Below are 144,179 nucleotides of genomic sequence, written 5' to 3'. Positions count from 1 at the left end.
GCGCTTTTATTCACTCTCTGTACAGCAGTAAATGAGTCCTCATCTATCTTAATAAAGTTAAGAGAAAGAGATTTAATAATGTATGTGCTTCTTACGTCTAATTGTGTTTATATCTGTAATTACATGGACTAGAACAGCCCGAAAACAATGTGGATTAAACAAATCAAGTTATAAGAATTACACTGTGTGACCATCAAAAGGCACATTGAAGAGGTTTTGCTCATAAATGCATGCAAAATAAAGTATTTTGAACTTGAGATTTTTATACGGTTACTAAACTGCACAGTATGAGCTGCAAACGCTTTATTGAATGCTACCTCTGTCTAAGAATCCATTATTTTGCACTTATATAGTATAGTCTTTTTTATTTTGAAATTTCAAGAGCAATCAACATATATTGAAATGTTTACATTCAGATATGTAAATCAACATGTATAAATTGCTATAAGTTAATTAATGGGGAGATAATCGAGAATCGAATCGAATCAAAGTCGAATCGGACTGATAAAATGAATCGTTAGATTAATCGATGCATCGAAAAAAGAATCGCTAGATTAATCGTTTAAAAAATAATCGTTTATCCCAGCCCTAATCCACACCCAATCAGGCTCTTTTGCTAGGTTTAAATGTTGATAAAAACAAAATTTGTTGTTTTCTAAATCCAAACCAATCTCAAAGAATTATCTTCTGCCTACTACGTCTCAAGGTTTAGAAATTGACGAACAACTGGCGAAAAGATTGAAAGTGAAATTGGGTTTTTATTTTAGAATCAAATCCTGTCTTTCCTTTAAGGCAAAAAAGAGGCGACTTTTATGTCTGTACTGGATTACGGTGATGTTTGTATATGCATGCATCTTTACAGTGTTTACATGCTATTGATATTGTTTATCATGGTGCATTGAGGTTTATAACAAATCTTAAAACCCTCACTCATCACTGCGTGTTGTATGCTCGGGTTGGTTGGTCTGCTTTGTCCATACATACATTTGTAAAAAGTATGCTTGTAGCTATAGCCTCCAATCACAATAATTATTTTTACTGTCTGTTCCAGTGGTACGTACTGAATGTGGGGAAAAAGGCATTTAAATTTGCTGCTCCCTCTGCCTGGAATTGTTTGCAAAGTGCTCTAAATCTGAGGACACTGGTTCTGTTGGACACTTTTTAAAAAACTTTTACATGATTTGGAGAATGAAACATCGGGCTGTAGATGTTTTAATTAGTTTAATATTGATATTGAAATTTGATGTATTTGCTTGTGTGTGTGTGTATATGTGTATGTATTGTTGATGTTATTTGTTTGAACTCAAACGTGCTAAATGTCAATCTTGGCCAGGACGATCTTGTAAAAGAGATTTTTAATCTCAATGTGCTTTCTTTCCTGGTAAAATAAAGGTTTAATAATAATAATAATAATGTATTTCTGTCAAGAGATCCTCCTGAAAGTTACACAATGCAGCTTTAAGGAGCGCAATTTTGGGCTTCAAGTAGCCCTTAGTAACATTTTATGCCTCTGTAGCTTAACTTGCATTAGCAACACAAGGGTCAAGGGTTTGATCCCTAGGGAACACACATACTGATAAGATGTTTAGCTTGTAATACGATGTAAATCGGCTTGGATTAAAGCATCTGCCAAACGAATGTAAATATTACATAGCAGTTGGAAGTTAGGCAGACTGTTTATTTGCAGACTGGTCTGGTTCTCAAGCATCTTTCAAATGCTGTTTTTAAGCCTGTCAGTAATATGAAATATATAGATCTCAATTGATTTCAGGCCATTACTAGATGAGTCTAGTAGGTTTTAAACATTCCTGCATTTTTTTATGGCAAAAAATAAATGCAGGTGTTCTGCTAAAGGACATGTGACCTTTCACGGAAATGCAACTTTCTGAAGTTCAGCATTGTTTTACAAAAATGACGTGATCTGTGGATTTCATTATCCTTGTAAAAATACTAGGGTGGCGGTTTTTTGCCCTTTGGACTTTGTGAGCACACCTGTAGACATCAACTGTAGACATCTCTAAGCAACTGCAGGTGCTTTGGCCTGGGGTCAGAGACAGTGGGAAGATCCTGCAATTGCTCAGACCAGATGTCTGAGCTCACGCATACACAGACTTGTTTGCGGATGAAAAGATTTCTGTTACAGAATAAACTCGAGTGAAAACTGCATTTTTCTGACACTGTCTCTCTTTTTTTGTGTAGGAGATCTCTCCTGTGGATTACCGAAATAACTCCGTGTCAAGTCGGACTCCAACTCCCCCCGGGCGATACTCGCCACTCAGCCCCATCGAACGAGAGATACCCATTTCACCACGCCGCAGGTACACAAATCTTCACCTTTAAAGGGGACATTTCACTTTTTTAAGATGTCAATTAAATATTTGGTGTCCCCAGAGTATTTATGTGAAGTTTTAGCTCAAAATACCATATAGATAATTTATTATAGCATATTAAAATTGCCACTTAGTAGGAATGAGCAAAAATTTGGTTTTTGGGTGTGTCCTTTAAAATGCAAATGAGCTGATGCAATGCAAACACTGATCGCAATAACGGTGGTTTGTTGAAATTGAAACACAATTGTGTTGTCAATTATTTTCTCTCTCTCTACACTCAATGGCAGTGCCGTGATGGCATAGTTGCAGATATAGGGGTGGTATTATTATATTAATAAGATCCCCTTCTGACATCACAAGGGGAGCCACATTTCAATTACCTATTGTTTCACATGCTTGCAGAGACTAAGTTACTGGGTTGATCTTTTTCACATTTTCTAGGTTGATAAAAGCACTGGGGACCCAATTATAACACTTAAACATGGGCTTAATATACATCTTCTGAAGAAAAACAAAATGTTTTTGAGTAAAACTATTACAATAGTATTTTGAGCTGATTTAGCGATTTGATACATCCATGAAGAAAGACTAAAATGGAAATTAAAATGCACCGGCATGTCGATTACATCAAATCTGATGTGGATAATGCTGAATGTCTTGAGTACTTGTCATACGCGTGGTTCATGTTGAGGCACTCAAGAATGAGATTCGACATTATCAGTGGGCCGCCCTTTTCATATTTGACTGAACTGTTCCTTTAACAAACTCAACTACAGTACTATGTTTTTTGTTATTTGTCTAAAGTTGATATGGGAAATGTTTACTGTACACAGTGATGATTATTTGTTTTCGATTAAATACTGTACTGTAAACCGTTTCCATGCAGTGAAATCACAAAAAACTTTACTTTGCCTCTTTCTTTTAGCCAACTGCAATGATTCATAGCCTGGCAGATGGCCCAACATATATCTTTAGTTACATTTTTTGCTATTGTAAAGGATTATATCATTTCTGCCCCTAATTGGTCCCCCAAACCCTCTCACACACCATCTACCCCGCCCCCTTTTTGCTTATCCAATAAGATCATGTCAGTTTCAGTGACCACACCCCCTTTCAGCTGTCAACCAATACGTGGTTGCCTATACCCATACCTTTTAGACTCTCAGCTTTCATGAGACTCGACATATAGGTGTGTGTGTGTGCGCGCATGTGTACTTTGCCTTCTGGTGTGTATGTGTGTGTGCGCGTGCTGTATGTGTGTGCAGTTAGACTTCAACAAGAGTTGAACTAAAGGAGTTTGTCTTTGCTGGTTCAAGGTAAGACATCTTCCTAAAACTAAGAAAGCATATGACTTAGGAAGCTACTTTGAGGGGGAAGAGGAAATTTTGTAATCCGAGACTAATGTTGTGCTTTCTTTTGAGCGTTTAGAGATTATGATGCTGATGTCGACTGTTTCGACTGCTTGTTTGAAACCTGTTTAGTGAGATGTTTAATGGTGATAATTAACCGTTTGGGCAAACTTAACAGTATGCATGTATAGTAGCACAATTGTATATAATCATAATGAATGACAATGTAAAAGTAGTTATGAATATTGATGTGCCATGCTTCGTGTTGGCTGTGGGTTTCATTATATCAAGGGTGAAATATCATTATCAGTTTAGACCCTAAACAAGAAGACCCAACCATAAACCGTCATCCCGGGCCCTGTGAATTTAAGCAGAAGTCCTGTGGGGAACTTAGGGGTTCAGGGAGAGCTTAAAGCGGAAATTCAAACTCGCTGTCTGGTTTCAATTTGAAGCATGTTTCATTGAACAGCCTGCATACAAGCATGATCTAAACAACATTGGATTCATGTTGTGCATTGGTGATTTGTTACAAATGTGTTTTGACATTTATGCATTTGGCATAGGCTTATATCCAAAGCAACTTGCTTTTCATCATTACTTGTCTTCCTTGGGATCGAACCCATGCCCATATGCGCTGCTAACACAATGCTCCATCAATTGGGCTTTATAGGGAAAATATTCTTAATAAATGATATAAAAGCACACTTTTCTTTGCTCAAATACTAGCACACACAATAACGTGTTGACAAGTCATGCAGGTTTCTTGTGACAGCCACACCCAGATACTCAGTGAGCCCTCATGACACTTCATGGACATCCTCATAGCAAATCGGTTTGGCTGTATGTACTGTTCCACCTCTTTCTCATATTACAGTAACAAACTGTACAGCAGGCGCTTCTTTTGAGGTCAGAGTCACGTTTGATAGTTGTGGCTTTTGGTTAATCATCATTGTATGCAACAGCAACCTTGAAAACCTTGTTTTCATAGCCAACAGCAACCGGACTGTCATTGCAAGGCCACAGTTGCTGAGAGAATCTGTTACCGCATCCGTTATGCATCGCATGCAATGTTCACAATCGTGAGCTGCGTTCTTGTGTCTGTCTGCACGGTCTTAAATTGTTTGGCTATACATGCCTAGACGATAAATGAAGCACCTCATCACTTGTATCTTGTGCAGTGATGCCTTGTTTGAGATGCTCATCAAAGTGAAAAGGGATAGTTTAAGGGATACTTATACATTTTTATGGTTTTGCTTAATGGTTATAACAAAACGGATCTGGGGCACCATTCACTTTCATAGTATTATTGTTTCCTGCTATGGAAGTGAATGGTGCCCCAGATCTGCTTTCTTACAAACCTTCTTCAAAATATCTTCATTGGTGTTCAGCAGAACAAAGACATTTATGCAGGTTTGAAACGACATAGGGTGAGTAAATAAGTACACACATTTTCTTTAAACGTGCTTTTCATTCAGAGTTTAAGCACATGATGCACAACTGGTTGTTTTGAGCTTTCCGACTGATCTGATCTGGCTTCAGGATGTATGTAATAGTGCCAAATGAACATTGTACAGTATGTACATTTAAAGCTTTTTTTAAACTGGAGTCAATCTGGATTAACTGTTTATGCAGCATTTTTCCGTACTGTATGTTCATTGTTGCACCCCACTGCACATTATAAGTAGTTCACATTTGAGGATGTATGCATACAAAAGCCCTTGTTTGCAGATGGTTTTTATATGGGTGTGTGTTTGAATGAATACAATGTTAAGTATTTGCATATGTCTCAGTCGGCGCCGACATAAAGCACCAGCGTGCTCACTGTGACCCGAGTTCGCTTCCGGTCTCTGTGGTCCTTTTGCCGATCCTGCTCCAACCAACACTTTCCTGTTATCTCTCTACTATACTATCCAAATAAAGACAAACATAAAACCCTGAAATATTTGCATATGTCTGATTAGTCTGATTCCTTGCATATAGATGTAATGCAGAAGATGACCATGCAAGATATTATTGAGTGAGATCAAATAGCCCTATGTAACAATGTAGCCATAAGCCTCCTATTGTATTGTCTGGCTGCTGTATCTATCTTTAACATTACATTAACTTTGTCATTATAATACACATTCTACACACACACACATATGAATCCATTTTCTTTTCTGTACAAAGCAATCTGCTTATTGTTTAGGTATGGGATAAAAATAGCAATATGTGGTTGAATCATGTAGCTTAATTTTTTAGTGCTTTGTGTTAGCAGTGCATAATGTCATGGATTGATCCCAGGGGACGCATACTGGAAAAATGTATGCCATGTAATGCTGTATAAGTCACTTTGGATAAAAGTGTCTGCTAAATGTAAATGAATTATGACACAGCGTCAATGTTTTTCTCAGTTAGGATGGAATGACTCGACAGGTTAGAATGTGGAAAGACTTGAAAGACATGGGAAGCTTGAAACCTTACATATATCTACTTTATATTTTCATGCTAAAAACACAGAATCGATAAATAATATTTCACTGCTTTTTAATGACGTACAACATGCTCTGCATCACATTAGTGTCAGTATAAAGATTATTCAGTGCTTTGTGATCTTTGAAAACGTTTCATCTTTGAAAGTTAATGCTCAGGACTTAAGACTTTGTCTCTGGTTTGTTTTTGTACACCTCATCCTACCCAGCTGTGACGCAATATGTTTCCATTCATTTTTTTCTGTCCCCACTGAGAGTGAAATGCTCCACAAAGCCAATTAAAACATATCTGATGTTTAATAGAGAGAGAAATACGGCAGGATATTGGACCAATGGGATTTCATTGTAGGCAGAGTGATGCTACAAAAACAATTGAAGTGAGAGAGAAAATGTTTTGTCATGGTTGCAGCGGGTTTCGTAATATACTCAACATGGAAGAGAGAAAAAGAAAACTTTCAATTCTCATATTGATTGAACTGTTGGTGTATTGTTGAAGGAATAGAGAAAGAACAGATCTTGCTTTTGACATGTCAACCTTAGATTTTACAATAATAACACTGAACTGCACCAGCACCCACTTTGTTTAAATTAACAAATCTCATCTCTCTCTCTCTCTCTCTCTCTCTCTCTCTCTCTCTCTCTCTCTCTCTCTCTCTCTCTCTCTCTCTCTCTCTCTCTCTCTCTCTCTCTCTCTCTCTCTCTCTCTCTCTCTCTCTCTCTCTCTCTCTCTCTCTCTCTCTCTCTCTCTCTCTCTCTCTCATATACTACAGTAGCTCAGACTTTGCCATGCAGAAGTTTGACAGAGACTCTGAGGTATACAAGATGATTCAGGAGAACAAGGAGTCCCGTGCAGCTCCTCGCCAGTCCAACACCTTCAAGATGCTGCAAGAGGTGCTTGAGACTGATGAGAAAGGTGATACACTTTTACTGTACAGTACATCCATTAAACCCATTCATTGCCTCTGCGAAAGATGATAGAGAGTACTTTCTGTGAAATGAGAAAAGATAACAGTGTTGTTTGTGGTTTTTATTAGATTTGCTAATTTAAAGGGACTGTAAGTAGGATTTTAAGTATTTTATTAGTCAAAATCAATGTCTTCATAAATATGTCCTCATTGGTGTCAAATGATCAGACTTTTCTTTGTAAGCTTAGAATTTCTTCTCTTTACTTACATTAAACGGGTAAGTCCAAGGAGACTTCATGTCGTTCCGCCGTATTGATAAACTATGATAGCAGAGAGGGACAAAAAGCACTAGCCTACCAACGTGTTTCCACAATGCGTTTTTGTTCAGAACACATGAACCAGCTGAAAAGGACAAGGAGATCAGTAAGTACATAACGGCTACTGTAGTTGCAACACGCATTTGGAAAAGCGAGGCGCTAGAGAGCACTGTTCGTTTGAATGCAAAATACAATTTCACCACTAGATGGGGTAAATCCTGCTTACTGTTTCTTTAAAAAAAACATTTTGTGACATGACAGCGTTTCTATAAACCAATGTTAAAGGACAAGTTCGGTATTTTACACTTAAAGCCATGTTTTCAGATTGTTTATGGTGAAATAGAATGGTTTTGACTGAAATTTCGACATATGCGGCTGCAGAGAGATTTTCTTTTCACCTCCCATCTCTATAATGGGTTTATAGGTGCACTGGAACAATCCTTCCTAAAATGCATTAAACTTTCGTTTACAAAGACGTGAAACGCACCGAGTGGTCAGGGGTGTTCACTGATATGCTCACACAGAAATCGCTGCAAAAGATGCTTTCCAACAGCTGTTTTAGCATTCGTTGTTAACTTGTGGACCTATTTTTCCAAACGCCTCACACCCGTACATTCTTCCGCTGAGAGCTTGAATAATAAACACTCCAGCCCAGGGGGTGGCGCTAATCCGCAATTGCCAATAGCAAGAATAGAAACAAAGTTCCCGGCGCGGAGTAATACCGTACCTCACAGCACATCTAATACAAGTCAATGGAGTTGGCAAAAACTAAGATAAAACCTGTTGGAATGCGTATTTTTTGCAGCGATTTTTGTGTGAGCATATCAGTGAACACCCCTGACCACTCGATGAGTTTCACGTCTTTGTAAACGAAAGTTTAATGCATTTTAGGAAGGATTGTTCCAGTGCACCATTAAACCCATTGTAAAGGTGGGAGGTGAAACACAAACACCCGAAAATTCTCGGGGCAGCCAAGATTTCAGTCAAAACCGTTCTATTTCATCATAAAAAATCTGAAAACAGGGCTTTAAGTGTAAAATACCGAACTTGTCCTTTAAAACACTTTTTTTCCTCTGCCGATAAGTCATTCCAAAAATCATGGTGATGGATTTTTGTAGGTTTACGTATATTGCAACATCGCACTACACTCTTAAATAATATTGGGTTGTTTTTAACCCAGGGCTGGGTAACTATAGGACAGAACACATTTCTGGATAATAATGGATTGTTTTAATCCAACTGCTGGGTTGTTTCAATATGGTTGATTAACAATAACCCATTTTTGGGGTCATTTTAACCCAGAAATGTGTTCTGTCCTATAGTTAACCAGCCCTGGGTTAAATATGTTTTAGAGTGTAGCCATTGTTTTTAATCGAAGGAGACTCGTGTGTTATCCAAGCGTTAAAGGTATAGTTCACCCAAAACTGAAAATTCTGTCATTTACTTACCCTCATGTTGTTGTAAACCTCTCTAGAAGTTTCTTTCTTCTGTTGAACACAAAAGAAGATGCGTTGATAAATGATTAAGCACCTGGTTGAAGGTACTCATTGAAAACAAATACTATGGACGTCAATGGGTATCGTCAACTGAGTGATTACCATCACTTATCAAAGTATCTTTTTTCTGTTCAACAAAAGATAGAAACTCATCTTTTTTAATCAGTATGTGGATGAGTAAATGATGACAGAATTTGCATTTTTGGGTGAACTATCCCATTAATGTCAAGGAAAGCTACTTGTACATAGAAACATAAGATACGTAACCGTTCCCGAGTTGTTGTAATATTTGATTTGCATCTTTAAAGAATGATAATGTGACCTTTATGCACATCAGGTGACCTGTAAAAAATGTTTTCTATTGCGTTATATTTCTATATTTCTGTATTTATTTATATATATATATATATATATATATATATATATATATATATATATATATATTGTTTTATTGACATGTTTCCCTTGGGCGTATTTTCAATTAGCAGTTTCAGTTTGCACAATTTGAAGGGCAATGGAAACACAACTTGTGCAAACTAAGCTGAGTAAATATTTACAGGGTGTAGCAGAAAGGGAGTGAATCAAACCGAAAGACAACATCAGGTTTAATGCGCAAATATTCACAGTATGTTTTAATATTGTAGGTGCTTTCATAGTTTAAATAGGAATCTAATGTAATCGCATTTTTATCCATACTACATATAATCTTTAAAGAAGCTAATTCATTTAAAACCTCAATTTTCACATTCATCTTATCAAAGTGTTGCGCACGTGGGTTAAAGGTCTGGTCAAGATGACCTTCGGTTTGTCACACAGCAAGAATCTTCCTATGTGAGCGTGTGTAAATACATGTTTTGATATCGGCTGTTTGTTCAACAAAATGCTGTGGCGACAATTTTAGAGGACAGCAAACCACTGAAAAGTCCTTCAGATGAATATTTGGACAAATATGCTTGGGGGTGGAAGGTACATGATGTTGCCACTGAATGTTCAATATCTGTTGTTTTGTGTTTGTTCACAGAGGCCGCCATTCGGTTTCCAAGCGGGCTGTCACCGTGTCCCCCGAGCACCACTGTTTCTGGAGTTCAAAAACACCACACCTGTGAAAAATGTGGCAACAGTATTGTGTAAGATACAACAAAACATATTTGTGACCCTGTCTGTAAAATCCAGGCTAAAGTCTCATCATCTAAGATTAGAGCACAATGAATACCAGACGTTGGCTATGTAAACATTGACTTCAATCTTTGACATGACCTTACTCAGTCAATATCAAAGATATCAAGGTTATATTTTCACTAAATGGTCTTGACATTATGTAGGATGATTTAGATTTTTAGGCTTCAGCTGGGTTTTCACAGACTGGGTCACATTTAATATCATTTGTTTTTCAATTTCAGCCCCCTAAGCACTGTATGTCCTCTGTACAGGCATGCAGGGATTGCATATGATGTTAATGAGGTAACATCATCACTATACTGGTTTAGCCTTTAGGGAAGAGCTGCTCTTCTATTTCGAATTTTTGCGTAATTGGGCATGCCTGAACTTTAAAGAATCATCTACCCCACATCATGTGGAGTAAATTGATAAAAATTGCCTTATTTTACAGAAAACTTTGCTCCACAATATATATATATATATATATATATATATATATATATATATATATATATATTATTAATTTATTTTTCTTTATTTATTTTTTTATATTTATATAAATAAATAAATAAAAATAAATAAATAAATAAATATGAATAAAATAAAAATAAATAAATAGATAAATATAAATAAATAAAAATAAATAAATAAATAAAAATAAATTAATATATATTTTTTTTCTTTAGTTTTCTTTCTTTATTTTTATTTTATTTTTTTATTTATTTTTATTTACTTATTTATTAATTTATTTATTTATTTATATTTATTTATTTATATTTATGTATTTCTTTATTTTTATTTATTTATTTATATTTATTTATTTATTTATATTTATTTATTTATTTATATTTATATTTTTATATATATTTATTATTATTATTATTATTACTAATATTATTATTATTATTATTATTATTATTATTATTATTGTTATTATTATTATTATTATTATATTTTTTATGCAGTTTTGGACCCGCTGGCAGGTCCGTAGATTGTAAGGGGTTAAAGTGTCTACGTATAGACAACAGACTGCAAGACTGTAATTTTGAGTGTCTTAAAGAGCCCCTCTTTCTCTTTTCCTTTCAGCACCCAGGCCGTGAGGATCACGGACGGTCGCTACCGTCACCCAGAGTGCTACACCTGTACAGAGTGCGGCCTCAACCTCAAGATGCGCGGTCACTTTTGGGTGAGAGACGAAATGTTTTGCGAGAAACACGCCAAAGAAAGATACCAGGGCCCTGGCAACAGTCCCTACTCCGTCGTCTCCCCCCGCCACTGAGACCCTCTGACACACCTCCAACTCATCTGGTTGGCTGGGAATGAGAGAGAAAGCGAGGACTTTGATGTCAGTTACATTTAGTGGGAGCCAAATCAAGCATTTGGCATAATGTCACTTTGGGACGCAATGCAGCCATGTCCTCTCTGATACTCCTCAGCCTAAAGACAATACGTTTTCGATCTTAAGTATTCGAGGATAAAGGAGCCTGCGTTCAGCATATCACAGTTAATTTTCATACATTGCCTGCTTCTTTCACATGTTGTATTATCCTTTGAAAACAGCTATCAGTATGTTTTACATAGACATTTATTTTGGGTTTATATAGTTTTGATTTTCTGGACGAAATCTGTAGACCTTTTCCATATAAAAGGTGCACTGTGAAAATCTGTACCGCTAGTGCACACATGACCGTTTTTTTGTGTGTGTGTGTGGCTTTTCGCAGTGGCTGTAAGCATATTTATGCACTTATGCTTGAAGGGTTACTTGGAAGATATTCTTAGTCTGATGTTCGATACCTTTCGTCATAAAAAAATCTATTCATAACAACGCCCTCATTGAAAAGCACAGATATTTACAACGCAGTTTTTTCCATTAACTTTGTATTAAATAAGTGAAATTTAAAGAATATGGTATTTGTGTAAATATGTTTATTTTCACCTTAAACTATATGAGCAAGAGGGATTTGTGTGCACGGTTGTGTGTTCAGGGTTGCATGTTTCTCTTGTCTGTATTGTATAATACAATAATATACTGTAAGTGGAGTGTGAGAGTAAAATATGAGCAGAAAATCCTCATGTATTCGTTGCAGGATTGGCCTCTCTTTATCTTTTTCTCTTGCAAATAAACAACTTTATGATTATCAGTGAATATGTTATGGCTACATTTATTGTTTTCGTATCTCTATATTACACTAACAGTAGATGTCAAAAGACAAGGAAATGTTCACAGTAAATAAGATCTAAGCTATGTATCGAAAATCCATATCTTAGTCCTTAAACTAAAGTTGTGGTGCAGCTTTATAAGGTTAAAGGTTTGTTATTGTTCTTATTCAGGTTTGACCCTAAAACAGAATTTCACCTGTTAAGCTGTTCATGGTAATGTCCTTGTAATTATTTTAGGTTCCAAGTTAAAAAGGAAGCACAAAAAATACCTTAGTAGTATATGTGACCCAGTCTGTAAAACCCCAGCTAAATTCAGAACTGTTTTCTACATAAAATCATCCTAAATAATGTAAATAACATACTGTATGAAAATATAAATCTGATATGTTTAATATTGACTAAGTACACTTTAAAAAATAATTGACGTTAAGTTGAATTTTTTTAAGTATAACCAACTTGACTTTACAAGTCATTTGAACTTACTACTTAATTTTTATCTTGGCTACTTATAAGTTGTAAAATGTATGACTTGTTAGGATTTTTATAATTACTTATAGTCATGTAGTTAATGTGAATTCAATAAGTGAAATCAAACTTTTACTTCCTAATATTTTGTTGTAACAAACATTTCGAAAAGCATTATGATGCAATGTTGTCACATGATCTAACCAAGAAGGTTTACTTCAGGAAGTGATGTCCAAATGTTTTGCATTGTAATACTTTTTTGTCAAAGTGTATAAAATTTGTAATGGTCAAGAATAACAAAAATAAGATGTTTAAAATGAATAATTTTAGGTCGAGTTAAGTATGTTGAAAACAGAGACATGCTACAGTATGTGCTCTTGTTATATAGGCTACTTCAGATATATAAAGTCATTAAGTGTTTTATGCATATACAGAACACAATACTATTAAACCAAAATAAACATCGTATATGACTGTAAACACATAATTTTACTCCTAAACATTAGAAGTCGTGATATTGTGCAAGTAATGTTGTTCAATGGCAAAAATAAACCAATTATAAACTTGTAAAAGGTTACGTGAAGAAGCTACTAAAGGATAAGACAGCAGACTTACAACCATCAAGTAGTTTAAATTTAATGCTAGTCATTTCATAATACTAAAAGATTATCAATTTGTACCAGAGCAGATGTCAATTACATAAAACTTCAAACCCAGCTGCAGGGTAAGAGAAATGTTCCCATGTATATGTGTATATGTATATACAACTAGTGATAATAATGAATTAACAACTTCTCTCTAATACTTTGGCATCTACTGTTTTTAACTTCGTTTAGACTTGAACTTTTTTAAACTGGCACTTGAAGCCTGTCTTGTACAGTATTTCAAGGCTTTACAAACACTAAAGTCACACAGGAAAGCCCTGTAATGTCTGTGTGACCACCAGGCGGAAGTAGAGAGCCTGTTTTCTTTGCGTGCATTGCTTCTATCAATTATTATTAACAAAAGATCAAATCATTTAAGGCAGTAATTCTCAAAGTGTGGTCTGCCTAAAGATGACCTAAACTAGGCAAGTGTTTATACAATCGTCACTTATTTAAGTAGATTTTTAATGCACTTGCAAAACTGTGATATCAGTTCTTGCCATTCTGTTTTAATAACGTAAAAATGGAGATCGGTGGCTAAACCAAAGAGGAGTCAAAAGAAAAGATCAAGCATCAACTGAAAGCAGCTAAAATTCACAGATCTATTAGTTTTGTAATGTACTAGTTTTTGTTTCATGTGTAAAATCCCTGTCATTTCAGTGATTTTGGACATTAAGGGGAACATTTTTTTTTTCAGCATTTTATTGTTACCATAGTTACAACCATAGACTTCAAATACCCACCATCTCAGTTTTAAACTAATGGCTCTTTGGAATGACATTAAGTGGGACCTAGGCTGTTACAGTATGTTTAATTGCAGTTTTTTTTCACATGTGCAGTTTGTTGTTCATATTAAGCTGTAACTCATTTCACATTTACTTGTTCAAATGAAATAAAATTCATATAATAATTTCTGAACATAGCATTGCATTTGTGTTTAAAAAATTAGCTTTTGACTTGAAACAGTTGCATATTAAACTTAAATTTAGCTTATCCTTCCTATTTTGTTGTTTTTTGGGGGCGTGTTAGAGTGGGACTCTGTTAGGTGGTTCTCAGAAAAAAAATGGAAGATAAAGTGGTCCTTGGGCTGAAAAAGTTTGAGAAACACTGATTTAAGGGTTTACCGAAAAATCAGAAGTTGCTAATCTGCTCTTTCTTTTTTTAATAATTTATTTTTAATGTTGCACATTACGGTTTACATATAACGAAAAATAAATAAGAACAGCAATTAAAGGAGGGTCTAGCATGAACATAAGATTCCAGTTTACAAGTATTGTCTTTTTGCAAAACATTCCCGTCAGTATAGATTTTTCAGCGGATTTGAGAGCGTGCTTAATGTTTTAGAAGATCCAAGAATCGCCAGACTATGGTCTGGCTTAACCCCCTGTTGAAAGAAAGACTTAAAAAAATATAAATATAGCAGTCTAGAAATTAAACGGTTCAGAAAAAAACAAAAACATTATGTGACAAAGAGCCCTCTTTTATTTTAGATCTGTCACAGAGTGGAGAAACAATGCTGAACATTTTATTTAGTTTTGGAATAACACAATCTATAGACCAATTTCGTGTTTGCAAACAGAGATGACGTTTTTTGTGGGCGGAGCCAAACTGGTTGCAGAAAGTGACTGCTCCGCAGTAGGGTTGTGAAGTGTTTTAGCATTAAACCGTGATTTTTATGGATCCGGTATTCTGTCGAAGTCTGATTCCTTTATGTTTCCCTTTAGTGCAATGTTTCGTATAGCGTTTTAATCACATTACGTTTATTTTTTTAGATAGATAAAAAGGCTTGGCTACTGATATGCATGTATGTAATGTATATGTATTGTTCTTTTTTTGCTAAATCAAATATTTTTACAGTCTGAATCGCTAAAGTACATGTAAAAGCAATACTATCATGTATTATATATAATAGCGTTTATTAAATATTTCATAATTTTCCTGTTTTCTATTATTTCTTCCTTAATAAATTTTAATTGTAACGTGATGAAAACGCTATAAGAAACACATGGAGGGAACAGACTTCGACAGAACACCAGACATCTTCTCTCCTTATTTTCTATTCTAATTATTAAAAGATTTCCAGATGATTTCCTTGCTCCATTCTGTCCGTTTAAGGGCTTATTGTAATCATAAACACCTACGTTTATCTTCAAATGATGTCTTTGACTATGGTATTCTATTAAAATGAAAGCCATCTTTTTTGGCATTCTTATTCTGACACTTTACAGCACAACCGGACATTTTCTAGTGAGTTATCTTGCTCTTTTCACTCGTGTCTAATTCATTTCCACTGCTTTTCTGCAACCGCATTGCGCGCGCAGCTTGCAGTGACGTAACTGTGACGTCTACTCTAAATTGGTCTATAACTACTTTGAACTGATCTGCTCATTCTTTATAGGCTATAAGACATAAGTGGAATTTTTCTTCAGTTGAACATTAGTCTTCAGATACAGCCAGGTACCATTTCTTTGATAGTTCAAAAAGCAAATACAGGCAAAAAAAACCTGCAGTGCTGTTAGGAATCAAACAATCTGTCAAGTGTTATTTACAACATTATAACCTGTAATGCATCACCACAGGCAAACGGTCCTGAGCATGTGTGAAACACGATCTTTCTTTCACAATATAGACATGGTATAAATGAACAATATAAAAATGGGCTGTGTATTACTGTGTAGGTATATAACTGCTAAAAGACATTTCTTGAAACTGCCTCCCACTTTCTTAAAACCTTAAAGGTGCCATAGAATTAAAACTGTATTTAGCTAAGCATAGGTACGAGCTCTATACAGTAGATGGTAATGAAATATAAACACGATTGTTTCCTAATTTTTTTCTAAACGATGTGCATGGAAAAGACCGTTGGAAAACATGCCAATCTCAACATAACACCAACTGTGACATCACAGTCGAGATGTACGCTCCAACTATAAATTACTTTGATTTACACATTAAAATAATTACAAAGTTTTTAAAAAGAGTCATACTCTTTATCTACCTCTCTTCCTCATATTCTTTCTCTTCATCTACCACCTTATACTCTTCCTCTTCATGCAACACATATTCTTCATACTCTTCCTCTTCATTCATCACCTCTTCCTCATACTCATCATCCACATCTCTTCCTCATTTAACACATCTTCTTCATACTTCTCCTCCTCATCCACCATCTCTTCCTCATACTCTTCCTCCTCATCCATCACCTCTTCCTCATGCAACACATCTTCTTTATACTTTTCCTCTTCAGTCATCACCTCTTCCTCATACTATTTATCCACATCTCTTCCTGATGCAACACATCGTCTTCATTCTCTTTCTCCTCATCCACCATCTTTTGCTCATACTTTTCCTCTTCATCCACCACCTCTTCCTCATACTCCTCATCCACATCTCTTCCTGATGCAACACATCTTCTTTATACTTTTCCTCCTCATCCACCACCTCTTCCTCATACTCATCATCCACATCTCTTCCTGATGCAACACATCTTCTTCATACTCTTTCTCCTCATCCCCTATCTCTTCCTCATACTTCTCCTCTTCATTCACCACCTCTTCATAATACATTTCCTCCCATCCACCACCTCTTCCTCCTCATCCACCTCTCTTCCTCATACTTCTCCTACTCATCACCCACCTCTTCCTCATGCAACAAATCTTCCTCATACTCTTCTTCTTCATCCACCACCTCTTCCTCCTCATCCACCTCTCTTCCTCATGCAACACATCTTTCTAATGCTCTTCCTCTTCATACACCCCTCTTCCTCATACTCTTCCTCATGCAACACATCTTTCTAATACTCTTCCTCCTCATCCACCACCTCTTCCTGATGCAACACATCTTCTTCATACTCTTCCTCTTCATCCCCCATCTCTTCCTCATACTTCTCCTCTTCATTCATCACCTCTTCCTCATACTCCTCATCCACATCTCTTCCTCATGCAACACATCTTCTTTATACTTCTCCTCCTCATCCACCATCTCTTTCTAATACTTTTCCTCTCATCCCCCACCTCTTCCTCATGCAACACATCTTCCTCATACTCTTCCTTCCCTTCCACCACCTCTTTCTCATATACTTTTCCTTTTTTGTTTCTCAAATTGTTTTCATTCATTGTTGGTATATACATACAATACATCTGTACCACCTGTATACTCTGAGCAGGTTTATATTGCGGGCAATTGGTAAAAACATCATTATAAAAAAGTGTGAATAATTTTGAACCGTTGTGTTTTCTCTGTGATAACTGTGTAGTTGTGCAGCCTTTGTTAAGCACTTTGCAACACAAGTGTATTGGAGTGTGGAATTTGTGAGAAACTTGTGTTTAGAGCTTTACTAATACTGTCTAACTACCTAAACTTGTTTAAGGTTTGCCAAAAGACTGAATTATTTGACAAATGGTTCTAGGCTACTGGGAATTTAGTTTAGAGAACTAGGTTTGGTGTTTTGGTTAGCAGGGTTGTATTGGTCTTATGTACAGATAATAATAAAGGATGAAATAATCTTTCTTCACACAGCCTTATGAATTAGTTTAGTATGAGAGTTAGTGGTTGGAGGTTTTTATTTCCGACTTTTGCATTCAGTTGAGTCTTGGTCTCTCATGTAAGTGCTCAGAAAAACTCAGCAGCGCCAGAGCAATTTACATTGTTTGTCAGAGATGAATGGCCTGCCTGTGCTGTTTGGTATTTTTGGACATTGGTTTCTCGGCAATCAGTGAGGGTTAGGGGTGGCTATCTTTGCTGTTTTCTTCATGTGTTTCAGGTCATGCTTGTTTTCAGACATCGCTGTAATCAATCTTTCCCAGAAAGCCCATTAGACAGAATCAGCGTATAACACTACAGACAGGAACTCTGCTCCGCTGAATGGGGAAATGGGAGCAATCAGACATTTGTTAAACTGTTTTCCTAATGGGACACGATGACTAAATGGCTTATATAGCCTACCTTCAAGTGGTCTGCACTTAACTCTGAACAATCTGTCACCATTTCCCACCTCATGCTCTCTTACCTCACCGTGATTAAATGTTTGTCTTTCTAATTTGTAGGAGGAGGGCTAACTTTTATGGGGTGTGTAAAATATTGGCCCACTTGCACTTTTTCAGTCTTCAGTGTATGTTGGAAAACATTTGCTTTAACCGCAAAACTCAATGCACAGTATCCTTGGCCACAATGGATTTTATTTCATATACAGGACCAAGTAATACCATTTAATGACTTAAAGGTGTAGAACTGTTTTTATCTAGGCATAAATGAATAATAAGAGTACAATGACATGTTGTGAGCCTCAAACACCATTGTTTCCTCCTCCTTATGTAAACCTTGTATTTGCAAAAGACTGCTGAAAACAGGACAATCTCAACATAACAGACTGATACAATGCTAAAAACAAAGTTGTGCTGGATTAGTGCTATATGCTAGTTAAAACATAACTTACCACTCAGGAATGTCCATTAAAGGAAAACACCACAGTTTTTCAATATTTTACTGTGTTCTTACCTCAGCTAAGACAAATTAATACATACATATTTTTTTTAATGCATGCACTTTTAATCTTTGTACAGCACCTCGTGAAAGTGTTAGCATTTAGCCTAGCCCCATTCATTCCTATGGTTCCAAACAGGAATTAATTTAGAAGCTACCAAACACTTCCATGTTTTCCCTATTTAAAGACTGTTACATGAGTAGTTACACGAGTAAGTATCAGTGCACAAAACAAAACTTTTGTTTGGAACCATAGGAATGAATGGGGCTAGGCTAAATGCTAACACATTCAAGAAGCGCTGTACAAGGATTAAAAGTGCACGCATTGAAAAAAGATAAGTATGTATTAATTCACCTAAGTTGGAGTAAAACATAGTAAAATATTGAAAAATGGTGGTGTTTTCCTTTAACGTTTGATACGAGCTCAAACATAAGGGGCCCTATTTTAACGATCTAAGCGCATTGTCTAAAGCGCACAGCGCAACGTCTAAATGGGGGTGCCCGAATCCAATTTTGCTAATTTAACGACGGGAAAGAATGGTTTGTGCGCCGAGCGCAGGGTCGAAAAGCGTTGGTCCTTTTTTTTAATGAGTAATGGGAGTATTGTGGGCGTATCCCTATTTAGATGACGGACTTTGTAAACTGAAAAACTAAGCGGAGGAAGAAGATCCCCAGTTTAAGATTAATGTTAAATAATTGTGTTATTTTTCACTTGTATTGAAATTGTTATTTTTTATTAAAACCTTTAAAACCCGTTTTCTTTTAGTCACAGAAGTAAAAAAGCAGGCTTTTAATCGCTTTAAATGTATGGCTATCCAATATCATCAAAAAATAATTTACAAGTATGTAAGAAAAGGTTTGTACTCTAAAAATACTTTATTTGTAAAAAACAGGAGATAAAGAATTTAAGCAAACCTGCGTTGTCGTTCCATTTATAGGCACATATTACTAACGCGCTCTTTAAATAACAAAAAAACATATGGCACCATTGACTTTAGACTTTAGAGCAGGTTTTTTTTGGTCAATGGTGTAGTCTATTTTAGTTGCCTCAAAATAGCAACGGGCCAACAATGCGCCTGAACACACCTCGTTTTCAGACCAGAACGCCCATGGGCGCAAAAAGGGGCGCAAATTCATTTGTTATTTAAACAATGTGGCGCTAAACGTGAAAATGATCATTAAGCAGGGTGGAAACTAGCAAAAGACACTTGCGTCGCGCATTGCGCTGCTTTGCGCCGGGTGTAAGATAGAGCCCAAGGTCTGTTTGCACACACACAGAGCTACTGAACTGAACTGCTCTGTAAAACAGCCAATCAGAGCAGAGCTCAACATTATTATTTAATAGACCATTTCATTCTAAAGGCAAATCCTAATTGGCCATTTAAAACCATCTCTGGATGATTTTTGCACTTAGAGTGGAATTAAAATCATGAGTAATTTATTTCCATTTAGCATTTTACATGAGAAAAAAAAGAAATTTGCACAATTTCGATTATTAGATTGATAGTGTGTTGAAGCAGAATTTTCGTAACGGTCTTTGATGGACTCAATTAACCAGAATTCACTGCGCGAAACTGAGTCATTAGCTCCACCCACTAATGACCGATGCAGCCTTCAGGTTTGTATGACTTCATGCGGCGCCGCAAGAGCCGACAGCCGGATGACGTCAAGGTTCCACGAGAGCGATTTAAAAGCAAAAACTCCTCCATATGATCAATTCGCTCTCGCTGTACTTTGACGTCATCAGGCTGTCGATTCTTGAGGCGCCGCATGAAGTTAAACAAGCCTAATAACTTCTTTAACCACTCAACCTGCTCTCAAATCAACTGAAGTCAACTTAAAGTTAGCCTGCAGACAATCCCAACCAAAGAGTTTTTCCCGTCTCTAAAGGGGAAATCACCAAAACCCTCGATAAACGATGACTAGAACCTGTGCAGTATGTGGATGTAAGGACAACAAATTCAGGCCACCGGGAGTTTTTATTATTTATATCAATGCGTGGAAAAGTTTTCCTTAACTGAATTTAGTTTATTGAACAAGATATTTTTATGACCAATATAAATATATTTATTAAGTTGGTGCAACAAATGATTATTTGTTTAAATTAACTTATTGTATTCTTGTTGTACAAGCCTAATCTAATTTCGTGGAAAAGTTTTCCTTAATTCAATTATGTTCATTGAACAAAGAATTTTTTTGAGTGTGTGTAACTACGGTAAACATACGTAGAAAGTTATTTTCATGTTGTTGTTATTATGAACACGAGCAAAGCAAACTAACGTTAGCTCATCCTGTGCAGCTGTCAATCAAAGAACATTATCATCTACAGTCATCTCGCCTCAGGACCCGCCCCCATTCAGAAATATGTAGTCGTGCATTTTTCTTCCGGTGATTTTTCGACCCATCAAATCACCATTACTGTAGCAGTTAAAAGCTTACATTTTTTATTTGGAGTTAGTACATTTGATAGCAGCATAATCAACTAAATATATGTGATGAAATATAGTGTTGGAGCATAATTTTGTTTTAGGGTGGACTTCCGCTTTAATAAAGCCACATACCTTCTATGTAGATATATTATTTCTATGCATTCTTTGGCACCTTTAAATTTATTAAAATGCATAATTCATATTCACTACATTTAAATTTATCCAAAGCGACTTAAAGTGCGTTACATCTATACATTTTCCCTAGGATTGAACCCACAATAACCTTTTGCAAAGCTCTACCACTGAGCTACACATACAATGTAGATTATATTGAAAGAAATATTTGAAAGAAAATGTATCACAATTTCACATGGGAACGGCAACACTAGACAGCCACCACCAGGTGGTGGTATATAAACACAGCCCTACTGAAATATCAGTAAAGCGCCATATCGGAGTCCCTTGACTTTGGATCAAGTCGATATTCTTTTATGAGAAGCCAGCACTGCTTTGAAATTAACTCACAAAGTCTTCTTTATATATTTGTTGGCTGCGGTTTTGTTTTTGCGCCTTTTGTACATTTGGTAGTGTTTTTCAACCAGTATTAATCTCTCTGAGGAATGGAGACAGAGAGTGACCTCATCAGAGTAAGAGTGCAATGGGAAACAACATCAATCATCAGAGGTCATCACCTTTGACCTCAAGAGTGACTGTCTCATATCATATACTGTACACACAGAAGACACAAGTAATAGTATAATATAGCTTTGATATCAAGTTTGATTTGACCTCACATCCCTTAATGGATTCATAAGACATCTTATATTGTACATGCATCCTGTCACGTCTTGGTTTATACATACAGTGGTGTGCAAAAGTCTTAGGCCACCATTAGATGTGTTGTTTTTACAATTGTATACTGATCATATTTATCAGTTTCTTTATTAGAATACAACCAGAAAATACAGAAAATGTGTGGGTATCTCGTTAAAATATACTTGAATAACGTTTGACACTTAAAATTGTGTTAATCTCATAATCTCATAATCTCAAAAATTTACGTTATTAAGGCCTATGTTATAAATCAGACCTGTAATTGCAGAAATAATGCAAATATTTTTGGCACCACATGTATTTTTTATGCTGTCTCTCTCTATAAAGCGTAAAGATTACTTCATGTCTTTCCCTTTTTGTATTTGTCCATTGTGTTATTTTCACTCTCGTTGCGCAGACTGAGGCTCCATTTACATTCCCTCTTTCTTTATTCCACCTGGAATGGACTCCAGATGTTTAACGGAGAGAGGGAGATACCGCTTGCTCGGCGATATGAGCTAGCAAAGAAAAGCAATGGGGGAAAAGGAGGGAGTGAGCGAAAGTGAGTGCGAGAATGTTGGAAAGACATAAAAGTTTGTCTGGATGCCATTAAGTACAATTTGATGTAATGCGCAGTTTGGGACGTGACATTTTAAATGGAAACTGCGTACCATATGAGGAGGATTTGGGGGTCTTGGAGGTGGGGAGGGAAAGCGTTATTTAAAGTGCTGGATAAACAGACCTCGGTTGGAGGCGCCCATTATTTGCACGTTTCCGGAAGTGCTCGGAATCGCCTTTCCCGCAGCCCTCGTTCCGCGGCACAGTATCGGGTACAGCAATAACAAACGCGGGTCTGCACGATTTTGAGCACAGTTGCCCCTTTGTGCGAGCGGGCGGTGCTCGCTCCTCTGGACCTGTTGCACGGACGCAAATGTCGACCTCAATCGAAACCCTCAATCCGTTTTCTCGGCTGTATTTTCAAAACGTGGTCTCAGTCTGTTTTAAGCACAAGCTAAGGTTTCTCTCCTCTTCTCTTCTTGTATATCAAAAGAGGTCGGTTTTAAAATAAAAAAGTTGCCGTTTTGAAATAAATCAACATTGTGGGTTTCGGCTCTACTGGAAGCATGATGCCGACAAAGACCCGAGGAAATAAAGCTTTGCGTGTGTTGGGAATTTTGCGACATGGGCCTATAAACATCTCAGCAGTCCATATCTGGTTCCCCTTTTCAGAGTTACAACAGCACTTGAAATGTTTAAAAAATTTGTGCTGATAGAAGCATATTTGGCGTCCTTAGCAAATGCCTGATTTTAGTAGCAATTCAATAGACAGACATTGTTTTTATAATGACAATCAGAATCTGGGCCCCTTTAAAATAAGCGTTGTCTGTGTTTTTCATTGTGTAGATTAATCTCAACCAGATCATCTACAAAACTAGCCTTAAATTTGAATCACCAATGTAATTATATTGTAATGTATTCATATAGTCCGGTAATTACACATTAATAGACTATGTATAATGCCATGGTGCATTGTTGATTCTCTCAGCTGTGCATTTATAGTAATCACACTGCATTGGATTGGAGGGATGGTTATGCATACACCCTGGAGCTGCCTTTCTAAATCAACAGGTTTGTTTAATTTTTTCTGTCACGACCATGGGAAACAAACTAGGATGAAACTGTGTATCTATCGGGTCTGGTTATCTGTTTCCTGAATGTATTAGATTTCTCCTGTTTGGTTCTCAGACCCCATGTGCTCTGTACACATCCGAGCCAAAGCCTTATTCAGACTCCTATGGTCCAGTCGCACGCAAGGATCTAAGAAAGCATCAGCTGCTGCAAGATCTGACCAACTGGGTCATAGTGCCTGATATGTAGTCAGTTAATTTGGTTAATAATGCTGAGTGTGTGTGTGTACCTGGTAATCATCACGTTGTGGGGACCAAATGTCCCCACAAAAATAGGAATACCAGTACATTTTTGACCTTGTGGGGACATTTTACGGAAACAAACTTATAAATCAAACAGAATGATGTTTCTTGAAAATCTGAAGTAGCAGAAAGTTTTCTGTGATGGTTGGGGTTAGGGGCAGGGAATAGTATATACAGTTTGTACAGTAGGCTATAAAAACAATTACGTCTATAGAATGTCCCCACAAAACATGGAAAACTTTTTGGGGAATGTGTATCTTATTTACTAATATTCAAACCCATATGACTTTCCAACGATATCTCATGAGAATTTGTACATATTTTATGAGTTGGCTTATTCGTAGGATATTAATTCATACGAGCACATTCGTTTTTGTATGATTTGTCTTGACCGGTGGCGAAGTTTGTCACAATATGTATGTGGCCCGTCATGTGTCTGGTTCCTTATTTCAAAATATGTGTTCTGTGTGTCGAGTGAACCTGTGTGCATCACGTGTCTTGTCAAGATAAGTGCCTGCTGCAGATGCGTCTAAAGGGTTTATGATAAAAGAGACGCTCGCGTTTGTCAAATACTCGCATAATCTCATGCGTAATCAGAGTTTACTGTTAAGGGAGTGTCTTGCGTGTATTTTGTGAACGTGAGCGTCTCTTTTATCATAAACGGTTTTGGCGCATGTGCAGCAGGCACTTATTTTGACAAAACACGTGATGCACATGGTTCATATGTCCCAACAAACACATATTTTGAAAACACAACCAACACACATGACACTCCGAACACTTATTTTGAATTTGCGCCCCTCGGATGAGCAGTCACGAGCTGCCACTGACCTTGACCCCTGTGATGTTGGAGTTGGGGGTTTGGTTTCGTTGTTGTTATTTTCATGAGAATCGTAAGTTTTTGCAAAATTGACTTCATTTAAATTCACATGAATTAGCCAACGCGTAAAATATGTACGAATTGTGAGATCAGGCTGCACTTTCTTATGTAAAATTAAAAAGATGCATATTTTGAAGTCATTTAGAAACGTTATGTGAGAAGCACCCAAAAATATAAGTTGTTATTCACTTGTGATTTTTTAATCCATTGGTAAGTACTGCAAACTGAATCACTGAGTTGAACTCATGAACTGGATTTGTGAACTACTGTTTAAGTGGAAAATCTGACTTAAACAAATCATTTATCCACAAGTTGGACATTTTGACTAGTCTCATAAGCTCTCATTTAAATGTGCTAAGGAGAGAAAATTGTGCATTTTAAGATTTTAAGTGAATACTAATATGGCTTTAGAAAATGTACGCTTCTGTGACTTTTTTCTATTTCCATTTTGTAGCTTTATTTTTCCAATTTTATTTTTATTTTGTTCTACAAAACAGATGAAAAGTTTAGAGTTGGACTCACTCGAGTCACACTTAGGTCGAAAAAACATGAATTGCGAGTTAACTTGGACTCGTGAACAGCTCATGCAAGCATTAATTTGGACCTCAGAAACTTGTGAACGTGTCTGACTCAAAATTATGGTGAGTAAAAATGTATTTTTGTGAACTACAGTATCCACTTAAAATGATCTTCTTCACCTGCAGGACAAAACAATGTTATTTAAAAGTTGTTTCACCACAAGTTTTAGTCATTGAACCCTTTAATTGATAATTTAATATCTACATTAGTATTTCATTTAAGCATACTTTATGCTGACTTAGCATTAAAAGTAAACAAAAAAGTCCAAGCCTCACATCAAGCGGTGTTTATACAAACAATATACAATATACAGTTCCATATACAAACAGTGTCATGTATAAGACAAATAATCTTGAAATTTGAGATCATTCAAAAAACAAATAAGGAACGAAATAAGTATATTTTCAACAGACAATGATAATATTCATAAAAGTGAGGTGAATGTTTTTGACATTAATTCATGTGCGCTAGGACCCCGCGGCTCGGCGCGCAGTCGGGAGAGGAATGCGCGCACCGCGGCTGGAGCTCAATGTGGTCGTGACAGGATGGCAGAGTGTTGGAATTAGGATCGGGACCGTTATTCACCGTTAAGCCACTAGTAACACCAAAAGGACAGAACGGAACGGAACTTTATGACAAATCCAATGGCATTATTTTGTGCAATACTCCAGGAAAAAATGGACAATAGCTACTTTTGGGAATCGTAATTTGGCTGCACACAAAACCAGGGGAGTTACAACTTAACACGTCACAAAATTTTGATTCAGAAAGGCGACGGAGTTTCTGCGCATCAGTTATTTGCGTGCGAAGTTTTAAAAACGCCTCATATTTCAAGAGGCATTGCATGTGTTCGTTTCATTTGCGCACATGGAGCACAAAAAATAAGTTTGGGAAAGGTAACATACTGGATTTCTTTCTGTTGCATCGATGACATGACTCCTTAATTGTTTTAATTGACAGTTTTACTACACTATCCAGCTTGGTGATCCATCCATTCACAGGTCGCGCGCATTTATCAAATCGTTCAAAACGAAAGGAGTATCAACCAACGTTTGGTTTATTTATACCGCCATTCATCACTGATAAATTTTAAGTTACTACCACAGAGATAAACTACTTTGTAATGTCATGGGCTGATCTGGGACAGCGCACTCGATAGTGTGGGGGACAATGTCGGGACCCTGCATCCGCATCCCGTTTTGGGTTCGTTTGTTTCTCCTGCTGTTCCTTCACAGCGGCGCACCGGAGGGCAGAGTCATCGAGGGCTGTCCGGAGCTCCTCTCCAGCGGCTGCAGCTGCACGGAGGACCGCGCCAAAGCTCACCCCGCGCCCGGAGCCCGGAGGAAAGTGAGCTGCGTTGGCAAAGAGCTGACAGAGACTCCAGAAGTCAGTCTGCTGCCCAATCGGACCGTTTCCCTGTGAGTATTACAGCCATGTGTACATTACTAGCATAATATGAAAAGGAAACACTTTTTTGTGCAGTGTCTTATAAATGATGCTTGTCTAGCCTACAGTACATGCAACTAACCCTACCAAACTCTAAATCCTAACCCTATAGTAAATACATTACAGTACTCATAATATAAATGTGCAGTTATGCTAAAGTTTATCTGAAGTTGTTCCTGTATATTAAGCAGTAATTACAATGTAATGGAACTGTTTAACTTTCAAAGAATGATTTGTTCAGGACATTAATTTGTATGAGGTGTGTCATTGTGAAAAGGTGCCATTATTACGCTTGTATGCAAATTTATTCAAAGCATGCATTTCACATCTGATCATTTCATTTCTAGTTGCAAGTGAAACAAAATGCAGGGATATTTAAACCAATGGTTAGGTCAAATATGGACCAACACAATTAACCTATGCTGGATGGTTTCAACTAATCATTGGGTCAAATATGTACATTCAGGTTAATTTAACCCAGCCGTTGGGTTTGTCCAACCATGGGTTGAAACCACACTCCATTGCAGTGCATGGATGGCTGATGGCACAGATGATGTCATTACATGTTCATTTTTGTAGATATATTTTATAGACAGTGCATGTCTACCAGTTAAAGTTTAATTTTAAAATACTGAGTTCTGACAGTTCTAACATTTTCGATCTCTTTATTCACAAAGCCTGCAGACTCGATTCAAACTCACTGCCTCATATTGGGGATAATAATGAGACGCAATCATACACATCCTCTACTGTAGTCTGATAATAATAGGGCCATATTCATATTGTCTGTGCATGAAGGAAACGAGACCCTTTATAAACAACCCAGTAGTAAAGCCGTTGCATTGTATGACCCACTATTCTACTTTTCAGTCTTGATCAACGTGAACTATTCTTGGGTTTGAGGGGCGCCTTTGCAAAATACTTGCTGGACAAAATATGCACTTAATCCCGGTATGACATGACGAAGAGACGTCTAGAGCTACATGCTTTTGTTTTGGTGAGGAGTATGCTATTTATCGTCTGTTTGTTGATGATTTAAATTCGATTTCTGTGGAATCGGAAAAACAAAAATCGACTTGAAACCCGCGCCGTTTCTGCCTCTGCCTTTCTGTGGTGCCCTTCTGCACCTTTTCCCAGCGGGAGCAGAACTCTCCTGCACATGGCCGTCGTAAAAACATAAACATTGAATTCGCTCAAAAGACTACGTACAAGCCCAGGAGAGCATAGTAAAGCTTGGGGATTGGTGCACTTGGAGGAGGAGGCCAGGGTAGCCAGATCTCCATTTAAAGAGGCCAGTGGTTCCGCTCACATCTGTTCAACACATTGCCTCTGCGAAACCAGAGGAAATGGATAGAAAAAAAGATATTGGAAGGGGGCAAAGCTAGGCTGGGTGGTAGACGACGGAGGCGCTTGTCATATACCTCTGCACCCCTTAACAAGGTTTATTTGTTTTCCGTACATATGGAAAACGCACCGTGTGGCGCATTTATGAGGCTTTTGTGTGTTAGAAGTAAAGTATTCATGGTCTCCTGCCCCCTGAAGGGAAAATGAGGAGCTGTTAATGAAAATGCTTCACTCAGCACTAGTTTTTGAAAGGTTTTTACACTTGTGATGTTTCATACTAGATACAGATTGTCTAGACAGTTTTTCAGCTGTATCTGATATAAATTAACTCAGTTGTCAAGATTGTATTTTATTAATATTCTGTCGAAAGTGCTCATGAATTAAGCTTTAGTTTAAATTAGGCCAAAAACAGCTTTTTTTCAGGCTGGTCCAGATAATATGCACATGGGCTTTTGAGAAACAAATGTCTTTTCCAAAAATGTGAATGGTTTTATCAACTGAAATATAAATCTTATATCAAGAAAGTGGTCCAAATATGAACCCCTGCTGTCACTGATGCTACCCTTTGTACCTGAAGGGTTCACATTAGTATCTTAAAAGTACATTTTGGTACTAAATGTATACATATCTGTACCTAATGGTTCACATTAGGACCTCAGATTTTACAGATATTGTTTTCCCGGACAGGGATTAGATTAGTTTTAGACTAAAATAAATGTAAGAGCTGTCCAAACTGAAAACAACTTGAAATACATCAGTACTCTTTGTTTTGCATCAGAATGCACACAAGTAATGTTTTTAGTAAGGCATGTTTGTTAAAACTAGTTATATTTCCTAATTAAACTAAGGCCTAATCCTGGTTTAAGCTAATCCTTGTCCGGGAAACCACCCCATTAAGTTTAAAAGTTTCTCACATTTTATTTACTGTATGTTATACATCTACATTCCCCTTACTGTCTTGGTGTCAAATGAAAAGGAGGATTTAATACATTTTAACAGTTTTAAGGCTAATGATACCATTTCTCTTCTAAAGATTTCTTGAAGTGACTTGAGATAATCATGGTAGCAATCAAAATACTAAATAAGTGACAGCATTACTATCCAGTCCTAAAAGACAAAGAGGTCAGTATGTGATTTCTGGGGTCATTTTGGTAAAGGTTATCTTTTGGACCAGCTGCAGGTCTGTAACCAAACATCTGGCATTCCTCAGCTGATTAGGTTAGATAAGCAGATGGCATCCTTTAATTTGATTGGTGGAGGGGGAGATGTGGGGAAAAGACCCCAATAATTACAGTCCCATTCCACTTATTGTTCATCTACTGTATGGCCTAAATGAATTAGTGATAGTGAATAAATGTCGTTAGTGAGCAAATTAATGTGTAGCTACAAAGAGTGTCAGACCTGCACTCAAACAAATCAATATCTTTAAAGGGATAGTTCACCCCAAAATGTGGTGAAACTAGAATTTTATACGCGGGGTGGCCAGGGGGTGGCCAAGGCTTCTTTAGGGGGTCCATAGTCTATAAAAGAAAATGACGTGAAGCATGTATTAAAAAAGCATGAATGAATAGCATGACCGCTGTACAGCACCTCGGGCAGCACTGTGCTGTATTTGTGTGCTTGATAAATAATTATACCATGGGTCTGTTGAGTGCTTGATTTCTTTCAATTATTCGAAAATATTTCTTATAATTCAACGGCCCGTCGTCAGTTATTCCTAGCATAAATGAAATGATTGCTGATTACTTTACATTACCCCACATTATATAAATATTAATGCACTGCATGCATTAATAGCACATAAACCAATCCAGTATCAGGAAATTACGTATCTATAGTCACGTAAATTTGTTAGTCTTTTCCGTAACACTGACACGTTTTTCCACCTTTTTGCGCGAACATATCACGTATTTCTATTTACGTGTCATTGTGACGTTTTTGTTACTCAATGGTTTTGTCCTATTTTCTTACCATTGTCGCTTCGGTTTAGGGTTAGATTTGTTAGTTCTAATAAACACAATGTTTATTTCAAATGGTTCACTTTATTAAGCATACCACTCGGTACACACGAGAGCACCGTGCTAAACCAAAACTGCGCGCCCAACTACACACTGCGCATGCGCCAACCTAGTACCCAAGTAACATGAAGAGGGGCACCTTTTACCGTAAAGAACAGTATACAGGGGAAATGACATGTTAACAAGATTTACATAAAATTACATCCTTACCCAAACCCAACTCTTATCCTAACGCCAGGCGATAATGGTTTAAAAATCATAAAATATAAAAAAATTAATCATGAAAAAAGGTATAAACCAATACTTAAAATGACATCCTAACGCAAACACCAAATCTAACCCTAAACCGAAACGACAATGGTTTAAAAAATGGGACAAAACACTCACAAATCATGGAGAAGACTCACAAATTTTAAGCGACTATAGGTACATAATTTCGTGATTCAGGGTGACTTTGAAACTTTTCTATTTCTCACATTTTATTTACTGTTTGTTAATGAAGCAAAAGATCTAATATAAACTGCAGTAACTTTCGTAAAAGAAATCTAAATTCAAATAGGATTCAAACAAAGGATTTTTATTTTGTAAATTAAATAAAATGAATCTATATACGTAAATATTGATTAATATTTTTTAAGAATTTAAAGAATTTAGTTGATTGATTTTCCCTTTTTTCTTTTGTTTTTTAATTAACTTTAAAGACAGAGACTTACAGGTACAGTCTGTTTATTAGGCTTAGCCTATTAAGACTGAATGCAATAAAATGTAATAGAAATGTCCAGCCGTTAGTCTTAAGCCATAAAGACACAAGCATCAAACTCTAGTTGTGCACGCGCGCTATTGGTGGGTACTGTACAGGTATACAGTTAGATGCACGGAGAGTTTTAATGTTCAAGGCGGCATTCCTGTCCAACACAGTAAATAATCAATAATCATATCACTTCAAGAATTAAACGTTGGGTTTGGCGTTGGGTTTTGTTGTAAATAAACAATGAAAACAGAAAAAGAAAGGCCAATCTATATACGCATAGACTTTATTACGGGTGTCAAACTCAGTTCCTGGAGGGCCAGTGTCCTACAGAGTTTAGCCCCAACACACCTGCCTCGAAGTTTCTAGTAATCTTGAAGACCTTGATTAGCTGCTTCAGGTTTGATTAGGGCTGGATCTGAACTCAGCAGAGACACCGGCCCTCCAGGAATAGAATTAGACACCTCTGATGTAGTATTTGCGACGTACGTCGTCAATATTCTCAAAATACCTGTTGTAATGTGTTGCACTGCCTCACATCGAAATAAACACGTTGTCTAACCGGGAAGTAAATTATTGGAGGGAGTGAAAGTATAGCGCATTAAATTTGTATGAGTTTAATTCTTCTGTTGAGCATAAAAGAAGATAAGCACACAGTTAACAGTACCTATTTACTTCCATAGTAAGAAAAACAAATATGATGTAAGTCGGGTAATGTGTGCTTACCATCATTTATTAAAATATCTTCTTTTGTATTCCAGAGAAGAAATAAACTCATACAGGTATAAAACAACATGAGGGTGAATAAATGATAACAGAATTTAAGTTTGGTTGAACTTTCCCTTTACAGCCATACTCCTGACAAATATCAAAATTACCCCATGATTTACTTACCCTCAAGCAATCCGACATACGCTAGTCCATCATCTTTCAGACGAACACATTTGGAGTTATTTTAGTAAATGTCCTTGCTCTTTTAAACCTTATAATGGGAGAAAATAAGGGTCCAATCAGGGTACAATGTCTGACTTTAAACCTCAAAAAGTGCATTTATGCTCCACAGTGGCTCCAAGGGGTTAATAAAGTGTCTTCTGTGGGTAATTGATGTGTTTTAGTAAAAAAAATCCTGATTTCGACTTTATAAACTGTAATATCTAGTTTCTGGTAATGATGCCATCTTTGACTCTCACAAGAGAGTTTTAACGTAGTGAGCGCTCGTTGCCATGGGTACATTGCGGAGGGAAGGCAGCTAAGTGAAAACCTTTCGGACACACTTCAAAGGCAGTGTGTTTGAAATATAAACAGAGAGCGCCTTCGTGATAACTAATCACATATTTGAAAACTACAATCCTAATTTCTCGCTAGAATTGCAATTAAAAGGTGTAAAAATTGAAAATATACATTTATTTACACTAAATTTGTGCTCCAGCCGCTTTCTTGGCCGCCATTTAATTTTTTCGAACTCGACCAGGCTCGACCAATCACATTCCCCATGCCCGCACACGCATAGAATTGTGGGACAAGATCTCATGAGTCAGGAAGTAAACCTAACATTGGATTCGGACATGCCTTGATTCCTTCCTGCCTTGGAAAGCTGCAATTTAGAGATTTCGGGCGCAGCCCATGAATCGAGTCCAAGATGGCGTCGTTACCGGAAGCTAGTTATTACAGTTTATTAGGATAAATGTGGATATTTTTCTTACTAAATCGCTTTGATTACTTGCAAATTAACTTTATTAACCCATTGAAGCCATGTGGATTACTTCTGTGAAGCATGAATGCACTTAAAATCAGGAGTTGTTCCAGTTTTCTACAATTATAAGCTTGAAAAAGCAAGAACATTTCCAAAAAAAACCTCTAAATGTGTTCATCTAAAAGATGATGGACATATGTATCTCGGATTGCTTAAGGGTGAGTAAATCATGGGGTAATTTTGATATTTAACTGGAGTATCACTTTAATTTTTGTCCTTCTTTCCATTTAAATTATTTTGCAGAGAAGCGAAAAAAAAAACCATGAGCTGGACTGAAACTTGCTTTGCCCACATCTGCGCCGCAGCTCAATGCGTGTGCTAACCGCTAGGCCACGGCCCAAAGTGATTTTTCTGCCTATTTATTCCCACACTTGGCCTCTGTCCTTCTTTCAAATATATTTAAAACTCGACATCACCCAGAGCTCCCTGTAGGAGCCGTTTAAATGCGGTTTGTTCAGCGAGAGCATTTCATTGGCTTCTGCTTGTTGTTTATCGAGCAGCTCTGCAGAGGATTTGCGGCTACACCTCTGTATTAGAGTTTAACTGCTTTGACCTCTGCGGGTAACTGATCGCTCGGTGTGCGTGCGTGTGTGCATATGTGTGTGTGTGTGTGTGTGTGTATTGTTTGATTCTGCTCCACGCATCAGCTTGCTCCAAGGTTTCCATTACTTTCCAAATTACCCATAAATCCTTTCAGTATAAGTGTATACCCTTGGCATATACAAGTCATTTGGTGCTACTATGCGGTATATGGCCCGATATATTTACCATAAACGGCCACTTTTCAACTTTTCCCCCTCCCCGTGCGATCGCACCCTTTCTTTTCCCTCTCTCCTATTTTCCCCACCCCTCTGTCATGAGTTCATCCATACACAGTGAGTCTGAACCTAAATATTTAGCTGTCCTGGTAGGAAACTGCCATGCCTAAACTCTTTCCAGATGTGAGGGAGAGCAGCGCGCTGTGTTTAGAGCTAATTATGTGCGGCTGCACAGTGACTGAGCTGATGGAGGGGGAAGTGAACGAGAGAAAGAGAGAGAAAGACGAGAAGAAGAAGTGAAAAGTGTGAAACGGAGAGATCGAGGAAAGGACAGAAGAAGGGATAGATTAAGAGATGGGGGTGAAGGACAGAGTCTTCACATCTGTTTGAGTGAATGTTAGACAGAGAGTGAGAGTGTAATGAGAGACGTGACAGCGTGAGTATGTATGTGAAAGCATGCTTGTACGTATATTTTTGGGTAAAAAAGTCACTCTTTTAAAGATACTTCAATGGTAGGTTCAGCAAAGAATCTTTATAGGTTTTAATCTAGAACTTTTTTTAATTTATTTGTTTTTTAAGGACCCACTAAATGCCTGGAAATGTGCAGCTGCCAGCTTTGACATAATAGACATATTGAGTGACTCCTCCCCCTTTAAAAATACGCAAACATTTTTGATTTTACCTCAGAGCCTGGAATCTGATAAGATGCAGAATGATGTCATAAAATCTCTAATCTGTATTGTCAAAAGTGTATTTTCTAAATTAGAATTTTGTCAATGTTTAGTTTATAGATACCTAATCTCGATTAGCCAGATCATTCCCAAACATCTCTTAAGTTTATAACAACAATAGCAAACACGTTAAAATACCTTGCATACTTACCTTGCAACATGCAGCATTTGTTCGTTTTTTGAAGAAGCATATTTTCATGTAAACAGCTTTCTTCTTCAATCAAATAACTTGTTTCCGGGTCGGACTGTTAAAATCCTGTATAATTTAACCTATCAGAGGATGACATTGAAATCTGCTGAAGTGTTTGCAGAAAAGTGTGCCATATGCATCAGATGTGCAGCCAACGGTCCACTAACATGACGTCTGAGGCTGAGACTAATAGTTACCCTTAAAACAAACACTTTTCATATAAATATGTAATTGCCTACAAAAACTTACATTTTAATTTCATGGGGTCTTTAAGAAGGTTAAATAATTCTTTTAAGATTTAAAGAGCTTTTAATGTGACATTATAAAGTTTACACTTACAAAAAAGTACCATAGTATTTTTAATGTTATGGAACCTTGGAGTGCAGTGCAGTGCTACATAAATATGTTAAACATTTATCACGCTGGAATGCTTGATTCTTATTGGCCAGTGGCTACATAATCAGGTTTGTTATTTCCAGATAACAACCACCTAAAACTAATAACAGCCTCATCTGGGTACTGTGAGACATATCGACAGGTGCTGTTTAATACTTAAATATATATATATGCATAATTAATAACATGTATCAGAATTTATTTACACATTTTTGAGTGTTATGGATGATTTATTTTTAATGCAAATAATTTAATAAAATATATCCAATCAATATTTTGTGCATATATGTGACCCGTGCTGAGTCGGAATGAGCTAATTTTTAAAAAGAAGTTATATTTTTATATGTTCTATTAAAAAAATTCAAAACGATGTATGATTTGTTGGAACTTGACAAATAAATGACAGAGCTACACGTGTTTTAAGTTGACAGAGTCAGCAAAGTTAATTTTGAGAAAAATCGCTTTGAAGATTTTTGAAGGTTCAAAAACAAAATCACTGCATTTATACCTAAAAATCACTGGTAAAACTAATAGATGTGGCACATAGTCAAAAGTCAAAAACAATACAATAGGAAAATATATATGTTTGCACACTTTTTTCTTTCTTTTATTGTTTGATTGACATTGAGACAGACAGCTTTAAGATCAGTCAGCGTGAGGAAGATTGTGTTTGAAACTTGTCACTCTTAATAACTCTTTTAACATCAATCAGGTCCCGAAATGTATCTCTCTTAAAGGTAGGGTAACACATTTTGAAAAATGCTAACGGTAGCCGCCTAACAATGAAATCCCGATCCCACCCTCAAGTCAAATCGCCATCCAAAGTCACACCTTTTTCCAAACACACGAACATGCACAGATCAGACGGTCACGTCTCATGTCTCATTCAGCAGTGAGAAAACTTTGCAGTACAAAGTCGAATAACATTTCCAAAATAACCAACATAAACAACTGGTTTACATCAGAATTAGTTTAAGCACACGTTCGGTTGTGTAGACGTTGTAACTATATCGTTACGCTTATCCGTAAACGAACACAAATTTCATAAGCAACACAATGTTTCATCAAAGTAGAATATCTGAATCCATCTCAATACAAACATATCGCGTACCTACCTTACCAAAATAAACAGTGCAACGACCCTTTCAGACCCTTTGCCTCCTGTAGCTGTTTGCATCTCGTGGTAAAGCAGTAAAGTTACCGATGTTAATTTGGGTTTTTGCTCTTTGCTGATCCAGGCAGTTTTTGCTGTTGTTGTTATAAAAGATGTCTTTCATTGTGTGCCTCCTGTGCAGGTTGTCATTTCAGCAGAAAAGTTTGCTGTTCTCGCTGTTTACAGTCAGGAGATGAGCGCACGTGAACGCGTCGATGACGTATGGTGTCTGCGTGCGTGGACTCGCTGCACGGTGGGAATTCAAATTACGCTAAAGTATGAGGGCAAAAATGGAAACGTCTGTTCGGACCGAAATCTATGATTTGTTGACCATTTTTTGGTCCTACGCCTTTCACAGATGACATAAATTTCTACAAATACATTTAAACAACTTAACACAGTGATTGCTATCAGTATGTGAGGAGACTTTTAACCAGCATAACTAAAAATGTTTCAGGATCAAATCTGTTACCCTACCTTTAATAACTCTTTTAACATCAAGCACGTCCTGCACTTTAGGATGGTACACCTCTCATAAAACATACTATGATAGTTTAAGATGTTTAATGACTATATATAGAGCAGTGGTCTCCAATATCGTGCTTGCGGGCAACAGAGTCTATGAGTTGCCTACAATCTAAATATGTATCTATATACAGGGGCGTCATGCACCACTTGTTTTAAGGGGGCACAGTGTGCACAGCTCACAGAAATGTGTGCATACACAGACATCAAACGAAATATTATACAGCTTTCAGTCTTTTCCATGGCACTTACATTTCTAACAATCTGAGCGCCCCTGCCTTTATGCAAAAACCTCCAAAATAAAAGTGTTGACTAACTTTTATATCAAATACTATTCAATCGGAATAATGACATATTGGCTTCCTATTTACATCTGGAACGGCATGTTTTGTTTATTTATGTTTTGTTTAATGACTTGTTTAATTGTGTCATTAATGCATTTTGCAAAACAAATGCATTATCCTATGAAATTAATGTAATTTTAAATCCATAAAGTTTATAAACAATGAAAATGACATAAGCATAGCCACGTGATTGATTTTAATGTTCAATAATGATATTAAAAAATATGTTTGGATGATATTAAAAATATGTTTGGATAATATTATTAGAGGAACTGATTTTTGCATTAAATGTTACCTCATATGTGAGCATGTGTGATTACGCGTCCCCGTGAACTCTGCCGAACTTTGGCGTTGTATCAAGAAGATGAATCTAGAAATGTCTCCGAATATAACATCGAGACGGTCACATTTTAAACCATACATTTTCTTCACAGAAGCAGTTAACTGCACATTTCCCTATTGGGGTTTGGAAATATTGTGAGCCTTTCTTTCACATTTTAATTCCTCAGATAGCCAAATGCAGCAGCAACAACAAATCTCGTGAGCACGCTCAGACGCTGACGTCTGCGCTGACTGCAGCGCCTGCCGCCAGAATAAAGTAATGTAACATGATCAAAACACTATCAAAACTATCATATATAATTATTTCTCATATTGTTTTATCCATTGTGGTAGCTCTTGCTCAGAAAAGTTTGGAGACCCCTGATTTAGAGCATTGGGATCGTTAAACAAGGGTTTAATGTACTTATTTTTATGAAAACCTCAATTCTGACCAAAATCGATGTTTATACTTTCTTTTGCCTGTATCATACACTCATCACGCATTTTAGCAAGGATCACTGGTCACTGGGTTCTTTAAATGTGAAGTGTGCAGTTTATACGCCATTAGCAACACCGAACTGAATTGTAATAGGTTTGGTTCAGCGGTTACACTGGCTCAACCAATAGCGTAAGTTTGGGGCAAAACCCACAATCATTCTTTATTTTATTTGGTTCCACAGAAATCATACACTTCACCTTTAAATAATTATTTTTGAATTGCTGGTTCAAAGAATCAGCATGTCCCTTAGCATCAGACTGTAAAACCCTTTGTGGTTCTAAATGTAACCTTTATTTATAATTCCTACTAAAGCATATCCAACGAAACCAAAACTGAACACCTAAACATAGAGTCCACATGCAACCAGCTGCCAAATACTCAAGAACGCCACACATGAGTATTTATTTTACGCTCAAGGGCGTAAGAGTGTAAGTGATGTTTACACATATTTTACTGGTAGTCCGGTGTGTTCATTTCTTTAAAGTTAGCTGACGCTATTGTCCCACACGCGGCCAAAAAGTACATGATGTGTTGATCTCCACCTTTAACCATAAAATTTGAAAATGTTATGAGAGTTACGCACCATATAGAGATTTCTTGACTCCGTGTTGATGCACTGACTCAACAGTCATAAAATCAATGTTTTTTTAACGTTATATCAGCGTTTTGTTGCCGCAGATTTGTGTTATCAATGGCTGTAAGAATGTGGGTGTGTGCCGAAGTTGTTGTAAAGCTGTTTTCAGATGCCAGTAATTCCAACTTCACCAGTGACCTTGATCTGATGGCCCCTAGGCAGCTGCACCAAGTATTTGTTCATACTCATATTCAGACTGAACCATGTCTGTCTGTAATGTTCCTCTAGGTCAATTGGTAAAACATTGCAAAGGTTGTGGGTTCGATTCACATACTGAAAAAAGCACTGTAAGTCACTTCGAGTGTTGTGCATTCATAAGTCAGCATCCGTACGGATGCATCTACGCGGTCCTCCTTCAGGTCAAGAGTTTGACAAGGGGGAGTGTGTTTTCAGAAACCTTCCTGACAGACATCCGGGGAATTGTGTGGAGGGGCGTCCTCGGAACGCCGGCATTCCAGTAGGGTTTATTTTTGTGGGAAAAGGCGACGAGAGGAGAAGAGGGGAAGGGAGGGGATGGCCGCACGTGTTCAAAGAAAGGGCGGCGGTCCCCAATAAATCAAAAAAGCAAACAAAGACCCAGACACTGGATACCATGAGCCTAACCCATCACACCTGCCACTGCCACACACACGTTGACCTCTGACCACCGATTTCATACGTTTAGGTCAAACTTGTGGTGCTTTGTGAGGATAAACTTTTTCTCTGGAGCTATTAAGCAGTTATGTATGCTGTTTATTTGTTCGACTGGTTTGGATGGAAGTTTGCGGACAAAAAAATCCCCCAGCAGTGTTGTGTTCAAGATAGAGAGAGAGAGAGAAAGAAAGAGAGAGAGAAAGAGATGCTCCTCCTGATGCTCAGTGGGAATCTCTGTTTGGATAGTTTTTCCTTTCACTCTACTTGTCTTAACTGACTCCAAAAATTGCTGAACTCTCTCTCTTTGTTTGTCTTGCACTCTCTCTATCTTTCTTACTCTTCAGTCCGTTCCCCTCTCTTTCTTTTGGTCCTTTGCGTAACTCTGTCTTCAGCTGTCCTCTCTCATTCACTGCAAAGCTTCTCTGTTCTTGGTATCATGTGTCACACAAATGTGCTTTATTGTACTATGTAAGTGTGACTGTGTGCAGATGGGATGAAATCTCTCTGTGTTACAGTGATTTACTGTAAATGATGTGTAATTTTGGTAGCTGCGGTACAATTTCATCCAGATTCCTGGAGTCCAGAACTATTTCAAACTTCCTGCATATAATGTTGCACTCCTTATTGTATATGAACTATTGTTGTTATTTAAGGACTATTCTGGGTTATTTACAACTTTGAGTGATATCATGAGGAATCATATTGCTCTAAAGCATATTTATTCAGCTTTCAAATGATGTATAAATTTTAATTTAAAAAGTAATGACTAGTATGACTGGTATTGTGGTCCAGGGTCACATTTATGGTTCATTTCATAACTATTGGGGGGGGGTCCTAAAGCTATTTCATGCATACTGACTTATTAACACTGTTTAAGATTTGGATTCCTCATGCTAAACATTGGCAAAGTGTCAAAAAAGCAGTATTTCTGTACCAAATGCACTTCGCTAGGGTTCGTAGAAGTTTCGTATGTAACAATCTTCCTTTTTTCCTTTTATGGGCTATTTCTGTACAGAAAGTACAGTGGAAGTCCTTTTATGGGCACTTTAACTGGAATAACGCACACACGCACCAACCAAGAACTGACACAAAATCACTGTCACCAGAGAAGTGTGTTGTTGATTGTGATGGGACATTTAAAAACCCCAGCATTATTGAAACAATGGATGTAGTTTGGTAGCAGCAGAGTTGTGCTTGTTTAACTTTAGATTTTGTTAAATTGTGGCGCTCCCAACAGGGTCATGAGTTGCAGGCGGTAAGTAAATCTGCATTAAATGTCTGTGCTTTGTTGTCAATCATAAACCTGTAAAGAATTATAAGTTATCCAGAGATAGTGGTATAATGTTTTGTGTGTGTTGCTTTCTTGTGACTCAATCCGCCCGTATAGGCCTTTAGGGGCTCGGTTTTATTCACAAAGAATCGGTAGAGCTGCTCTGTCTTTTATAAATCTGATAAAACTAAAGACTCTTTAAGTAAGTAATACTATTCTAAAGGTACTCAAGATTAACATAAGAAAAGCAGAAACAGTGTGTTTTATGTGAGCTTTAACACAATCAAGCATAGAAATTATGCCAGGGACACATAACCAGAAGTTCATCCGCCAAAAAAATAGTCCCAGCTTTACAGCTCATATAACTCACGTTTGATGAAGAATTCATCTGTGCTTTAACAATAATATTAGCATTCCCGTTTTAAACCCATTTTTTTAAAGAAATTGTTTGCGAACCATACTGTAAAACAAACATTCATCGCTCTAATAAGACAAAGAGAACATGCAAACAAAAAGTGTTTGTGTTATTGACCTGATCAGTGACCTGTGTATAATCATGCGCAAAAGTGAAGCTCTGTTTCATTGTTTACACTGAGCTCGCCAGCATCCAGACCAACCTCATCTTGTTATCTAGGCCAAACTACATAGACACACACATAGACTTACACACAAACAGATTCCCAAGGGTAAAATGCTTACTGTATTGCAACATAACTTTGATGGTGGCCTTGCATGGTCAACATTGTTTAGAAATGATGTGCACATTCCATAAAGGCCAATTAACATTTACAGCACTACTAAAGTAGCATTTTACAAATGTGTGCATGGTTCTCTATTTACGAACTCAAATGTCTTTTTTTGGTATGACATTTTCTTATCCGCACTGGCTTGCATGCACTGTATTTATGCGCTTATGTATTTTCTGTTAGTGTGCCTGAGTTTTTGTGTGTACGAGAAGGGCGTTCATGGCCACAGTTCCCAAAAATAGTGCACCATCCTCTCCTCCATAATTAGAGAGCGTTTATAAAACCCAGATTTTAATTTTAGGCTGTGGAAAAGCCTAACATATGCATGTGATCGCACACGTACACACACATACATGCACTCGCTTGCTCTTTCGAACACGCGCATCCCAAACACAGCCTGTAATTTTCAAAATAAGCAACAGCTTGGCGTTCTGTCCACCAAGGGTCATTCTTATATTTCTAAACACACATACACAAAAACACACACTGACATTTAATGTCTTCATGCTGTCTGCAATTCCCAGAAGCATTCAATGTAGATACTGTTCACCCTCATGTGTGCTGAATTAAAGGGATTGCTCAGTGATGGCGGTTAACAGGTGCTTTCAACAACATTTGATATGATGTTTGCGAAGACACTCAGTACAGTTGTATGCTTGAGAAAAATCTGATAAAAACATACAAGGATCACATCTCCCCCTACAATAAAAATAGCATGATTAAAACCAGTGGTTCCCAAAGTTTTTCTTTCTGTGACCCACAGACAGGTATAATCTATCTCAGGAGTCAGGACCCACCAAAATATATATATTTTTTTAATAAATTTAGAAATACAAAATTACATTTGTTCTCTTTTAGAAGAGAGTATTTTATATTTGCATTGTCATTGTATGAATTAAATGTAAGTATAACTTCCCCACCAGCGGTTTAAAAAAAAGTTGCCAGCCAGCACCAACATTTTTATGATTTTTACAAAAGTTTAATGCCTTCCAGGAAATCAAATCTTCATTTATTCTCTTTTTATCACCTCTCAAACATGGGTAGGTTTCTTAAAAAATACCAATATTTGAGCAAAAAGCTGAGATTATTGCATTTTTGTAAAGGATTTTTGTTAGAGATCAGATTCATAACTATGATCGAAACATACACTCAGTTTTTACTGTTTTTGGATCAGTGAATGCTTCAATGTTCTATAAAACGGGTAAGAGCGTCATCCAATGGATAATAGTGGAAATATGGATTGCCGTAAAACATTTGCAGGGAAGCATTTTCTCTTAACTGACGAGATAACTCGTCAATGGCGGAGAAAGAGTTAATGGTAATACTAAAAGACCTTATATCAAAACCATTGACATTAATTGCTGTTAATAGGACAACTGGTTTTGTGTCATTCACTACAACAACCAAGTGACTTTGTCCGACCCACCTGATCCCACTTTGCGACCCACAGTTTGAAAACCCCTGGTTTAAACAAGGCATTTAGGAATTTTGTGAATTGTGAAAAGGTTTTATATAAAATACAAAGTTTCATATATACTGTACACTTTGCTTTTGGAATTGTTTTATTAGTATCAAAAGTGATTCTCATTACTCCACATTTACATTCTTGCTTTTGGCAAATACTTTGATCCCAAGTGACTTGCAGTGCATTCAATCTATACATTTATCAGTATGTGTGTTCATGCAATCAAACCCATGACCTAATATAGTACAGTTATGGCACATTTCCATTGCAAAGTAATGCTCAGCTTACCTTTGAGGGCTTTTCCAATGGGTACAGTACATAGGACTGGATACCTTGTTTTAGTAATGGTGGGGGTTCCAATCTCCCATTTCATCACATCCCAAAGATGCTCTATTGGATTGAGATCTGGTGACTGTGGAGGCCATTGGAGTATGGTGAACTTACTGTCATGTTCAACACACAGTGCATTGTTACATGGTGTATTATCCTGCTAGAAGTAGCCATCTGAAGATTGGTACAGTGTGGTCATAAAGGGATGGACATGGTCAGCAACAATACTCAGGTAGGCCGTGGCATTTAAACGAGGCTTAATTGGTCTTGAAGGGCTCAAAGTGTGCCAAGAAAATATCCCACTCCATTACATCATCAGAGTGAACTGGACAAGGCAGGATCCTTCTTTCATGTTGTTTAAGCCAACTTCAATACCATCTGAAGGTACACAGCTGAAATCGAGACTCATCAGACCTGGCAACGTTTTTCCCAATCTTCTAGTGTCCAATTTTGTTGAGCCTGTTTGAATCGTAGCCCCAGCTTTTTCGTCCACACAATTGCCGCTTACTGGATTTTTTCTCTTTTTCGGACCACTCTCTGTAAACCAGGGGTTCCCAACCCTGTTCCTGGAGGGCTACCGTCCTGCAGATTTTAGCTCCAACCCCAATCAAACACAGCTGAAGCAGCTAATCAAGGTGTTCAGGGTTGCTTGATAATTACAGACAGGTGTGTTGGAGCTGGGTTGGAACTGAAGTCTGCAGGACGGTAGCCCTCCAGGCGCAGGGTTGGGCACCCCTGCTGTAAACCTTTCAGAAGATGAGCGTTTGTTGAATTACTGAGACCAACCCGTCTGGCACCAACAACCAGACCACATTCAAAGTCAGTTAAATCCCCGGCTTGGTTTAAACGTCGTCTTCACCTCATCTAGATGCCTAAATGCATTTTATGTTGCTGACATGTGATTGGCTGATTAGCAATTAGCATTAACAAGTAACTCAACAGGTGTACCTACAGTAATAAAGTGGCCAGTGAGTGTATTGTTATGAAAATGACATTTTTGCATTACGGTAATAAGCACAGGTATGGTCCGGGGTTGCTTATTAATTCTGAGGCTCACAATGTTAACCTTTAGGGTCACCAAAATAATTTGAGATCCCAATGATTTAATTGATACTGTTTGGTTTTGTAATGATGGAGTATTTTTAAGAATTCCTTGTCATATGATTTCTGAATAACTCAATCAGCAAACAGTTGCTGTACAATTTCATGCGTCCACTTTACAACTGACAGTCTGAGAGATGGATGAGGCGAAGTTGCCAAAATCACTGTCTGTCTCTCTCTTCCTGCAGGCTGGCTGCACAAAGACACGCATTCACATCTCAAGATGCATTTAAGCCCTAAGTGCCCGTTGTGCTCAAGGCTTTCGGACAAACCTTGAGTGTGTGCATGATTGGAAAAGTGCAGCTCGACCTGATCTGGGTCCAGAGTGTGCTCGTCTATGTCATGGGCCGCAGAAGGTATTCTGAATAGACACCATCCCCCATTTACATTGTTACCCAACACAATTTCTCAGTCATGCTCTATGGGTGCAGCTATAGTAAAGTTGTGTGTCAACATGTGTGATGTCAGGCTCTAAATAAAGAAGTGAATAATACAGTAAATGTCGCTAAATGGATTTAACCACTGAAACGTTAGGGGTTATCGTGTGGGGTTTCATTATTGTTTTATATAATAATTCACTTTGTACGAGTTCTTTCGAATGAGCCAACTTGTAAAATACATATAAATTCTAAGGCTGCACAGTCCCCATCAGAAAAATATATATAAATATTAATTTACCTGTCAGTAACTGTGATTAAGCTAAACCATGTCGCAGACTGTATATATGCGGTGTTCAAAATATCGATACGCGATTCATCGTCATGAGCTCCTCATGATGGACGGATCGAAAAAGCACTTTCCGTTAGGATTCTGACGTACTTAGTACGGTAGCGTGACAGATCATAGTTGATCCGTGATCATACGGAAAGGATGCATGTGACCCACGGAGAACATTGAGTGAAATTTAATGGGTATACTTTCCCGCTTCTGTTTCTGTCTCGTATGCAAATGCGTCTGTACACATTTCTTAAGCGTGTGCTCGCTCTCTCTTTTATGCATACTGTATATCTTAACCCTAACTGCTTCAAATGGCGAATCATGAAGTAACGTCGCACGAAAAAGACTGCATGTCGCATCTTAAGCAATCCATAATTTCGTGCAATTAAAAACAATATTGCGCATGCTGCTGGTTTTTAAGCTAGTTAGATAGTTAAGCTCCTCGTGGGTGCATTGGCCGTTAACGAATATCATCCCTTTCACTTTTTGCTCAAGCTCTCCCCAGCTGAGCCCACACTTGGACATTTCTTCTACACTTCTTCGCCAGCTGTTCCTGGGTCAACCTTGTTTCCTTTTCCCTTGGGGGTTCCATTTTAGGGTTTGTCGGGTGATGTTAGTGGCAGGCTTTCTTAGGGTGTGTCCAATCCAACTGCACTTCCTCTTTCTGTTTTTTTGTAGTTCTAAATGTGGGTTCGCGAGGAGCCTAAACATTCAGGTCTGTCAATCGTCATTATGGGCAGTGTTGGGTAAGTTACTCAAAAAAAGTAATTAATTACTAGTTACTAATTACATCTTCAATCATGTAATTAGATTACTTTACAAATTACTTTCTCCAAAAAGTATTTAATTACTTATTAATTACTTTCTAAATTATATTTAGTACATGATACAAGGATAGGCTTGAAATGGCTCGAAGAAATAATATACAAAAGGACATCAATTATTCTGGTCCCACTTTAGGGTCCAGTTCTCTCTATTAACTAACTATTAACTACTTTTGCCTCAATATACTCCAACTACAGCTTATTAATACTAAAGAAGTTGTTAGTTTTAAGTATTGGTAGAAATGGGAGGGTTAAGAATGTAGAATAAGGTTTTGCAGAATCAGGCATTAATATGTGCTATTAAGTATTAATAAACAGCCAACATCTCATTAAAGGAGTAGTCCACTTTATAGATGGGGTCCATTGACTTTTCATAGTAGGTCAAAAAAATACTATGGTAAGTCAATGGGCCCCATCTTTAAAGTGGATCACTCCTTTAATATTAATGCTAATAATAATCAATCAGTTAATAATGAGAATTGTAAACTAAAACCATGTTGAATACAATATTGTATTAGTACTATACATAATTGTTTTAGAGTCCATACACAGTATTTAGTTACATCAGAAGTAACTGTAATTAGATTACAAGAAAAATAAGAGTAATCCCTTACTTTACTTTTTCAAAGGAAAAGTAATTAAATTACAGTAACTAATTACTTAGTAACTAGTTACACCCAACACTGATTATGGGTATATATAAGGCAGCCTTCAGGCCTCCGGGTCCAGCTGCAATTTTTCTGGCATTCCTCCTCCTTCCCATCTCCTCCTTCACTGCTCTCTTTCTTCTTCTGTGTAGTTCTGTTGCAAGGGGGGGGGGGGGGGTTTGAACTTGGGACTCGTGTCCCGGCCTCAGGTTCGCTCTCTCTGAAGGTTCAGAGCTCTGGTGCAGAGCTCCCTTCAAGGACAGCAAGCCAAGTTTGTTTACCATTAATCATTAAGATCTGAATGCGCAGATAAACTACTGAATAAGGATATGGGGTCTTGACTTGTACTTTTCCACAGGTCCACATAGTTGGCTTTGTCTTCCCACCAGATGTTTAATATTCCTCTGAGGCAGGTGTTGATGAATGTTTTTAGCCTGTGTGTTGTGTTGTTCTCCATGCTTCGGATCCATACAGCATCACCTGTTTCAAATTGGAATTGAAGATACATGTCTTAGTATTGGTGGAGATGTTTTTTGGCCTCCAGATCTTCCTGAGCATGTTAAACACCACGCTGGCCTTGTTAATCCTGCTTCTGATGTCTGCCTCCGTCCCTCTGGCTGGTTTCGCTCTCTTATAATACACATTTGGGAAGAAAGACGACGCTGAAAGAAGAGCTGCAGGTGTAAAATGTGTGTCTAGGTAAAGAAGCTACTTCAAACTATAGCTGATACATTAATAATATAATTTCTATAGAGAAATATTAAGTCTGACTGCATGTTTATACATATATTCATACATTTTGAAGAATTATATAAGAGAAGCCCAGTAAGGCACTATCTTTGTAAAACAATTTGAAACAACATGACATGAGTTAAGTACTGTAGCTCACACAGAGATGGATTTTATGCATTTCTTCAAGCTCCCCAAAAGCAAAATATATGACATTTCCAGTGACATTTGACAAAAATGTTGGTCTTGGTTTGAACTACATGCACACACACATTTGACCTGCCTCATTGAGGAAAGATCCAGAGCTCTCGGGCACACATTACACGCTACTTTTCATGAGTGGCTTTATACTGCAAAGTGGTTCTCCAGACAGCCACCCTCCAGCATCACTCAAGCCAGTGCGGGCGAGTGGATCCGGGCTGGACACCAGAGAAGGATGGGGGTCGGACGGAGCTTGAGAGGCAGTGAACTGTCAGACAGCAGCCGTGGTACTTGAAAAACTCCAGAGAGAATAGCTGTCCTTTAACAAAGAGCAGAGCGGCTTCTGTTCTTTCTGCTGCGCACACGCACACACACGTACGGTCTCACGCTTACACACACGCTACTCAGACTTTGCAAAGACATAAGAATGAAGGCAAGTAAAAGACATGTATACGCACACACACTGGAAACACATTCATCTGAGCAAATTTACTATGTGCACACAAATACACAAAGGCATGACAAAAGCATCTGCACACGCACGCACACACAAACTCCCGGCTCTTCCTGCTGCTAGGACTGCGTAATTGGGCTCTTAGGCTTCATTAGTGGACCTCTCTCTCTCTCTCTCTCTTCTCCTTGCTGGTAGCCCCCCTTTCTTTTCGCGTCATGTTTTGTGAGATGCTTTCTGAATTGCTATTTGTCAGAAGATTATGTGTTGGATGCATTATTTGCTTAGATGTTGCTCTTTTATAGCTCTAGGCTCAGGACACTCAATGGATGTTTCTGTATAAACAATCAGATGATTCTCCTAAAATTCATTAGTAGAGAACACAAAAGGACACAAATGAGACAATCTGTGTATACAAAGATGCCCTTTTCTTGATTTGCACTTCAATGTTAATGTTTGTCAATGTTTTTTGCCCCAATAATAATTGGTACATGACATATATTTGACTGACAATCTTTGACATGACCTTACACAGGCGATATTAAAAGATATTAAGGTTATATTTTCACCAAATGTGCATTGACATGAATGTTCTTTACATGCATGATGATTTTATATAGAAAACAGTAAATAACCAAAAATTGGCTTCGCTGGGTTTTCACAGGCAGGGTCACATTTCTGCGCCTCAGCTTAACTTCTCACCTTAGGGTGATCACAAGATCTGAGATAAATATTCTTGTTGTACATCTTCAGTTCATTTTCATGACACACAAAACTTTCATCAAATACGATTTCTACGTGGGCGGAGCTGTCACTCATGATATCACATAAATAGAAACTGTTTCTATAAAAGAATTCAGTACAGTAGAAGTAACAGTGGATTAATGATTGCATGTTTGCATTCAATGTTATAAAGAATAGTTTAAAATTTCCTTAATATTCCTTTTAAAAGCATTCCTTAAAAATGCTATCACTGTGTAAACAAACCAGTTTTGATCATACAGCATGACAGCAGGAGGACACCAGATGAGAAGAGGGTTCTTTGAGGTTAAGAGTGTTTCAGCATGCCACATCTACTAGACAGTATACTTTCTCTTTCTGATAACCTACCACTTCAGTGTGAGCCCGGTGACAGAGAGAGAGAGAGAGAGAGAGAGAGAGAGAGAGAGAGAGAGAGAGAGAGAGAGAGAGACTACAGTGGCCCCTCTTGAGCTTTACAATCCACAGTCAGACAACAGCAAACCAAAGGTTTTCTGTCATCAATCTCTCTCTTTATCTCCCCACTGTTTCATCACCCCCTCTCTTCCACCTTCCACCTCTACCATTTTTTCTTCCTCTCCTTTTGGTAGAAGGTGAAGAAAGAGGATAACAAATGTTTTATAGTGTGCATATTCTTGCCATTCTTGTCTATGGAGCAGAGTTTCGGCCATACTGTTAATTCTGAGCAAAATTTAAATACTTGAATACTGAATAAGAGATTTAAGGAAGTTTTCGGATGTGTTTTTCAAGTATCAATTAAGTCTCAGATGTTCCTCCTTAAATTGCTTAGGAGTATGGGGATGTAATTAACTCTTTCCATGCCATTGACGAGTTATCTCGTCAATTAAGAGAAAACATTTGCCTAAAGAAGCGTGTTCGTGATAAATTTTTTATGTTAATCTGCAATACCGCGATTATCCACTTACCCAATTTTTGAAAAAAAAAAAAACTAAAGCCAAAACATTATTTACTACTTTTAAACTCTGTGGATGTTTTGAAAATCGTTCTGAATCTGATCTCTAAGAAAATTCCTTCAGAAAATGTTTTATTTTTTAGCTTTTTGCTAAAAAAGTTGTAGAAAAATTACCATATTTAAGAGTATATAAACAGAGAAAAAAAAATAGATATGATGAAAAAATTTTCCCCTGTTTTGTTTGTTTGTTTATTGTTTGTTTGAAAGCAGAGGGTCTGTTCTTTCATTTGATATATTTGTATGTTTATATATTTTTAGAAGAAAATTTTCCTGGAAGACACTTAGTGAAACTTCTGTGAAAATCACAAAAAATGCTGGCGGCAACTTTTCCAGCAATGGCTTGCGGGGAATGAGTTAAAGTAGATGTATAGGTAAATAATCTGGATTTGGGGTAAATTGGATAATAAATGTTTAAGTTTATATTGAAATCTTAAATACAATTATATCAAGAGCTTAGTTGCCATGATCGCTTTTGAAACTCAAATGGAGACGTTTGTTAGATTTCTGTTTTATTTTTTTCGCTTGAGAAATATCTGATATGCAGAAGTCTTTCATTTGCTCTCCATCTCATCTGGGATATAATATATAAATCAGATATCGCTTGGTTTGCACAATGACTATAATCTTGATCGTATATCACTAGTAGTGTAAAATGATTTACCTCCTCAACCTTGAAATAATTTGTGTCAAGTAAAATATGCCATTTCTCTGACTAAGTCTACTGCCGTATTTAATAATATTTGCTGTTGGCGTCGCAGGCAACTGAAGGTTTTTAATGGGAGCTGGTTGGCTCAACTCAACATAATACCAATAAATTCAAATCCCACTGTGTGACTCCGATCCTGTCTGCGGTTCTCCTGTTTGGCTTCTGAAAGAGAGAATGAAGTCATATTATGAGACTCTGTCCTAATGAAACTGAAATAAAGTTTGATAACTCCAATGCTGAAACTTTGCTTGGCTGTTTTTTCCCAAACCGGTCGTCTAAACAAACCAAACAAACTAAAAGAGATTTCAGTGCCTGGTTTGTTTCTACTAGCCTTAATTATTTTTTTCTTTGGGATCTTAGTCAAGAATCTCAAGCAATTAAGTTGTTGTTACATTTTAACACTGATAGTCTGCAGTGATTTGTTGCCAGTAGATTCAAAGATATTTTATGATGTGTTTTATTGGTGTATGATTGCACCCAAAACGTTCTACTTTATAATTTTATAATCTTTGTATATTTTTATATCACTTACAGGTTTTGCACCATCCATGCAGTCTGCAGAGATTCTTTGTAACAAACCCATTGACCTGTTTTACCATTTATTTGTTTAAAATCTTTGTGTAGAAGATATCTCTATTATAACTTTCATGGCAAGCTAGAGTAAGTTAAAGTAACAGGTCTCCTAAGTACAAGTAGCAGAAGTTAGGGTCATTTGGTTGTCCGAGGGGCAAACTTTAAGGCCTGTTGTTTTGTCTCAGAGGTTGTGGTTTGAGGGGACAAATTGAGCCAAAACCACTGCACATAACAGGGAGGAGCTCAAAACCACTGCTGTCACTGAGGAAACGCTTTTCTTTGCCAGACTTTGTCGCATTGTACTGTTTCACCACAGAGGGTATAATCCCGAGGAAGATGTTGACTGATTTTAGCTCAGGTTATATTTTAGTGGTGTTTTTCTGGGGTGTCATGCACCCTTTTTTATTGGGGGCACCAGTGGTGGTTCTGGGGCTGGTGCTACTGTATAGGCAGGATGGCCACAGGGAAAATGAAACCCGTTTAAATTACTTAGTAGTTAGGTATATGATGCGGTTAACATGGTTACAGTTTCTTTTAAATGTGAAATGGGGCCTGGGTCCTTATTGTATCAGATTTGTGAAAAAAAGAAAACCAAAGCAAACTTTAAAGAAACAAACGAATAAAAACACTTTCGGAATGAAACAATAAACTGCCATACTAAGTTTTTGTTAACGTTTTCAAAGTTTTCGTTTACACCTCAAAATTTAACGTTGTTTTTGTTCCATTCTGCCATAAGTTTACGTACCATTGTGGCACAAACCTCTCCTGTGGGCGGGGCTTAACAACGCTTAGCTCTCATTGGCTAGTGAGATTGACCAGGAAGTTAAGGGCGTGATCTGGGACCGTGGCTGTTTCTCAATGTTAAGAAAGGATCCTCGGAAGCCAGAATTTCGAGGATGCTTTGTCATCGAAATCCGTTTAAGGACTGTTCCAATGTCGAGGATCCTCGGAATTGCAACCAAGGACTGAGTCCTTCAATCGAGAAATATCCCATATACAGGAAAGGATGCATATGTGTATCCTTCACGCGCTGAAAGCACCCACAATCCTATGCGCGCATCGCCAAAAGCACACCTTTCATTGACGCAATGACGTGCACTTGCTAGCCTGTTCCATTTGCGTGTTTTTCCGAATGCTTAAGAGGAGCCTCGCCTAGCCTCTGAAGGAAGTGACTTGTAAGGACTAGCCCTGCCAAGGAAGTATCCTTGACATTGAGAAACGGCCAGTATATTACCAAGTGCGATTGTTCCCCCTCCCTGCTCCCTGGTCTGCACTCAAACTACACTTTATGATCAATACCCGACGTTCATCAAAAGATGCAATCGTTTTGCAACTGGAACAATTGCGCGATGAAGTCCATCATAATTTTTAAGTTATGACTGTTTTGGTGGTGTTGAAATCATGCGAGCTTGCACAGATTGATTTTCGTATGATGTTAAAGCAATAAAATGCACTTTTAAATTTCTCAGTTATTTAATGTCATAAACCGATCGGTCACCGCAGTGCACTGTTTATGACCTGGTACATTACAGAGCGATTAAACTAGCCAAACTAATCATATGCACGGCCGGTGTGCGATCTCCTTAAGACTTCAGTAGAGAAGATTTTGCATTATTTGTAAAGTTATAATGTTTGCCCTTTACAGTGTAAATTACTTATTTAGTAGTTTATTTGCAGGGTTGCCAATTCTCACGGCATGAGGCACAAACTCTGTCCGAATGAATCTCCCGCCCCATAACAACCCAACTTAAAAAATATATTTTAAAATCCACTTTTGGTTAAATAAAGGCATGATGCTTATGAGCCCAAGGCTACAGTATGATTAGCTTAAGACAGTATTATGTTTTTGTTTAGTCTCAAATCTTGTTTCTAGATCTTGATCTTGACTCAACACATGACATGACTCAGATGGCCCAAGCGCCTACAGTATAATTCATGAAGACGCCTTTGTCCCTGATTTAGTAATGGCTGATAATTAGTATAGCATGCTGAATGTTTGAGTCTTATCAGTGGATAGATGATTGATGGTGTATGTCTTTGATGTCACTTTTAATATATTTATTTTAGCTAAGAAACCCAATTACATTTTTTTTAACTGGAGTCTGGTTTATGTACAATAGATTAGCTGTTTATACGAGTTACCCTACAGTTTAAGAACAGAGCTGCTACTGAACACTGTGGACAGAACCAGTAAATGTGTCTATGTATATTATTTTACCCAACTTTAACCTTTCTCTATTACTGTTTTATTCACTTTTACCTTTGTTTACATCAGAAAAGTGAGAAATGTCTACATATTAAAATTAAAGATCCAGATTTGTGTTGTCCCGCATTACTTTTCGTCCCGGTTTTCCCCTACCTAACTAAATACCTCATCTCTTTTAACTTAATGTGACAATCTGTGAAACAAAATATTCAAGCAGATATTATATAAGTTTGACTGGTTGAAATATCCACCTGCTGTCTTGGTTACATTAGGGGACAACAAAACTCATTGCATAGGTTTGATTAAAGATTATGTAACCATTTTTGGCGCAATAATATTGTGCACTGATGATGAATTACACACCAGGGACATATAAACTGCATTTAGTCATGTCGAAATTATCGTAATTATGACAACTTGGAAACTCACACTAAGCAAGGTTTACTGGAAAAAATGTAGGATTTAAAGTGTCATTAACAAGAATTTTATTTTTGTATTCTTTGGGTTGCACAAAAAAATTTCCATCCAAGCGTTACTCTTATTTTACTGGAACTTACCTGAAAAGTATTCTTTCAGGGCATTAGTAATGCTCTCTCTCTCTCTGTAAAAACTGCACATTTTTATTGCTACAGCATTTGCAGCTGTGCTCCGTACATATAGTGCAAAGTTTACTTGACTCATTCTTTACCATTATTATCATTCCTTTTTCCTTTCAATGCTTATTTACCTCTTGCCGTGTCCTCTCTTATCTCTTCCCTTCATTCTGCTGTCCACCTGTTCTTGTTCCCCGCTCTGTCCATCACACAGCAGAGCAGGAAGCGCTCCGGGGTTGACCCCTGACCTCAGTCAGCCAAGCTCTGTATAAACAGCTCATTTTCTCCACTTCCTGTTTAGCAGAACGGGAGCACCGCCTGTTCCAGATTGTTTACAGAGTGTCCCTCTTTAAATTCTTATGCGTATGGGTCTGGCAGCATGTTTTTTGGTATGAGTATTTCTGTGCGCGGCTGTCAGTGTTTACGACACTGCCTGCTGTCTCATTGCGAACAATACAGCTTGTTCCTTAGCTCTTGGAAATGGGCTTTAAATAATGAACTCCGCAGTGTTAATGTCATTTTCAGTTAGTTTTTAGAATTGGGAATATTATATTGTGCATTTAGTGGTGCTTGGTAAGGAAAACATACATATTGTTATTTACTTTTAATTTAAAGTATTATTTACTTTTGAATAGTTAAATAAATGTAATTAACTAAAAAGAAATTAAAAATTGTAAAAAACAGATTGAAATATAAGTCATTTTTACTTACCAATCACGTTACGGTCATGAGAACATTTTTCTTTCAGACTGGGATAACTCACTTAAAGGTGCAGTGTGTAATTTTTAAAATGATCTCTTGACAGAAATGCAAAATAATATACAAAACTATATTAACAGGGGTGTATATTATAACTTTAAAGGCAACATATCATGAAAATCTTACTTTTTCCATGTTTACGTGCAATAATTGGGTCCCCAGTGCGTCTATCAATCTAGAAAATGTGAAAAAGATAAACCCAGTAACTTAGTTTCGGTAAACCATTCTCTGCAAGCATGTGAAAAAAATAGGTAATTGAAATTTGGCTCCCCTTGTGACGTCAGAGGGGGATAATACCACCCCTTAAAGGACAAGTTCGGTATTTTACACTTAAAGCCCTGTTTTCAGATTGTTTATGATGAAATAGAACGGTTTTGACTGAAATTTCGACATATGCGGCTGCCCCGAGAATTTTGGGGAGTTTGTGTTTCACCTCACACCGTTACAATGGGTTTAATGGTGCACTGGAACAATCCTTCCTAAAATGCATTAAACTTTCGTTTACAAAGACGTGAAACTCACCGACTGGTCAGGGGTGTTCACTGATATGCTCACAAAAAAATTGCTGCAAAATACACATTCCAACAGCTGTTTTATCGTTGTTTTTGCCAACTCCATTGACTTGTATTAGTTGTGCTGTGAGGTACGGTATTACTCCGCGTCGGGAACTTTGTTTCAATTCTTGCAATTGGCAATGGCGGATTAGCGCCACCACCTGGGCTGGAGTGTTTATTATTCAAGCTCTAAGCGGAAGAATGTACGGGTGTGAGGCGTTTGGAAAAATAGGTCCACAAGTTAACAACGAATGCTAAAACAGCTGTTGGAAAGCATCTTTTGCAGCGATTTTTGTGTGAGCATATCAGTGAACACCCCTGACCACTCAGTGAGATTCACGTCTTAGTAAACAAAAGTTTAATGCATTTTAGGAAGGATTGTTCCAGTGCACCATTAAACCCATTGTAGAGGTGTGAGATGAAACACAAACATCCGAAAATTCTCAGGGCAGCCGAAGTCGAAATTTCAGTCAAAACCATTATATTTCACCATAGACAATCTGAAAACAGGGCTTTAAGTGTAAAATACCGAACTTGTCCTTTAATCTGCACTATCCAACCATGGCACTGCCATTTGGTGCAGTGATCAGCTCATTTACATTTTAAAGGACACACCCGAAATGGAACATTTTTGCTCACACCTACAAAGTGGCAATTTTAACATTCTACAAAAATGATCTATATGGTATTTTGGGCTAAAACTTTACATATATACTCTGGGGACACAAAATATTTATTTGAAATCTTAAAAAAGTGAAATGTGCCCTTTAAAGCTTGTAACTTTTGCCTCTTTATCGTCATCTCTGTTTGAAATAGAGGTGAGGTTAAGAGAAAGTTTTAACAAAAATAAACAAGATTGCAACATAAGTTATCTTATTATTATATTATATTATAATAGTTATCATAATTGCAACAAAAAGTGATCTTCTTTAAGTCATTTCAAGTGTAATGGAGGCCAACTGATATTACCTTGAAATCATACATGACAGTTCAACTTATAAATCATTATTAATTATTATTACACCGTTGAAAATGTAGGTAATGAGACAGTTTTGAAAACTGATTTTTTTATGTACTTGCTGATTTTTTTGTTGATTTATTACCCCCACCCCTAAAATATATAGATTTAATGATTTATCAATACATTATACAAACATTCAAAAACACACTCACGCATTACACCAGCAAGTTTTAACAACCCGAGACCTTACGTGACACGTAACCACAATCACACACACCATCACACACTATATTTATTGAAACGCACATGGACTGACTTTCTAAATGATATGGTTTCTTACTGAGAAAACACTTATTACTATCTATAGCTCTATAGTCTCTGGGTCCAATTAAATGGTTTGTGTTGTGGCCAGCGATATCTCTTTAGACTCTCTGTGTTGAATTACGCAGCAGATACGTCTGGTCTTCCTCTTTTATCTCGTGTCTGGCTTCGGTTAGCTCACGATTCGTGTGCCCAACCGGAGCATCAGGCGGGGTTGATCAGGGTCAAAATGCTATTTGAAGATTGAGATGACTGGCCGTGTCCCAGTTCTCAGCGTTGTGATCCTCCCTGCATCCTGCAACGATGACTACAGTTGGGTTAGTCGTGTAATCAACATTAGTAATAACCTAACAAACTCAAGTTGTGGTTCTCATTTATTTTGAGTCACAGGACAAAGACTCACTTTGAGGTCACTTGTGTTGGCTCTGAGATGTACACATTTCATTTTCTATAATTAGTAGTTAAATGGCATGATGCAGTTTTGCCATACGTGTGTGTCTGCACACGTGTGCATGTGCGGGAAGTCATTAGCGTGGTTGTCAGGATTAGCATTAGTCATATTAAAGGCAGCTGTCATAAAACTGCTGCTAGACTTCAATTGCCCGACGTTTTGATTAAATCTGCTCATAAACTGTTGTGGCAAAGGGGAAAATAAGATGAACAAGTATGTGTGGAGCCAGGTACTGTACACACTGCATAACAGTGTTACTAATGGTCTAAATTGCGCCTGTGGACTTGAAGAAATTTAATTTAAAACATTTTTTGAACTTAGTCTGCTAAATTGTCCAACAGTGGATGGACAAGCATCATACTGTTAAAGAACTGAGGTCATTTTCTCCTGAACCTAACCATCTTAATTCATTTTATTTCTCTGTTGTTTTGTAAAAGCATGTTGCTTGTTATTTAATCGAAGGTTTGCAATGGCCTAACAAGACCACGTGAGTCTCTGTAATGTACAGTTTTCGTCTTTTTGCTTGTACGTCTCGGCAACAAACTGAATCCAAACCCAATTTATTTCCAAACCTCACACTGTAAAATATTTGTTGTAGTTATGCAGCTGTTTGCCAGTAACTTACTGTAGATTTAAATGTATGTTATTTACTACCCAGTCTCACAAAGTTTCGTGATATAGTCACATATTTTTTTATTCTTTTTTCGTGCTATTATCATGAAATTTCGTGTTTTTTCGTGATCGTATAACGAATTCCTGTTTTCGTGTGATTATCACGTATTGGTAACTCAACTGCTTTTTCCTATTTTTAAACCATTGTTGCTTCGGTTTAGGGTTAGATTTGGTGCTTGCATTAGAATGTCACTTTATATGTTGGTTTATACTATTTTTTCTGATTTATTTTTTTATATGTCGCCTGGCGTTAGGGTTAGAGTTGGGTTTGGTTAGGGATGTCATTTTATGTAAATCTAACCCTAAACCGAAGCGACAATGGTAAGAAAATAGGACAAAACAGTTGAGTAACCAATACGTGATAATCACACGAAAACAGGAATTCGTGATAATAGCACGAAAAAAGAATCAAAAAAATACGTGACTATATAACGAAATTTCGTGAGACTGGGCTGGTTATTTATTGTCAACAGTTTGTTCAAAGTTAAATGAACAATAAACATTAACAAGTCTTTATCTTTACAGAATAATCAACCCTATATCACGAAAATGCGTGACTATTTCACGCATGGACCAGCGTGACAATGTCACGCTTTGCCGCGTTTGAGCGTGAGCATGTCACACTTTTCTGTTTGTGTCACTGTCACGTATTGGTTACTCAACTTTTTTGTCCTATTTTCAAACCATTGTCGCTTCGGTTTAGGGTTAGATTTGGTGCTTGTGTTATATGTCACTTTAAGTATTTGTCACTTTAAGAATTGGTTTATTAAAAAAAAGATACAATTCTTTTATATTTTCTAAACTTTAACCAATTGTCACCTGACGTTGGGGTTAGAGTTTGTTTAGGTAAGGGTGTCATTTTATGTAAATCTAACCCTAAATCGAAGCGACAATGGTAAGAAATTAGGACAAAAAAGTTGAGTAACCAATACGTGACAGTGACACAAACAGAAAGCGTGACATGCTCACGCTCAAACGCGGCAAAGCGTGACATTGTCACGCTGGTCCATGCGTGTAATAGTCACGCAATTTTAATACTAAAATAACAGCCTCATGCAAAGCATTCTGGGAACAAGAAATCCTCATCAACCTTTTCTATTTTTGCTTCAGATTTTGGTTTCCCAAATGCTTTGCATGAGGCTGTTGTATTAGTTTTATTCTGTAAAGATGAAGACTTGTTAATGTTTAATGTTTATTTAACTTTGAACAAACTGTTGCCAGTAAATAACATTAATTTAAATCTAGAGTAAGTTACTGGCAAACAGCTGCCAGCAATACTGTAATTTCTATAGAAATGTTTAACAGTGCACCCATTCCACCATCCAAACCACTACCCCTCTCTCTCTCTCTCTCTCTCTCTCTCTCTCTCTCTCTCTCTCTCTCTCTCTCTCTCTCTCTCTCTCTCTCTCTCTCTCTCTCTTCTTCCTTCCTCCATCCTTTCTTTTCCCTGATAAGACTCTCTGGTTTTAGGCCCATTAGCCAATGGCGAAAGGGATAATTGTCGTGGCAAAGAGCCGGGCGCATGTTTGATGTGGACCACGACTTCCTTTTGATGTAAAAATGTATCCAGCGTGATTATCAAGATTATCACTTCCTCCCCCTCCTCTTCCTCGTGCCCTCACTTGTTTCTCTTCCCCCTTTTTCCATCCCGCCATTAAACCGTGAGGATTAATTGGAAACAGCCTGCTATGATGGCTTTTGGGTCCCAGTTCTTGCTCTTTCCTCTGTTAACCACCATATCTTCGCCTCTATCTAACACACTATAAACTCTCAGAAATAAACTGTACCTTTTCTGTCACTGGGGCTGTACCCTTTCAAAAAGTGCAGCTTTGCACCTAAGGATTTCATTTTAGTACCTCAGAAGTGCATGCTGGGACCAAAGAGAGCTTATTAGTACGTCAAAAATACATATTAGTATCTCAAAGGTACATAGTGGTACTAAATGTTTACACATCTGTACCTTATGGTCCATACAATTACCTTCTTAAAGAGTGCTGCCCCACTGACAGCTAGGTTACATATTTTGACTTTCTAACAATGTAGGTCCTTAAGGTACGGTAATCTACCCAAAATTGTATTCTGTTTTGCATTCCTGTAAAGGTACCAAACAGAAACTTAGGCGTACATTTTTGTACCTTTATTTCTGAGAGTGTACCTGATACACTGTAAAAATGATTTGTTGGTTCAACTTAAAAAAACTTAAAAGTCAAGTGGTTGCCTTAAAATGTTGAGTTATTTATACCTAAAAATATTAGTTAACTCGAAAAATGTGTTTAAAAATTGTTGGATTAAGTATTTTTAAGTTGAATTGACTCAAAATCTTAAAGGGACATTCCACTTTTTTAAATATGGTAATTTTCCACCTCCCCTAGAGTTAAACATTTAATTTTAACAGTTTTCGAATCCATTCAGCTGATCTCCGGGTCTGGCGCTAGCACATTTAGCATAGCTTAGCATAATCCATTGATTCTGATTAGACCATTAGCATTGCGCTAAAAAATAACCAAAGAGTTTCGATATTTTTCCTATTTAAAACTTGACTCTTCTGTAGTGACATTGTGTACTAAGACAGACGGAAATATTGAAAGTTGTGATTTTCTAGGCAGAAATGGCTAAGAACTATACTCTTAAACTGGCGTAATAATCAGTGACTTTGCTGATGTAACATGGCTGCAGCGGGCGTAGTGATATTACGTACTGCCCGAAAATAGTCCCCTGCTTTTTTTTAATGGAAAGAAGCTTCACATCAGTGAATGTTTCACAATTCACCTAAACTCATTTAATCTTTAAAGAATATACCAAAATCCTCTGCAGAATTCAATGCATGCTGTGTCCTTAAGGTTTATAGGCAGCAAATGAAGGATATGTTGGCGAGCGTCTGTGTGTTTGAGACGCCTGTGTCAGTGTGTTTACTGTAGATGTATGTTGTTTTTGGACATGTTCATGTATGTCTTGGTTCAGCAGGTGTGTTAGTGAGGGTCTGTCTGACAGCTTGTGTGCGAGGACTGTTTTTATTGGATTCATGTGCAGATTTCATATCATGTTGCTCTCTGTAAATGTGTATTTAGTGTTCGTCATCAAAATGACTCATTTCATCTCTTGCCTTTTTTATTTTCACAGAAATCTAAGCAACAATCGTATCAGTGTTCTAAAAAATGGCTCATTCACCGGCTTGCACTCCCTTGAGAAACTGTAAGTAAAGCTTTTGCATCTTCACCATCATCATCATCATCATAGGGCTTGTATCTGATGCTCTTTAAGAGATTTTGTAGTTATTGTTCTGGGCTATGTCTTTTATAAACTTTTCAAATGTGGTGTGTGTGAAGTCTAGTATCCCTCTCAAAGCTGAGCTTTAGTTTGTACTACAAACACACATTTTTAATAAATTTTTAATTAAATATGTAAATAGATAAGATTGTTCAAAGGTTGATGTAGCTTTTGGCCACTACTGTATAGGCTATACCTGTTAGCACTTGATGTCCGATGTGAAACTTGATTCACACTCTTTTGGTTTGAGATCCCAGCTATGGAAAGTTTCAAGTTTAGATCATGACAGTGAATCACCAATGACAAAATCTGTGACATGCCGTCCGTTATCACAGGAAATAATTTACAGTCTCTGAGGCTGACGCTACAGTAGGGAGTTTGAGTCAGTAAGTGTGGCTATCACAGAGCTCCAGACGAAAGAGTCTCATTAGACCACCATATATCTCACCATGAGTCTGGAGAGATAATAGACGAGAAGGAGGAGAGGGGAGGCCGCCAGGGATTGTGGGAGAATGAAATATGTTGTTGCTGTTTGCTGGTTGACCTGCATTATTGGCACGTGATACTGAATAGTTTGCTTTGGCGATGAGTTTTGATTTGTGTATCTGTATAGTGATCATGTGTTTCAATGCACTTGTAATTCCATCATATTTTATGTTGTGGATTGTATTGACAAAGAAACGTTTGTTTATACTGTATAGGAGGGTTTGTATTTCCATTTGTATGAGTCGTGGTGTTATTGAATAGATTGGTGTGCATACGGCCATTAGCGTATGTGTTCAAATGTGCACGTGTGCAGTGATTAGCGTGTGTGTGTAAGACAGGGCTGTTCTCTGTGTGTAGGTGTTTTGAGGGGTAAAAGGATCTGATTTGCTTGTTTTTGCAAGTGCAGACAAGACCCCCAAGGGAAAAACTGAGGTCAAAGAGCAGAGAAACTGGAGCCGTGCCCACAAACAGACACAGTTGTTTTACTAGACGTAAGCTTGATGTTAAAAGAAAGTAGTCAATTTACTGTATATACAGTAAATGGTTGAAGTAATCTTTTTTATTGCAATGTAACAAATATAGAAGGAATATGATTGAAAATATGACACAACATTAGGACTGGCCGATGTATCCTAAAATGTGTTATCTTGGTATCTTACTTGACCTATTTTTCAATATTTTTGCTCTAGAATAATGTGACTGCCATACAATATAGTTCTTATTTTGTATCCGCTTAACTCTTTCACCGCCAGCGTTTTTTAAAAAAAGTTGCCAGCCAGCGCCAGCGTTTTTCATGATTTTCACCAAAGTTTAATGCCTTCCAGAAAATCTTCTTCTTTAAATATATAAACATACAATATACCAAATGAAAGAACAGACCCTCTGCTTTCAAACAAAAAAAACCGTTTCATCCTACCTTAAGTGGTTCTTTTGCAATCAGCTTTTGAATATGGGTAGGTTTCTGCAAAAACACCACTTTTTGAGCAAAAAGCAGAGATAATTCCATTTTTGTGACGGACTTTTCATAGAGATCCCATTCAGAGCGATCTTTAAAACAGACACGGACATGCAGCCGCTTGCCCTAGGGCAATACTTCCGGGTTTAAAAAGTTGCAGAAAGGGCACAACCTGGTGGATAATAGCGGTATTGCGGAAAGACGGAAAATCTCGTCATTGGCGGGGAATCGTTTTCTCTTAATTGACGAGATATCTCGTCAATGGCGGTGAAAGAGTTAAAAAATCACCACGTTTCATTTTGTGCCACCATACTTACTTGTTTAACTACTCATGTAACAGTCTTTAAATAAGGAAAACATGGACGTGTTTGGAAGTGTTAAATCATCTCTGTTTGGATCCTAAGGAATGAATGGGGCTAGGCTAAATTCTAACACATTCACGATGTGCTGTACAAAGATTAAGTGCACTTATTGAAAAAAGATAGGTGTGTATTAATTTGTCTAAGTTGAGGTAAATAGATAGTAAAATATTAAAAAACTGTGGTGTTTTCCTTTAAATGGGTTTAGTCTATTTGTGAGGACATGATCGCTTTTGATTGTTTAATCTGTAACAAACAAATTTCCCAGCATGCCCTCTGCCTCAACCTCCTGTGGTGTGACAGGCCAGTGTGATGTGTGTCTGATGTGCGTAAAAGCGTATGCGAATGTGTATTTCTCCATTGTTGCACTGTTTATTCTTGTTTTGATGCAACGGTTTGGTGCGCTCACGCAGCTCTGCTCTTTGTTTTCGGGCTGTTAGCTCTCTGTGTGTGTAGCTTAGCGTGCCTGTGGGAGTTTATCTTATCTTGTGCGGTCTATCCGGCAGTCACTGGTGGTATCCCAGGATTTTTTTTCTCTTTTTCCCCAAAACTGCAACTTATTAGATGTTTAACACAAATGCTGTTATGCAAGTATTAATAACAGATTTGACTACCGATGCATACGCTGTAACTTTCGTATAGTTTTAAAGAGCTGGTGTCGGCATACCATAGCAGTATTTCAATGAATGTCATGTCAAAGCATTCTTTATCATGACACACATGTTATTAATGATTTTGACAATACAAAGCTGCACCTCTTTGACTTTTGTGTCTGGCTTTGTTTCTCTGTCTCTCTGTGTATGTGTTGGGTTCTTTGCATCCTATTATGGACATCTTACTCAAACTGTTTTGGCGTGGCCTCAAGGCTCTAAATAGTCTCTAAACAGCCCCCCACCTCTCCTTAAACATGTGTTCCTGTGAAATCACACAAAACATAGCACTACAAACAGAATTGATTGGTTTAATTTAGGGCATCAGGCTCAGGTTTAATGCTGGATCGGTGGGAAGTGTCAACTTTTGTTGTGTTTTTTTTTTTACCTAAATGTACACAATCATCCGTAGCTAATATTGCCCAGTAACTAATTTGTTCTGCTTTATAACCTCTCTTAAATTGATGGGACCCTAGACATAATGACCTCCTCCCCCCTAGCCCAATAAGTAAAGTATAAAGCCTGTTTTATACTTCTGCGTCAGACCTACGCCATACTCTCCATGCCGTAGGCCACGCGTCAGTTTTCATTTATACTTCTGCGTCATTTTTCTCGTCGACATGCAATTACACATGCAGCCCGCTAGTAGGCAGTGTCCACGGGCATGTTACAGCATCAAGGCAAAAGTCGAAAAAGAAGCAGCTTGTTGTTTAAGTTGTCGGAGAGGCATCAGCAGTAATAGAAATAAATAGACAGCAACTTTTGTTGCAGCTTGAGATGTTAAATATCGCTCCTCAACTTGGTCCATTTTTGTTTTTACAGACACAAGTGAAAATGTTGTCCAGCGTTTTTTTAGCAGACCAATCCCAGCTCTTGAGGTCCATTTAGGATCGTTGTGTTGTTAAATTTTTTTTGAGAGGTGCACTTCATGCTACGCACAGCCTACGGTGTTGGTCTTACGCAGAAGTATAATACAGGCTTAAAATACAAGACAATGAAGACTTTATGACCACTTTCAAGTATTTTCAGCAACTTGGATCAATGCGATTGTGAGCTACACCAGTAAGATTTAGCAAATCATAATATTTGGTAGTGATGCACCGAAATGAAAATTCTTGGCCGAAACCGAAAACCGAAAAAAGGAAACCAAGGCCGAAAAACCGAAACCGAAACACCGAAATAAATTATTATGCCAATTATTAGTACAATTGCATTTATGGCCATCACTGTGTACTAACTTTACTAGGGGTTTGTGACGGATAAAAAAACTCACAGTTCGGATCACATTACAGTTTTTGAGGCACAGATCAGATTATTTTTCGGATCAGCAAAAAGCAGGTGGGAAAAATCTAATAAACAATAAAGAACTTGCAAACATTTATAAAAGAGAACAAAGTTGTACATTAATAAGGTCTGAAATTAGCTTTAGGTACAGAAATCAAATTAAATGAATCATAACACAATCAATTAAATATATAATTATTTTTTAGAGCTATTTGTCTCTTTGTCATGGGTTGTTTGATCAACATTAATGACACAGACTTAAGTAGGTTAATCTGACTGTAATCTATACATACACTTAAGACATAAACAAATGTTTTTATTAGAAAAAGAATACTGTGGAGAGAATTTTGTTTATATGTGCCCTGTCAATAACAGCGAGATTTTATGTTTGCTTGTTTTTTTTTAAACGCGTTTCTCTCGTATGTGCACTATCGAGGGCACTTAAACGCATGCACATACAGAGACCGAGGGTGAATCCCAAACATCGCAACAGTCGCTCCACATAAAAACGTTACGTTATGTTTCATTGCTTTATTCGCCAAATGTATGTTAATGGATTACAGTATGAGACACATTAGCGCGACTCTCTCTAAAGTTTACACATCAAGACATGCTTAATATTTGCAGACGCGTGCAAACAGCTCGACTGTGAGTGAAACTTGCTTGAGCATGAAGGGGAGGGGTGGGAGACGACTGATCACCGTGAGTGAAACCCAAGCGCTAGCGCACAGATGGGAGGGGCGCGGTTGACATTCATTTTCGGTTTACATTTTCGGCTGGATTTTTTATTTCGGCCCGAAACCGATAATGCCATTTTCGGCCGAAATTTTCAGTGACCGAAATTTCGGTGCACCTCTAATATTTGGACCTCATAAACAGTAGATGTCCTAAAGGTACAGTAGCAAAAATAGCTTGTTTAAGGTTCACAGAAAATGGTCATGAAATACTAAATAATGGCTTTTCCCAGTAACCTTAGCTAACATTATAAATGCCATTAAGGTTGAAAAATATGCTACGTTGAAATTGTGTGGAATGATTTTATGTACTGGGACCCATTTACTAGTTTGCAGATACATAAGCACGCTAAATGTTTATTCAAAGATTATTCAAAGAAAATCAAAGAAAAAGCGCAAAAGGCCGTGGGTTTTAATCCACGGTTAAAAAACATTTATACCTTGTAATCCACTGTAAGTCGCTTTGGTTAGGTGCCTGCCAAATGCATAAATGTCAATGATAATAATGCCATTGCAAATCTTTTAATCATAATTTGATGTACACATAGTTAAAGTGTCCATAACACACACTGTTTCTGTGTATCTGATGTTAATCTGGAGTAGTATTACATCCTTCGAGCCTTAAGTTTTATCAGATTTATAAAAGACAGATTAGCTTTACAGAGTCTTTCTGATAACGTACAAAAAAAATTGGAAGGAGGAGTTACTAGCTGCGGGAGGAGCGAGTCCGAGTTAACACAATTTTAACAACACTGACTATATAACTCATGATTCACTACATGTTCATGTCGTTTATATAATATGCACTTACGCGCCTATTTCCAACATAACACAGAAATCTTACATATTGCATGCAACTCATGACCCAGTTGGGACTTTTCAATGAAATCCAGTGTTATACAAACACACACGCAAAACTCTGCTGCAACCCCGGATAAACAAACTATATCCATTGTTTCCATAATGCTGGATTTCTTCTCCTTACATCCAAAAACATACTTCTTCTATCGTGCTATTGCTGAGTTTGATATAAAACAAAGCTGTCGTGTGAAGTGATACCTGTGACTTAGCATCCTCTGTTTCCCGCTGATTGACGTGTGGGCGTGGTTTTTCAGGGGAAGTGCCCATAAAAAAAAGATATGTATAGCGTACCCCTACAAATGTCAGCAGTTCCTGTAATCGAAAAACTTTCGGAAACTTGTACGTACCATGGCGAAGTGCATTTGGCATACTCTGTAACATGTCCAACTGCTTTTTTGACACTTTGCCTATGTTAAGCATGAGGAAACAACTCTTAAACAGTGTTAATAAGTCAGAATGCATGAAATACCGTTGAACCCCACTTTAATGCACAAGACAAATTGTTCTTTTTTTAGTATAATGGACCTATACTTAACCTTCAAACACACATCCATCAGGTGTCAGTAAAATGACTCTCTCAGGAGTTTGAAAAAATAATCTGCTTTAGTATATTCATATATAAACCCTGCTGTGCGGTTATATTACAGTATTGCTCAAGGGCCGAAGGAAAGTCCAGCGACAACCCTCTGGTAGCTCCTCATTAAAGCAGACCTCCACAAAAGAGGTCCTTCATAACTCGCCGAACCACCCAATGAGAGTGCCGTTTAGCCATGTTTGTTTTATAACCTTATAGAGCTGCTGACAGCTTTACGAAAACTTTGTGTGTGTTAGTGTAACTTTGTGTTGTCTTGTCTTTCACATCAGCACACATAATATCATATGCATATGAAAAAAGCTATTTCACCTGAACACCCCCACACAAGCACACACACACAGCCAAATTCATGTTTTTCCCTTCATCTACTGAATTTTCCACCCAGCAATGTACCTCAAACGGCACACTGCCACATAGCCGGGTACACACACACATCTTGTAATGAGGCTGGACCCTGCTAACAAGCGTAGACTCTAACAAGTGTGTGAACAGATCACAGCGACCTGTCTGATACTGATTTGAGCACAGTTAATGAGAATAATGAGAGAGAGAGAGAGAGAGAGAGAGAGAGAGAGAGAGAGAGAGAGAGAGAGAGAGAGAGAGAGAGAGAGAGAGAGAGAAATTTACAGCAAGAAAACTCAAAGTTCGGCTTGTGAGTCAAATCTGGCCTGCCACCAAAATGTGAACGATTTGTGAGAATTCAGTAGTAGCTTTGTGTAAGAACAATACACTTCTGTTGTAATAAATGAAATTGTGTGCATTTTAAGAGAGACTTGTAGCATATCTATACAGGTTTGCATTTTAAACTGTACTTCAAATAGTAATAATCTGTTTACAAAAAAGTTATTATGCATGATGTACATAATAAATCAGAATTCAAAACTTCACATCAGTAAGCTTATAATATTGATTTATGATTTGGTCTGATTTTGCGCCGTAAGCAAGTAACTCCAAAAGTAACATGCAATTTAAAGCGTAACTAAACCCCTGGTCAGAGCCTGACTCCACCCACTGCAATATTTGAAAAATGCAAGAAAAGTGGGCAGATCCCAACGGAGATAGAGGGGACGAACTAAGTGTGTGGTGAGATCGTAACAAGGGCGTGGTGAGCTTGAACCTGCTTACGTCACGAGTCATTTCTTGGACCCAACATCCAATAGGAAAATTCAACTGCAGTAGCCACCGTTCAACCTCAAGAGGGCAGCACTCAGACGTTTTTACACCATATATTGTAGTATTGAAACACTTTATATCCAAATGTCAAAAAACTTACTAAAATCAATGAACAGCACTAATAAAGCCCCATTCTTACAGATCATTAACTAAAAAAAGTTGGTTTAGGGTTTAGTTACTCTTTAATGTTTCAAACTTTATGAAAAAAGTTATGGCCTGTAGCTTTAACTTGAATTGTTGGTTTGTTTGGCTTATTATGACATTCAGTTTTGTGTTAGGGATATGCGACCTCTAGTGGCCAGCAGCTTATTACAACCTGTGGTTACGTTTCAATGTTGGTTGATTTATGCGTCAAATTAGACACATTTAATTTTCTGCATTTGTATTTCAGAAAAAGTTTCATGAACATTTATGGTTTAAAAAATATTTTGGAGCAGCTTACCCCACCCTAAATCTAACCCCAACCACTTTTATTTATTACAGAAATTGACCAAGCCATGAGATCATTTTATACAAAGAACTCAGTAAATGCAAAGCACACAGAATGGTCTCATTCAAACATAAGCCATAACATTAGAGCATAACGCAGTCGGTCACAGGAGCCAATAGCGTTTCACATTACAAGCTGACGTTATGAAGCTATTGGTCACGCACTGATCTCACAGAAAGTTGTGTTATAGTCATGCAAAATTTGATTAATTTATTTGTGTCCATAGCATGAAATTCAGCTTTTTACGTGCCTTCAGCACGAATGTCTTTTTCGTGACACTCGCACAAATTTCTATAAACAGTTTTTCGTGTGCGTTGCACGGCTTTCATTTTAGTTTAATTTTATGTATTGTTTTCTCATTGTTTTTTCCTTTTTTCTTACCATTGTCACTTGGGGTTAGAATGACTTACTGTTACATTTTTAGACATCCTAACCCAAACCCCAAATCTCTAACCCCAACACCAAGCGACAATGATTGAAAATAGGGAAAAAAAGAGAAAACTATACATAAAATGTCACAAAAAGACATTTGTGCTCAAGGCACATAAAAAAGCTGAATTTCGTGCCATGGATACAAATAAATTGATAAAATTTTGAGTTTATATAACACGACTTTCCATGAGATAATGTTGAGTGACGAGTCACACGAGAGCCAATGAGATTTCACAGTCAATGATGATGTATCGTCGCTTTTTCTGGTGGCAGTTTTTAAACGAGTGTATACACACACCAGATCTAAGATTTACAGCAGAAAGTGATCAGATAAATCAATCGTGTGACCGCAATACACTTGAAATATTTGTACTTTTTGAAAAACTGTGTATTATATTATATAATAAATAAATGGGTACTTTATTTGCTCAAAATGCCTGAATAGAGCAATGTTTAACATAAATAAAAATTAATCCTGGTGGTTTAAATGTTGTAGGAAATCCAAATACTGCCCTTAATGCAAATGACCTTAACCTAATAAAAAATAATGACCTTAAACAATAAGGAAATTTACTCAAGATACTTATCAACATGATAAAGGAGGTCTTGAATGTTCCAAAAACAAAGTCACTGCATTTTGCCTTTGTAGGGCAGAATACATGCCATCATTTTAAAATTATACCCCCCCCAAAAAAAATTTAATCCATACCACAATATATTTACTTTCCCCTGTTGCTGGTAAAGATGCTAATTTAGTAAACACATCTGAGGGTCATATTTGGGGGAATGGACAAACGACCTAAACATTCATATGGGTTGAAGGCCAGGACTCCCTGGTAGAAGAGATTTTTTATCTCAATGGGTTAATTCCTGGTAAAATAAAGGATAATAAATAAATAAATAAGTATACTGTTGAAAACACCCAAGATGTTCCAAATATATGACCCTGCATCTGAAAACCAAGCATAAGTGTTTTTTTGTGATTGACTTTATATAAAATCATCCTAGTGTAAAGAACATTTAGTGAAAATATAATCTTTGACATGTTTAATATTGTCTGAGTAAGATCATGTCAACGAATAAAATCAAACTTTAGATGAAACTTTATCCTGAATTTCACAGACAGGGATAAAATTGTTGCAGCAAATTTTAGCTTTTAAAGTTGGTTTACTATCATGGATGAAGCTAATTGATTGGTGATCAAGCTAGTTACAAACCTGGTAAGGGCACCAACATGTCAAGGTTTGTGTCAGAAGCACACCCAGATCTTAAAACATGTTGTCAATGTAGGTAGCTGGCCTAAATTTGGAACAGAGCCAATGTAAACCAGGAGACCTTTTTAAAAACATAACTTTACATCCAAAGAAATTATGCAGAGAACACATACCAGTTTATTCCAGTCCCTCAGAGTCTGATGTGCGTCTCTAGAGGAGAGAATATGAGAATGCTCTGTCTAATATAACATCGAGTTCCTGATGTTGTGTTTGGAATTAAGATGAACATTGTTTCCAATGGAGGTAAGCACATGACCTTATCCAGGGATTGAGTTGTATGTTGGTCACTGCTAGGCCAACTGCTTTCTAATAAAATCCCAAGGGTAGTGGCAGTGAATTTCTTCATCTTTTCCCTAATAAACAGCCAGACTGAGACTTACAGTATATGGATTCAATCAACTTTTTATGTGATTTAAAGTCCAAGTAATCCTGCACTGATTGAACCAGAGAATAAATCTTTACTAAAAACAAATAAACCAGACTGTAGTGAGACCAGAATAAATCTAAAAACAACATGATCGCCGATCAGGGCCTGAAGTTAACTTTTTTGACCACCAGCCACTGTGGCAGGTGGATTTAGAAATCCACCTGCCACAGTGACTTTTTACCAGCCAGTTTTTTTTTGCCTGAATAGTGAATGATAACACTGTTTTTCATTTATGAATTAAATATAATAATTTTTAGAGCTACAAAAGTGAATTTCTCTTTGTCTTAGGTTGTTTGATTAACATTAATGACACAGACTTAAGAATGTTAATTGAGGTTACTGTCTCTTTAAGACCATCACAGACACAGTTTTTGACTCTCTAGTCTCTATACATACACTTAAGTTAAGACATAACGAAATGTTTTATTAGAATAAGAATACTGTTGAGATTATTTTGTTTATTATATGTGCCCTGTCAAGAGCAGAAAGACTTTATGTACGCTTGCTTTGAGGAAGGCGTCTCTCCGATGTTCCCTATTGAGTGCCCTTAAACCCCCGCGCGCACACATATACGGAGGGGGCACAAACTGCGTTTGTTTTTCATTACTCTATTCGCAAAATGTATGTTAATATACTACAGTATAAGACACAGTAGCGCAACTCTCTTTAAAGTTTACACATCCAAGAGTTCTGATCCGTCACAGCAGAACTACACATCTGTGCAACTGTGATTATACTGTAGTCTATGTCACCATTGCATTCTCATCCCATCTCATCAACAGTTTAATACTTACTCGCACATCCAAACGTAGTCAGAGAAGTGCCTCATCTTCTTTCCAATCGCATGAACGTTGCGAAACAGCAGTCGCATCCTCTCAATGAATCACTCAATTTGCATCAGTGATATGCACAGGTTGATAAGAAATGAGCGGTTGCCGGTTACCCAGACAAATATTTTAATGATATTCGGGCCGCGGTCAGTCGGTCGGGTTTAAAAACTATTTTGAACAATTCCAGGTGGGTTAGTTGAAAATGTCGGTCGGGAGTGGGTTGTTTATACATTGACCCGCGCATCACTGATTCGCATTGGCTACCCGCCAATGTGGCTGGTAGATTGACAGTGTTACCCGCCAATTGCAAAATCCACCCGCATTTGGCGCGTGGTCGGGTGTTAATTTCAGGCCCTGTCGCCGATGATTCTGCCGAGGTTCGTACAGTAGCTTGTAAACATAGATGTATTCTAGCGACCGAATTACACACAATAACCAAAGGATGACGTACGGTCAGCTGGACATCTTTGAAAATAAACCTGTAATACGAGGGCTGTGATAAATACTTAGTACTTATACATTTTCCTAATTATTTCATGGCTACTTAACTAATAAATAATTATGCAGACATGAAATGAAAAGTTTTGTTCCAAAACGCAATAAATTCATTTAGTTGACTAGTGGTATACACTGGTTAAAAAAAACATTAATGGCATTAATCAAAACACTTACTGTGTCATATTAAGAACACTGTCATTGCTGCTGTCATCCTTGGGACGTCATCGCTTAACTTTTTGGTCCTGCTCGATTTTTGTTGATTTCGAGTAAAATAATGAAGAGTTTTTCATAAGATCCCCTGGGGTCAATGTTAGCATGACAGAAGCTTGATACTGTCGGGAGAACAAGCAACAGCCGGCATTTTCCTTTGCCGGAGTGCCTCTGACGTAAATTGAACTTGGCTTACGTTTCTTCCCCGCCACAGAAAACCACCACAGGTTTATCAATGCCATCAAAATTATTATTTTGTTTTTGTTTGTTTGTTGATCATGAAGTACAAAGTAGATGAGGAACACTAGGATTCTGCACCGCGCCGGCATTATTGTTTACAATGTGTGGAATGGTGTGCTGTGATTGGTTAAGCGGATTTATTGCATTCTGCAGAAAAGGAGGACTGGCATTTGTCGCGTTTTGGGAAAAAAGAGAGAAAAATGACAGAATAACACAGCGGATAGCGGATTCTGCGTAAAATGAAGAATTTACTTTTTAATACTAACACGATACAATACTGACTTTTGCGGTAACTTTTATTTATTTATTTTTATAGCGGATTGGAACCAATCCCTTAAAATATTTTTTGTTATTGTTGAAAAGTTATCAATTAACGTACTTAATTATTGAGACAATAAACAAACATGTTTCTCACATGCATGTTCAGTTATGCATCATTGCTATGGGCAACGGTCGTTATTTAGGAATATTGATGATTTCAGCAGTAAAAAAACATAAATAAATGACTTTCGTGGAACAAACGTAACTTCTGGTAAACTTCGGCAAATAATCAATAATAATAGATTCCTTTTAGAGTAATTTATTTCTGATAACAAGCAAAATAAATAACAAGTAGACTTTCAAATCATAACTAAAGCGTATCAAAAACTACACTGAGCTAAAGTTTCTGTGTAAAATTAATGTATACAATGTTAACTACAGATCGGCTGACAAACCTCCCTTCTGATCCATGATCGCTGTCTTCCCTCGTCTTTAGGAAACCAAACATTTGTTATTTTCGAAGAGGTATTTGTTGCAGAGTTCAGTTTAGCCACTAGCCAGACCTTTAAACAAACTACAAGTTCAGAGTCCTTCGTGCAAAACACAACAATTTATTTTAATACTACAAAATGTTTGTACAACATGAAATAAACACAAGAAAAAAAATCCAGATAAAGAACAAAGGCAGTGATTTACTAGATTATATGGAAAATATATGTGATTTAAGTTATGAAAACTAACTTTAACATCAGTACAAAGGATAATAACAGACTTCATATGAATAATAAAGAGAAATAAATTGACAGGACCAAAAAAATGGCAGTAAGATATATGTCCAAAGGAAAAATATCATGTTTGACCATCAGACACCGAAGCAGCGGCAAATTTCAGGACTTGCTGAGATGATGCTGACCGCCCGCTGATCACCTAGAACTCCCATATCCAAAATCTTCTGAGGGACTTTTAATATAGGCGTTATCTTTATTAACTGACCACAGAGTTGAAATGTATTCATCTGTATTCTTGAATAAACAGCTCTTAAAACTACATTTTATGACACATAAAGAGTAATATTTCGAATATTGGGCAGTTTTAAAGCTCCATTGCCGTTGACACAAAATGCATTCTGGGAAACTTGGCTGTCCACAGAAGTCACCTCCTGATGCATCCTCAATAAAAGGATTGGATCAAGAAAGGGGATGTTATGTGAACTTGGCTTGATGTGTACATGGAATTGAAACAGTACTTGGGCCGCGACTGATGACGTTTCACAAGTCCTCAAGAACACAAGTACAGACAAGAATGCATATTGAGAAACGGCCTGGAAGTTAAGCTTCGTCCAGACGCGTAACCATGACAGCAGGCGTGTGTCTGATCATGAAAGCGCCATGAAATGGTTTCAGCAGTAACAACATAAACAAGCGGCTTTCGTGGTCAACACGTAACTTCCAGTAAACTCTGCTAAGCATAAATAACAACAAATTCATTTTAAAGTAGTTTATTTATATAACAAACAAAATAAACATCACATAGATTACCTAGGAAACCAAAACATTGGTTATTTTCAACGAGGTATTAATTCAATAGTTCAGTTTTGCAACTAGTCAGACCATTCAAAAAACCTAAAACCGGAAGTAAATTTCCAACCAGATGCGTAATCGCGTCACCGCACGTGCATCCGATAAAACCGTCTATACAAGGAGTTATAGCCACTACTTGAGATAACTCCACTTTGAGATAATTATATTAACCTAGTGCCCTTAAGTCATTCAGAAATACAGCTTTGTCACCAGAATCCATTAGGAGTCTGTTAAAAATGCTCATTTATTTACAAGAAAACATGTCAGAGGGTTTTGCATCTGAGCTCTTCTCATTTGTTGACATATGTTTTGCAGGTGTGTTAATATCAACAGAGTATAAATTGCCATGTTTTAAACAGCTGTCTTTGCAAACATTGCTAAACAGGTTTAATTATAATGTAACTCGATCATTGACGAGTTGCATTTGCTTAAAAGTGCATGTTTCTCATTAACTATGTAAACCTCTGCGCTGTCATGCTTGTCTGATGACATACACCTGCATCCCGGCAGAATCAGTTGCATATTTTTTTATCTTTCAGAGTTGGAAAATTCTTGTTTATTTTCTAATGCCATTCCAGCATTTATGGCTATATTCATGGTGAAAATCCTGCGCACAAGTTAATCCTATACACAAGTTGGGTAAGGACAATTCGGCAACTCTACTTCACCTTACCTGCATTTCTTTCGACTGTGGGAATTAACGGGAGTACCCGGAACAATCCCATGCTGACACGGGGAGAACATGCAAACTCCCCAGAGAAAGGCCTCCCAGCTGAAGCTCAAATTAAAGACCTACACTTTCAGAAAAAGGTACAAAAGTTGTCACTGAGGCAGTACCTTTTCAAAAAGTACCCAAAAACTGCATGTTGGTACCTCAAAGTTAAACATTAGTACCTTAAAGGTACATGCAAAGGTACATATCTGTACTAAAATGCTACATATTAGGACCTTTTTAAAAGGTGCCATCCCAGTGACATCTTTGTACCTTTTTAAGGGCCACTGATTTACTTTAATATCATAATAACAATGAAAGAAACTTTATTAACTATGCTATTATCTATTTATTATACTATACTGTTGACACTTCAACAACACATTTGCCAATGAACATGCCTCATGCACAACAGGGGCTAGATATTAATTTGTTCAGTTTTCTCTGCATATCCAGTAGCGACATGGGGAATAAAGTGTTAAAGGAGCGCCAGAGAGGAGGAACAGAGGGGAGTGTGTGAGGAAAAAGGGGGGCAGACTGCCGCAGCTGATAGACTCCAGATGTGACTGTTAGATAAACTCAAGTCAAGGGGTGTGTTTGTGACTCTGTGTGTGTATATGCGCTGGTGTGGGTGTGTTTATATTGCTTGCTGGATCCGATAGCGTCTGGGCTTTTCACGAAAAGGAAAAGCAGGATGGAACGACAGAGCGGTCGGTGAAAAAGCAGAAGAAAGCTATTCGGAAGAGTTGCATTCAAAGCCTAAATGAATTTAAATCTTTACTATACAGAAAAATTTAAAAATGTGTGTTGTCCTTGGTTTCTATAAATAATGAAAATGAGTTGCAGCATTACTATTATGTTGGCACAAATATGCATTTGTATTTCTGCATCTGCATCAGATTTTGAAAGTGGAACAGTGGTGTAATGTTTACGTTTGCATTTGTACATTTGCCCGATGGTTTAATTTAAGGCATCTTGAATTCATGGTATGTATTTGATCAGTATGCACATTTGCTGGGAATTGAACCTATGACCTTGATGTTGTTAGTGTCCTTTTCCACCTCTTAAGCTATAGGAACACTGCAGCATTGTAATAGCACAGAATCACTGTTCATTGGGTCTGAAGAGTTCACATGCTTTGTCCACAGTTATAATATAGATTAAAGTGCACATATTATGCAAAATTCACTTTTACAAGATTAGGGCTGTCGCAGTGAAGGAATTTCCCTTGCGGTGATTTTGCGTGGCTCACCAGCGCGGTATGCGGTTTTACCGCCTTCCTTTACTAAAATAAAATTATTTTTTAAATCCATAATGAGGTCAACTAATGTAGAAGAAGGGTAGGCTACATGTATTTCCCCATATGAAAAAAATATTAACACAAGCTATACTACAGCTAAATATATTTTTGAGAAAACAAAAATAAATTGAAGAACATCATTTAGGCTTGTTAAGCACAAATTAACAGAGCATCGGTCAAAACAGAACACAGCAGTGTCTTAAAGAAATTAAAATTAGCCAGTATTTGTGCACCTGTAAATGTACAAAACGAATGCAATACAGAAGGCAATGCATAATAATTTAATTTAATAATATATTAGTAGATAAATTAACGTTTATATATAAAGTATGAAAACGAATGTATCATTATTTTGGCTAAATTAAGCTGAAGAGGTAATTTTTAGTCTCACAGATTTGTCATCATTTCAGAACAAACTTAAATGCTATCTATAATAACTTACATTATATCCTGTGTCTTCCTTTGTCGAAAATATGTAGAAATATATGAGAGTAAAAAAATAAAAAGCGGAAACGTTTAGCTCACGCGGAGCGAAGGAAAAGCCGTTAATAAAGCAGACTCTCCGTGTATAGAGGATGTGATGAAACAGTCGAGTCGGCAGATGATCATCAATGTTTATAATGTTTCACGCAGATACTGTTGATGAAAAACTTGTTTATCTAAATGTCTAGATGAAAGTCAAGTGTGCAGTCAATTCACAAAAGCAACCGCTGCGTTATATTGGCTGCATCCACGGAGCGGACGCTGCAGATGCACAAAGAAAAAACCTATAAAGGTCTTTTTTATGAGGTTTAAATGCTGGTAAGCAACCAGTTATATTTTGGCGTTTGGGTTGATCAGTTATATTAAAGTACTTTTAATCTTTAAAACTGCATCTAGAGGCAGACGACGCCACAGTTATTCTGTCATCTGTTTTACTTTTTCCACACATTCACTGTTTAAATTAACGAAATATGAAGTATTACATTTTTAATTGAAATTTAAGAAAAAAACTGGCCTACTCTCTTAACTCTTGAAAATCTAGTTGGCCTTTATTATATGTGTACTGTATGACGTGAAAAACAAGGCGGCAATATAGTTTTATGAATTTAACGTGAAGGCGCGGTTGTTGCGGTTGCTTTTTTTCCATGCGGTTGGGCTTGTCAGTAGCGCGGTCATGCGGTAATGCGGTTAGCGCGACAGCCCTATACAAGATATTTGGACATCAGTGTGTGTAGACATTGTGCAAAAACAACAACCCTACAATGTAAAAAATCCTCCCTCCCCTTCTTTTTTAATCTCTATTAAATTAAAGCAGTCGCATTAGACATGTGTGTTAAAGGAACAGTATGTAGGATTGTGGCCAAAACTGGTATTGCAATCAAAACACTTGTGGCTGAAACTGGTACTGCAATCACCCAACTGGTGGCCAATACACAAAAATGACAACATAAACATCAGTTGAGGGCTGCAACTCCACTTTTTAAATGACAATATCCTGGCCAGACCACTGTTGTCAGTGATTTAAGTATTTGAAATGAAAATGATTTCTTAATGTCTAGTGACATATCAGGGCCATTTTATGATTAATTTATATACATTTCTTACATACTGTTCCTTTAATGAAGCTTTTTTAAATGTGTTTGTTAGCACGTTGTAGCGCTTATGAGTCTAAATATACTATTGTCTCAGACTGATTCACAGGAATCAGATTTAATTTTACCCGAAAGCACTCACTGTCTGTTGGTGAGTGGGGAGCAGTACTTTGTTTGAATTTAAAGGTGCACACATGAAAACTGTGCTATAGTAGTAATAGTGGCATTTTGGACATGCTATGACAAATGATATGTGTTGTATTTGGAGCTTAAAAATTCACAGACACATTAAAGGTACACCTGAGACTTATATTACATATGTAAAAATCCCTTCAAAGGGGACATATCATGAAAATCTGACTTTTTTCATGTTTAAGTGCTATAATTGGGTTCCCAGTGCTTCTATCAACCTGGAAAATGTGAAAAAGATCAACCCATTAACTTAGTTATGTTTAACCATTCTCTGCAAGCATGTGAAAAAATAGGTCATTGAAATTTGGCTCCCCTTGTGATGTCAGAAGGGGATAATACCGCCCCTTAATCTGCACTATTCAACCACGGCACTGCTCATTTGCATTTTAAAGGACATACCCAAAAACGGCACATTTTTGCTCAAACCTACAAAGTGACAATTTTAACATGCTATAATAAATTATCTATATGATATTTTGAGCTAGAACTTCACACATGCACTTTGGGGACACCAAACATTTATTAGACATCTTAAAAAAGTCTTGTGAAATGTCCCCTTTAAATACAGCAATTTATGCTGAATAAGTTACACTAAGCAATATAAAGTATTTTGGCACTGTTTTTGTATTTTTTGTATTGTTTTTGGATACATGGTCTCTATGTTTCTTTCATATGCATTCACAAGAAATCCTTTTCATATTCCTCTGTTTCAAATCTTCCCACATGCAGCAGTATTCACACATAGCCTGTGATTGTCTTCCTTTCATTGACTGAAATTTTGTACTCTCCGGGCTGTTACACAGCTGTTTCTTTGTGCACACGCTGGCTTAGTGACAAACCTTCACTTCTATATGACTAAACCGTTTCATGATGGGCCCATATGTGGGGCTTCAGCCCGACCATGGCATCCTTTCCTATAGTCTATAGTTCCTATACCAGTACATAAAATAGTTGTCAATCTTTGAATATTTTTGTTTTTTAGAAATTAGAAAGTGCATCTAGAATAATATTAAACATCTAGAATAAGAAACATTATCCACACTCTTATTAACAGTGATCTGTTTAGATCTACACAGTGTGTTTATATTAACATGTAATTAATTTATTTTATAATCATCAGAAATAAACCACCCAGTGTTAGTTTTTCTTTACGTTTGGGATTCTTCAGATTATTTGACATTGCAAGCCACTTTCCAGATGTTACGGAGTGCAAGTGAAAGAATATCCAAAAAACATAAATAGTCATTTTTGAAACCATGTCCCTAATTTATCTGCATTTCTGGAAGTCTACGCATTTCTAGCTCAGGACTGCAGCAATTTTCCACAAATCCGGCTTGAGCGTTTATCTTGGCATCGCGCTTTCCTTCTGCCACTGGACAAGAATGAGCAACTATATAATCAACACTAACCACGGAAATGTAGCTCTTAAATAAAGCGCACTATTTCTATACAGGTTTAGTGAAGTTTGAATTACATCCTGGTCTGGAACTACTGCATGGTCTGGCCTTGCATTACATATGAATTTATTTCAAGGTTTTAATGTGCGAAAAATATCTCAGTCAGTGATATACTATATAAAAAACATGCAATCAACTCTATTAATCTTGTTGAAGTATGACATAAACACTTAAGTATTCTCATATTATGATTACCATATTTGTGTGTGTGTAATTTTGTCCCATGAGATTCCAGTGACTCATAAAGTGTCATAAAATCTTTTATATGTCTGTTGTCATGATTTAAGTTAGGTGACACTACACCATACTTTCTGTACAAACGCATCAGCATTCCATAATTTGAAATGATAAATGTGATATCAAATGAGTCAGGAAGGACTGGATGGGGGACAGCTATTCCAATAATCTGAGGAAAAGGAAAAGCAGGAAATGATCTGGAAAAATAAAAAGCAGCCAGATCCAGATTTCCTGTTTGAGTAGGGGTGGGTCGATGTAAATTTGAGGGCAGCGTTATAAGGACCCCATTGTGTAGCATGTATGTGTGCGTTAGTGGTCTGTTCTGCTCCCCCTTTTCAGGACTTCGGGCAGAACGGGAAAAGCGGTATTTAAAGAAGTGGTGAAAGGAAACCAGTAAAATAAACTAGAAACAACCTGTGCAGGGTCAGGAAATGACACAAGGCACCACTTCTGCCTTCCTACATAAAAAAACCCAGACAAATATATATTATTACCTTACACACAATGTTGTGCAATGTTGACAATAAACCAATGTCTTTTACAGTTATTTTTTACCATGGTAACATTTGTTTCAAGTCATGTGCATCTGACATGTTTAAGTTTTGTAAATGAGCATTTTTATCAGACTCTTATTTCACTTTAATGGCAATAAAAAGGTTGTTAGTAAGTAATTAAAATTCATTTTTTAAATAAATGTCACTTGACAAATTTGTCTTTCACTGCAGAGCTGTCTTTTAGCAAAAACCTCTAAATCCACTTTTTTGGGCAAGACATATAGCACACAGTTGCAAAATCACTAAAGATGCAACTCGAAACATTGCAAATGTGTAAAGTCAGGATTCAAAAGACAAAAATGAAACTGTCCCACACATTAGGGGGCGCTGTGATGCATGTGGCTGCCACATTCAGGTTGTATATAGAGCCAAGTACTCACAAGGGACCCAAGTTTGAATGTGATCCAAGGTAGTATCCCAATCCCACCCTTATCTCTCTCCAGTCCCTCTTCATTGTCCTTTTTGAATAAAGGTTAAAGGTTCAATTTCCTAATATATTCTGTAAACCTCCATTAATCAGGTAAAAACTTGCGCGTGCCATTGTTTATGCAATTCTTCTTTTATGCCCCTGGTCCACATGTAGTTCTGGAGAGACTTTATAAATAAATAAAAAACATACATTTTACACATACAGTAAGTAAAAGTCACAACATATGGTTTCTTTAGCAGACGGTCATGTCACTTCCTGTAAATCAGCAAGGGTCCGGTTGTCAGTCTTTCAGTTTAACTTAAACCATGTGTTATGTTGCTATTCCTTATAGAGTTACCAACTGGACAGTATTTTTATTTTTTCTTCCTAAAGGCAGTTTTTTACTTGCATTTGGTCCTTAGAGAGTGCAGTATATCGACAGGGCTCTGCTGATACAGTATGTAGTAGGTTTGTTTATGTGTTTAAACTTTCCTTGACAAAATATACCATAGCTGTGCTGTGTATGATGAAGATGTAGTCGATGACGTCAAAAGTCATAAGTCAAGCAATACATCATGTTTATTAAATGTTAATGTAAGTAATGGTCCTAACCATCTACACTCTTAGACCAAATTATACAGAAGCTATCAATGGGACGGTACCCATTAAAAAGGTCCTAATATGTATATATGTATAATAAGGTCAGGTATGCATACATTTGGTACCAATATGTACATTTGAGGTACTAATATGCAATCTTTAGGTACAAAGGTGTACTTTATAAAAGGAGCTTTTGTATCTTTTATCTCAGCCTCTATAAGTGAAGTGATGTGTGATACATCCTTGTTATCTTTTTTTTTCTGTAACACTTTACAACCAGGTTATATTTGTTAACATTAGTGTCTACTAATGCAACAGCACCCATTTTTTAGCTGCTGTCCTTGTTTAGTTTTATGTGTGTGTGTGTGTGTGTGTGTGTGTGTGTGTGTGTGTGTGTGTGTGTGTGTTGTGTGCTCCCAACATTAGGAAGAGGACAACCCTGCTGCACATTCACCATGTCACTGATAAGAGACTGTCTGTGTTGATCTTTACACACAGAGAGCACACTTTCAACTGACCTTTACTTACCGTGTGTGTGTGTGTGAGGAGGAAACGTTGGGTAGTGTCTCTCTTTTCATCACAGTGCTAATGAGGGTTAGGACACGCTAGCCAGGAAATGGCTATTGTTGCTTCTCCAAAAGCACTGCTACTGACACACAGACATCCACATTATTAGCAAAATAAAATAGATTGGCCGATTTATGAGCCTTTTTAAAAGGTAAAGTTTAAATGTCCCAACAAGTAACATTATTATTATTATTAATATTACTATGTTCTTTAAGCTCAAGTGATAGAGCATTGTGTTCGCAGCATAAAGGTTGTGGGTTCAATCCTCAGGAAACACACATATGTTTGCCATAGCCATAAATGTAAATGCATCAATGTAACACATACTCATGTACAGAACAATGCATAACTTTCTCTAGTGGTCACTCTCTATTCACTCCGATAGCTATTAATCTGTCAATCACGCTGCTCTCGGTAAGTCATACGGATGTGACAGACTCAGTCATTCTGCATTCTGCCATCCCAATGTGAATGTCTTGGTTCTCTGCAAAGATTTACAACTCATCTGTTATCAGTCTGTCTAATCATATTCAGCACAATGATATCATTTTGTAGTGTTGGTTCTTCAGATAGGCTATTATGCATCATGGACATTTACTGTCACTCATAGGTCCTGTTTACACCTTATGTTAAGATGTGTTTGGGTAAATCACATCACAAATGGACAAGCCTTTTTTTAAAGTTGCCCAAAAGCTTTGTTTGTGATTTTCACAAAGTTTCACAAATTGCCTTCCAGGAAAAATGTCTTCTATAAATATATAAACATACAAATATATCAAATGAAAGAAGACTCTCTGCTTTCAAACAAACAAACAAACAATCTTCATTTCATCGTATCTTCCTTTGTTCTTTTTTAATAACCTATTAAATATGGGTACACTGAAAAAACAACTTGTAAAATTTATTTTAAAAAATCCTCGTAACAATTTGCACAAACTTTTTTTAAGTAAAATGTACTGCTTTTTTAAGTACATCTAAAATCTAATAAAATCTACTTAATAATGCATGAAAAACATATTTTAAATAATTAAGTAAATGTTACTTTATTATTTTTTTAGATTTATTTTAATCGTTTAGGTAAAGTCTACTTGTTTTGTTTTTTTGAAAATTGAAGCATTGCTGTCCTAAAAATATTAAATAAATCATATTTACTGTGTTATTTTCTTTAACATACTTCCATGGACTTAAATTCAATTTTACTAGATTTTTTTAGTTTAATGGATTTAATATTCTTAAGTTAAATTAACTAAGATTTTTTACTTGAATCTGCTAAAGATTTTGATTAAAATTTACTTAATTATTTTAGGCCTATGTGCAGTGACTATAAAACAGTTAAGTAATACAAGAAAATATCTAATACGACTTACTATTCCCACAAAGTTCATTTTTTACATAAATTAATTGTGTATTTAGGAAAATCTAGTTCTCAATAAATGTTAATATTATTATGTAGAAATTAAGTTAATCTAATATATATTACTACACCAAAAAGTTTGGTTTTTTTTTTCCAGGTTTTTAAAAAAATACCAAATTTTTAGCAAAAAGCTGAAATAATTGCATTTTTGTAAAGGAATTTTTTTAGAGATCAGTTTCAGAACACTGAAAAAAATGATTCATTCAATTTACTCAATTTTTTAATGTAAGTGGTTGCAGTCAATTTATTTAAGTAAATTGAATGAATCATTTTTTTCAGTGAACTATGATCAAAACATACGCCGAGTTTTAAATGTTGTTAAATTAGTTTTTGCTTCAGTTTTTTATATAATAGCAGAATTACAGATTAACGTAAAAACTAAGCATCATTGGTGGAGAAATGTTTTCTCTTAGTTGACGAGATAACTCTTCAATGTCGGGAAAAGAGTTAATACCAGGTGTAAACAGGTCCATAGCTTGCTTAATAAATTTCACCAATATACATTAGGATGTATAGTCGTACAAAAAGACAGAGAGACATGTAGACATACAGACAGAATTTAATTTAAAAGACTTTTCAGTTTATTTCAAAATAGAATACAATCATGATATATAAACAATCCCCAATTTACTTTAGTTATCCATTGCAGAAATGTGTTTCACATTGCAGGAACTTATAAACTGTGGCAGTGCATTTTAAACAGCGAACTTTAGACACTTGTGGATTCCAGCCTAAAGTCAATAAGACCTCTGCTCATGCAAGTAGTGAATATGTTGTACAGTCTTAAGGCAGTAGACATGATTGATCCCCTGTAGCATTAACTAAACATGATAGACATGACTGCAGAAACAAAGTATTTGACAACCACACGAAAATATAATCAAACTTGTCATCTGCAGCACACCATCATATAAGCAGTGAGAAACAGTGAACAGGCATCACTGAATCATTGAAGAAGAACTACATTACAGGCACATTACTGAAGTTTTAGATATTTGGATTTGAAGTCGACATTAAATCAAAATCAGCTTTGTTTACTTTCTTAATACACATTCCTGCTGCTATTGTGAGTCACAAGTGCAGATTGTTGAACAGAAAAAATGTCTATGTAATTTTTCATCAAAGTGTAATAAATCTTTCACATTTTTTCTTTTCTCACTTTTCTTCATCCACCTGAAGACATACAGTATATATGTTTCTATTTTATATTAATATTTTATTTAAAGCTTTGTAAAACCATCCACTTTTTTGTTTAGGGTGTCACAAAGTGTTTGGGAGACCTATTTAAGGAGACCTACAATATTTAAGTTTTCTGTGTTAGTATGGACATTTTATGCATGGTATTCCCACCAAATTAAGAAATATTGACTGTAGAAAAGAAGTGGCTTGTTTTTATTGGCTTTTGTTTAGTTGCCTTCGGGATAGTTGGGAAGTTGCTACCTTCATAATTACCATAATTCGCTTTTGGCCAATATAAATCTGACAAGAGTTTCAGAGGTTAATTTGCCGTTATTACTGTAAATCTGTTTTTGTTTCTTATATTTAGAGAGAGGAGGTTCTGATAAGTGTTTCAACATATAAAGAAGCACGCAGGAAAGATCTGGGATGGGAGAGGCGAGCTGAAACAGTATCTTCAAAGCTTTTGTAGGAAATGAATATTTACAGGTTGATTTGATCGTGGGAATGGTTACTTTCAAAACTTCACATCTCTAGTTTCTCCTGTTTTTGAATTCCACTGATGCTTGTCTGTTTTCTTTACTTGAGAGATCTACCTCATTTTTAAGGCCCAGAAACAGGTGGCCAGAGGTATTGGATACAATTACAAAAATAAAACAGACACAGGACCCAGAAAACTCTGTTTAAGGCAAGGCAAGGGTCTCACGGTCAACAACATGGCCAGGTAAAATAAATATAAGTGAAATAATGTATAGTAACCCATACTTGGAATGTGACCTCTGGATTTAACCTATCATGAACACACACACACACCTGGAGCAGTGGGCAGCTGTCACTGCAGCACCCAGGTAACATTGGAGGACAGGCGGACCTTAGTTGCAACCTGCCAGCCATGAGACTCAAACCGGCAACCTTTAGGTTAGAAGCACGACTCTCTAACCATAAGGCCATGACTGTTGTTTGACAAGTGTTTGATAATTCTGTATGCAGTACATAGTTTTTGCTGATAGCTGGTTGTTTTAGAGAAAATTGGTGGTTTACTGTATACAGACATTTTGATATTTACACATGTATATGCTTTTGCTGAAAAGTTTTGTGTTTGTATCTTCCTGCAGGGATCTCAGGAATAATCTGATCAGCACCGTCATGCCCGGAGCCTTTCTGGGTCTCACAGCTCTTCGAAAACTGTAAGTACATCTAAACAGTATATAATCTAAAATTAGTATATAGTCACTATTCAGTAGTGTAACAAGATGCCAGTTTCACAGCATTTTTTCTGCACTTAGCTGTCACTGTGGTTGTGCCCTTTCAAAAACTACATCTTTGCACCTCAGAGGTACTAATAATACTACTAATAATAGTACTGGTAGCAAATGCAGGGTTTCCCGCAGCACATTTCAGTTCGGGCGGCCCACCTAAGCTTGGAAACCATACCACCTTAACTAGGTCGTACAAAAAAAATTCGCTCCACAAAAGGCCGTCAAGTGCATCTTGGAGAATAGCGTGCACCCACTTCACACCGCGAGCGGGGACGCGGGCCACTCGGCCGGAATGAGAAAGACGTGGTCCAGACTGTCACTGTCTGGAGGATAACTAAGTTAGCCAGTTGATAAAACATCTCGGAGAATAGCGCAGACGCGCTTCACACCGCGAGCGTGCAAGCGCGCCACACGGCCGAAATGAGATAAGACGTGGTCCATTATGTCTAGAGGATAGCCAGTTGATAAAACGCGTGTCGGTGGGAACTGTAAGTGGACTTTTGTTTTAGGTTTATGTAAGCCTGTTATTGTATAAGTCTATAGTTATTGCAAATTTAAAAGAGGTTAGCTGGTGATTTTGTTGTTTGAGCAACCTGCTACACTCTAAAAACAAACGGTGCTATATAGCACCAAAAGTGGTTCTTTGCTCGTAATCATAGAAGAACCGTTTTTAGTGCCATATAGCAGGGCCGTGCAGAGACAATTGGAGGGGCAGGTGCTCAAAGAATAAAAAGGGCACTTTGCTCGCTGATACGCAAGCACACAACTGAAACAAATAATAAAGTAATACAGAATAGAAAGATTATTTTAAGTCTAACGTTTTTCTTTATTTTCCTTGCAAATAGAGTGAGACAGAAAAATATATAGACTGAGTTTTATATCTATATATTTATGCATTTGGCAGCCACTTTTATCCAAAACGACTTACAGTGCATTTCATTTTGTGTTTGTGTGTGTCAACAGTATGCAGTTTTAAAATTATATGATATTATTGCATTGTGACATTAAGATATTATTACGTTTACAGGCTTGTGTTTTTGTTGTCATATTTAAAATATAATTCTATTCTAATCCTGTTCGAAATTTGTATACAAAGAGAGTAGTCTACATATTTTAGTTTTGAATCGTGTTTGTGTTGTGTTTTTGCACACTTTGATGCCTTGATGACAGGGCAATAAAATAATGACATTCATCTCTCCTTTCATTCATTTCATGAAGCCTCTAGTACTTTCTTTATTTTCAGGTAAACTAAAACTGGTTGCAAAGCTGGAGAGTTTTTGACTGAGTTAATAATTTAGCACGAGTATGGCTATATTACCCAACATTAGCTCACATTGTCTTTTATCAAAGGCGAGTCCAGGAATCGTAAATTCAATATGATACAAAAATTAAACGAGTTTTTTACCGTATTCATCGGATCTTGCTCTTCCAACAACCTCCGCGTGACAGGTGGATGACAGCTCGAGAGCAATTTGAAATCAAACTCCTCCGTATGATCTCCCGAATATTTCTCGCGGTACTTTGATGTCATGTGCGTTTCGGTTCTTGCATTGCTGCGTGAAGTTGAGCACACCTAAAAACTCGAGACAGCTACCTGTATGAACTCCCGGCAGAGAACGTCCCTGCCTTTGCTTCATCCATTGTTTTTATATGGGAAGAAGGTTTTATTTTCAGCGTGAGAAATGCAAGGTGTGGCGAGTAAACTGGCTGAAATGCATGTGTCTCCCGCCGAATGCATGAGACTTGAGAGCCCTGTTTGCATCTAAAGTTCTAGAGATGTTAATACACACAGACAGCAATAAACAAAAGCTGTGCATGCTCTCCTCACGTTGTTCTTGTAAAATAATAACAATATAACAAGCATCGCTTCGGTTCAATGCCAGCTCGAGGGGGATCCTCCCTCTACTGCGCACCGTGTCGTGCACGTGTGGGCGCTGTTAACGCTGTGAGCTAGCTAGTGATCGTCCCTAAAGAGATTGTCCAATGAAAGGTCAATACGTCATCATGTGACTAATTTTATTTGCGTCTAAATTATTTTTTATTAATTTTACTAATAGTTAGATTGGGCAGGCCTTCACAAAAGGGCATTTAATTACAAAAAAAATGCCTTGACCAAAAGGGCACTTTGATCATCCAGGGGTCAAGGGGCAGGTGCTTGGGCACCCACCGCCCCCCCCTCTGCACGTGCCTGCCATATAGCACCGGTGAAGCACCTGTGTAGAACCATATAGTGCTATGTAGAACCAAATGTGGTGCTGTATGGCCCCTATATGGTTCTACACAGGTGCTTCACCGGTTCTTCACCGGTGCTATATGGCACTAAAAACGGTTCTTCTATGGTTACGATTCAAATCAACAGTTTTGGTGCTATATAGCACCGTTTGTTTTTTTAGAGTGTAGCTAGGTTTCACGTGCCTGTTGATTAGATATAATTGTTGAGCGCTCTTGCTCATGTTATTTATGTGCATTATTTACATGCTACAGTAGTTACACTCCTTTAAGATAATGTAATTAATATTGAGAAATAATCAGTTTTTACCACCTATCATCGTACGCCTGACGTTCTACAACATCTGCTTTAGTTTGTGTTTATTAATCCTTTAGTTTCACTTCATCACACAGCTGTTCCCGTTAGAGGTAAAACATTTAATTAATTAATAATCTATATGTTCATTATCTGTCATAGTTTCTTCAAAATTAAGTTTTATTTGAGTGTTTTAAAATTTTCATCATGACGCATACTTTGATTACCACGCCCTCGGCCCACACCCACCTGGCCCAACCCTACCACCTTAACAAATTTTCTGCAGGAAACCCTGAAATGTATAACATATCTGTACCTAAATGGTACATATTACACATTTTTGAAGGGTACACTGCAAAAAATTACTTTCTTACTTAGTATTTTTATCTTGTTTTTAGTACAAATATCTTAAATTTCTTAAATCAAGATGTATTTTCTTGATGAGCAAAATGATCTAAGAAAATAAGTCTAGTTTTAGACAAAAAATATACAATTTAAGTGAATTTGTGCTTAAAACAAGTGGGGTGATTTTTCTTGAATCAAGTGTTTAAAAAAATTAATAGGTGCACTGTGAATTTTTTCATGACAATTAAGCACATTTACTCCTAAAATACTATTAACATATTAATACATTTGGGTAATCTGTTTGCATAAGCTCACTGAAAAAAATTATTAATTCAATTTACTAAATTTTTTTAAGGTAAGTGGTTGCAATCAATTTAGCTCAGCTACATTTAAGCAAAAAAATTAGAAAAAAAAAAAACTAAAAAAACTTGTTTAAATGTAGCTTAAATAAATTGATTGCAACCACTTACCTTAAAAAAATGAGTAAATTGAATGAATCATTTTTTTCAGTGTTATTAGTCAAATTGTATTATTCAGTCAATGATTATTTTAATTTTTCATTACACTTTTATTTTAATAATGGTAGTAAAAATTGTGTATGAGGGAAAAATGTGTAATGATCATGAAATGAATGTCAGACGATCAAAAAAAACAAGATTCAATTTCTAAGTGAAATATTATTCCAGTCCACATCCCATTCTTCCAGAATCAGACATGTGTCAGAATAGCGTTCTATAATAATCGAGCACACCCGAGATCGCAGCTAGATCATTTCTATGAACAGCAGGAGCTGAGAATGAACAGTGACATGTCCCAATGCTATTTAATAGCCGCTTGTTTCTTTTATTAACATGAAACTGTGATCTGCTTTCCACCTCTGACTTATCTCTCGTCAGTTTGTGTTTATAAGAAAGATGATTCAGACCCTAAAGCTAAAGTAACTTTACATTACTGACATTTTTTGTTCTTATTCAAATGTTTCTTAAAGCACAGATTTGTGACTTTTACAACTGGATCTTAAAATAACAATCATCTCATTTGTTGTGATATGAACAGTGACCTATCCAGTAACCGAATTGGCTGTCTGAATCCAGGAATGTTCCAGGGACTTACCAACCTCACTAAATTGTAAGTCATTACATCTGAAACAAATATTTATTGCTGAATGAAAAAACACAGAAAACCACTTTTGCTTTTTAATGTGTTAGACTTTGAATAAGGATGTCATGTGTTTGACCATTTTAGCTATAATAAGCACAACATTTACTGCAAATTATGCATTTTATGATGTTCATATGCCATATCGAATTATTGTGAAATGCTACATTTGTTTTCTTTTATTATAGAAACATCTCTGGAAACATTTTTTCTACTTTGGATCCTAATGTCTTTCTGGAGTTGCATTCTCTAAAGCTGGTGTGAGTTAAAGTGACTGCTCTTATGGTGCACATGCTCATATGTCATATGGTATTAAAGGGATAGTTCACCCAAAAATAAAATTTACCCCATAATTTAATCACCCTCAAGCCATCCTTGGTGTACTGTATATGATTATCTTTTTTCAGACAAACACAATCAGAATTATGTTATAAAATGTCCTTGCTCTTTTAAGCTTTATAATGGTAGTAAATAGTGCTTTTGATTTGAAGCCCAAAAAGTCCATCTGTACTTCACAGAAGTAATCCACACTCTTTCACATGGTTAATAAAGTCCTTTAGAGGGAAATGGATGTGATTTTCTAAAAAAAAAATGAATAATAAAAACTTTATAAATTAAAATAGCTTCCAGTAATGACCAACGTGTGGTTTACTTCTGTGACCAATTTTACTAAAAACTGAAAACATTTCAACTAAAAATGGTACTTTTAAAAGGGTTTTTAATGTACACATTTTTAAAAGCGATACAGTTGTCATCTCCATATGAACTATGAAGACATTAATTTGTAAAAACGGTGACATCATGCACATGCATATTATATCTTCCGACTATATGTGCCTTCGCCAACTACTGGCTTGGCAGCATAATTGAGTGTTTTATTTGTTTTCATAGATCTGTGTGAACAGGAATTGTTGTTGAAAAAGAAAAAAACTTTTCAGCTTTTAGGATATTGTTGTCATGTAAATTTACCCTTTTTGGATAGTTGTGTGAAGTTAAGACAAAGTGACTTTATTCATCCATTGAGAATCACCTTTAAACTAGCTTGTTGAAAGAAAATGGATTTAGAAAAGTTTTTAAAAAGTTTTAAGAAAAGTAGAGATAAGGTATCATTTCGAAGGGCACAAATTATCTTTCATTACACAAAATACGTAAATGGTTTTCCTGTCACCGAACAACAATAACAGTACATGTCTCCTTTATTAGGAACTTTCATACGGAGTCCCTGTCATGTGACTGCGGTCTGAATTGGGTCCCCAGTTTCTTTCGAAGTGGGTCTGTTCGCCTTGGGGATGAAACACTCTGCCAATATCCCAGAAGGCTTCATAATAAACCCCTTCGTTTGCTAAGAGAGAGTGATCTCAGTTGTGGTGAGTAAGAGACAAGACAAAAAATATATACATAAATATTATATAGTATGTGTATTACTGGTGTTAGGACTGCTACCCAACAAATCTGACTCAGAGGACCCTGATGTTGATCTTTCTTGTTTTTCATATTTAATCATTCCTCACTCCATAAAATAACAAACGCCATGCATTTTTTTTAACTCGGAGGTGCAGAAAATGTAGAAATGTCTAGTATTGGCCAAAATACTAACATTTGCTCAATCTGTGTTTCATAGCCAGCCTCGATCAAATGTAATTTGTTCAAAAGAATAACAAAATCAAAACTGGGGTCTGATTATATTTATCAAATGACTTTTGTTAAACATCATATGATCTCTCTTTTAGACATACGCTGTGTTTCCCTGCCATGTCCTGGGCCTCAAACCGAGGCTCTTGTTACTGTTTTAATATCAGCTTGTTTTGCCATCTCTTCCTTCAACTGCTCTTAAACATATTTATATTGGCCATGAACGCATAGCTTTGACTAGTTTAAAAAGCCCCCTCTGTGGGTTTGCATATGTGAATAAATATCCTCAACCCACTGAAAGAAACTGATTCAACCGAGCAGTTTTACAAGCAAAGCTGATTTTGAATAATTATTTGGCAAGGAAACACTCCAGCTTCGCGTTTATGATGAATTATTATATGATTATTAACACTAGAGACGTCTAACAGTGCAGTCTGTTAGGATTCTGGTGAGAACACAGATTTAAACAGAAAAATAGTTTGTAATCTCTACATCTTACAAGAGAACTGACCACATAATATTTTTACACAAAGTGACCACAACAAAAAATAAAAATAAAATAATGAAATAAGAAACCATTAGTGAGCCAACAATACATCTATATCTGCATTTCAAAGTTAATCTGATTTTAAAGGGCACCTATTATGCCCATTTGATGTCAAATGATAACTGATTCCAGTCTTTTACAGTATAATCAGTCCCTCCTCCTCCGAACTTGATTTGTACATTGCCAGAAAAAATGGTTCTTAGCTGTCACTTTAAAAAAAGTAAATCAGTGCACCTGAAAAGTTCATTAGAGTACCTCAAAGGTACATATTGGTACAAATGTGGGCATATTAGTACCTCAAGGGTATGTATTGGGACCTTTATAATTGTCCCAGTCAGTGTCAGATATGCCTCCAAAAATAAACCCGGCATACAACAAAATACATGACCGATAAGAGCATCTGAAATGGAGATGGAGGACAGCCCGTTTATTGTTTGGAACGTTAACATGTTTCATCTGGTGCTGACATTTGTGTGACAGCAGGAATCTATGATAAGTGGTTAAATAAAGTTGGTATTTATTTTACTGCTCAGTGAAACTTTGGTTAAGTGTATGTTTATCTTCTGATTCATTGTTTTCCTTAGATGGTCCATTGGAACTAGAGACCCTGTCTTTGTTGCCCTCGCTGAGGCAGGTCGTTTTTAAAGGGGACAGACTGCCTTTTCATTGTACCTCTTCTTTGGTTGATAAAATGACTGCTCTACACTGGCAGCACAACGGTCGGCCTGTTACCAGTGACCCTACGCGTGGGGTTCATCTTGAAGAGAGTGTACAACATGACTGCACTTTCATCACCAGGTAACATTTATGTAAATGAACCTTTATTTTGCATATGTTGGTTATGCCCTTCCCACAAGACAAAAGGGGACAAAGGGCAGTTTAAATAGATTATCCAATATCCACAATTTTTTGTAAAAACATTCAGTAATAAATTATCATTATTTATATTTAGTGAGCTGATCCTGTCAAATGTCCACCTTGAGGCAAGTGGTGAATGGGAATGTCTGGTGTCTACGGGCCGAGGGAATGCCTCACGTAGTGTGGAGATAGTGGTACTGGAGAATAGCGCCTCCTTCTGTCCAGAGCAGAGAGTAACCAACAATCGAGGGGAGTTTAGGTAAGGGGGGTGCAACTACAGCCTGTGTACAGTGATACTGATACTATGCCTAAATGTCAACTGTCTTCTCTTTGGTCTTTAGATGGCCTAGAACTCTGGCTGGCATTACCTCCTACCAATACTGTTTACAGCTGCCCTACCCCTCCTTAACAGAAGCGGGCACTGTGGAGCAGAACAAAGCATCACGCTACTGTGACCGTTCAGGACGCTGGGAAGAGGGCAACTACTCTCAATGCCTCTATACTAATGACCTCACAAGGGTCCTACATACATTCATACTGGTAAGTATTTGACACTGACACATCCCAGACTTTCCTCTGTGAAATCGGATATCTTTGAAAAACAGCCATTTATTTATTTTCTGTTTACGCAGTCAAACAACTACAAAGGTTGCCCTTAACCCCCGTTTCTGTCCTGTTTCCAATTTAAAATATTTCACATTGCAAACAAATAATATACACTCTGAGAATATACTCTGAGTTACATCTAAAGGTCTTAAAGGGATACTCCAGCTAAATATCAAAATTACCCCATGATTTACCCACCCTCAACATACACAAATCCATCATCTTTCCTAAGTTTTATAATGGTGTAAAACATTAATACCGTTTAGTTTACCTCACAGCTGGAATCTAATGAATGCGTCTTTTGTACACGCAAATATATCAATTTTTAAATGTAGACGTGCGGCCAGTGTGCTCAAAAAGAGCGATTGGTCTTGTATCCAGGCGCATCGGCGCTGCAGCAAGTTCAAAATATTTCAACTTTTCAGAATGCCGCGTCGACACCGCAGGTCATGTGACAAAACCGAACAATCAGCTTCACCCCTTATCAACATTGTGTCATGTAAACTCAAGATGGAGGAACAGCTAATCATAGCTGTACAGGGATACGGACTACCGGCACATCCGGGAACTTGACTGTAAATTTCGTCACCGCCCCTTTTTGGAGGAAAACAAACCAGACATCCCATTGATTTCGATACAAAATAGCGGAACAAAGCAATGTTCGTACACAGCCGGCAGGCGTAAATAACTTATGAAATCACTCAGATTAAACATGTTGAGTAATTATCTGTCCACCCTGCCTGCCATTGAGCGCGAAAGATACATTAACACATTTTATTTGGTCAATATAAAAACATGTCCCTTTCATTCTCCCAGCGTCAAATTTGTGTAACAACGCTATCCAGTGATTGCTGGAAATATCATTAATGCTAGTAGTTGTATGGCTGGACGGAAAAGTGCACTCAGTACTCTAAATATAAAGACATAATATATAAATACATAGTAACTTTCAAATATGAAGTAAAATCATTCACTGGCTTCCCTGTTGACTCGATGAGGTACGAGTAAATGTCCGGGTAAGACACCTCTGGCCAATGGGGAGTGTTGTTACCCAAATTTGACGCTGTGAGAATGAAAGAGACATGTTTTTATATTGACCAAATTAAATGTGTTAATGTATCTTTCGTGCTCTATGGCAGGCAGTGTGGACAGATAAATACTCAACATGTTTAATCTGAGTGATTTCTTAAGTTATTTACGCCTGCCGGATGTTTACGAACGTTGCTTTATTCCGCTATTTTGTATGGAAGTCAATGGGAGGCCTAGTTTGTTTTCCCCCAAAAGTGGGCGTCAACCTGTTCAGAGACATTCTATGACGTTGCGCCGGTTGTGCGTATACACAGAAAGAACGAACTGTCAAGCAGCTATTATTCTAACAGAATTAAAGAAAAAATGCATGGAGACACATTACTGAATTAATGGGGAGTGCGGCTAAATGTTGCTTAGCAACGGCAGACGCTACCGGAGCGCAGCCACCCAAGCGAACGCTGGAAAAAAGTAGGAAAGCGAGTCGGTTGCATTTTCCGCATGTTTTTAGATGCTAAATGTGAACCGCCCCTTAACTCTTTCCCCGCCATTGACGAGTTATCTCGTCAATTAAGAGAAAGCATTTGCATAAAAAAACATGTTTCTCAAATTTTTTATGTTAATCTGCAATACCGCAATTATTTACCGGACTTACCCAATTGTATACAAAAAACTGAGGCCAAAACACCCTGTAGCCCAAGACAGCTTGCCCACTGAAGCAGGGCTGAGCCTGGTCGGTACTTGGATGGGAGACCACCTGGGAAAACCAGGTTGCTGCTGGTAGAGGTGTTAGTGAGACCACCCTAGTGCTCACCCTGTGGTCTGTCTGGGTCCTAACACCCAAGTATAGTGACGGGGACACTATACTGTCAAAAAGCACCGTGTTTCGGATGAGACGTTAAACCGAGGCCCTGACTCTCTGTGGTCGTTAAAAATCCCAGGATGTCATTCGAAAAAGAGTAGGGGTGTGCCCCGGCATCCTGGCCCAAAAAAAAACTTGCCCATTGGCCTAGTAATCATCCCTATATCTCCTTATTGGCTATATCACTCAGTCTCCTCTCCACTAATAAGCTTGTATGTGGTGGGTGTTCCGGTGCAATATGGCTGCCGTCGCATCATCCAGGTGGATGCTGCACATTGGTGGTGGTTGAGGAGATTCCCCCGTTCATATGTAAAGCGCTTTGAGGTCAGCAGAAAAAGCGCTATATAAATGTAACTAATTATTATTATTAATTATTAATTTTAAACTCTATGTATATGTTTTGATAATCGTTTGTGCACGTGCACCTCTACAAAAATGTGATGGCGCTTCCGTTCTACGCGGAATGCAATGGCTGTGATTGGTCCGCTAGAACCCCTCTCGTCAGGTAAAAAAAACCTGCGTCACATTTTGTCATACGGATTTCCGCTTACGTCAATAAAAAAGGGAAGTCAGGTTGAGGTTGTCGCTCTTCATTACCTCCATCACAGAGGGTCTTCTCAAATAACATTCACACGAGCTGCATCTTCTATTTTGTTTGTGGATTTACTTGCCATGCTGCTTTATCTTTGCCTGATGTTGGTTACACACGTTGATATTGTCGACTAGCGGTCTGAATGTGTAAATACATGTCGATGTGGACAACGACACAGAAACATAAATGAAAAGTGACGCATAGCCCATGGCGTCAAGGACCTACATACAACTATAAAGAGCTCTTTAGATGTCAATTTTCCACAGTTGGACATCACTTTTGGCCACTACTGTAAGTGTAACTTTGTTATCTTGTGTTTGCTCTCAGACGCCCATCAACACTTCCAGCGCATTGACACTGGCACGCCAGGTGCGTTTAAACACACTGCAAGCCGCAAGTTTCACAGACACTGTAGATGTTCTCTATGTGGCTCAGTTGATGCAGAAATTCATGGACTATGTCACAGAACTGCGTGAGGTTAGTAAAAACTGAACATTACTATTGTGTATACACATTGTGTGTGTGTTATATGTTTGTGCACTGGTTTGACCCAGCTTTCAGAAGTGTTGGTGGAAATGGGCAGTAACCTGATGCAGGTAGACGACCAGATCTTGGTTCGGGCCCAGAGAGAGGAAAGAGCCTGCAGTTCAGTTGTGTATTCACTGGAGACTCTCACTTGGCCACAGCTGCACTCTCACGCTCAGGATCTTTCTATCGTAAGTCTTCAACCACGTCAACTTCCACTCGTTGTGTGAAAGATGGAAAATTTATAATTTGGTTAAAAGTCTGGAAATTTGAGGCTGTTGTAGATGAATTGCTCTTTACTGTCAAGATACAAAACAGCATTCAGTAACTTGTCTGGTGGGAGTTCTGGGGTCCCGGTGTCACATATTAGCATAACTGTAGTGTAAGCACCGTCGAAATGAGGTCAGGGTCATCCTGCGATGCTGCACTGTATAAAACAATGAATGTTATGCTCTTTAACAAAGACTGGATTCTTTGTACGGTCCAGCATTTAACATGATGGGTGGTAACTTCTCCCTCTTAGATTTCTCGTAACATTGTGATGGAGGCTCACATGATTCGTCCTGCTCATTTTACTGGGATGAGCTGCACGGCCTATCAGAGGAGAGAGGGGACTGGAGGGAGCCAGGTGCACGATGGGATAGAGCCATCCCTCGAACAACAGCTACGCTTCCGATGCACCACAGGAACACACAACACCTCATTGAATGCTTTTCCTCTTAAGGTAAAAAGATTTGGCATCCCAGGTGCTCAGACATTGCTATTTAAAATTTCAGTTTTTTCATTAAAGTTTCGTCTTGATTCAATTGTATCTCTAAAAAGTGAATTAGAAACTAGAGCCCGACCGATAAAGGATTTTGACGGCCGATACCAATACAAATGTTTGTTGGTTTTAAATCCGATATATCAGCCGATATTTTTATTTTTCAGAAACACGCAACAAAACATAAACAGATTTCCCTAACATTAGTTATTTGTAGTTATTTATGAGTTTCAACTAAAATAATATGATAATGCATTTTAAAAAGAAACATGTTTCTTTTATTGTCTCGTGACCAACTCACCATGAACTCACTTAACCGTTGTTCTCTCTGCCCAACTCTGGCTGGATCAGCAGGTTGCAGGATGTGTGAAGCGTTATACACGAGTGTTGCCAACAGGGAGGTTGTAGAGTGTCCTCTGGTTGACAAACTATACAACGGTAACACTCGTGACATGGTTGAAGGGTGTTTCGTCCGTTTTTTTTTTTTAATATTCATTTATCGGCCATTATGAATGCCGATACCGATAGTTTGGAAAATGCCTAATATCGGCCGATAATATTGGCCTGCCGATATATCGGTCGGGCTGTATTAGAAACAAGCAGACATTGTTGAAATACAAATTTTTCTTAGATAACTTTAATGTAGCATAGCCTAGAATATTATATTATATTCAAAGGTTTGTTTGAATATAAATTTAAATCTACTGATATTTGCATATTTTGCGATCTTGGAAATTTTGAACCTTTTCTTCAGCCGATGCCCTTTGACCTAAATCATTTACTTAAATTTACTTTTCACATAGTTATTGTTATTATTACCTGTTATTGGATCTTTATATGGTAATTTTCTTTTATTGGTACATTACATAAAATGTAGACCGATCTGTCCATTTAGCATAAAATCTAATTTTTCTGATGTAGGGTTGATGAAGTGTTTTTTATTATTTATTTACCATTTATGATTTAATTGTAATTAAAGGTGGGGTGCATGATCTTTGAAAGCCAGTGTTGACATTTGAAATCACCTAAACAAACATACCCCTACCCCAATAGAATCTGGACCATCTTTTGATAAATGCAACCCAGGCAAAGATGTTGGTTAGTAGACACGCCCCTTACTGTGATTGGCTACAAGTGTGTTTTGGTACTTGGCCCGACTCCCTTTTCCAAAGCGTTTTACAAAAATCGTGCACCCCGCCTTTAATTAATAGTTTTTCATAAACTCACAAACCCCCCTGCAATTCCCCCACAAACCACCAGGGGTCATAAACCCCAGTTTCGTAAACCCCAGTTTGGGAAACCCTGGTTTGTGGGAACCATGTCATTAAATCAATAGTAATAATACAATAATAAATAATAATACAACCCAGTCTCACGGCATTTCATGATATAGTCATGAAAATTTACATAAATTTATTTTGTGTTCATGGACATGCAATCGTTTTTTTACCTCGTGTCACCTAGCACGATCATAGACTGTAAAAAAGATGGACGACGCCTGTTCGCTCCCTTCCATTGGTGAAAAGTGAAGCCGCCAGAGTCCCGATATGGCGCTGACATCTTGGGTCTTGAGTCTGCGCAGTAGCGATTTGGGGACCAGTCATGCGCAGTAGTGAGCAGGAAGTGAACCCGCGAAATCAAAACCCCGCCCTCACTCTCGCAGAATGCGCATATCATATGATATCACAGCTGTCAATCATGACGTGACACCACCGTTTTTATATCATTAAATAACTAACTAAACACAAACTTATTTTAAAAACAAACATTTGAATTTGCATCAGTGTGATAAAAACTACAGTAAATGACAGAAACTAGGTTCGGAAAAAAGATAATTGAAGTGTAATTAATTTTTTTAGTTGGTCTCAAGTCCCATTGAATAACATGGGGAGGCGGGGTTTATGACCTATACTGGGACCAGTCACTGGGGGGCGATCGAGACGTTTTGGCTTCACTTTTCAGGGCTTGTGCGGCACGCTTGAGCACGATAGTTAAACCTCACAGGTTCTGTTTACTGTTAGATTTAAGACATCCTAACCCCAACCCTAACAAAACAGAAAAAATTAAGAAGCGACAATGGTTTAAAAAATTATTTTAAAAACTATAGAGACAAAACATAGTTGTTTATAAAATACATAAAATTATAATTTATTTAAAAAGTAATTAAGTCATGCTAAGCGACACGGAAAAGAAAGTTGTGCTTTGTGACACGAAAAAATAGAGGAAAATCATGTCCATGAACACGAATAAATAAATCAAATATTTTGTGACTATACCAAACTGCATTGAGATACGGTAGAAAACTAGCTAAAGGGGTTGTAAGCACTAACAACACCCCTTAAGACCAGAGTATAGTCCGTTTTTACGTGTATATGAACGTATGAGCATTGCGACAAAATGCAATGCATCTCCTGGGCTGCATATAACATTTTCTTATATGTGCAGTTAAAAAATTTTGGCAGACCCTTGCGTATGCGTTAAAATGAAACACTACTTAAGCCTTGACTGTATTCTCTTATACTTTATTGCTTTAAGTATATACTACTGAATTGTTTTCTCTTTCCAGAATGCCGTGGCTCTTGCTTCAGTATCTCTCCCCGCGTCTCTTTTCCCTCCCACTGCTCCTCCTGACTGTAAGCTGCAGTTTGTGGCATTCCGCAGTGGAAGATTCTTTCCATTTACCGGAAATTTCACCGGGCCTTCTGACCTTGCTCGCAGACGTGGTGTCAACACTCCAGTTATCTATGTTGGCCTTGGTGCGTTGCCTTGACCTCAACATTTGTGAGATATGGAAACATTCTAGTTGTTTTTTGTGATACTTGTTTTGTTATAGATTATAATTGACGGGAATTATGAGATTTTGCTGAACTCAGTTTGCAGAGTTTATCTTCCCTTCTTGCAGAAATGTCAGTAAACATCTCTGGATGGATTCTGTGTGCTTTGCGAATAACACGCAGGATTTGTGAATGTTTAATGAATGTGCTTCAGAGTTCAGGAAAAGATTAATGTATGAAAAGATAAATGTCATGAATCCTCACCCTTTATTGAGTATAGTAAATCCATGCATCTGATGAAGCGCCACTGTTAACATAAACCCCAATAACATCATCCATTGTGCTTTCTGCCTCCCATTTATTTCCCTTTCAGACGGCTGCAGCATGTGGCATCAGTCAGATCCCATTATTGTGTCACTACGACACACATCACCTGGTAATGACCCTGTTGCTGTTCACTGGAGCTTACAGGCCCTGGAGCATCATGGGAGTTGGAGTCCAGATGGCTGTCAGCTGGCTCATAGTGATGCATCCACTTCTACACTGCGTTGCTCTGTGCTTAGCAACTACGCTGTACTACAGGTAAAGTTGACTTCATTTGATATAAATCTATATGGGCGCACTTATGTGGATTGGATAGCATGGCCCTATTAGCAACATCTGTTTTCTAAAGTACTGTTGAGTTGCTCTCCTGATTCTTGGAAAGTCTGCTGTATGTTGCATGCTGAAGTAATACATCTTAAACACCAAATCTGTTAACTTACGTTGTAACATGAAAACTTTATTTCATTACATCATCCATGAACATTATTTGTGAGTCCTGTTGGATTGATTTAGGTTCTGGCTAGATGGAATACAGCTACAGCTAAATCTCGTGAGATGTTGGGTTTAGGGTTAGGCTTGGGGGTAGGATTAGGGGCTGGACACACCAAAACTTTTAAACGCGGCTGAAAACGCCTTGAGGACGCCGAATGCCAGCTGTTTTTCAGCTGAGTGCCAGCTTTCTTCAGCTGACACTTTGGTAGCTGTGATACTTCAGCTGCGAGCCGGTTGGTTGCTGTGGTAATGTCCCGCCCCTCCTCCACTGTGATTGGGCGGCCGTGTGAGAACTGACATTGACGAGCGGAGCTTTTTTCCCAAGGTTGAATCTCTTTCAACTCTCGACGCTCAGCGCCGAGCGCGGAAAAACCGCCGAGCGCCGGTTTTCAGCGCGGAAAAAACCCGCTAGATGCTGGCTTATTTGAAAAACGCTGAGCTTCTATTGGAAACAATTGAAAACATGCGCCGGCCGCGGGTGTAAAAGTTTTGGTGTACACAACCCCTTAGGATGAAAAACAGGTTCTGGCTAGAGGGGATATAGCCATGGCACAATCCTGTGAAGTGTTGGGTTAAAGGTTAGATTTGGGAGTAGTATTAGGATGAAAACCTGAGATTCTGGTTAGAAGGGATACAGCTATGGGCAAATCTCATGAAATTGTATGTTTAGGTTTAGTTTTGGGGGTAGAATTAAGATGAAAAACTGAGGTTTTGGTTAGAAGGGATACAGCTATGGCCAAATCCCATGAAATGTTATAGGTTTAGTTTTGGGGGTAGGATTAGGATGAAAAATAGCAGTTCTGGCTAGATAGGATATATCTACGGCCCAAATCCCAGTAAATGTTGGGTTTAGGGTTAGATTTGGGGGTAGAATTAGGATGAAAACCTGAGGTTCTGGTTAAAAGGGATACAGCTATGGCCAAATCCCGTGAAATGTTAGGTTTAGTTTTGGGGGTAGGATTAGGAAGAAAAACTGAGATTCTGAATTGCCACAACCATTGCTTTACATTGCCTGTGAAGGTAAAGACTACTACTCCCATCATTCAGCCCAAAGAGTTGTTGCCTACATGTTGTCTGTTTCAATTTAGTCACTTATGATGTCTCATCTTGGTTAAGGTATACTGCCATTAAAGTCACCTGCCTATGTAAGAGGCAGACAGTGAAAAGGGTCATTAGGTTATATCACTGAAGAAATGTCCTAGCGCCAACCTTCATAATAAGTCATCTGTAATTTGTTAATAAATCCATTATATGTATTTTTCAACAAATCTGTTCCATAAAAGGATAACCAAGTGCAGACTATGACGGTTTACTGATTGATAAATCTGTTGTAGTAAATCTTATCTAACTAATATGAGTATTTCTAGCGTGCACTCCTAGTTGAGTGATAGAGTCATTACAGGGAGGACAGGTCTTCCTTTACAAACACATTTAACACTACATTTCTTCATCCTGACAAGTCTCTGGAGGACTTTAATGTTCAGCTTGGTCTCAAACTATTTTTGTTATCAGGAAAATGGTATAAATGTGAAGGCAAGCAGCTGATTTTGGCCATTGGTTGAAACTTTTGGCATTTTAGAATACTGACATTGGAGCCGAACTAATATCTGCTTGTGTCATGAAGGGTCCCAGGAAATGCTTTTCCTTGAGGGTTTTTGTGGGATAAAGTCATAGGCCTGAGTGTTCCCATCTCCTTCTCCATTGTTTTTATTATATCTCTCTGTATTTCAGGAAATGCCAGATTTCCCAGGATCAAATCCAGTTCCAGTGGAAGTTCTCCACCCTGTGATCTACACCTGCACTGCGGTGCTGCTTCTCTGTCTCTTCACCATCATCATCACCTATATACTGCACCACAGGTATTTCTGTCATTGTATTAATTTTAGCACCGTGAGCACACGCATACTTGGATAAAAGTAACAGCTTTCTTCTCTATGGTCAGTTCAATCCGAATCACTAGGAAGAGTTGGCACACCCTCTTAAACACTTGCTTTCACATCGCAATGACATCTGCAGTATTCGCAGGAGGGATCACGCTGACGGGATACCCAATTGTATGCCAGGCAGTAAGTACTTATATCTCATACAAAAACACATAAACAACATAAACACTGCCTTACGTTAAAGGATCTGTACCTCCTGATTTTGTTTTTACAATTCTTGAAATATTATCCTGGTGTTTGTAATGCACTTAAAACTTATTTAAAGTAAATTTGTAATTTATTTATTTTATTATATTTTTTATATATTTACAAAATGTTCTTTACATTATGTAGGATGATTTTATGTAAAAAAAAACTTTTTGAAAGCCTCTGATCTAACATTTTGTTTTAATGTTTTAATAGTCAGCCATTACTTTATTTGGTTCTCATGCATGTGTACGTTCCTGTCAGGTGGGGATTGTTCTTCACTACTCCTCCTTATCCACTTTATTATGGATCGGGGTGAGTGCCAGAGTTATCTATAAAGAAGCCTTATTGAGGTCTCCACAGCAACTAGAAAGTGAGACTGCTGTACAGCCGACCCAGCGGCCCATGCTCAGGTCAGTCATATCAATACAAAGTGTTGGAAAGGCTTTAAAAATGCATCTCATAAACTGTTTAGTTATCTGATGTTTTTTTCAGTTTCTGTCTACGCCCAGTCTGTCGTAAGTCTCTTTAAACAAACAAACAAAATACTTATTTTAGTCAACAACTTGGAGTGTCAATTTAGCATAAAAGTGTCTTAAACTGGCAATACCAGAGCTGAAACTATGACTCAGGCCATGTTGCAGGAGGTAAGGAGCAAAAAGGTCTTTTGAGAGGCAGCTTAATAGACCACCATGCATGGTGTAATAAACTGACTAATCAAAGACCGCCATTGTCCACATAAAAGCCAAATCCATCTGCTGTTGTGGAGAGTCGGAAATAGGAAGAGAAGAGAGAGAGAGAAAGAGAAAACTGGGCCTACAGTAGAAGATAAAAGTGCACATAGAAGTTGTAAATCTAACAGAGGATACACATATCCTCAGAGACATGCCTGCAAATATATCTCTTCATTTCAACCATTTTAACCTAGACCTCCATGCTCTCTATATACCCTGGGGAAATGTGCCCAGATCCCACGCCTGACTCCTGGGATAAATCATGCTATGTTTCCTTTCTCTACTGTCTGGAGTCCAGAATGACTCTTCATTGACAGACAGAGACAGAGAACTGACCTAACACACAGATGTCATTTACTGTGGACAAAAGAAAGTTCTGTAAAACATTTAGCAGCCAACAACTGCAAATCGAAAGAGACATAGGCTTTGTTTTAGACATATGAGCAATCCCATGCAAATGTCAAACTTACCCCAAAAAAAATTTAGTTTTTACCGTTCTGATATTTCAGATGTCAATATTTGGTGCCTTAAAGCCATGCAAGGTCTCTAAGTAAAAAAAAAAACAGTTTTTATTCAACACCAGTGGCGGCTCGTGACTGCTCAACCGAGTAATTCAAAATATGTGTTTGTTGCGTCATGTAAACCATGTGCATCATGTCTTTTGTCAAAATAAGTGCCTGCTGCACACGCGTCAAAACCGTTTATGATAAAAAAGATGCTCACGTTCACAAAATACACGCAAGAGACTCCCTTAACAGTAAAGCATTTCTTTTATCATAAACCCTTTAGTGGCGTCTGCAGCAGGCACTTATTTTGACAAGACACGTGATGCACATAGGATCGCTTGACCCACACATTTTGAAATTACAAACCACACACATGTCGGGCTACATACATGCTGTGACGAACTTCGCATTGAGCGCCCGCAAAAAAAGAAGTCACCGGCCGCCACTGTTCAGCACAGATTTCTGTCCCTTCTGCATTTATTGGGTATCATTGCTTCTGGTTTATGCATTTTAATAGACTGAATTCCTAGAAAAAAAATTTTTCTGGTGTCCTTTTTTGTCACATCCATAACACACGAAAACTGAAACAGAAAACACATGCATAGCAGTGGCTTGCATGAATTTTGTGAATGTGAGCGTATCATTTATCATCAATGGTTTGATGCGTTTGCAGCAGGCACTTATTTTGACAAACACATGATGCACATGTTTCAAATAATGCAACAAACACATATTTTGATAACACGAGCAACACATATTTTATATTTGCGCCCCTCGCATGAGCAGTCACGAGCCGCCACTGATGCAAAGACAGATTTTTTCTCATCTCTGGACTCTATCATTAGAGGTTCATGAAAACATAAACAGATGGTTCAATATATTCATAACAAAAACATTCATTGATATATGATATTTACATTTCTGACTAAAATGTCACATTCATAATGCAGGAATTGATTATATATATATATATACACAATAAATAAATGTGTATTATTAATAAAAAATACATTTTCTTTGGCTGGTTGTTCTGAATGTATGACTATATGCTTTTCTCTTCATTTCTATTTCTCTCTACAGGTTTTATTTAATAGCTGGTGGTGTCCCACTTATTATATGCGGTATTACTGCAGCAGTTAACATCAATAACTATGGAGACAGCATTTCCTAGTGAGTACCGTGTTTTACAACATCTTCCTTTCAAATTTATCTTTGTAATTATGTGTTCCTGATTCGACAAAAATGCTGCATTTTTTTTTTACTTAACATGCTTTAACTTATACAAACAATTAATTTTTAAGTTATTTCAACTTATCACATTTGCTGAATTGACTTTAAAAAAACAAGTTGTTTTAACTTCATGCTGCATTTTTTTTTGTGTGTGTGTGTGTGTGTGTGTGTACTGTTGTATTCAAGTATTTTTATGTCTCTCCTCATGAGGAAAGGAGAAACAAAACACAGTCTTCAATTCAACATATTGCAAAAGAAACACTTTAAACATTTAGTTGCACAATTGTTAAGCTCTGAGCTGCGTCCACGCCCCGCCATCTTGGATCATATATGCATCTTGAATGCACTGTACATGTAATAATAATTTCATTTCAAAGTAACATTTTTAAACAATAATGCCACTGCTAGCAGTCTGGTTGCCACAATGAACCAATTGAGAGTAATGTTAACATTAACATTATTTAGGGTTATACTCATTCCACCCAAACACAATTTTGTCAGTTGCGTTCATGAATATAGTAAGGAATCATATTATTTAAAGTAAACATCTTCACTCTCAGAAAAACGGTGCAAAAGCTGTCACTGGGATGGTAACCTTTGAAAAGATCCTAATATGTAATATGTTAGGTAAAGATATGTATACATTTGGTCCAATATGTACCTTTGAGGTACTAATATGCACTCTTTATGTATGGTATAAAGGTGTACTTTTTGAAGGGGTAGCGCCCCAGTGACAACTTTTCAGAGAGGCACGAATTCAAGAAATGTGTTCATAGTGTCATGTGTGGCTTGTCATGCGTCATGTCAACCTATGTGCATTATGCGTCATGTCAAAATACGTGCCTGCTGCACACGCTTGAAGAGGTTTATGATAAAAGAGATGATAAACGAAAAATGATAAGAGTATGATAAACTCTGATTGCACATGAGATGAAGCGAGTATCTGGCAAACGCGAGCTTTTTTATCATAAACCCCTTTCGAGGCGTATGCAGCAGACACATATTTTTTTATGACACGTTATGCACATACGATTACATGACGCGCTGAAATCGTATTTTCACATGACGAGCCACACACATGATGGGCTAAATACTGTACATGTTTTGACGAGCTTCAGATCGTGCGCCCTCGAAAAAGAAGTCACCGGCCGCCACTGATCTACGCTAGACTTGAACGTCGTAATATTAGAAGGCTAATATGAAATTCTCTTAATTATGTTTGTATTTATATTATATAACTATTTTGATGCATTTTTTAATTTAGAAATAAAAATTTTTAAAGAAATCAAATATAATTCTTCATGCACTGTGATTTTGTCACATTTGTCACATTAGATGTTGACATTTAATAGACAGAAATATGTGAGGTTTTCTGTTATAATGAGCTTCTGTTTATTTCTGTGACTGTCTGATACTTAGTTGTTACATATATATTATATGTGCCGGCCTGCTCATTTACAGGCCTTTAAAAGTGTCTGTTGTATACAGAGCTTGCTTTGTGCTTCTCTTATTTGAATAATTACAGCCTTTGCCCTCTGACCTTTTTACTACTCCTGACCTCTTTTGCAGCTGCTGGTTGGTGTTGCAACCCAGCATAGGTGCTTTCTACATTCCAGCTGGATTGATCATTCTGGTGACATGGATCTACTTCCTGTGCACTGTTTTCTGCCTGAGGCACCAGAACTTCCAAAACGCCAAAGATCCTCCTTGCTCCGCACTCGGACCTTTGCCGGAAAGCCAACCAGCACTAAGCGGCAGCACCAGTTTGCTGTCAACAGACTCTGCGGTGGGCCCGGTTCATTCTGGGACGATGGTGGAAGACCAGTACTCGTTGAAGGTACAGTGTTTGGCACTGGTGGCAACGCAGTTCGTGTTTGTAGGACTCTGGTGCTGTGGCGCTATGGCAGTTTGGCATGTTGATAGAGAGCGTAACCTCTTCAGCTGTTTGTATGGAGGAATGGCGACTGGATTAGGGATTTTCTTGGTGATTCATCACTGTTTCAAGCGTTCGGATGTCCAGGCAACATGTCTAGGGTGTTGCCCTGGGTATCCTCGATCGGAACCAGTGCCGGCCTACACCCATCCCTGTACTGCGACCGTAGGGGTCCAAAGTGCCTCAGACAGGGGCTCGCAACTTTTCGTAGGATGTCATCTGCCGACGGACCCCAACAATTACTCTTCTTCTGCTAGGTCTTCATCTACTCAAAGTGGAACTACTAGCATCGGCGCCGGGCCTTGCAAACTGACCAACCTCCTGCAAGTGACGCAAGAGAACACGAACAACGCATCCCGAGCGAATACCAGCACGAGCGCAGAGAACAATGGCAATAAGCCCGCCAACAATCTTCTGCCCAGTTTGACCAGCACCATTCCCGCCCAGCAGCCTCAAAGGAAGAAGGCTTGTAGTAGAACCAAGGGTGGGAATACTCAGTACCACCACAGAGGGGACGGCAGAGGACACTATCGCCTTAAAGCTCTGCGAGCGGGTGCAGGAGGTAGTATGGGTGCGTTAGGACCCTCGGGGACAGAGCAAATCAATATACACCACCTACACAAACACGCTTCCAGTGAAAATGGAAGTCTACGAAATAGCCATACAGAAAGCCAAAATGGACTTTTGACCAATGGCCGACACAGAGGGGAGGGACTTGCGACAAGCCCCTCGGAAGGTAGTGATGGAGGTAGTAGTGGAAGTAGAAAGCCCTTCCCGCTGTTACCCTCAGCGTCAAGTAGGTTTGCCCTGCTGCAAAATGCTCAGCGGCGCAGCGCAAGCAAAGACAATCTTAAACTGGCCGCCGCGGCCGAAAGAGATTCGAAGCGAAGCTCGTTTCCTCTGAACGTGGCAAACATCACCGGGACGGTCACTCCGACGGCCTCTTTGTCAACTGTTTCGGCATCAAATGGAACATTAAAGGGCTCTGTGATAGAACTGGACGCTAGTGGGACGGACCAATCACAAGGTTCGGTTGGAATGAAGAGCAGGGTATGGAAAAGCGAGACAACAGTATAATATTAAAAAAGGAACAGTTAAAGACCCCATACAATCAAAATGAGACCACCTACATGCCAGTTGTCCATAGCATTGACAGAACACACGTCTAGAGATATACACATTTAAAATGTACGCTCTTTGTGTTCTTGGAAAATGGACCAAAAATATTGATGACTCATCCTGCACTGGTAGATTATTGTCCAATCAGAATGCTACATTGATGGATATGCCCCTACCCCACATTTTCAAACAAAATACAGTGTGTGCTTTTTTTTAAAAGAAAGAAAAAACAAAGCTGTGTTCCTCAAGCATTTTCGTGGGGTCTTTAAAGTTTCCTCAGTATTTTTGGAGCCAAAGAGAAACAATTGGCTCCTTTTATGATTTTACCTCCAGAATTTAAGTTTTGAAACGTAAAACATTCAAGAGCGGTTGTTGGATAACAGTCACTTGTTTGCTGGCAAAGCTTTTAGTGGCTGTGGATTTTGTTGTTTCAGATAAAGGAAATGATAAGAAGTTACATGGGGCTATTTTTCACATACCATACATTGTGTGCGTATGCAAAACCTGACTCCTCTATGTGTGGATAATCTGGTGTAACAAAATATGCAATATATTTTTTTGTGCTTTCGTTTGTAATACCATCTAATCTAACAAATGATTTAAAATCAATGAATACCTTTTAGTTTTGAATATGCCAATGGATCTGAATCTAAAGTTTTAATCTTTATGTTTCTGACTATGCATATCAATCAGGGTGGATTTCAGGTCCATCTGTGGACAGCTATGCTTCTTGTATGTATGTGTGTGTATGTTGTGTTTGTTTTTATTCTCACTATTTCATTAATGTGTCTGTAAGAATGTACATTATGTGTTAAGTATTGTTTGACCATTACAGTATTAATTCATCTTCATTAATCCTCAAGCACTAAGCAGCTCTTGGTATCCTGTGGTCAGTCTGACACAAATGTGGATAACAAAGACTTCCCACAAATAAGCATCCAGTTCAAAAATTCCATCCATGCATGTGTACGTTATGCTTTTTTAGAGAACAGCAAGCCTTTAGTTGGTTTGTGGTGCCCTCTACTGGGTTATTTCTGCCATTGATCAAATGCACTGATAATGAATGCTGTCATTGGACAAATTATATCAACAAAGCTTTCATATTCGCTCAATTGTTCCTGATGGATTTGATGAAGAAGGACATTTTTGTCCACATTTATTTTGTTGTAGTACCATGTATAACATGGACTTTTTAAGCACTTGGTTCAGGCCCGGCTTCTCGTGGCTTAACCTAATGGCCGAGACTATGAAGAGAGTATTATACATATTCTTATAATTAATGATGTATTTATATTATACATATCAGTATTAGTGTTTTTGTCTAATACTAATGCAAGTGTCATTATGCAATTTATGATATTCAGCATTGTACAGTGGATTTGTGGCCTTATCATTTTTTTTTTACATTTTTAATCTAAAAGCACATACATTAAAAGACTATCATACATACATTATTGTTTTTTCTTTTAAATCACCAAATAAAACAGGTTTTCATTCAGCCCATAAATGATCAATGAAAGTATAAGCTTTAAAAAATGAAATAAATTATATATATATATATTAAAGCTTACACTTTCATTGAAATAAAATGATGTTTTATGTGTCAGGGATTTTTTTGCATATGCCAAAGAAACTTATGGTTTAATGTTTGGACCATTAGAAATAACTACAATTGGGGCCTGCTTAATAATTCTTTCCCAAATGGAAATACATTTTAATTTTGTTTATAAAGGTTTCATTTGACAGATTGTGACATTGTGAGTTTCTGGTCAGTATAAATTCGGTTTTATCTTAAATATTGTTTTATTTGTCATCTCGACATTTTAAAGGGAGGTTACAATAATAACATATATTTATATACCGTCACTTCAATATGAAAATAATAGTAACATTTCTGTATCTATTTCAGTAATATATTTGCTATAGATGTTAAGATTGTGCCTTATCAATGAGCTGATGCAAAATAAACGTATGGAAAAAGTGTCATTAAATCCTAATTATTTTATTTTTTTCATAAGTTTGCTGGAATGTATTGTGTACAGTGTGTAAATGAGAAGAGGTCGTGTAATTTTGAGCGCTGGAGCCCAGCCTATTTGTTTTGCATTTGGCCATTACGTAACTTCTGTTTCTATGTACTATGTAAATTGACAGCCTCCCAAATAAATACAGCCAATCAAAAGTGAACCTTGTTTTATTGACACATCGACTGTCCAATAAGATTGCGAATCTGCACACTGGGCGGGACGGTCAGTGAGAACAAAGGATGAACAGCGCGTACGAAAGACATTTACGAGGACGTCTTGTTCTGATAGATATAGGCTAATTACGTGTAAATTGTTTAAGTATAATTTAGTGAACTTAAGTTTAAAAGTGACTCCTACGTTTATAACCATTCGTGGGCAAAGTGTGCTAATAAACTAATGTATTAATCTAAATAGATACTGATCCCGTTTTACTTTTCGCCGTCAAAACACGCTTTTATTTTTATCTGAAACTGTTCCGCCTTTAATAATGATTAATTTGGGTTGTTAATATAAAGGAAGTAAGGTAAAGAAATAAGATCCACAAACTCCATCGCTGTTGAGTTGTTTGATACCTGCATCACCTGAGAACTGAGTACGCAGCACGCGTAATGCGTTAAGGGCGGGGCTTATGAGACCTCCCAAACAGTTACACATTCACGAGGAGCAAACGCGCAGCAGCCAGCGGTACCGGACAGAAAGCCAAACATCAGAAGTGATCGAGCCAACGAAACGCTGTTATTCGTCCTGGTTTGACCCGGACGCGCTCGAACAGTGCTGAGAATGTTAGGTGACCAGCAGTGGTATCCCACTAGCGTGCAGGTGACTGTACTTCAAGCGCGAAACCTGCGGATCAAGGGAAAAAATGGCACAAACGACGCCTATGCGATCATGCAGGTGGGTAAGGATAAGTTTTCCACGTCCGTGGCCGAGAAAAGCGTCGCGCCCGTGTGGAAAGAAGAGGCGACGTTTGACCTGCCGATGGTCCAGCCGGATAACGCGGACCGCTGTACGCTGTACATCATCGTCATGCACCGAGCCCTAGTGGGGCTGGACAAGTTTTTGGGACAGGCTGTCATCAACCTAGTGGACCTACACGCCAACAAATCACGCAATAAGACAGAGTGAGTGTCATTTATGTAATTTGAGAAATACAATTCTACACCATTAAGAAAAATCGATTTTGCCACATTCTGTCAGTTTGTTTACAGAACATGGCGTTTAAAAGTCAAAGTTTCAGATGCATTAAGTAATTGGAGTTTGTCTATATAATACACACACATATTGTAGTTAGTCCTCCTTTCTTTTGTTTGGGCAGATATAAATACTCCACCCTTGTTAAACAATATTAGTCAAGAACAAGTACACGTTCCTTCCTGGGACTGATACACGACGTGTATGAAATATTAAACAGTTGTAGCTGATACCGAATACATCAAACACGCTCATTTATTAAATGACATATAATGACAATCGGACTCTTTTTATGTTTAAGTGCTATAATTGGGTCCCCAGTGCTTTTATCAACCTAAAAAATGTGAAAACTGTGTTCCCAGTAATTTAGTTTTGGTAAACCACTCTCTGTAAGCACGTGAAAAAATAGGTAATTGAATTTTGGCTCCCCTTGTGATGTCAGAAGGGGATAATACTGCCCCTTAATCTGCACTATCCTACTACAGCACTGCCATTTAGGACAGAGATCAGTCCATTTAAAAGAATCCACCGAAAACGTCAAATTTTTGCTTACACCTACAAAGTGGCAAATTTATTATAGCGTGTTAAAATATCTTTATGGTATATTGAGCTAAAACGTCACATACATACTCTACTTAAGGGACATCAAAGATTTATTTGACATCTTTAAAAAGTCTTGTGAAATGTCCCCTTTAAGAGATGCACCCTTAAAGGGATAGTTCACCCAAAAAGGAAAATTCTGTCATCATTCACTCACTCTCATGTTGTTATAAACCTGAATAAATTTCTTTGTTCTGATGAACACAAAGGAAGATATTTTGAGAAATGTTTGTAACCAACCCGTTGGTGGACCCCATTCACTTCTATAGTATTCGTTTTTCCTATTATGGAAGTGAATGGGGTCCACGAACAGTTTAGTTAAAAAAAAAATCTCAAAATATCTTCCTTCATGTTTATCAGAACAAAGAAATTTATGACAGAATTTTCATTTTTGGGTGAACTATCCCTTTAAGATTTGTATTTATTTAGCTTATTCTAATATACTGTGTCGTTCCCTTTAGCTGTTCTAAGTTCATGGCTTCTTGGGGTATATTGCTTAAAAGTACAAAATTGTAATTTAATTAATTACCTAGTCTGAGGAAGGGTCGTAGAGACCCGAAACGTCACTCCAATAAATGATATGAAAGGGAGCTTCTTGGTGTGCGGATCTTTCTTTTGTTACTAATTTAATTATTTAACACAGAGAAAATGCTATTACGCTCTAGCCTACGGGTAGGCAACGTCGGTCCTGGTGTGCCGATGTCCTCCAGAGTTTAGCTCCAGCTCTAATCAAGCACTCCTGAACAACTAATCAAGGTCTAAAGAGTCACCTGAAAATACAGGTAGGCTAGGTTTTAAAGGTCCAGTGTGGGTTTTTAAGTGCACCTAGTGGTGAGATTGTGAATTGCAACCAACAGCTCAGTTCACAGCTCACCCGCATGGAGACGCTACGGTAGCTGCCACAGGGCATGTTGTTGTCTGAGACATAGTAATGACGAAACGCACAGTTTGTCCATTTAGGGCTACTGTAGAAACATGGGAGTGACCGTCATGTAAGGGGACTCGCTGCGTATGTAGACAATAACAGCTCATTCAAAGGTAATAAAACAGTACAGTTCATTATGTACTGTCTTTATACACCACTGATAATATAGTTATATATATTAGGGCGCACTCACACTATCCAAAGTAAACCAAACCGTGCCCCAGTGTGATTGTCCCCCATCCAGAAGCATGCACACTGTACTTTTATTGATTTGAGCCCAGGCACTCTTTCCTCATTAGGATGCGATTGTTTTGAAGAAAGCAGGAAGTAAAGCACTCTCTTAACACTGGTTCATCATAATGTTAAGTCTGTGTTTTTTACATAGATATATACACTAGATGTCGCCTGGGGGCTCTGAGCATGCGTCAAAACCCCCGCCATCTTAGAACAGGGGTCTTGTCATAGGAAGTAGCTAGGTAAAGCTGCTTTTTTCGCCTGTACTTCGAATTCATGGACGATGCCGGACTTTTGTGCTGCGTATGGATGTTATGGCTACTAGCACTATGCATTACAGTTAGAAAAAGTAAATTTTCATAATATTAAAACTTTTATTTTTTTCTGGACTAAATGCTAAATACATGTCTGACTGTTGAAACGAACCAAAAGAAAACCAAGAAAATCGCGTTCATTACGATTTATGGTGATTTTATTTCCGTTACACCATTGCCTACAATGACGCTGAAGCGGGGTTCCCCTGTTTCAAGATGGCGGCTGTAGTTGACGCATTCGGTCAAATGAACTGTCGTAGCCTAGGCGACATCTAGTGTACATATCTATGTGTTTTTTATTCTGTCTCATTTGGTGCGCGATGACACACAGCCCTCTCACATGCCATCATATTGCTTAGCTGGTCTGTCGCGTGTGCAACTTGGAAATTCACGTAACCCTGATGCGCGCATCAGAAAGTTTTTACGAAGGGAGATGAAGGTTGGTGGTCGCGCAATTGACGTCTCTCATTTTGAACCGAGCTCTTGCCTGATTTCCAATTACACCAAATTACTTTTTTTTTATATTGCATTTTTGTCATGAGATCCTCCTGAAAGTCCCACATTGCACCTTTAAGTTAATCGTCAGGTAAATATCGTCATCATCAGTTCACCTCTAGTTTTATCCATATCATTTTTTGTCTGATCAGTATTACTTGTCAACCCTTACTGTAGTAGTCAGATAAACAAGAGGGATTTTTGAAAATAGTTTTTTATAAACTGTAAACTTGGTGATGAAATAGTTTGCCCATATAAGTACTCAGTCTTCATGCAGACAAAGCAGTGATAGATACACAGTATTTTACATTTGACTATAAAGTTTGACTTTAACCCTCTTAGCATCATAGACTTTTGTCCATCAATGTCATATCTTCTGCCTTTTATTATAATCCCACTTCTATTATTACTCACATTTTTTCTTATGAATCAGGAGGTGCTGATTATGAATCATATGCTGCTTAGAACAAACAACTACACAGTTCTGCATTTAACCTATTACATTATGTTGAGCAATTTAAATTGTTTTAAGTTATAGCACAAGTTAATATTAGTCTGATGGGTTATAGTCAAAATGTTAAAAATATCAAAACATAAAAAGTTTTAGCATTTTTTGTACAGTTTAAAACACATCTTTTTACTCATGTCGAAAAAACCCTAAATCTTAAAATAAGTTAGTTTCTGGGTGTTTCAGATGTTCCTAATGTGTTGAGAATTGTGACCTTGATGATTAATGCTGCTTTATTGTATTGGTTTATTACATTGAGCAGAACCGGTTTATTACCCTACCTGACATACTTTATGGCAATCGACATGATTCACAATTATTATTAGGCTGAAATAAAAATGTGTGGTTCATAAATATACCATCGCTTTAGAATAGTGTTTTGTCCACTTTAATTTATTGTCACACCTAAACAAACTAAACTAATACAAATGTGCAATTCAAATAGACAATTAACAAACAAATTCACATAGAAAACAATGACGCCATATTGTAAATAATTACGTTTCTACATTCCTCTCCACCCATCCCAGCCCTTTACTACTTAACTTAGCTATTTATTAACTGACAGGCATGTGTAACACCCAAGGTTGGGCTAATAGTTTGTGACAATGTCCATGCACTTTTACTTTCAGGCACCTGTACATTAGTGTGTTTGAGAACACTGTTAATTTGCTTTGGTAGATGTGGTTTATTTCCTTCAGTAACAAAAGTACTATCCCAACATATAGACAGTTTTTTTTTTATTTTAGGCAATTTGTTTAACTCACAAGTAGTAGACTTTAGTAGTTCAGCCACTTTTTAATTGCATATTATTTTATTTGCCATAACACCTACAATTAAAGAGTTCAGATGCAAAACAGTCTTGCATGTTTTTTGTAAATGAGCAATTGTTTTATCAGCGTTTTTTACGTTGCCAGGCAGTGCCGGCATTTTTTATGATTTTCACAAAAGTTTAATGCCTTCCTGAAAATTCTTTTTTAAATATATAAACATACAATATCTCAAAAAACAGCCTTTCTGCTTTTAAAGTCGCCATGAAACGGAAGTAGTGATTGTCTTATTTTCAGATATACAGAGTGGCGTATAAACTGGCTTCTGAAATGAAGTTAGGGCTGGACTTGAATCTGTCCATCGAGATCTGATTGGATCATTTGAAGTTGGGGCGTGTTGCCAATTGCTAATTGCTGCAATAGAGACAGAGCGCAGTTATGCAAATTTGAAAAACACGCCCACGCCCACCGGGGGGGGGAAACAATCCAACCGTCTCCATTGACTTTGTATTGCGAGAGGCTGCCTCCTTGTCATTTCTGGCTTATAACAAAAAACAGAATAATGCATAAAAGCTGCTGTGTGACAATATGTACAGCTAACAAGCCAAAGAACCCAGAAATAAGTTTTTATAAGCTGTCGAGCAGTAAAACCCAATCTTTAAGGAGAAAAAAGTGAATCGCCGACTACATTTCCCCCTAGTGGACGCAGTTCTACTAATAGGAGTTGGCTGTTTTCCACTTTTGTGTCTTTAAACGCTCGTTTTTTTTAGGTCGACAGCTTTAAAAAACGTATTTCTGGGTTCTTTGGCTTGTTAGCTGTACATATTGGCACACAGCAGCTTTTAGGCATTATTCTGTTTTTTGTTATAAGCCAGAAATGACAAGGAGACAGCCTCTCGCAATACAAAGTCAATGGAGACGGTTGGATTGTTTTCCCCCCACCTGTCATACCATATGACCGGAACTAAAGACAGATTGTTTGGAGGATTGTTTTGTTTTTAAACAAACAAAAAAACTGTTTCATCCTAGCTTCATTTGTTCTCTTTAATCACCTCTCAATTCACAAGTTTGCATTAACATGTAATCGATAGGGAATGAGCGTGCTGTTCTCTGAATTTTAGCCCCAAACCCAGAGTACTCCCCCCTCTTTAACTGGGATGGATAAAAACTAGCTGAGAGTGAGGTGATAGGGTGGAGGAAGGATGCTACAAAAAAGTGTCATGGGACAGAGGGGAAGGACGGCTATTTATAGGCACCTCTTTTGATTTGTTTGATCACATGATCATGCTCCTCCCGAACTTAGTCAAATATGGGTAGATTTCTTCAAAAATACAAGATTTTGAAAAAAAACCTGAGATAATAATCCAGAACGATTATCAAAATACAGAATATTCACTGCTTTTGGATCTGTATTTATAAGTTGGGTAAGAGCACCATTGACTGCATAATATAGCGGAAATATGGATTTGACGTAAAAGCTCGTCTTTGGCACGGAAGCATGATCTCTTAATTGACAAGTTAACTTGTAAATGGCAGGGAAAGAGTTTAATGGCAATGAAAAGGTTATTAGTCAGTAATTGAAATGCCTTATTTCCACACATTTTGTTATTTTCTTCCAATTCTTCTTCTGCAAACAAGCAAATAAACGACTTTTCTGCAAAATTGACGTGGCGTTTAACAGATTCTGCCAACAAACCAGTATTTCTGAATGGCCTGAGGCCGGGATTAAGGAGATTTGTAGTAAAATTATTTGTTGAACGTATAATGTGTGGAGAGAGCATTTGGTTAATATCATCTTATTTTTTGATGAAGTTGGCGTTTAGCGGCTTTTGCATCGGAGCTCTTCAGTTGTGATGTGCAAGTATAAACTTGTTATAATATCTTGTTAGATTTTGCTGCTTTTGTTTCATAATGGTCTATAACCAGCAATTAGTGGAAGCTACTATAGTAAACAATTTTCTACTTTTGTTTCAGGGAGACAGTGCGTTTTGAAGTTTAGCTCTATACATGCAGTTGTTTTAGCTTTATACTGGCAGTTGTTTTTTTTTTGAGTCAATGTGTCAAAATTGCCAAATACACAATAAATCCATTATTATTAATACGCAAATTTTAATAAGGTGAAAGTTGATCATTTACACGTGTTTCAAAGGCTTGCAAATGTTAACACTTAAGTGATTCAAAACAATAAACCACAAAAATGCGTAAAGTGAGCAATTTTGCGGTTAAATGTGTCCGGTCCAACTCCAATCAAACGTGATTATTAGGGTTGCCTCGGTGACGTAATTTTCCCACCGGTTAATCAGCGCATCACAAAGCCGGTGATATCGTTATCACCGTGTGGGAGGGGGTAATAAATGCGCATGCAGACATTTTACTTTCACTTTTGAATTACGTTTAAATGAACTGTAAATGCAGTGCTTGCGTACGAATTTGAATTTGCGTGCAATGCGAGTGCAACAGCTGGTTTAATTAAGTGCTTGATTCAATGTGCGCAGGTATTTCTCAAAGAACCCGCCAGTCCCAAGCAGAGCAACCGGCTACTTCTCCATAAAGCGCTGCTTGAATGATGGGTTTATTATTTTTCTCGATGAAAAACACAACAACAAAACGATCTCGCTTATATTAAACATTATATATGTATATTATAACAAAAACGAGTAAGCACGCAGCTTCTGCCATCATCTGGTCAGTCAGCTCGTCTCGCACACTCTGACAGGAATGAATGAGATCTGACACCTGCTGCTGCAGACACATTCAGTTTGACGAAAACTAAATGATTTAATTACACGAAAATATCAAAACGACGGTGAAAGACGGTGTCGCGTTGGGCAAGTGATCTAACCGGTGATAGGCTGAAGCACCGGTTATCACCGTTTCACCGACTATCGCAGCAAGCCTAGTGATTATCCCTATGCCCTTCAAAGATCAGAACTCTTGATGTATAAACTTGAGAGAGAGTTGCGCTACTGTGTCTCGTACTGTAGTCCATTGAAATACATTTGGCGAATAAAGCTCTGAAAAACAATATAATTTTCACTTTATGTGGAACGACTGTTTATGCTGCATCTTCTTCCCGAAGCGCCGTTTGTAATTCGTCCTCCGTCTATGTGTGTGCGTGTGTTTGAGTGCATTCAAAAATTGTAGGCATGTCAGAAATACAGTTATGCCGCTTACATAATGTAGCCTTTTTTAATGTTTGATGACAAGATAGAGACTTAAGGAAAATTATGTAGACTAATAATTTAAGTTTAATGTCCTAATGATCAGCCTACTTATTTGTCTGTCCCACAGCTGACATGGAACATTATTAACCAGTTCGGGAACTTAATTTTTTTGTTCAGGAACGTCAATTGAACCGAAAACCGGAAATGTTCAAATACTGTTTCTGTTCTGAACGAACCAATTGGGAAAAAAGTCTGGTTCAAAGCCCTGGTAAATAGGCATGCAAATGCATACACCTGCAGTACCCCCATGTTACCCATGAGTCTACACTAGTTTAGACTTCCAGGAGTGTTGTGAGGGTTGCCATACGATTGTCAGGGTTCTCCGGCTGGTACAGCTGACTGGTCATGATATTCTTGCTACAGTATACATGGATCATGCTCAAATCTATAACTTTCACAAAAAGCTACCTTTAAAAAGCAGCAATAATAATACAGTAAGGGATGAACACACTGCTGTATTGGAAGTCGGGTGTCTCTAATCCATGTCTCTTCCTGAAAATATAAATGTCATGTACAGTATATGTAGGCTTGAAAAGAATATGTACCAGCAGAATTCTGAACATTGTTTATTAAACATTATGGCTAATTTGGTAATGTTTTCAGGTGCCAGTAATAGTGCAGTGCTCTGTTTTACCATGTTTACAGTCAATTAGCAGATTTTACATCGCAAATCAACCCAGAAATATTTTAATAATAAGTGTAAATTCAGTATTGGCTTGGTGATAACAGAAATCGTGAGTGATAATATCCATACTTAGATTCCTCCTTAAGCTTAATTTTCTTTATAGGAGCTTACATGCATTGGGCCTGTGAAGGCTTTTATTTGTACAAACACAAAGGCCAGAGTTTCTCTTTATTTGCCTATTGAGTCAGCTGGCTGATTTTTCCATTCGCTTTCTCAGTCTGGCCTAGCAGGAAGAGACGGAAGAATGAGGCCTGCACATTTGCATTGAGTTTAACCATGTAACACAATTACCATTTAAAGCAAGGGTTTACTAGAACACTTAAGACAGGAAACTATTGTGAATTGGTTTAGTTATTTTATGATGGAGCTATTTGGGTGTATTTACGTAGGTTAACGTTTTAAATTGGGGAAGTAGTGGCTATGCACACACCTTTGTGTACATTACGTAATGCTGTAGTTATTTTTATATTCAAAGTTTACGTCAATACATTGTTATGGTGTGATCTTCTAAACGCAGGTTTTTTTTAAGTTTCTTTCATTTGTTTGTTCTTTCTTTTGTTAGTTTTGTCTTTCTGTCATGTATTGACACCGGGGATTTAATTTAGCCTCTCCTCTTTTTAGAGCCTGCTGGTGTTGTGTTACTGTCCTACTTCACTGTAATGTTGATACGGCTGCATTTGACATTGAGAAGCAAGTCGGCTGTTCAGTGACTCTTATTGAAGAATAGCTGAGATTAATTAGATGTAGAAATTCATTATTAATAGTATTAATAAAATACCTTGAAATACACAGGTCTCATTTTAGTAATTTCTTCCAACACCTGGATCTAAACCTGAAATATTGTGTTAGCTTTAAGCATATATTGCTTTATTTTCCTTGGATCAATGTTATATTATATGGACAAAGAAAACTAATTTTACTCTTATGGAGGCCAACTTACTATGAATGTGCTCCTTTTAAAACAAATAAAAGAGGTGATGTAACCTGTAGCACCAGTTTGTTTTTCAGTTTCTGTGCAACTTATGGCCTTGGTTAAGTGTTTATCTTTAAACATGGTTTTGTGTACCTGTCATAGATTAAGGTTATCAGTGGGAACTTAATGTTCCTGTTAACCCTTTCCTGATGTGCTTCAAATGAAGAATGGTTAAAATAGGTTTTGTAATAAATACATTAGCTTTAAAGTCAGCCTTTGTCATGTTTTTTTGTTGTTGTTTGTTTTTTTTAAATGCATACAATAATTATGTTGGTATTTGTGTTGTTCCAAACCCAAAAAGAGTTTTTTTTTTTTTTTGAAGAATCCTAACGGCGCATTCACACGGGGCGTCAGCGTTGAGGCTTCCCATTCACTTTTAATGGTTGACGTCAAGCATTGGCGAACTGAATTGTGGATCCGTCGGCGCTGCGTCAGTGCCGTTGCTCGCGGCAGAAGTTGAACATTTCTCAACTTTTCAAGCGGCAACGCGTGCGTCAGCCAATCATATCGCCTTATGCAAATAACCTAGGCAGAGCCAGCCAATTATGTTTATGGAAGACCGGAGCTTGTGTTGCGGCCACAGTGATTGGCTGTTGGCCACGCTTCAGACAAGCCTTCCGTTAAGATTTATTTTTGGCTGAATTGTTCCTTTGTTGCTATTTCTTTGACACTCAAAATAATATTATTTATTTATATATTAATAATTATTTAAAATGCACCACTTTAAAATGGGTTATTTTCAACCCAGTTTTGGGTCAAAGAAAGGGAGAAACCCGACCTGCTGGGATATAATTTGATCTATGCTGGGTTGTTTCAACCCATTGTTGAGTCAAATATAACCTTTTTCTGGGTTAATTTAACCCATTGGCGTGGTTTGTCTTCTTTTGACCTAACGATGCATTGAAAATAACCCAGCATTTTTATAGGGGTGGTTTTCCGGACGGGGTATAGGTTAATCCAGGACTGGGCCTTATTAATATTAGGTCATTTAAGAAGTTTTTACAAACATACCTTACAAAAAACAGTACATGTGTCCATCTTAAGATAAAACAATGTGAACTAAATATTTAAAAATTAAACAGGACAAGGTGTTTTTAAATTAAAGTAGCTCAAACATGCATTTTAGTCTGGGACTAGGATAAGCCCTGTCTGGGAAACCACCCCATAGTGTAGGAAATTAGAACTATGTGTAATTGACAGATGAAATGGTTTTTAGACATTTCACAGATCAGATTCAAACCTGTGTCAGAATCGTATGCATTATTTACTGCAGTGCACTACGGCTCTGACTGGAGCTATGAATAAAGACCGGCTCATGTCCTTTATGTGGATTAAATTGTATTAAATTACTGCCCTTATTATAAATCTGGACAATATCATGCAGTAGATTCATTATCTTATTTGTTGTTTGCTTTGACCAATTGGAATCTCTGAAAATAACACACTATTTCTGCTAAAATGCATTTCTCTGGTTGAGCAGACAAGGCTAGTCCTAGATTAAAAAACATGTTTGAGATGTTTTTACTGAAAATAACTTGCACTGACAAATCTTAGAATATAATTTGTCTCAAAATATACACCAGTAATGTGTTTTTCTAAGACGTGTTTATGCAAGATGCTTAAGCGCCTTAATTTTAACTAAGGCCTAGTCCTGGCTTTAGCTAAGCCTTGTCTGTGAAACCTGGCCATTATTTATTCTCACGTATAATGCTTGCTGTTGAGGTCAGATTAAGAGCAGGAGTTTATCAAACACTTTTGAGTTTGCATTTCCCTGCTTGGAGATAAACTTGAGTGTTAGGTCTCGTGTCATTGCTTTGTGTGTCGGGAGGTCTTGGCTTAACTTTGAGGAATGTGTGGGATGTTGACATAATGTCTGTTTATCAGGTTTTCAGCATGTTTTCATAGCTCTGGCACACTGCCATGGAAAATGGGAACTTCCAGATATTATAGCATGAATCGATTCATGAAGATGTGCAGTGTTGGAAAAATTGTGCCTGGGATATATCCACGTGAAAGTGACTAAAATAGATGACAGGGGCTGGAACTATCTTGAAAGTACTTTCTTTATCTAAATCCAAACAGTGACATCACATTCTGGAGAGCTGTGATTGTTGATATTTCCTGGTAATCTTTACCCACCCCCACAATCTCAACAAAGTCCACCAACTGATGGTTTGTGTTTTCTGGCATCTGGTTTTGAATAAAAGGGTTTCTTTATTAAATATGAATTCTTCCTATTAATCGTGCTTTCCGTGACATGAGTGTCATTATAATAATAAACATGAGTTTTGGGTGGGAGCATGTTTGTCCGATTAGTGACGCTGGTTGGGAGGCTCAACAAACAGAGCAGTGTTTTGATAAGGATTATATTGTTTACACTATTATGGGAATACCGTTAACATAGGAATGGCTTACTGTAAATTATTCTGGGATAAGGGAATGTATTTTAACAATTTTACATCCACATGTTCTTTAAAAGCACAACACACTACTAAAACAAATATCCTGCACTGTCTTCAAGTATCTTTATTAAAAATAATGTAAAGGTAGTCTGTCTAAAGCTCTTTGGAGGGTCCCAACCCTAAATTCTTGGAATGCTGTAGCAGCCTCTCCCACTGTGCACATGCCACGCTTAATCACATTCAACTTTAAGAGCCGATTTTTGGTTTTACAGTGTTGCTGCAGATTTCCCTGTGTTTTGTAAAGTCTGTTATGACAACAGTGTGGAGAAATGATGGCTCGGTTTTAATGTCAACAGAAAGTGAACTCTTAAACACACTTACCTGACTGCTTTACTGAATGTAGACTAAAAGCTCAGCAGAAATAAGCAAGCAGGCGCAGACTGAACAACAAAGACTTATTTTTATCATCAGTGGGGTGATGTCTGTGACCTGTGTGATTTACAATGGGACAGGGTTCAGTTCCCATGTCACATTAAAGTTCTTTTCTTCTCTGTTACCGTAATTCGTTTTGAGCCATTTAAACAATAAATTTGGGTGGTACAATTATCCTTCCGTTTTGAGATGTCGCTTTCTCATCATAGGCCAATATTTGATGACCCAGATATTTTAATGGAGCAGTTTCACATATTCGTAGTACCGAATACATTTTTGAATGATTTTCATACGCCCCTGCGATGTTGGGTTTAGGGGTGGGGTATATATTTTTTTATTTGGTAATAATAATGCTTTTTACAAATTCATACAAATTAGCCAACATGTTTAATACGTACAAATTCCCATGAGATCAAGTTGAACTATTATGTTACTAAAAAAAGCATGTTAATTGTGTGAGATAATTAAAAGCTATTTCAGGCTTCTAAGTCAAGTGTAACATAAAATTACCTCGGGAATCCAACACTGTTACAGTGAAATTGACAATGTAATGTTTTTATTTTACTACATTGACTACATTGATAGATAAGATTGAGTACATAAACTAGATTTGCTGTTTTGAGATGCATGAAACACAGTGCGATGAAGACATCTGCTGGTTGTAGATGTGTAAATGCAACAAAAACAGCATATTTACGTCTTCAATGACATGTAGACAATTGCAAAAGTTTTTATTAAAGGAAATGTACAGTATTATATTAATTAATACAACATTATTGTTCTGGATGTTATAGTGATTGTTAATTCTATTGTTAAAGTGTTAATGCCCCCTCAAATGCTTGATTCTGTTTAGTTTTTATACTGTCAGATGTTTATGCTATATTGACCTCTAAACTTTGTAATTTACTATTGTCCCATTTGAATGATTTCCTAATATAGACATACAATATACATATAACAAAAGAGACAATATCCAGAGAAAATATGATAATAATAATAATAATAAATAATAATAATAAATAAATAAAGAAAAGGACAAAATAAAAAATAAATAAATAAAAATAAGAATAGAGGGGCTATCACCTAAACAGTATCAGATGAAGAATCTTTTATCACTTCACAGATGTGCTGCCCAGTGACATCCAGTTAACTAGATTAGTGAGGTCATCTTGCAGTGGTGCTTTGAAACATGGTTTCTTTTTTATAATCTATTGGTTCCGGGTTGTGCTTAAAGGAAAACACCTTTTTTGTCTCATTTAAGAAATCATCACGTTTTGTTCCACCATCCTTACTCGTGTAACTACTCATGTAACAGTCTTTAAATAAGGAAAACATGGAAGTGTTTGGTGGCTTCTAAATTCATCCCTGTTTGGATCCTAAGTAATGAATGGGGCTAGGCTAAATGCTAACACATTGACGAAGCGCTGTACAAAGATGAAGTGCACGCATTGACTAAAGATTAGGGCTGTAACGATTAATCTTGTGTCCCATTAAAAATGCCTGTCTGTATTAGGGATGCTCCGATTGATCGGCCAATAATGCTTGCTATGTTTCTCAATGAATTAAGGTGAAATGCCGCTACATCCAAAAGCGAGGGGGGCGCTCTCGTGCAGAAACTCAAAATGCGCTGTAGACGAAGAACAATACACACGCAGCTGTGATGACACGCAGCTCCATGAAATGGCTGAAGGATATATTTATATTGCTGTTCTTTAAACCTTTTCAGGTATTTTCATGATAATAAAGAATATGTTTAATATTTATGTTTGACGAGTGTTGCTTTTTCAAATGCATGTTATAAACGACTCAAACTAACAGTGATTTTAGATTTATAAGGACTTACTGATCAAAAGCCGTAGTAAATGAAATAGCTGTAATAAGATCGGCTGTCCGATTCAGAATAGTGATCGGCCACGTATTATAAATGGAGATCGGCATTGATCGGAGCATCCCTAGTCTGTATTTGATTCTGAATCGCAAGGCAATGATTCTATGTTTCATGCACAGCTTGTGCGTGTACTGCGGCAGTTGAGTTTGAGTCGTTTTTACGTGCATTTAAAAAGCAACACTCTTTAAACAAAATCATTCAAAATATTCTTTATTATCATGAAAAAAACTGAAACAATTTGAAGAACACACATATAAATATTCCATACAATACTGAAGAAAAATACGATTTGATAACTTTTAAAAAATTTGATATGATATATTGGTTAAGTTTGAAAAATTAGATACGTATTTATTTATTTATTTTATTTATTTATTAAACTAAAAAAAAAATTTATGACTTGCACATGTTTCATATTTTTTCCGTCAAAAAGAAATCTATTTGAGAAAAGAAAGTCTCTCCGCTATCTGCATCAACCTAAAACTTTGACTACTTAACTTTAAGTACTTAACTTTAAAACTTTTTTGCAGTTACTGCAAACATTTGCGATATGCACATTTGTAATATTCTGACATTTTGATGTATCTTTCAGCCCTAATTTATCAGAATTTAAAAAAAAATATTTTTTACTTTTTAATCTATATTTATGTATCTATATACACGTTCATTTATTTCTTAAGTAGCTGTGTAATAAGTGTGTTAATGTACAGCCGTTCAATCTTGCAAAAAGAAGTTGATCACCCTGTTTATTTTGCATTAAAACCAGACATAAAATATGCATGTTAGACCATGTCATTGCATCCAGATATGATAAATGTCCCATATTACAAAATATGGCTGAAAGGCTTGATTCATTTATACAGATCTAAATACAAAATTCATGAGGTCCTGGTCAGCATTTTTAGCAAAAGCCCCTTTGCCCAAAGTAACTCCCAGAAAACACCTTATCAGTTTTAATCATGTTTGAGACATAAATACAGAAAAATAACAAAACATCTAACAAACCCCTGTTTTTCCCTCCTTTTAGCTGGTACAAGCTGGTGGAAAAGAATGGTAAACAAGATAAAGACAGAGGTGAAGTTTTCTTGGATATCCAGTACATGCGAAATAACATGACAGCTAGCATGTTTGACCTCTCGATGACGGATAAGCCTCGGTCTGGCATCTCCAAGCTCAAAGACAAGATCCGCAAGAAAAAGAAAGACGGTTTCTCGGATTCTGCCTCTGCGGTCGTGTCCATGGCTGGATCGGACAGTGAGGGAGAAGGAGTGGACACTCCAGATTCTCCTAAGAAGAAATCAAAAATTAAATCTTTGTTCGGATCGAAGACAAACCTCCACAGGAACGTTTCCCAGTCCATGTCGACCCTGGGCACCTTGCCTGAGAAGAACAGCCCATTAAGCCTTAGCAGATCATCAGGCCTTAATGTGGACTCTCCTGATGGTAAGGTCAATGTTTATTTAGGTATTTAAGGGATCCAGGCTAACTTTTTACTTGGAGCATTGTAGCCCCTGACTGCAAATGTTTAAGAAAATTTAGGGGCACATCATTAAATCAGGCTGCATTGCAATTATTCATATTTTTGAAATTCTGATATTTTTCACCTAAATTTACTTTAAGTTAAAAGTTTGTTCTCACATTTTTTTCCCACAGTGAAGAAGAAATTTAAAATTCTGGGACACAAACGCAACGGCAGCACAGATAGCAAAGTATCTCTCGGCCCCTTTTCCCTACTGAGTCGCTCTAAACAAAACGTGTCCGAGCAAAATAACCTCTGTATCAACGGCAGCCACGTTTACGCGGAAGATCAAGATCCTAAATCCGGTTCTACCCTCAGTCTGAACAACTCTGAAAAAGGTTCGGTGGAGGATCTTCGCAAAAACCATCAAAGAAATATTTCAGACGTCTCTGCTGATTCATTAAAAGGTCTAAGCATCCCCTCCTACAAGCCTGAAGATTCACTTGTCCAACAGCGTCCTCTAGAGGACAGGAACCCCGGCTTGCAAATGCGCCGTCTGGAGGGGAACGAGGACAAAGCTAAGAAACCAGAAGGAAGATCCCTGCTGGAAGAGCAAGAAAAAAGGATACAGCTAGAACGAGAGAAACAGCAAGCAGAAGAGAAGAAACGCAAACTAGAAGAGCAGGAAAAGAAACGCAAAGAAGAGGAAGAGCTGCAGAGGAAGCGTCGCGAGGAAGAGGAGCAACGGCACCAGGAGGAGAACAGAGTGACTGATAGGCTCTCCTCTCTGTTTGGCATCGGTAAGAAGAAGGAGGAAAAGAAAGAGGAAGCGAGCACCCAAGAACCCAAACATTTGGATGCGCCATCCTCCATAAACCCATTTGAAGAAATTCCCCTCACTCCAGATAATCCTTCCTCTTTACCAGAAGAGAAATCAGCAGACCCCCGGATGGATGGCCGGATCATCCTTTCTCCAATGCCACCCGCTTTCTCCAACCGTACAGCTAAAGTGTCTGCGGTCAAGCCAAGGTAAGTGCTTACATGATGCTATTTCACCCATACATGAATAAACTTGTAGTGTTGCATTAGATAGATATTGGGTATATTAAAGAAGATTATATTTTAGTTAGTTATGCCTCTAGTTTTAAGTGTGGCTATTCAGGATAGATTAGAGGTTCATAGAGCTTAATTTGCTGAGGCACAATGGCGAACGGTAAGTCAAGCCACCCTCTCACAATGTTGGCATGTTGAATAAATCTGCCACCTGAGATCTGAAGAGAAACCCAGGCTGAAACTCTATCCCACTTACATCTTTGTCTGCTCTGGCGAATAACAGAGACTTAAAGGGGAACTCCTTTGTTCCTGGAAAGAGGTTTTGTGTAGATGGTCAGATATGAAATGAATCATGCCCTTGTGAGTGGCCGGGAGGGTTAGTGTGAGATCATTTCACTAAAACAACTCTCAAAGTTGGCGTATTTTAAGTTCCTATTCAGTATTTAATTTATAACTGGAAATAAACAATGTAAAAATGTATGTAAAAATGTAACATTAACAACACACACATTATTTCTATATATTTCTAGATCATAAGGTAAATAAGCACATTTGTTAAATTGGCCATGTTAACTTTATTATTACTTTATTATTTAAATCATATATTAAATAAGCACATTTTGTAAATTTGCCATGTTAACTTTAATATGATTGTGTAATCTCTCCTTTGTACTTGTGTAATGTGTATACAAACTTGTGTGTAGGGTTATAACGGTATGATTTTCCACGGTATGATAATCGTCTCAGAAACTTTCACGGTTTGCCGGTATTAAACACTCATTATTATTATAATCATTAGCTACAATGACCCTTAAATTAATAAAAAACAGATATGGGGTTTGGGTTGAACATATGGTTTATTATATCAAACTTTTTTTGAGGAAAAAATACACTTTTGAAAAAAATGAACTTTGATTCTTAATTTATTACTATTTTTAATTTTATTCTTTAAAATTTTGAAATACTCATTAAGTTTTCTCTGCTGTACATAAACGAGTGGAGTCTAGCGGTCACAAAAATGAAGTTGCATGTGCGCAGATTATTTTGTCCCAAAAACGTGGATAAGCAAATGTTTTGTGGCATGATAAACGTGAAAGTTAATATCATGGTATACCGCCATACCGTTACAACCCTAATTGATTGTGTGTGTGTGTGTGTGTGTGTGTGTGTGTGTGTGTGTGTGTGTGTGTGTGTGTGTGTGTGTGTGTGTGTGTGTGTGTACTGTACGCTGTCATTAAAACAAAAGTGCATACCAAATACTAAATAATTATAAAAATTTAAATATTTTTTTACTTTTCTCTATAATGTTTGTTTATATTACTCTATTTATTTATTTATTTATACAAATGTAATATTCAGATCTTTTATATTTTATAATATTATAATAGATATTGAATTAAAAGATCTAAATATTAACAAAATATATACATTTTATTTGTTTTTCTGAATGTCGTACAAGTACTACTGATAAAAACGAATAAATGGTTTTAAAGTAAAACATGCAAATTAAATTATTGTAGTATTCTTCGGGGGTACTTAAAGTAAACCATTTTCAAGTCAGATGTGTTCTGCTGACAAAAGAGTTTGAAAACTAACACAATTTGAATAATTTAAAGAAGTTTAAAATATACTAAAAATTGTCTGTTTTTACCTCCAGTATATTCCAGTGTATTGTTAAATTATGAGGTAGGTTTGTCTATAAAAAGGCGATGACATCATTCTTTCTCCTGAAGATAGTGGGGGTTCAAGTATCAGGGAGTTTTTTTATGGTGAAACCAGTGTGTTCTCACTGTAGTCTAGCTGTGATTCACAAGTTTGACAATTAAAATGATTTCTTCTGTGGTTTATAAATGAATTCATTAACACTGCTCTTTTCAGACCTACATTTTCTACCTACTGTTATCTTTCTCTCTAATTACCCTATTTGATTTACATTTTACTTTCGGCTAAAATTTTTCATTTTATCCGAAAGTCCAATGTGTTTTCATCACTGTTGATGGGAACCTATTCTAAATATGATCAATGATGTATGCTTGACTTACTCATGTTATTCAATGTTTGTTTCAGCATGATATCATTACCATTCATGCTTAACATAGACATTACAGCATTGCTTGATTTGCATTTCGTAATGACTGCTTGTTTCTGCGTAACTTACTTGACTTGTTTAGCTGAAGGCATATGATTGGCTAGTAGAGGAGATAATGTGGACTGGATTGTCAGGTAGAGATTCTCTGGTATGGAGAGAAACAAGTTGTGGAAAGATCATGTGAGTGTGTGATCTTACAGACAGTGACTGAGAAACATTGTCTGAGCTTAAGAGTTTAAAGGATTTTTGTGTACTGGAATTTTAGATTTTTCTTTTTTATGGTGGATTACTAAAATGGTGAGTTACAAATTTTCCAAAGACTGAAGATAGTAAGAGACAAAAATACATTTTAGCTCTGTTTGTTGTTTGTCTACGTGCGAAACCTAGATTTGAGCGCATGGTAGCTGTTTGGCTAACTAGGGTTGGTGTAGGAATTTGAATATACATGTTGAAAGGAATAACCATTATTTTTGGATGTCTCTGTATAGATTTTGTTAGCTAGGATTTTTTATTCGTATTTGCAGCTCAAAATTACAATAGAATTAAATAAGAAAATATTGATAAACGTGTGGATCGTAATGGTTTCTTTCCTATACGGTATCGATTCTCGTGGAAAAACAGCTGCAATATCAATATTTTTATATAAGAATCATACAAGATTCACAGCATTTGTCCCGTTTGGAGTTTACATCCAGACCAGTAGATAAAATTTTTCCTATCTCTGAACTTAAACAGTGACTATAAGTACAGCTGTCCTTAAATTGTATCTTATAATATTCCCAAAATAGGAAATATCCCAATATATTGTCTAGCTTTACAGTAGCACAATGCAACGCAACAAATTGCATCCCAATCCCTGTATCATGATTCGTATCATATTGCGAGATACAGTTTCAACCTAACTTTCTTGGAGTTGATGAATAAGATAAAATTACATGAAAATATTTTTCCATTATTGCTGACTTTTTTTTTGATTATGGTGTTTGAGCTGTGATAATGGATAGTACCGAACGAATAATAAAAGACCAATGTTAAAATGCTCCCTGTATCTATTTGATTATGTGTTAGATGAAAGTTTTACAATTTACAATGTTTTCATTCTTTGGCAGATTGGCTGCAAGTGTGCTGCCTGACACTGATAATAGCCAATCCCACTTTTCCCCAAACGCTTCCACCCTTTCCCCATCCCTCCCTAAAGTGTCTATTGGTATGTTTTCTGACCTTCATCCTTCTCTGGCACCACCTAAACCTCCAAGAAGTTTCAGCGAGTCTCCTAGAAACAGCATGGAAGACCTCTCAGGAATTGACTATGCAAAAAAACGAAGAGCTCCCGTACCCCCTGGTTATCCTACAGCTTCCTCCAAGACTGAAAGTTACAATGTTGATAATGGAATTGACTATGCAAAAAAGCGAATGGCTCCCTTACCCCCTGGAGGACAAGTGATTACCCATAACCCCAAAGACAGCCAGAAGCCTTCTATTCCACTTCCAGACTATGACATCCTCTACCCTAAGAAGAGGCATGGAGTGGTTAGTCAAACACGATGGGACCATGTTATTGCTGAGGTAAACCAGAGAAACTGGGATTTTTCCGAAGAAATTAATGTAGATGGGCCTGAGCCTGTGTCGTATAAGCCTGTGGTCTTAAAGGACAGAACCTCGGCAAGCCTTAACCAGCAGCAAAAAAATCCAGAGGCACCTCACCCTGCCACCTCAAAGCACAAGGAACCGCTCACCCCACCCAAACCAGCTTTGTCTGCTTCATCAAACGGCCAATATCCATCGGTTCAGAGTCGATATGTACCTCACGGAACAGAAAGAAAAGCTCAGACTACTGAGGACTTTAGCCGGCAGCCTCCCCTTGCAAAAGAGATGCCAACCCCAGCTGCTAGATCCCTAAATTCAAAGGCTGATAGGGATTCAGTTGCCGACAATGTTACTAAAGAGATGCCTGTAGTCAAACCCAGACAACGTTCAGTAATCATGGACCCAGTCGGACAAGATCAACCAGACAAGCAGGTTTTGACTCATCCTGTGACTTCAGAAAGCAAGCAACACAGTGACATCACAATAAGTGCACCTACAAAGAATGGAGCTGCCCACAGGGAACGTTTCAATATGGAGGCATTAGATGAAGCCGACAGCTCCAAGATTCAGGGAGTTATTCGTTCTAATAAGGATAACACATCGGCAAACAAAAAGACCACTGATCCATTCACAAAGATTTCTGAGAACACGGCAGCAAAGTTAGAGAACAAGTCAACAAGCTTCACCGAGCAAGCCAGGGAAACGTTCCAAAGAAATTTTTCATTCAAAAAAAAGAATTCGTTTCGCAAATACCCAACTTCAAAAGTAAATGAGAAAATTGCCCTGGGCCGAACGGTGTCTCAGTCCTCAAATGATACCGATGATGTTGAACTGACTGTGACTAGTGTTGGGCCACCAAGCCTAACTGAACCCACTCTTGAAACATTTGACCCCTCTGTAGCTGGTTTGTCTGGGGGCAAGAACGCACTTCGTGCTTGGGTCTCGCCATCAGAGGCGCAATCAAATTCAAATTCAAGAAGGTGAGAATAGTACTACCAAACCCATCTCAACCCCACATACTAACTACCCCCCTCCCACCGTCCTTAACCCTTCAATTTTCAAATCGGCTGCTTTTTACCCTGAAACTACCTCAATCACTATCTGGCCTTAAGTAGATTGAAGGGTATGTTTGTTCAATCAATTGCCGGCGGCTGTTTTTATGGTATTCTCTGTGTTGGGGTTGTAACCTTGGATTTTGCTGTATATTGCTGCTAATTACATTTGGTTTGCATTAGTGGCTCAGAGGTTCATTCTTTTGGGAGTTGTTTACAACAAGTATTTGTTCTAGTATATTATGGTAAATTAAAAGTGAGCTAAACTGGTTTTTCTTAGAAGAAGTGTGTTGAAGGCTAAAAATATTAAAGCCAGAGGTTGACATGAACTGCACGTGCATGGTGTGACGTGGCTTGCATGGTGTGGCATGAATGTTCTTTTTAAAGGTCATGCAGGCTTATTGCATTGTGTTTTATTGTGCATGAATGTAATGCAAAGATTCTCAGATTTTTCTTTCTTATTCATTCTCTGTGTGCTTTAATAATTTGGTGGGGGGATTAACAATGTTTGGGTGTTTTTGGAGTGGACAACTAACAAAAATTCTGCTTGCCGTATACAACACTTTGTTGTTTGAAATACTCTACAGTAGCAGGCAAAATATCTTAAATTATCTTTTATGTGGCTACATTGTGATGATACAGTAATCTGTAAATACCTTTACTTGACACTTTAATAAGTACACCTTGCTAGTAGCTTTGCTAGTAATTTTTTTAAAGGTGCATTGTGGCATGTTTAGTGGCATTTAGCGGTGAGACAGTGAATTGAAACCAATGTCTCAGTCCACAGCTCACCCCCCCCCCAAATGCATAATGAAGCTACGATAGCCGCCACAGGACAAACATGTCCTCGTCTGAGACCGCGTAGTGACAAAACAAACCCATTCAAACAGTTTGTCCATTTAGGGCTACTTGTTTAAAAGTGCAATGTGGGACTTTTCGTGACATTTAGTGGTGAGATGATGAATTGCAACCAATGGCTCAGTCCACAGCTCGCCCCCCTTTCTAAACGCATGTAAAGCTACAATAGCCGCCACTGGACAAACATGTAATCTTCTTAAACAACGTAGTGACAAAACGCTCTCTATAGCGGTTTGTCCAATAAGGGCTACTGTAGGAACATGGCGGTGACTTCTATGTAAGGGGACCCGTGGTGTATGTAGATAAAATTGCTCATTCCAAAGTAATAAAACAATACAGTTCATTTTGTAAGGCCTATATATTGCATTTCTGTCAAGAGATCCTTCTAATAGTCCCACATTGCACCTTCAAAAGATAGAAGATGAATTCATATGTGGCCATAAAGTCATGGTCAGTCCTCAAAATGCACTTTTTTGAGTTACTGTTTTCTTTCTATCAGTTTGAACCAGTACGGCCATTTTCCTCTGACCTCTGCCATCAACAAGGCATTTTTACTCACAGAAATGTGGCACACTGGGTACTTTTAGTACCGTTCTCTGTAAACATAAACAGTGGTTGTGTGTGACTAAACTCAAAACAAAAAATTTGGGGAAAATGCATCTGTTTCATATGTTTATAGCATGTTTGTAATATTTAGCTTGAACTTTAGCAGATCCTTTTTGATCATTCCTGGATTCCTCAATTCACTGGTTGGTTGAATGTTTCACATTTTAGTGTGACAGGTCAGCTCAGTATTATATACACAAAAAAATGTACATACTCTTCACAGTTCTGCTTTAATGCTATCAAATGAGTATAGTATAGTGTGTAGTAGTAGTACACCATTCCGAAAATACCCAGTGTCTGAAAGCTAAAACAATGAGGGAAAATCAAAGGGGCTTACTTTTGACTTTGCAGTGCTTTTCTAAGGATTTATTGGCATTTAGGTGCATTGTCATGTATTTTTTATTTTTATATTTTTGCATTATGGTATAATCTCATGAAAGTCCGATTTCCTTCTTAGGCCTCACCCAGTAAAACCATTGAGTGCCACAGAGAGCCAGTCCAGCAGTCCTCTTACTGTGGGGAAAGATCTGAAGTCCCTCACCATCAGGGAAATGGCTGAGAAGTCAAAGGTACAGTTCTTTACAGAAAGACTCAAAGATCATTCATCACATTGATAATGATATATTATTAAAGGGATAGTTCGGCCAAAAACGATATTAAACCCATGATTTACTCACCCCCAAGCTGTTAGAGTTGCATATGTCCATCGTTTTTCAGACAAACACATTTTCGGATATTTTAGAAAATGTTTTAGATCTTTCAGTTGATTAAATGTAATGTTACGGGGTCCACGACCTTCAAGTCCAAAAAAAGTGCGTCCATCCTTCACAAATTAAATCTAAACAGCTCCAGGATGATAAACAAAGGTCTTCTGAGGGTAAACCGCACAGTGTTGTTGTAGAAATATCCATATTTAAAACTTTATTAACGTAAATAAATACCTTCTGGTGGCGCCGCCATCTTAGTCGCGTCCGCATTCAGGATGAGAGCTTACACAGCCTACGGAGGCTTCTCTGCTGCTGCTCTGTGCCCCCGCCCTCCGAATTTGTCATCCGTCACTAAGAAAAGTGCGTACACTACGCTAATACTCTCTCCTGAATGCGGACGCGACTAAGATGGCGGCGCTACCGGAAGGTATTTATTTACGTTAATAAAGTTTTAAATATGGATATTTCTACAACAACACCGCGCGGATTACCCTCAGAAGACCTTTGTTTATCATCCTGGAGCCGTTTGGATTTAATTTGTGAAGGATGGACGCACTTTTTTTGGACTTGAAGGTCATGGACTATGGGTGGACCCCGTAACATTACATTTAATCAACTGAAAGATCTAAAACATTTTCTAAAATATCCGAAAATGTGTTTGTCTGAAAAACGATGGACACATGCAACTCCGACAGCTTGGGGGTGAGTAAATTATGGGTTTAATATCATTTTTGGCCGAACTATCCCTTTAACACTGCCAGTCAACTTTGGACACAACTATTCCTTCTTTATGATTGTCCTAAAATGTGGAAAAATGAATTGTAAAAAGTATGCAGAAGTCTTATAATCAGGGTTCTAAATTAACTTTTTTGATCACCAGCCAATGTGGCTGGTAACTTTCTAAAGTTACCAGCCAATCAGCATTTCCACTGGCCAAATTTTTTCCGGTGAAAAAGAGAAATTATGAATGCATTTGATAATTTTATTAACATTGTTAGTATGAAAAACACACATAAAGTGAGGCTTCTCCAAGCAAGGCTCTCTTCAATACGACCTGTCTTGGCAGTTTTAATTAACTTTAGACTCTCTGATGACTTTGGGCACTCTCATGGTCCTTTAGCCCTACTGCCTCAACTTTAAAATTATTTGTTCCCACCACAAATTGTTTGTTTCGTTTTTTTTCTTTCACGTATACATGCATATTTTCAACATTATACAATGATAGCAATGATTAATAACTTATTTTTACAAGAATATTTGTACAATATTTTAAGAAACCAGTCATTTTATGACTGCTATACTAAAATAATCTCAGTCATAGTTACTGCTAACTGTTTATGTATGTCCTAGTTAAACATTAGTAAACTAAATATTAATTTCATACATGTGTTGATTTTCTCAGCAACAATGCAATTCTATAGACTTGACAAGAGGTTCTCCTGAAATGTTTTCCTCTAATGTTTGAGACCTGACAGGGTGTGAGGATGTAGTTTTCTCTTACCTCCCTTAGTCTCATCATCTTTCCTTTCTGCTTCCCTTTCCCTGCTTTGCAAAAAAACATTTCTGACGTCCACAGAAGCCAATAGTAATCGAGTCAAAATAAGATTAACATTATAATTTAGAAACTTTAGTTTCGTCATGTTTTTATAAGCTAACATAATCGCGTGACGTTGAATGCGGTTGTGCGTGGATAAACGCAATGACGCGCCGACATGGCTTTGTGCGTGTATGCATCAGTGCGCCTGCTGCATCGCTTATTCGCTTTTACAAGCGCATATAGATCCGTTTTTGCCGCTATTATCTTTGTAAAGGAATACACTAGTTAATTGTTAAAATCGTAACTTGAGATTTACACCGGGGCACAACAGATTTAGACTATGGCATGTGCCGCCTTCCTTGTGCGTTCTTGTGGATGCGCTCCGTTCATTTCCATGGTTTCTCGCGCTGGTTTCACTGCAAACTGCGCGCAGCCAATGGGTGTATGAAACATCATCACGTAGCATTACGGTACAGTGTTCATGGGAAATGTAGGAAGTACTGCCAGAGGAATAAATGTCCGAGAACAGAGCATTATGTATCATGCATGCAATGCCTCATGTATCACCGGCCAAACTGGCTAGTAAGTTTTTATGAACACCCGCCAAAATTAATTTTAACCCGCATTTGGCGGGTTGGCGGGTGTTAATTTAGAACCCTGCTTATAATATGGGATGGGAACTGTGATGAATGACCTCAAATACTGTAAATCATTATTATAAAGGAAAGTAAGAAGATTACTTGCCTAATAGCTCATTTATGTTCATTTCAAACCCTAAATAAGATAAATTGCAGATTTAGCATTTACAGAATAAGCATTTTAGACTTATCAGTTATATCAAGTATTGTTTTTAAACTCTTCTTTAAATGTGTATCATTAACCATTTTTTAATTCATAAATGCATTTGCAGAACACAGACGGCGCTCCATACACTCAACTCACACAGGAAGAGCTGATCACACTGGTGGTGAAACAACAGGACGAGCTCTCCAAGAAAGACGTGAAGATCAGCGAGCTGGAGGAATACATTGATAACCTGCTGGTCCGTGTCATTGACGAGAATCCCAGCATCTTGCTTTCACTTCAATCCAAGTGTTAGGGTTCAAATCGAGCATCTGTCTTCCCCATGACCATTCATAACACTGGGACACTTTAATATTGTGCAATTTCAGTCTGAATGTGTTTCGCATCTCTTAAGCTTTTTATCTGAGTATTGAATTTGACGCTGATATCATAACTAATAACTTGACATCAGGTCCAACAGTAAATGACATGATGCAGGAGAGTAGTTATTATATAGGGTGTTTTTGTTTTGTTCTGGTACGAACTTTCTCTAAATTTTCCCAGCAACAAAAGCAGCCTATTGATTGAATGAAGTTTGACTATGCAGAGTTATCTATCCCTTTAGGCAAACAGAGGGCTTCTCAATGCATTATTTATTTGTATAGAGTCTTAAGCTTGTTTTTGAAGACCTTGTGCCTGGCTTGCATTAGTAGTGAAGATGATGCCTTAAATCTGTCAGGACTGGAGGTTAAGTTTAAGGGCAGGGAACAATCCTTATACTGTGTACGGTGATGCGATGTACATTTTGACTGTTAGCCCTTTATACTTAAACTGTGTGATTTATTTATGAAGGATTATTCTTTTTATATGGAAGTGATTATTATCTGAAATACTCTTGAATTACTTCTGTAGAAATGTTTTTAGCAGAATTATATTTTCTTGCCTATAGTGTATGTAGGCCTACATTTCTGCTTTGTTTTTACACTGGAGGTATAAAGATACTTGGTCAATATTGCATTGCATAGTAGTCAAATTTGTTTTTTGTAGTTTTGCTCATTTTCACAAATCAGAATTTACCAGCCTGATGGGAATTCGTAATTACTTTGAGGCGGCTAATTCGTAAGAATTCTACAATGTTAATTTTATAACAACGTAAGATTATTAGAATAAAGCAATATTGAAGCCCCACCCCTAAACCCAAAGTCAATGGGCGAACGCAGATCATGCAAATTCATATGAATTCGCTATCACATACTTTAAATAGTTACAAATGCCATGAGATTGAATTCTGATCTGATCTGGCAGTCAGCTGTTAAATCAGTCACTATAATACAATATCATATTTTAATCTAATACAGTTTGTATTATATAGCGATATTGACCAGGTATCAATTAAAGACAGTCTTAATCTTTAAGCAGGGGGCTTTATAGTGTGACATACAGCAATAACTTTTGTTTTTTTCCTGAATTGCTGGTAATTTGGTACTTGCACAGCATGATCTTGTTGTGTGGTGTATGTAACATTTAGCCTGTGTACAGTACAGTAGTTGACAAAAGCACAAAACATACCCCTATTTTTTTATGTTTTCCTGTTTGTAATATTTATTGTAATTGGTGATCAGACAAATTTGCCACTTTATGGTTAGAAAAACACAATCAAACCCAACAAGACAGACAGCAATAATTCATTACTGATATTTTTTATTATTTTGGCTCTAAAGCTGTACATGTTATGTGTTTTATATTCATGTTCATTTAAGTAGTCATGAGACTTCATATTCAAAAGCTTCCAGTGTGACTCATTTATGACTTTAAATGAGTTTATTGATACTGTAGCATGTTGACTGTTAACAGCTCTATATAACATGAGCCAAACACTGTCTGAATTAAAATTAAAAGCCTTAAAAAGAAAAACATAAGTTTTGTAGACCTGTGCCTTGTTTTCAATAATGTTTCACTTGAAGTCTTTCAATGCGAGTAAACACAAATCTACTGTTTTGTTCTTTTATTTTAATAATCAAAATAACCTTGATTATGCCTCCATAAACTAAATAAAAATCTTAACTTATGTGTTGGTCTTGTAAATTATTCTTGTGGAATTTGAAATGCTTGGTATGCACTGTACACAAGGGGGGGCCGCACGCCGAAAAAGTTTAAGAACCACTGCGTTAAACGATGGCCTAGGCCTATGAAATATAACTATTTTTAACACACATGCTTGACTAAAAACATTACTGGTGTGCATTTTAAGATATGTCAGTGGAAGTTGTTTTCAGCTTGGACAACTCTTACATTTATTTTAGTCTAGGACTAGTCTAATCCCTGTCCGGGAAACCGCCCCTAAAAAGCGCGCTTACACCTCAATTTCAGACGTGAGATCTATAAATCGCAAATGAGTTTGAAATTGTGTACAACGGAACAAATTTCCGCCTTTAAACGACCCTTACGAAAATTAACACTGTCTTGTTCTTTGTTTTGCTATAAAGATGTTGCACGGGACGTGCAGTTTGAAATAAGGAGACGTACAGCGAGTACCGAATAAACTTGGAACTTTACAGATAACCGTGCAGCAGTATTTACATGTGACATACGACTGCCGCCAAGCGACCAGTCTCCCCACCACTTCCGTCATGCCGTAAATCAGTGTCGTAAATATTCAGTTCTTACATGAATATTACATCCCCTTTCTTTTAATAAAAACAAAGAAAACATTATTCATATAAATTATATGCAGCATACATACTCCAAACATTACTATAACATAAACACAGAGTTTGCTGCATTTCACGAAACATCTCAACATTTCTGACACTTCATGTATCACATTATGCAACTGAATTGAACATTCAACATGTCTGAACAAAATGTCTGCAATTTTTTTTCTTTAGACAGCTCATACCAGATCTTAGGTTCCTTTTCTCATAGGGGCAGCGATCCGCCTACACCCCAGACGAATCACAAATCACAAGTCAAGAATTGCTCTAGGTCGTACTGCTCGACCTGATCTGGTATGATATTGTATGGGCTGGATTTTATTGTGTTGATACTTCAGGGCATACCTGAGGTATAGATGAGGCTTCGCTGTCTTGCTTTTCCTTTATGTTTGCAGAAACGACAGTGTTCTCCACAGGCTCTGTGGAGGCTTTTGTGTGGAGGAGATGACGACGGTTTCTGCGATACATCCGACCGTCCGGGGTACAAACATGGTAGGATCTTTGAGAATTGGCAGGGTGGACAACAACAGCTGGCCTCCATAGGCCATGCTCCTGCATGCGAACAGACTGTCCAGTGTAAAGCTGTGATAGTGGACGAGTCGAACGATCATAGTACTTCTTCTGACGCCGCCGCTGTTCCACTCTTCTGGAGCGTGCCTCTGTGAAACTGACGGTTTTAGGCAGAAGCTGCTTGTTGGTGTTTGGCAGAATGGAACGCAGCCTGCGACTCATGAGGAGCTGGGCAGGCGATTTGAAGTTGTCGACAGGTGTGTTCCTATATTCCAGTAAACTAATATAGGGATCTCTCCGGTCCATCCTGGCTTTTGTCAGGATTGATTTTGCGATCTGCACAGTCTTCTCAGCCAAGCCATTACTCTGGGGGTAATGGGGACTGGTGGTGGTGTGTGTGAAACCCCATGTCTTGGCAAAGTCCTCAAAGTCCTTGCCTCGAAATTGTGGACCGTTGTCGGAGACGACTTTCTCTGGAATGCCGTGTCTCGCGAAAATGGCTTTGAGTTTGCTGATGACGGTAGCGGCTGTTGTGGTGTGAAGTTTGTCCAGTTCGAAAAAACGGCTATAATAGTCTACTGTAACCATGTATTCCTCGTTGTTCCAGGTAAGGAGGTCTGAGGCTATCACCTGCCATGGTCTGGTTGGTATCTCGTGAGAAATCATGGGCTCCTTAGTGTTTGAGCAATGTCGCTCCAGGCAAGTATCACATCTCTCAATCATGGGCTCTATCTGTTTGCACATTCCTGGCCAGAATAACACATCTCGTGCTCTTTGCTTTGATTTTTCTATGCCCATGTGACCGATGTGAATGCGTGTGAGCATGTCTTCTCTAAGTGTTGTGGGTATGACTATCTTCTCACCTTTAAGAATGATTCCGTTTGTCAGTGACAGTTCATCTCGAAAATTCCAGAAGTCACTGATGTCTGCGGGGCATTTTCTCCTTTCCCCAGCCCATCCATCCAGAATCGCTGGACAAGCTGGTTGTCTGACTCAGTCTCAGCACGGATCTGTAGGAGCTTTTCATCACTGACAGGTAAGCTTTTGTAAACCATGTGAACTTGCATGTCCATTCCTTCACTCAGATTGTCGTGCTCTGTCTCGATGAACTTCCTGGAGAGAGTGTCCGCCACCGGAATCTCCTTTCCTGGCCGGTGTGTGATGGTGATATCGTACTTCTGGAGCTGTAAGATCATTCTTTGGAGTCGCGGCGGAGCTGCAGCTAGTGGTTTTTTCATCACTGATTCAAGTGGCTTGTGATCAGACTCCACTATGACATTTCGGCCATATACGTACTGATGAAAGCGCTTACAGCCGAATAAGACCGCATAGAGCTCCTTCTCTATTTGAGCATAGCTAACTTCACATTCAGTCAGTGACCTTGACGCATAGCTGAGTGGCTTCCCGTCCTGCAGCAGAACTGCACCGAGACCGTATTTCGATGCGTCCACTTGAAGGTGCAGATCTTTCTGTGGGTCATAATATGCAAGAACTGGTCCCGGTTCCGTAGTTATGAGATCTTTCATTTTTTGGAATTCTGCATCGTGCTGGGAATCCCATATGAACTCGCTGGACTGTTTCAGGAGCTGCCGAAGTGGTGCATTAATGTCCGATAAGCAGGGTGCAAACTTGGACAGGTAATTTACCATTCCCAGGACTGTTTCGAGTTCCGCTTTGCTCTTTGGTGGCTCCATGTGCTTGATCGCGGAGACCTTTTCAGGGTCTGGCTTGACTCCTTCAGCAGATAAGCAGTGACCGAAATAGCGAACTTCAATAGCACTCACAATACTTTTCTCAGGGTTGAGCTTTACGCCTTTCTCGCGAGACCTTTGCAACATTGCGTGTAGATTGTCGTCATGCTCCTTTTTTCTTCCGTAAACCAGAATATCATCGACGATCGCAACAACACCACTTAGACCTTCATATGTCTCGTCGATTTTGCGCTGAAATTCATCCTGAGCTGAAATTATGCCAAACGGAAGACGCCGAAATCTGTATCGTCCAAATACAGTGTTGAATGTCGTCAACTTGGAAGACTCCTCTGTTAGTTTTATTGCCCAGTACCCTGAACGGGCATCTAAAACACTGAAGTGTTTTGCACCAGTTAGCTTGGGCGTGATGTCTTCTATTGTTGGCAAGGGGTAGTGCGGACGCTTAATGGCTTTATTGAGGTCGCGGGGATCCAAGCATATTCTGAGTTTGCCGGTTCTCGGTTTTTCCACGACCACAAGTGCATTTACCCAGTCAGTGGGCTCTGTTACCTTGACGATGACTCCTTGTTTTTCCATACTTTGCAGCTCTTCTTTCAGGCGGCCACGTAGAGCCAGAGGTATCCTTCTCGGTGGATAAACGACTGGAGTTGCATCGGGTTTTAGGTGAATTGTGCACTCCCCTGGAAATAATCCAATGCCATCGAATACATCTGCATATTCCTCCATGATAGACTTTTCTTCCGTTGGTGCATTCACTGAGTGCACTAGCTTAATTAAGTCCAGGTCCAGACATGCTTTTAGACCTAACACAGGCGGTGCTTGCGTGCTGACTATGTAAAAGTTCATCAGTGTTTCTCTGTCTTTGTATCTGCACGATAACGTACATGTCCCTTTAACTGTGAGCATTTGACCACCATATCCAGTGAGGCGATGTTTTGAAGGTGTGAGCTTGCACTGGGCTTGCAGCTTATTAAATGTGTGTAGTGGAATGACATTTACCTGTGCTCCAGTGTCCAATTTGAAGCTAACTTCAGTTTTTTCATTTCCAAGCTGTATGTCTGCAAACACTTGTTCCGTGTCACATGACTTTTTCAAAACCGCGTCCACGAAAAACTCTGATTGTGTGTCTTCCTCATCACACAAAGCCTCTTTGCCCACTGCATGAACGTTCCTTTTGAAAGCAGAGCGACACACTTTAGCGAAGTGGTTGCGCTTCCCGCATTTGGCACATTGTTTACCTTTTGCAGGGCATTTATATGAAGCACTATGAGCTTGGTTGCCACAGTAACCACAAGTTTTGTCGCGCTCCCCAACATCATTGGTGCTCCGATGCAAGGCTTTTACTGTTCGCTTATGTGACTCTTTCCGTGTGTTGACTGCGTGCACTACTTGATCGTGCGGGCTGTTTGCAAACGTTTTGAGCTGAGCTTGTGCAATTTCGTGTGATCTGGCTATATCCATGGCCTTGTCTAGCGTCAACTCAGAGCCGACGCTCAGCAGCTTCTCTCGCACTCGCGGAGAGTGAATGCCAAACACGATGCGATCTCTGACCATTTCCTCGCTGTCTGCATAAGCACAATCTTTCACTAACAGCCTTAGCTCAGTCAAGAATTGCTCAAAAGTTTCAGTGGCTCCTTGAATTCGCTCGTGAAATTTATATCTGGCGAAAATTGTGTTCGTTTTGGGCATCACATACGCTTCGTACTTGTCGTAATATGTTTGCAGTACCTTTGCTTCCTCTGTTGTCAGCGTCCAAGTGTTGAAGATATCTCTTCCGTTCTCTCCTATCCACAGGAGCAAATAACTGCATTTTTCGTCTTCACCCCGTTTCTTTAACCGGCCATGCATCTGGTAAGTTAGACGATTCCCAATTCATGTGCGGCGATGGTACTCCTGCAAAATCCTTTTTTTTTTATTTTTCTTCTGACACCATGTCTTGTTCTTTTTTTTGCTATAAAGATGTTGCACGGGACGTTCAGTTTGAAATAAGGAGACGTACAGCGAGTACCGAATAAACTTGGAGCTTTACTGATAACCGTGCAGCAGTATTTACATGTGACATACGACTGCCGCCAAGCGACCAGTCTCCCCACCACTTCAGTCATGCCGTAAATCAGTGTCGTAAATATTCAGTTCTTACATGAATATTACAAACACTTTCTTTTAAACTTAATTAAAACTATGGTTTTACTACACTAACCATGTTTTTTTGGTTTTAACTGTAGTAAAACCATGGTAACCACAAAATAAGCATGGTTTTAACAACTCTGGTTTTCAAAAACCATAGTTAAACCATGGTTAGTTTAGTAAAAGCATTGTTTTGCTAATAGTAATCAATATACAAAAAAACTATGGTTACTACACTTATACCACAATAAAACCCTGGTTAATTTTCGTAAGGGGATGCCTAATGTCATTGGGATATAATTGAGCACTTGTCAATGTTTAAAGTACATTGCTAAAAACATTTTTTCGTGTATTTAGTATAATGTGTTCGCGTGGTTAATGGTTAAAAAACATTATTTTCAACATACCGTGCATGTTTGTAGCTCCAGATAGAATGCTTTCCTCAACAGGGCACAGACATTTTGAGGGGCAGTGGCCCAAACCAAAAAGGGGGCACTGGGGGAGGGCACAATTTATATGGTTTTAACAATATGATGTGTTATAGATTAGTATCAGAAAAAGAGAAGTGATTATAATGGAAAATATATTTAATAACAAGAATTAAAGTGTGACAAAACTGCTTAATATTCTATATGATTTACGTGCTGAAGCTTTGAATCCATGTTTACAATTTTGATAAGCTTTTGCAGCCTTCCTTTGCAGTCTTCTTTTTTTTGTGAAAACATTGTTTTTTATTTTTTTTTTGTCTACAAAGTGTGCCAACAACAGCAAATTTGGTGTTATTTATATTAGACAATCCATGTAATTCTAAGAATGTTTACTTGCTAAGTTGTTAGCACTTTTAGAAGACCAAGAGCAAATCATTACCCACAGAAATACAAAAACATACCATACGAAAGCCAAGAGAGGTCATCCACATTTTTATTTTTGCTGCTTGTTTTCTCATGATCTCGACTTTCTTGTTATCCTGACATGATAATCCAAATGCCATAATGTAATTTCCTGTCCATAATATTCGTTTATTTTGAAGTGGACTGCTGATGCATATATGAGTTGGGTTACCACGCGTAG

General features: G+C 37.6%; 3 protein-coding genes across 5 annotated transcripts in view; all 3 read left to right on the top strand.

Annotated features, from left to right (window-relative positions):
* Positions 1 to 12,175, top strand: part of pdlim2 (PDZ and LIM domain 2 (mystique)) — a 76,309-nt gene extending 64,134 nt beyond the window's left edge. Inside the window, exons 7-10 of one of the 2 annotated variants that reach the window (XM_065247592.2) lie at positions 2,200 to 2,318; positions 6,927 to 7,066; positions 9,893 to 9,998; positions 11,116 to 12,175. In XM_065247592.2, the coding sequence (XP_065103664.1) occupies positions 2,200 to 2,318; positions 6,927 to 7,066; positions 9,893 to 9,998; positions 11,116 to 11,308 (558 nt within the window). In that variant the 3' untranslated portion in view covers positions 11,309 to 12,175. Of the gene's footprint in view, positions 1 to 2,199; positions 2,319 to 6,923; positions 7,067 to 9,892; positions 9,999 to 11,115 lie in introns of both variants that reach the window. The other variant, XM_065247591.2, reaches the window with a different exon arrangement.
* Positions 12,176 to 25,926: 13,751 nt separating this feature from the next.
* On the top strand, positions 25,927 to 109,098 carry adgra2 (adhesion G protein-coupled receptor A2). The gene is made up of 19 exons (XM_065247590.2): positions 25,927 to 26,829; positions 60,034 to 60,105; positions 84,827 to 84,898; positions 88,896 to 88,967; positions 89,186 to 89,257; positions 90,201 to 90,364; positions 91,761 to 91,974; positions 92,129 to 92,293; positions 92,376 to 92,574; positions 95,448 to 95,597; positions 95,675 to 95,836; positions 96,169 to 96,369; positions 98,975 to 99,164; positions 99,556 to 99,764; positions 101,730 to 101,857; positions 101,941 to 102,064; positions 102,392 to 102,540; positions 104,448 to 104,537; positions 106,167 to 109,098. Exons 1-19 carry the CDS (start codon positions 26,582 to 26,584, stop codon positions 107,605 to 107,607), a joined length of 4,122 nt encoding a protein of 1,373 aa, XP_065103662.1. The 5' UTR covers positions 25,927 to 26,581; the 3' UTR covers positions 107,608 to 109,098.
* Positions 109,099 to 109,937: 839 nt separating this feature from the next.
* rab11fip1a (RAB11 family interacting protein 1 (class I) a) lies at positions 109,938 to 138,113 on the top strand. 2 transcript variants are annotated; one of them, XM_073816264.1, is made up of 5 exons: positions 109,938 to 110,794; positions 125,342 to 125,757; positions 125,968 to 126,802; positions 133,476 to 133,587; positions 136,173 to 138,113. In XM_073816264.1, exons 1-5 carry the CDS (start codon positions 110,454 to 110,456, stop codon positions 136,359 to 136,361), a joined length of 1,893 nt encoding a protein of 630 aa, XP_073672365.1. In that variant the 5' UTR covers positions 109,938 to 110,453; the 3' UTR covers positions 136,362 to 138,113. The 2 variants fall into 2 exon arrangements, with proteins under 2 accessions (XP_073672365.1, XP_073672366.1); XM_073816265.1 differs by lacking the exons at positions 109,938 to 110,794; positions 125,342 to 125,757; positions 125,968 to 126,802 and adding exons at positions 128,449 to 129,212; positions 130,025 to 131,482.
* The last annotated feature ends 6,066 nt before the right edge of the window (positions 138,114 to 144,179 follow it).

The sequence above is a fragment of the Paramisgurnus dabryanus genome, chromosome 11 (assembly GCF_030506205.2).
Source record: "Paramisgurnus dabryanus chromosome 11, PD_genome_1.1, whole genome shotgun sequence".
NCBI lineage: Eukaryota > Metazoa > Chordata > Actinopteri > Cypriniformes > Cobitidae > Paramisgurnus > Paramisgurnus dabryanus.
This window is presented reverse-complemented; position numbering and strand designations above follow the sequence as displayed.

Bases quoted from the DNA above. Each gene is read 5' to 3' on its own strand.
- rab11fip1a (XM_073816264.1), top strand. From the start codon at position 110,454: ATGTTAGGTGACCAGCAGTGGTATCCCACTAGCGTGCAGGTGACTGTA. The intron at 110,795-125,341 runs GTGAGTGTCATT...CCCTCCTTTTAG, and splicing joins AAATCACGCAATAAGACAGA to CTGGTACAAGCTGGTGGAAA. The intron at 133,588-136,172 runs GTACAGTTCTTT...ATGCATTTGCAG, and splicing joins AAATGGCTGAGAAGTCAAAG to AACACAGACGGCGCTCCATA.
- adgra2 (XM_065247590.2), top strand. From the start codon at position 26,582: ATGTCGGGACCCTGCATCCGCATCCCGTTTTGGGTTCGTTTGTTTCTC. The intron at 89,258-90,200 runs GTGAGTTAAAGT...CTCCTTTATTAG, and splicing joins TTGCATTCTCTAAAGCTGGT to GAACTTTCATACGGAGTCCC. The intron at 102,541-104,447 runs GTCAGTCATATC...TTCTCTCTACAG, and splicing joins ACCCAGCGGCCCATGCTCAG to GTTTTATTTAATAGCTGGTG.